The sequence below is a fragment of the Chenopodium quinoa genome, unplaced genomic scaffold (assembly GCF_001683475.1).
Source record: "Chenopodium quinoa cultivar QQ74 unplaced genomic scaffold, ASM168347v1, whole genome shotgun sequence".
NCBI lineage: Eukaryota > Viridiplantae > Streptophyta > Magnoliopsida > Caryophyllales > Amaranthaceae > Chenopodium > Chenopodium quinoa.
In genome coordinates, this window is record NW_018743292.1 from 1,040,505 (window position 1) to 1,175,995 (window position 135,491).

Genomic DNA, 135,491 nt, shown 5'->3' on the forward strand with positions numbered 1-135,491 from the left:
CGGCCGGAACCCCTAACCACCAATCAGCCACCCACACCACCATCTCCAAACCTACTAGCCACCGCCACCCCCTTAAACTGCAGGCGACCCTAACCCAGGACCCATGAACCCTCCCTAACCACCGCCTCTCCTCCCTCTCTATCCTCTGACAACACCAAAACCCACCATCGCACACCATTTTGAACACTGACCCGATTTCGATTGTAGGTGGTGGTTTCGATTTCGGGTAAGGAGGGATTCGGTTTCGGGTCTGGGTTTGGGGAAAGGTGGTTCGAATCTGGGTGGCTCGTCAAAGGAGAGAGAGGGTGGTGCGACGAGTGACCCTAGTGTGGGTCGTGGGTCGAAGGAGATAGAGGGAGGGTCGTGGGACTGGTAGAGGTGTCGGGTTGGGGTGAAGGGTGGGTGGTCGACCATTTTCAGAGGTTAAGGAGCGCAGCCGGCCGGTTTTTTGGTGGTGGCTGGGGGTAGGGGCTAGGGTTTCACGGTGGTTGGGGTGGCTGGTTTTTTTAACTTTTTTTTTTTAAATTTTTTTATCCAATAAATAATTAACACGTGTACAATGTGGGGCCCACTAACGGTTTTTTTTATGGAAAACGTTAATTGGTAATGTTACCCAAACTTTTTCAAACTTGCGGGTAGTTGTATACAAATAAAAAAAAATGGGTAGTTGTTCACAAATGACCCTATGTTGCGGGTAGTTCTAGACAAAATTCCCGAAGTTGTGACTAGGTCTAATAAGTTCAGAAAAATTCAGATAAATTATAATACGTGAAAGTCAGATAAATTGAAACCTAATACTCCATAACAAAAAGTTATACAAAAAACTTCCATCACTTTTTTCTACTACTCCCTTTGTTTCATAATAATTGCAACACTAAAGGTCTGTTCTGTTCACCCCATTTTCACTTATTTCAGGTGTAATAAGTTCAATTAAGGAAAAATAAGTTTTAATAAGGGTTACCCAAGTACAAATTACAACTAAAATAAGTTTTAATAAGGTCTAATAAGTTCAAATAAGTGAAAATCAGGTGAATAGATTACACCCTTAGTGTTGCACAAAGTTTTAGGAAAATTACAGGGAAGGGACCAAAAGGGGAAATTTATAATATAAAGGATAGTTAGTGGAGATATATTTAATTGTTAATAGAAGAGAGAAATATTTTTTTCTTTTTAAAAAAAAAGTAGTGTAAGTGAAGTTGGAACGATAGAGAAATAATAAAATAGTGTGGGTTCTTATAAAATATGAAAGTGTTGCAATTATTATGAAACAAATATAAAAGTAAAATGTTGCAATTATTACGAAACGGATGAAGTAAGTGCTTAATTGCTTCACAAATTCTCCAAAAAGACAGGTGTACGTTAATTTATTGTAAGATGGGTTAAAGTTATGTTAAAAGTATTTAAAGTTACCATTTATACTGCAAAAGTTATTATCTTTCAAATAATAAATTTTATCTTACAAGAAACTTATAATGTATTAGATTAATCATATTAGCCTTTATAGTGTGTAATCATGAATCTATAAAAAATTACACATTAAAATAAAATTCAAATCAATGATAAATTAAAAATTACCCTTTGGGATTAAAGTCACCATAAAAATAATTAAAGTTACTCTCAAACTAACCGTTTTACAATAAATTAACTTACACCGTCCTTACACAAGAATTATTGTAATTGCTTATGATTAAAAAAAAAAAAAAAAAAAAAAAAAGTTTGAACAAAAACTAAAGTCTTACCTTGTCTACAAGAAAATTCCTTTCTCATCTGTTCACAACTTCATTTAAATATGTTGGACTTGGACCACCTAACCAACCCATCTCTTTCCTTTCTTCTACATAATCTCTCCTGATTCTCCCTCGAACATTGGGTTGCCTTTTTCTGATTCACTTATTCACCATTTCACCCCTTATATACTTCCCTTTTTCATTTCTCTCTTGTTGTCGAAAAGGGGTTCTGGGTTTAATCAAAACATCCAATTTCTCATCAAAATTGAAACCCCACTTCTTAATTTCTCTTAAATCTGTGTGATTTTCAAGGGTTTTTGAAATTTATTCAGGAAATCAAGAATTTAGTATCTGGGTGTTTTTGGATTGTGGATTTTGACCGTTGGATTTAAGGATTGCTGCCATTGCTGTTGCTGTTGCTTCTGATTGAGCTATGGAATCTCAAGTCTTGGTTGCTCTTGCGCTCTCACTTGTTGGGGGGTTGAGCACATCCTTAGGTATGAATTTTCAATTTTGACTCAATTTTATAATGTTTTATTATATCTCAATTTCTTATTATTTGTAACTGATTATTCTTAAATCCATGCTATTATAATGTTGATTTGTTACAGTATATGAATAATGTAGTTGATTTTTGGTAATTATAGTGTAATGTTAAAGGTTTTTGGTTATGCAAGAACGTGGGTGTTAATAAAATAGAGCTATTCTTGTTATCCTAGTTGTAAGATTGATTTTGGTAAGAGTAAATGGTTAGTGTAATGAAGGATTGGGGCAGGGCGGGGGAGGAGACGAAAAGTATATGATTAATTAATTTTTTAATAATTTTGTTATGGCAATGGTATTGGTGTCACAACAGGGATTCTATATGCTGTTAAGGGAGACATTTATATATTGTATTAGTCCTTGTGGTTTTGTTACAGAGATGATTTCGACAATGTGATCATAATAGGGTAGCATTACAATTGACAAGCTTAACATAAATTACTGCAATGTTAAAATGGTGATGAATTTGAAAATTGTGACTAGATGGGTTGTGGACTTGTGGAGCTCGAACGAGAGGTGTTTCATCATGAACCATATCTAATCAGTGTACCCTATGTATGTTAGAAAGTTAACTTTCTGCATATGGTTTTATACTAATTTCGGGTAGGTGTTCTGACCCTTGAGATGTATTTACGCCAATCTTTCAGCTGTTTTGGAGTTTGTTGAAATTCATATTGTTCCAACTTCCGAGTACTGCTAATTTTGTGGTTCTATAGAGCTGCAATGGGTGGGTTAGCGTTAAATTGCTAAAAATACTCATGTATAGATTACAGCATGATTCTAATTTTATTTGTTTCTGGTTCTAAAACCTTCTTGACCCCTTTTCATCTACTAAATCTACTTTTTTACATCACACCTCCGCTTGTTTGAACTGAGGATCATGATCTTTTATATTTTCTACCTTGTCGTGCAATATCTTAATGATGGATGATGATCCTGATTCTAGAATTGTTTTATGAGAGAAAGCTTACTTTGCTATATGGGGTGTCAAACAGGTGCACTTTTTGTAGTCCTAAGTGACGCACCAAACTTGAAGATGCTTGGGCTCTTACAGGTGCATAACTTTGTTTCTGTTATGCAACATACTTTAAAGATCTAGGTTACTGGATTCTGGCTACTTTTAGTCTTTGCAGCTCTTGGCCCTAACTTTTGGGTACAATAATATGTGAAGAACATGCTTCTCAGATTTGTGTGTAATGGAATTATGCATGTCAAGGAGAATATTGTTCGATTTGCTTCATTGTTAAACAGTATAAGAATTCCTAAAGTTTTTGTTAAATCATGTAGGGCTTCGCTGCAGGCCTTATGCTTAGCATATCATTTCTAGATCTGGCTCACAATGCCATAAACTCTATTGGCTTCTTGAAAGGGAATTTATGGGTAAGTTACCTTCATTCATTTTCTTTTGTTGAGGAAGATTGGGGAGATGATCTGCCCATTCACTGTTTGAGAGTAGTCACTTTGTGCAGTTGTCTGTAGTTCTTTGCAGGTGTCATTTTCTTTGCAATTATTGCCAACTTCATCCCAGAACCAACACTCACTCCTACTCCAAGTGTTAAAAGCAAAAAGGTTAGTTTGGTTTTAAACTGTAACTTATGGCATTCACTTGGTTTCTTCTATTTTTGTAATAAGCTTTGAGACTTTCAAGCTGGACCAACCTCCTAAAAGTTTGTTGATATTCTTCTGGAGGTTAGCGGGCAAACGGAGAAGAAAAAGGGAAGGACTTAATGAAGAAGCATCGGCGACAAGTCATGTACAGTGGCATAATAACAGCCATAGGTATGTTCACTTGTAGGCCGTTAGCTTTTCTGTTCTAGTGCTCATGGAGCATGTCAAATTCAGCTGTTCTTAGTGATCAGTTGCTAGCTAACTCTAGATTGTTGATTTATAGTATACTCTAAACAGACTTGTTGCATTTCTTTTTTCATTGTGTTTGTATTTTCTAGAGTAGATAATGTGAAAGGTTAGATATAATTACAGAAGTTAATCATAATGCTAGCTATGATGTTATTTCCTTTTGGTAAGGACTAGGAAGGGCTCCCCTAGCTATGATGCTATTTCCTTCACCATTGCATCATTTATGTATGAACTTCAATCTAGATTCTAATTGATAGATGGTACCTTGATTTTCTTTTTTTTCCTGTAATATTTGTGGCCTTGAAATATGCCTACATTGTTCTTAATTTTGAACTTATAAGGAGTCAATCTTCATTTCTCAGGTATCAGCTTGCACAATTTCCCTGAGGGAATGGCAGTTTTTCTTGGATCCATGAAGGTACAATTAGATTCGTGCATATATATTTATTTCTTTTTTCCAATGCTAGGACTAACTTTTACGGCTTATAAGCTTTGCCTATAAGCGAGCACCTGGTTTCATCAATTTTTTTTGGTTTTTCTATAAAAGGAAATGTAGATTTAAATTTTTCTATGAAAACAATTTTTAATAACCAATTTATGATTAATAAATTGTCTTTATACAAGGTGGAAATCTTACTAACCATTGCTATAATTGTTAATAAGAGAAAATATTCATAATCAGCTAGATCATACGAATATCGATTAATATCTTCCAAATCCTCACCCTGGAAACAAAAACATCTAAAATCGTTGGTGAGTCAAGAATCTCAAGATGGGGGGATCAATTTTCACAGATGAAGAGACTGATTTTGTTGCAAACATAAATGGCCTTAATATGTACTGATACTATACCGAGACCCTGATGATATTTTGCCATTGATAATTAATTTTGGAGAGAAGGGAAAGGAAGGGAAGGTAAAGGGAAAGAAGAGGAGGGGAAGTGAAGATCTTGCTTTCATTTCCATGTATGGAAGAATTGTACCATTTGTATAAGGAAAATGGATTCATCTCATTCCTTCCCTCCCTTTCCCTAGCTTAATATCCAAACAACTGCTTCCCTTGAGGTAAAAATGTAAAATTGGTAGAAAAATATCAACTGGGGTATCCTGGCAAAACAAGGTTCTGCTGTGCAAGTGAGACTTGACCCAGTCTTCTAGCATGGAAAGATATTTTAATTTATCTCATAATTTTATCTTTGGACTCCATTTTTGTGTTTCTCGACTTTGTTTTTCTAAGGAGGGGACTGCTAGTCGAGGCTTCCATCTTTTTGAGGCTTGTTAGGATTTTACTTCCGCTTTCATTACCGACTTTGTTAGGATTTTAGACATGTAGTTCAACCTCATTTTGGTTGACAAGATTATGTTGCTTTTCTTTTCCAACTGTAAAAGACCTGTGAATTATGACCTTCATAACATAACATAACAAACTAACAATTATATTCATCTTATGCTGTATGTAATCTATTTGCGTCTCAGTCTTCAGGATTGGAAAATGTGACTTTCATTGCTGCTTCTACCCTCTCCTTTAACTTTTATTTGTTTGCTTCTCTCTCTCTCTCTCTCTCTCTCTCTCTCTCTCTCTCTCTCTCTCTCTCCCTCTCTCTCTCTCTCTCTCTCTCTCTGGTAAGATTCATTTTACAGCATGGTTCTCTAAATCATTGCCACTTACAGAAATTAATTATAATGACCTTTGTTATTCTGTTTTCTGCTTGCTCCTTTTGCTCTAAAATTTGTGAATGCTGCAGAGCTGCAGGCATGAAGAGACACCTACCTTCATGCTTCAATTATTCCCCTAAATCTTGTCTTCTTTTTTTTTTCCCTTTCCAGGGCCTTCGGGTGGGTCTTAATTTAGCTTTGGCTATTGCTCTGCACAACATTCCTGAGGTATAGTTGCCCATCCTCTCAAATGATGAGAGTACCTTTCTAATACATATTTTGATTGTGCATATGCAAATGCAACAGTAAGGTTATCTGATACATGCATAAACTAAAGAATTATGTCCTATTTTCTTGAACAGGGTGTCGCTGTTGCTCTTCCAGTTTACTTTGCAACGCAAAGGTAGGAAATTTTTAAAATAGCTTCCCACTTACCAGATAGTTGTTTAGGTGATATCGCTGTTGTGAATGTGGCATGTAGAAGTCTTTTAGGCTTTATTAGTGTGCATCACTTGATTGGAACAAGAGCACATTTTTGTTAAAGATGGCACCTCTCTCAACTCTCTTTCTCTCGCTACACACACAGAGACAAACAAGGTAAACCTCATGTATAAGATGCATCTCCCTATAGCCTAAAAGTTAAAGGGGTCAAACGACCTGGACTTGATTGTTAGGTATTTAGGTGTGCAAGGTAATTTGGTCAACCAAGTGAACCAACTTGCCATCCTGCACAAATCAAGAAAGTACCCATTTTCAATTTATAACTAGCTCATTCTTAACATTCAACTTATTAGAGATTTTGAGTTGTTGCTTGGTGGAGATTATGCCGTTCTCAGTGATTGCTTGTTCTTGTGCCACAAACTATGTTTCTGCTGTCATAAGATACTATTTTTGTTTTAGAATTACCTCATTTAGTTTGTTAATGCATTGCAGCAAGTGGCAAGCATTTAAGATAGCATCACTCTCTGGTTTGGCGGAGCCCTTGGGTGTTATACTTGTAGGTATGGTCATATGGAACGAAACTAAATTCTTGGCATATCCCGATCTGTGTAATACTTTCTGTTGTGTTATTTCATTTATCTTACATGAATAATATAGTTCAGATTTTGTTTGATGCAGCATACCTATTCCCAACCAGTTTAAATCCTGAGATTCTTGATGGCCTTCTGGGATCAGGTACATACTTGCATCAAATTTGTTGAAAATGGTTGGGCATATATCTTTTCTCTAATGAATTTGGGTTTTGGCAGTTGGTGGAGTGATGGCTTTCCTCACCTTACATGAGATGTTGCCTCTGGCGTTTGATTATGCTGGCCAGAAACAAGCTGTGAAGGCTGTTTTCTTTGGCATGGCTTTTATGTCAGCAAGGTAAGTAATATGAAGTGACTTATGTGAGTGAGATTATATGAAAGATTTCAATTGATGACTAGAAGGAAAAATGGTCTAGGCTTCGTGTCCTATATGCTCCTTTTACTTGTGTGATTCCATCTTTCTGTCCTAGAACCAAAAGGGAGGACGACTAGGGGGAGGACAGGCTGATATGGATTTCTTAAGATCTGTGGGTTTAGCTTGCTTTCTTTTTCAGAATCCTGCACATAGCAACCTAAGGTGATATATTTTGGAAATAGAATAACAAACTGCTAATAAAAAATATCTATTGCTTCATATTACATGACTAGTGAATGCCCATGTAATACATCTCCTTACCTAGCATGTGTATCGGTGTATGTATTATACGAAATATGTTCATTTCCACTTATTAAAATTTGGAGATTTAGGGTGTGACTGAATAATATTGGACATCTACATGTGACCTCATATTTGATATGGCACAAACTTCTCTGTAACATTCATTTAGTTTTATTATGCCGTACAAAATGGATTGTTGGATTCGTAGGTCGAGTCACTGGGCGGGATTTTAAGTGTCTAAAATCCCGGGTAATCTGGCATTTGGGTAGCTAACAGGTTGAGTACTTGATGTTAAATACCCCTGTGGTGCTTCCTCAAGCTTCAACCCCTGGTCAGGTGGTCATACAGTCCTTTCTACACCCTCCTGACAATCGAAGATTACTCATACCTTATGTCACTTGCATTATTTATGTGTAATTTTTGAGGCCTGTGTCCGTAGCTTTGCAAATGAACGCTTTGCCTGCTGTTCTTGTTGCTCTTCATCCGTGCTATTTCTGAATTTTGTTGGTTTGCTGTTCGCAGTCTGTATTTTCTAGAAATTAGCCTCCCAGCAGAGATGAGTTTATAACTGAAGCATCCGTTTGGGTTGGTGATAACATAGCAATGGATGTACATCGCTTTGCATCGTTCTCTCTATTGGCAGTCTGACTTCCATCACCCCATCATTGCTAACATAGATAAATTACATGAAGCGAAGCCTGCAACCTTTGGGATGGACTGGAAGTGTATAATGTAAACCTGAAGGAAAAAGTGATATGCATAATTATGTTAGGTTGTAACCATAAATCATTGGAGAACTTCTTAGCAGCTTCAAAGTTGAAACCATTTGATATCTCTGGCTGATGCCAATTATAAACGTCGGCTACACCATATATTCAGAGGGGTAACTCTCATACATCCTCATATTCATTAAGACGTCATTGCTTTTGACACTCAAATTATTTTCTTCATAAAGTCTAATAATACGTATAAATATCTCGTGCATTAATAAAGATACATATTGATAATGTACATAATGATATTCTTAAACAATTAAAGTTTGACAATCGAAAATTATTAACCTCTTAATGAAATGGAGGGAATAGGGGAGAGAGTTGATGATGATGCATCAAATGCGTATTATAATACGGAGTAATAGTTAATTAGCAAAAGTCTACTTAAAGGCAAGGTTTAGATAAATCCAGTTAAAAGATGATTCAGTGAAATTTACTCAAGTGAAATGATTTGAGAAAAGCGAATCTTACAAAGAGATTCACAACTAAAGTTGTCTGGCTCTTTATCTTCTAATGTACTATTGTATACTTCGACGAATGATAAGTTGGAAATTATGCTAGCCAAAAAGAGGTAGACAAGAAAGTTTTTCAGCTATTTTACTGAAAGTAGAATGCACAGGAAATAAAAATGCAAAAGTTTCCCCAAAGGTGAAAATTCATATGATAATTTTTTTTTTATTAACCCTTCTTAAAACAAAATATTATTTTATTTACCCTTCGCCTAATTTTTTTACATAAGTTTACTCTCATAATCTTTTATGGTGCACCAACCACCTAATTATAAATAGCAAAAGTATTTAATTGATTTTACTAAATAACTTTTAAAAAATTTCATTTTCTAAGACGAGAATTGAAAAAATCAATATTTTTCTTTCAATTAAGAAATCACAAACTTTTAAATAAAACGGATGTTCAGTAAATTACTGAACATCCGTTATAAAGTGACAATAAAATATGCAAAAGTTACACTAAAACGCATAAAAGTTACCTTGATATGTATGAGTTATTTATGCTTCATTGATAAATTTGACAAAAGTGACACTAAATTTGATAAAAGTGACACTAAATCTGACAAAAGTGTACCCGATGTACAGTAAATTACTGAAAATCGGGTGTATACAAAAGTTTTCCTTAAGAAATTAGGCGTAAGGACCACTAATGTAGGCGCTATCGTGCTAAGCTTAAAAAAGAGAAGATTTTTTGACGGAGATTAAAGGATATGAAATTGAGACCTATAATATGTACACAATACTTCAATTTTTCCTTAGACCATAAACACAAGTTTCAAAGGAAATAATTGTACTTTTCTCCAAAACCAAGTTCAAAATTTGTAGATAACTTACCACAATTAGGTTGTATCACTACTACATGGACAATCATAAAGTGCCCATGTTATATGTGCTTCACTATGCCTAACCAGATAAGTAATACGTAGTATTTCATCTTTATTTGGATATAATAGTAAATACTTATCGTTCATGCACATCTTATTTTATTAGGTTTATGCACATGTTCCTTATTCCAATAATAATGTACTTCATACTTACCCATGGTTGGCCTTAATCTTCTTGCCCCATTAAACCTTCACATCGATTTGAATTGACACATACTCATGATTGACACGTCTCTATTTCGACTTTCTTTGGTTGTCTTCCTCATAGGCCAAGCTTGACCATAGAGGCTAGACGAGCCGAGAAACCCTGCTACTTGATATAGATCATAAAATTAGTTTCGCAAATCAATTTCTATACATGTCAAATTGTAATTATTACTCGCATTAATTTGATTAAACATGTTTATCACCCCCATAATACATTGACCGTTAATCTTGTAATTATCAATTATCATTTTATTTTCATCATACATATAATAACATTTGTTTTGCAAAATTCACACACGAGTACTCAATCAACGTAAAAAGTCAAAATTTTACGAGTAATCTACAAAGTGACTTCACGAGCTCATATCCAAGAGTCAATAACCAGCCAAGCTAGTTGCATACATACATTGAAACAGCATGATTAGGGTAAACAGTAAACAGTGTGAAATAAATAAATTCAGATGAGCTAACAGTGGAAAGGGTACCCCTTGTAATCTGAGTATATTGCTTCAATTCTTTGGACATGACATTTCAAAGCGGATAATCCAAAGTTAAGTCACAATTCACAACTACTTTCACAAAAGCTGCCACCAAAATCTTTTCCATCTCTTCTTGCCTTATTTAATCATCAATTTTTTTAATTATCACCCCTAAAAGAAACAAACAAATATAAATAAATTGGAAAAAAAAAAAAAGTTTTAATTTCTCCTTTTCTCTCTCTAATCATTTGATTGGAGCCTAAACATAGTACTCCTATAACATTTACATCCAATCAGTCAAACAGATTCATCAACTAAATTAACCATAGGTAAATTTTGCAGTTACGCTCTCTTTAATGTTCATCCCATTTACTTTATATAATTAATGGCGAAACTTGGGCAAAAAAGATAAGGTCAAAGTTAATCCATTTATAAGCAACACAAAAATTTAGGCCCGGGTCTTGCTAGCCAAAACAAAGATTCACCTCGATATATAATGTCCGTTTAAATTTGTCTATAGTACTACTTTTAGTTATTTATAGGCAACTAGAATTTTACCATCATACTCCGTACCTACTACAAAGTATATTTATTCCTAATACAATACTTTTTTTTTTCACATCTTGTTACTTACGATAATTTAGGCTTTGTTTTTTAGAGTTATTCTGTTTTACTGACTCAATCTGCTTTGTTTTGTCCAGAAGCTCAAAAGGATATGACCTTAGTAAACATAAAAAAATCGAGAGAGTATTTTTTTTAACATTGAAAAAAAAACACTATTATATGGTAAAAGAAATATTTAATGATGCCATTTTTTTTTTGGTCAGTTGAAAAGCCCTTTCATTCTGAAATTTTTATATTTATGTACAACAGCCTGCAGTAAAATTTAGTGAAAATAAAGTTAATACAAGTAGTATTCTTGAGCTACATATAATGTTATTGACTTTTTGTAAGAACTGCTACTGGAGTAGTGTAGTGAAGTGTAGTGGAGTGTACTATTTTATGAGTTATCACAATCCAATGCCACTGAATTTTTATTACTATTTCAGCTGTAAATACTTCATCTGTTTGCAGTAATATTCATGATTATACCTAATTTATAGCTGCTGTCAATTTAATTTAGCTTTTTATATATTTAAAAGTTAAGGTTGTTTGAGTTTGAAATAATGTATTCAATTGATGTGTTTTTTTTTTGTCCTTAATTATCATAATCATGATTGTTTGTGGAAAATTGAATTAGGCTTTATTTGATATGAAATTATCTTATTTATACTTAATTTATCTGAACTTATTTTATTCGTGATAAAACATATGAACAACGAAGTAAGACAAAATAAGTTGAAACAAACAGACCACTAGCGAGTAGTGATTGACCCTAATACAATTAAAAACTTAAAGAAAAGTAGTAAGTCAATTTTTTGAATGGAAGTAGTAAGTCAATAAGTTGGTTTGCCTTAGAAGGAATTTATAAGCTGAGTATAGCCCTAATTGTGCTAATTAGTTTTCCAAAACAACATAATTTAAGGTGAAAAACTCACGACAAAATGAATTCGTTCATTACAATATTCCATGATGTAATCAAATGTTTGGTATTTTTATTTTGCTTTGTAAAATCTTTTTAAAAATTTTGTATAAGAAACTCATTATTAATCAAATTCGATCAGAAAAATTGAAGTAAATTAATGGTCGGTGCTAATCAAGACACAAGTTGAATATAGCCTAGGGAAAAATAGACGGATGAAGTGTATATTGACAGCTTGTGCAACTTTGCAAGGACTAACCAATGAGGCAAAATTTCGTCTGCTAGTTGATCAGAATTTTTCATGGGTACCCATATTTACTATCATAGGTCCAAAATCGTACTTAGACAATATGGAAGTTAGAGGTCATTTATTATTATGACTCAAAATCTGTAAACATTTACCATGAGCTATCATTTATGCTTTCTTTCAAGCACTTTCATTTTGGACAACCTTGTACCTCATACCTCCATGCGTTTCATTTAACCTAGCTCGTGTATAGGCGGATTTTGTGACATTGGTACATAGTCTACATACTCCACAGATATAAGATATATGGCGAAAAAAGGGTACAGAATAATGCATATAGAACTTTATTTGAGTCAGCATAGCGTGGCACCATATTTAATTGATGACCTAACTAAAAACGAAGAAGTAATAATTAAATGAATCAAATTAAATCAGGTCTATCTTTATTAAAGTTAAATTGAGCGTACTTCTAAGTTTTTACCAGTTATGAGAGACTTTGAATTATATTACTCCGTATTTAACTTTCCTCGTGAGTGGATGGTTTTTTTTTTTCTTAAAGTTTTTGTAAGCACAACATTTGCTACAACTTGAGTTTGTCTAGTCTAATCTGTATTATCAATCAAATGAAAGTTATAAAACACAATCAATCTTATAATTGACCATATCATAGGGAGATTATTGGGACCCATTTACCCATCTAAACATGCTTAAATCTGAAACTTAACTTTAATCACATTGCACAAATGATGGCTTTGAAACATAATTACAGTTTATGAATAATTCTAGTTCATAAAATTACCTTGACCCCAATCCCCACTCAAAAAAAGACTTGATAATTAAAAGAAACAATAATAACATGAACATATATTTATTTTTCTTTCAAATAAAGCATAAATCTTTTTGATTACTACTCAGTATATTATTTTAAAGGAGACTAAACAAGGATATATAATTGATTTACATGTTGCAAAAAATATACTTGAATTTGCATGTTGTATAAGTCAAATATGTTATGATTTTTATTTGAAGCATCAAATATGTTATGAATGAGTGAAGCACCTTGAGACAGAAAAAAATGGCTGGAACAATTAATATTTATAAGAAAAATCTATCTAAATCCTAATTATCCTTACACCCAAGATCCTACACGTATTAATCATATTACAAAAATGATATTAATTGATCCATTAGATATTTTGTACATGTCAATATAACTCTTTTATTAATGAAATAATTTTACTTTATAAAAATACAGGAAAAAAAAATTAAAAAAAAATACTTTGTTACATTTTTAAATGACTAAACAATAATAGACATGCATAAAAACTTAAAATTTGGGAAATATATATAATTAAAAGCAACAAACAAAAGTTCTTCCTCTTGGAATTATGACTTTAATTTGCATTTGAACTCTTGATGAGTTGTTTACATAGCTGAAAAAAAAAGAGCTGAGAAATGAAAACTAATTTAAGCTAAAAAATTTAAACCTAATTAACCAAAAAGAGAGGAAAATTAAACGTAAACCTTACATACACAAATAAAACCTTAAAAGAAACCTAATTCAACAACAACTACAATCTTCTTCTACCTAGCTAGCTACATACGTACGTACGTACCATCATCGATCAAACATGTACGTTCTCATTGATTCGACTCGTTATCTTGTTCGATCTCAGAAGCCGGTTCATCCTCTTCTTCAAAGCAATCAATCCCATACGCGGCATGTCCATGTCCAAAGGACTTAATATGATCCTTAAGAGATCTTTTGTGCTTAAAATCCGAACCACAAATACAATACCATAACTTACCACAATTTTTCTCATGAGTCCTCCAATCTCCTCTTACAGCAAATGGTTTACCACATTTCCTACATGCAAAAGGCTTTATTCCATGCTTTCTCTTGTAATGTGTTTGGAGGGTCCGAAAATCCTTCAAGGGTTTAGCCCTTGGATGATCGATGTTGTTTCGACAACCCGGTGCACAACAATAACATGGTAGCCTTAGCATTGCTGTTGGTTGTGTTCCTCTTAAGGATTCTGGTCCTTTTCTGTATTGTGATCCATGCCCCCACATATGCATCTATATAACATAAATCATCACTTAGGTCACATAGTTTAATTTTCCATGTTGTTGTAATAATATAAGCAATAATAATAATAATGCATACTCAGTAATACTAATGTACTCAATCAATGCAACTAGTTAAACAAATATTACTGCGTGTGCATATTAACTTCCAAGGCTGTGACTTTACCAATTAAACTAGCTGAAGTCGGCCAGCATAAAACTTTGCTAATTCTAAACAGTCGATGTTTTATCATATTATATGTATTGTATACTATACAAAAATAGTACTAGTAGTAGAGTAGGAGTAACATAGCTAGTAGTCCTATAATAGAGCCAATGGAAGATGATGACTTTTGGAAAACAAAGCTTGAAGATCGATGATAAGATTGTGGGTCAACAAGTCAATACTTTTCTTTTATTTTTTCTAAATATTTTGGTGGTTTATACTTTATAGGGAGCCGCTTTAATTAAATAGCTCCAAAATAAGAGGACTTCTATGAAAATTTTTCATACATTGCATTAAATGCAGTGTATATGTTTTCATTCTCCAAGAAGCTTATTTAGATACCTGGTTACATAACAAGGAATTAATTGAAGCTTAAAAATGTTCCTATATCTTAAAACATAGTAATTCAAAGCTCGTGTATGTATGTTTTAGCCCATGCATGATTATCGAGATAAGCTAACGTAAGCTAGATTAAAATGCATATGCTCTTAAACAATAGGCCACATTTGATATGGTTTTTTTTTTTATATATGTAATTAATTGTTTGTGAATATAATCTTTATATCGATCACCATACCAATGAATCACTACATGTAATATGGGGTAAAATGCTGAAGTGTTTATCTTATATTACTGATTTTAGAAAGTGACATATAGAGTATTATTTTGAGATGGTCTAAATTAAATGTATGGTCGATTATTTAGGAATGGAGAGAGATTAAGCTTTACTTGTTGTATGAAAATGAGGTGAATAAAAGAAGAATGTACAAGGAATATTTGTTGAGAAAAAAACACTCCTAGCTAGTTAGTACTATTGCCCAATTGAAAAGGGAGAAGTACTAGAATATAGTTAACGATCATAATTAATTCTGTAACCCTAATTATTGATGGACCATCCTACATGGGTTAATAAATAACAATGTATGATGTTTTAATTTCTTTAAAATTATGTCAAGGGACCACAATTAATTGTTTGTTTCTTACATAATGTCTAACAATTGTACTTTCACAAGTTGAATACATTGTGCTTAATACAAGATATAGCTATATACTGTATAATTCATAAAGAATTGATCCAAATAGCTACCACCTCTTGTAAAATCAATATATATAATTGTTATACCGTACATATTACGGAGTAATCTATATACCTCGCACTAATTTGTACAATTTTTTTTAAAGATTATTATAAAAAAAAAAAAAAAAAAAAATCTACTACTTTGGTTTAGAGGTGAAAAATGATGATAAAGCCTCTAGTTACTAGTATATTTTTGCACTGTCCTACAAGACAAAAAGTACTTAAAAGGAGATTACTAAAGTAAAACCACTAAACAAATAACCATAGAACCAACATACAAAGTGTAATTTTGTCATTAATTTTCAACTTTATGTTACTTGTATATCATGAAATATGATGAGGACTCTTACATAACATATAATCATAGTTCGAGAGAATGTATAAGAAAATTAAATCGGAAAAAATGCTATTTGGCAAATTATTAAGCAATGAGGGTTTTAAAAAAAAAAAGTTTTTTTTTTCTTTTTTGTGTGTGTTTTAGTTGCACACAAATCTATAACTATGAGACTCAACACAAACTTCAAGGATTCATCAGAAGAAAATTAAAGAATTTTTATTTTGTTTATTGAAAGTGCATATTGCCCACCTTGTGTCGTTCAATCAACATAAAAAGAGAGAGTAAAAAATTAAATTAAAAGTTAAAACTATTATTAAAAAAAAAAAAAAAAAAAAAAAAAAAAAAAGTACAAATGTTGGTCTGAGTTGGACCAGGGTCTCTTTCTACTGAAGCTACATTAACAGTTAGATCAATTGTTTACTAATCCCAATAAATTAATCTTACAATCTTTTAATTCAAAAAAAAAAAAAGGGAAATGGCAATAAATTTAAAAACTTGAAAATTTACAATTTCAAAGAACAAGAAAAACCCTAATTGAAGGCTAATATTAGAACAAGTCAAAAAGCAATTGAATGTTCTTATAAACTAGAAGGATTGTTATTTAATTTAATAGAAAACCGAATGGAAATTAAATTAATTTTTAATTAAATTAAAGAAAAGTGAGTTTGAAATCAAGGTACACAAGCAGAAAAGGAATAAGAATAGTAGAGCACCAAAACATGAAAAGAGCAAACCAAAAGACTAAGTAGGGTATGAAATGGAATTCATTTTTTCCACTCTCTTTTCCTTTAACCACCTCAACCATAAATCACCACCAACACCTATACCAACCTAGGTGTCGGAACATCAAATCACCGACACCTGGGTATATAGGTACCAGTAGAAGGTTCAGATGTACGCTACCTTATCCTTAACCAACATAATCATAAACACGGAGATATAGAGAGATCGAGATTAGGTTGTTACCTGCATGTTGTTGTAACGATTGAAGGTTCTGAAGCAAAGAGGGCAAGAAAACTGAGTAGGACCAATCAAAATCTGAGCAGGAGTTGGGATCCAATACTGTCCTTTGTTAACTGTTCCTATTGAGTTGCAATAACCACCAATTAATGATGAATTATTATTATTATCACTACTACTAATATTAATATTATCATTATTATTAATATTAATATTAATATAGTTTGATGCAACTGTAACTTCTTCTGATCTACAACTCTCATCATTGTTCATCATCATCATCATCATCATACTATTGTTGTTGTGATTCAGCTTGTTATTGTGATGATCTGAAGTAGTTGAACACGAGGAAATCGAGGTCGTGGTCGTGGTCGTGGCCGTGGCAGCCGTGGCGGCGGATATTAGATTGGATGCTTGACAACTTGGTAGCCCTAAGTGAAGGGTTACCGTAACATCATCGTCATCGTTGTCGTTGTCGCCATAGTCGTCCTCATCATGAAGAAGGAACTTATGATCCACATCCATAGGAGCACTAGTAGAGGAAAACTCCTCTAAATAATGATCATGTTTGTTAATATCATCTTTGTAATTATTGTTATTAATATTATTATTATCATCATATTCATTAAGATTAATATTATGATGATGATTGTTTTTTACTGGGCTTGAACTTAGGAGAGGAAGGGCTTCTCTAAGAGGAGGAGAAGGGGGTGATTTTGTGTAAATTTGAGGGTTATTATTATTAGAGAAGAAGAAATTAAAATCATAGGGATTACTATTGTTATTATTGTTAATGATATTGTTGTTATGATTAGGGAAGAAGTGATTAATATTGGGGAAATAGTGATGATTAAAGTAAGGATTATGTGACATGATGAAAGAAATTAATAATAGAAAGAAAGATTAAGGGTATGATTATATATAGATGTTATTGTAGTAGTAGTATAATCTAGAAAGGATGAAGAGAGAGAAAATGGAAAGTTAGAGAGAGAAAGAAGAAAAAAAAGAAAGGTTATTTAGAAAAGGTAGGGAAAAAAGTAGAAGGAAGAAGGGAGCATAATCACCAAAATATATGAAAGAGAGAGAAGAAGAAGATGATGGAGAAGGTAGGTTAAATAAAAATGTGTGGGACTCAAACTATATTTACATATATGTATATATATAAAGAACAAAAGAGGTGGAAATTAAAGCTATTCTTGTTGAGTAAAAAAGGAGAGACAAGATATCACTTGTGACTAGTGACTAAATTATTTTGCTATAAAATTTGTGTGAATTATTACTGTCACTATTCCTTCAGTATCCAAATAAGTAATTTTTTAATTACGTTGTATTAATACATATACATTATTAAAAAATTAATATTTGAAAATTATATATCAATGTGATTCTAACAAATACTCACATTATTATGTTTAATCAATGTAAAACACTAATATTGATCAAAGTGGTATACTTCCTCCATTCTTTTTTTATCGCATCACTTACTACTTTAGGAAGTTTACTTATTATTGCATCATTTTCTTTTTAGGATAAAAAATATCTATGTTCACATTGCAAATACCCTACATACCCTTACTTTTTCACACTTACTTTTTATTTTATCTTACATTACATGGACTATTTTGTATTTTTATGTTTCTCTCTCTTACTTTTTTCCACTATCAAATTTTGCCTCCAAAACCCTATGATGCAATAAAAAAAAAATAGAGGAAGTATATAAATAATGTAAAGGTCAAAATAGAGCACTTTGTCTAAAACAGATTAGAGGGAGTTTAAAAGTTTTCCTGATTTCAATAGTGATTGTCTTGTTAAATACGTCAAAACAGAAAGAAGTATAGATTCAAAGGGCATGTTATTTTTCCTGACTATAAGATGGAGAGGTTGTGTTAGTTTAATTTTTTTTTTTTTTTTTTAATGGATATTTAACTATTTGAGATTAATAATAACAGAAGAAGTTAAGCAAATAAGGCCAATAAAGACAAGTTCGGAAAAATATGGTTGAAGGTTGTCTCCCTTTAATCTTCACCCATTTCCCACAAGCTTAATGTTCACAATCATACAAACATGTTATTATAAGACAAAAATATGGGAAAAGTCTAATATGGATACACGAGTGACAACCTTTTTTTGTTTGGGGGAAAATGTAAATAAAATTACACTTTAGTCAAAAAAAAAAAAATGGTTATGTTGATATTAATTACTACTCCGATTGATTCACATAATTAATTAATATAACTATGCATGCCTCTAAATTTTTTGTATTAGTGTATTATTTATTAATGATATAATTGGTCAAAGAGAATAGCTACACGTATTGTATAGACATTATACATGGAGTAGTTCAATAATGTAATACTCCATAATTAAGAGTATACAGAATACATTTTTCCATTAAGTGATAATCGAGCTATACTCGCGTAGTAATAGGCCAGACTTATGTATTCTTACAAATAATATGGGTGAGAAAATCGTATAGCGAAAAAAACCGAATATGAAATTGATTAGTAAGACGGTGCGCCACAAGGGCATGTAAAAAATCTTATCATTATTTTTGAAACTATATTACCACCATAAAATATCACTATTAAGCATTTTACAATAAAGTTAATAATGATTACTTTCACATTTTAATTCAATCTATATCTTAAACAATTAGTGAATGACGATCCTTTCTATTTAAGTTGATGCACGGCATATCTTCATCATCATAAATTTTACAATAATATAATAAATAAATAAATTTTGTTTTAAGAGGGAACGGTCAATGAAATTAAAGATATGTTCTATACTCTTATTCACCTTATTTTTATTTACTAAACTTTGTATATTGTATATTAAACTTGGATACGTAACTTTTAACATATTTGACGCAGTAAAATGTATCTTAAAAATTCTAAAATGAGAGCAGTCGTTATTAATTAATATACCAAGGAATATACACTAAAGTTTTTCTATACTCCAATTAATTTATTTACCAAAAGAAGAGAGAGAAAGTAAAATAAATTAAAGTAAAAAAGGGTGAAAATATCCTAGGGGAAACAAAATAGGGTGCAAAAAATGCAATGTTGCCCAGCAATTGCTTTGGTGGGTGAGACACTGGTCGGGTGGGCTCAGAGTTTGTGAACAAGATTAACCAATTTTTAGAGAGAGAAAATTAACTAATTAAACTTTCACTCAATTTCTTTCTTTTGTTTTGTTTTGTTTTTTTAATTTAAATAAAGAGAGAAATTAAATTTAGATATTGTGTTAATTGTGTGAGTTTGTGGGTCCTTACAAACAAACTAGTCTCTTCTGTTACATTCACATCAACTCACTGTTCACACTTCCATAAATAAACTGGTGACAGATCTTACCTCTTTTACTATCAATAACCACTGGATGATTATCACAAACAAAATAGATATTGCTAGTGAAAAGCCTTTATTCGATTTTGATTAACACTTTTACGTTTGTTAATGTATACGATAATACGAGTAACTAATTATTTAATATTTTCAATTATTATTTAGTACTTCATATAAAGCTTAATTGCGAGTGCATTAAAACTATTTAAGTCACTTTTAATAGCATCTTCTTATATTTGGCTAGTTACACGGTTCACATATACCAGTGTGCCACCACAGGATTATTATGACTTAATAGTAGTTATAAATGATTCCAAACAGTATTATATGATCCTTTTATGCATTCCCTATAATCCTGAAATTGTTTGCAACCAGGAAAAGAAAGTGGTTGAGGTTCTTCCCATGGATCCCACAACATCCCGCCACCCTAGAGTTGCTTTATTATTTTATTATTTAAATAAAAAAGAAGAGGGGTTACTCAATCAGATGATCAAATAGAGTTCCTTCTTTAAAATTAATTGATGTTACTTGTATAATGATGAATATAGGTTATTTTTATAGACAAAATAAGATTATCTTTATAAATTAACGAGGTTAGTCATACAAATGAATAAAGAATTCAAGATTACTATTATAAATACACATAGATACATCATGTAGCTAGCCATACACTAAACTTAATGTCATTTACGCAAATACAAATACAAAACTAATACGCTAAATATCTTTATACCGATTACAAAGTACTCTGTATTTAGCCATTTTTCCTAATTATTGAACCGTCTAGTTACAAGAGAGGATCCCGACACCAAAATAGATAGATGCATGAATAGCATGGTACGGTGTAAATTAACATACCTTGTAATATCAATCAACAGTTATATTATAAGTAACTTTTATCATTATTATTACTGCAACCATTTTGTTCTGACAATTTGGTTATAATTACATTTAAGGTTGATGCGTCAAATTTGATTGACAAGGTTTTTTATCAATTTTTTTGACGTGTTACAATAATTCAACTGCTTATTAGTATTATTATTGTTTCTTCTTTAACATAAGGTCTTTTAAAAGGTTGGAATTTGATAGGTTAATAGTTATGTTTAACTAAATTTGTGCTTATTCTTTTCAATGCCAACGAAAATTGAACCAAACTCTATTTATAATAAAGTTTCAGATAACATCATCCTGGCGGAACAATAACAGTTAGGGGAGAATTCTTCCAATTATACTACAGAAGAAAAAGAATATTATTGGCCCATATATCACATGTCAAAATGGATGTAAATATGCTATTAGGACCCACTTACTATTTTTTTAATTTCATGGCATTACTCGTATTTTTTATCTACTACGGAATACATTTTTTCTAATCGTTACAATTTTTTTTAATTTCATGGTGTTACTCGCATACAAGTCAGTTACAACAAACCCGTAAGTGTAGGTAATATTATGCATTACCTTCACCTAGACTTAATTTTATTACATTGATGAATTGTATGTTAATTCAAATCATATAACCTATGTAACATGACTAGCAACTGATTTGGGGTGGAGGAAAAACAAAAACTAAAATGGTAAGTTAGTTCTATTTTGATCTCTTGACTGTGAGATTTTGACCTAGTATATCACTTTCACCATTGTACTAGTGTAGAAAATATAAGGGGAAAAAGGGGAGAATTGAGAAGGACAAAGAGAAAGAGTGGATAGCTAGAAAAGTGATGAAGGGTACAAGTCACACAGCTGTTTTGGTTATTAGGAGTAGTTACTTGATGTTCAGAATGAGAAAAGATAGGAGAGAAAGCCACAATACAATAGAGGCGAAATCCAGACTTGATTGTTAAGGGGGATAAACTAATAGAAAGCCCACTAATTTAAACATGTTCGTTTTTTTTTTAATAGACTCTTGACCTTTTGGGGTGTTTGCATGGCTGGTTGATTCTACCATTAACCATGCATAATACGAAGTAATATGCTTGTAACATACATCTGATTTATTACCCTACTATGTTATTCTTTATTTTGGTGTTTATTTGCTCTAACTCTATCTATCTCCATAGACATACAAGGATAAAGAGTAGGGTAAGTAAAGAATAATTATTGATGTTAATTATTGAATGGTGAAATCCCTTATGAAAAGTCATCTTTGCATCCTCTATTTTCTTTTAAATGGAACATATCTTTTTGACACGCTTTTTTAGGAGTTGATTAGAGTAGGCAAACGAGCGAATTTAACAAAATAATTTTAACACTATAATTAGAAAAGGGTTAGTTATTACGCGTATAAATTATATTGATTAATTTTTCCGTTTACATTGCTTAATCTCTTTCTCAAAGTGCGTGCCAAAAAAGTGTGTTGCATTTAAAAGAAAACAGAAGAAGTATATTATTATTATTATTATTATTATTATTATTATTATTATGTCATTCTTTAAATGTAACATTTACACCTCGTGATAATTGATGTTAAAAACAACACTTGATCGAATGCAATACTATTATTCATGTGTCCCCAATAGAATTATCGATTTGCATCATATATATAGTGCCTCAAGTATCAAGTATATATTGTCTCTATACTTATATATGTATATAAATCCCACATTCAACATCTAGTTGATCTCCAAGTAATTTAACCTAAAAAATTTCATTCTTAATTTTCTTTTTTCAAAAACACAACATTTTCTTTCATTTTCAAATATCATTGGTACCCTATGGTTATACCAAATAATTTCAAAGTTATTAACATAAGGTGGGACCCATAAGACCCTGCTGATGGGACCCACTTGAAGGTAACTAGGCTTTATGTGAATGTGAATGTGATGGGTCTATGACAAGAGAGAGAATAAGATAACTTAGCTTAGGTAGGGGCATGGAGACAATATGGATGATTGACATTCCTTATGATTTAGAGCCAGAGGAACAATTGTATTTTGTACCACCTGCAATTTTCATTTGTTTACAACAACATCATTTATTGAACTCTCTTTGTTTTCTCTTTCAATTCTTTGCTGTCCTACTATAACTCATAAACTATCCTCTATTCAATTTACGTATTGTTGTCGTGGTCGTTTGCATTTCATACTCTCTTGAGCTACTAAAAATGTGCACATGAGATGAAAGAAAGATAGAGACGATCAAATAAGTGGAGTAGTACGTTATGGGACAAAGTTAAAAGGTTGGTTTTCCCGACTGAAAAGTCATATGGAAATACTCCCTCCATTACAGAATAATTAAAGCATATGATGAATGTTATTATTATTTATATATTAATATTGACAGTGTCAATTATTCTGAAACAAGAGGTAATTCTTAAGGGATAAAAAAATATTCGATGTTTTTGTTTATCTTTAAACCGCCTCTTTCATAAAAATCCACTCTTTCTATGTTCATTATTCATTATGTTGGTCACTCTCATGCATGTGTATAGTTTAGTAGTCCCACATGTATTATCATGCATCCACTAGCTTAGCTACCAGCAAGTTAAGCAGTATATATGTGTGGTCACACACAACAAATGATTACTTATTCCAAAATTTTTGGGCCATGTCTTACATAAATTCTATGAACTTTTATATTTTAGAGTTCTAATTATTATTTGTAAAATTGTATATGTATGTATAATTTTATATTCTGTATAAAATGTATTGAAGATTTTAACTAATTCTTCTATTATTGTGTCGTGAAACAAATGTATACATAAAAGTTAAACTAGCATTACTTTCTTTTCTTTTTTTTTTTTTTTTTTTGTGAGAAGAAAAGATACACACTTATGCTAGCATTGTTACTTAAGCTAACATTGTTACTAGTTATATACGTAGTATGTATAATATATTGATAGATACAAAACTCATTATTATAAAGCCCTAAGCTAGCATATTTATTCGATCTAGCTTTTAAAATGATGAAATTACTGTATATAGTTAAAAGAAAAAATTATGACATACATATCATGGATTTTAGACTTTTTAGTATTCCGTATGAAGCTATATCATAGCAACATGCACGTCATAAAACCAAGTTGAAAGAAATGAAACACATGCATGTAATCATGATGTATGTAATAAAGAGTAAAAAAAAGGTTGGAAAATGAGGAAGAAATAAAGTAAGCAATGTATGTAACGTCTTATTTTAATTGTAATAATAATAGATCGTGTTTCTAGTGTATAATTTTTTTAGTGCATATATACGTAATTTGTAGTAATCATATTAATTTATGAACAACATTTAAACAACATTTAAACACAATAAAAAATAATTAGGTCTTATTTTTTTGAAATTCTGAGCAAAGCAAAGTAGATATCAGCAGAGCAGAGCAGTATACAACAGCTCAAAAAAACAGGGTCTTATAATCGATCTAATAAAATTTGTAAAGGCATGTATGGCTGAACACTAGAGATCGAGAGAAAATAAGAGTGACAATTTGAACAGGAGTAAAATAATAATATCCCATGTTTCTAGGGAAGTTAAGTAGTGAGTGTACGTGCCAAAAGGCAAAGTCAAATAGAAAGGTTTTTCATGTCCCCTTTCTTGTCCCATCACACATTTCCTCATTAAACCCAACATTTTCATTTCTTAAGTCAATGCTTAACATTTGCTAAACCGGCCAATGAGAAACAAACAAACCCTAATTATTTTAATTTAATTTAGACAAAGAACAAAAGAGGGTTGGTAGTAACTAGTCTTGTTTTGGGATCCAAAAACGTTTATATATTGTACTCCGTATTATATAAGCCTAGCTATATATCAAATTAAGTATTACCAGATTAATTAGTTTTTTTAGTGATAGATATCTCAATCAAGTTCTACTTAAAAGTAATTAAAATCTAACAATTTGATTAATTTATTAGTTTTGCTTTTAAATGATATTTGATTGTTTAATTAGTTCATGTAAATTTGTATTGTAACAAAACAAAAACAACCAAATGCAAGTAATAACAATGACAACAAGCCGAGTTTGGAGTTTGGACCAAGTTAAGAGGTCGAATTAAAGTCCAATAATTTTCCAAAAACAAGTCGAGGAGAAATATATAAGCTGGATATGTAATGTGTGGACTGGCGTTTTATTAGATTTTAAAGCTACACTCAACTCAGCTCGCTTACATCTCCATTAAAATTATAAAACAATACAATGAATAACATTGTTGATTATACAAAATGCAAGATTGTTTGAACACAAAAAAACATTGTAAAATGGAGTTGCTTCGAGAAAGAAAAGCAAAAAAGGAGGTTGCCTTTGGGGGCAAGCTTTTGGGGAAGGAAACCCTGCTTGTTTTGGATAAGACATAGTAAGTTTTTAAATAAGAAAAAATAAAGAGCAGCCAAAGTTTTTTTTTTTAAACCAAAGAGCAGCCAAAGTAGAGGTGAAGAAATGTAACAGTTAATAAAAAAAAAATACTACGTACTCCTAATAGAAAATTAAAAAGTAAAAAATACAGTAAAAAATTAGAAAATAATTTTTGGGGATTTGCAAATTCCCAAATCAAATTAAAGTGGGCATTTTCAATAAACAGAAAAAAAGGAGAGGCGGGGGACATTAAATACCTCTATTTTTGCAGGGTGGTCTAACCAATACAATTAGACACATAGAATCATGCTAACACACACATACTATCACACTATATATTGTTTCATTTTGTTTATTATATTTTGTTTGATCACCTTACTAAGAAATTTCTGTCTTTATTTGAGACAAACACTCCTTGAGGGTTTCAAGCTGAGTACGTACTACTCTAACTCGTTATTACAAAACACGTCTTCTTTCTCCATTCACATATAATATTACCATTTTAACTGTTATGTTTTACCACATTACTTTACCTGTTAATATTTTATGTCTATAAAAGTATGTCTATATATATTGGATGAAAATTTATAACTTACAATTATTAGCTATATGGTAATAAGATTCTATATCAATAAAATTAGTGCGTTAATAACATTTTAAAACTACTCGAGTTAATTGATATTCCGACAACCATATTACGAAGTATATGGCAAGCTTAATTAACAATACGATTTTACAATGAAAAAAAATAGGTGGAAAATGGGATTATGTTTAGTTCCCATTGTACAAAGTTGTATTATCTCTGTGAAATGAAGGCCGCCAGATTAGACCAAAGTGATCCGATCTTCTGCTGATTTAATTGGGTAATCCAATGACAAAATCTTGCATGTGTTTGCTTCACAATTTTCAAGGCAACACGAGTGTACATTTCTTTAAGCTGTGCCCGTCCTATGTCCTTATTCATGTCTTATTTTCTAGTTTATCATCAAATCCTGATTTGCATGTCGACCACTAATTTTGTTTAGGGATATATTAATTTTAAACCAATTATTCATATAATAAGACGACACAATGAAATGACATGGACTTGACTCGAAGTTAGCTATTTAAGAGAAATATGAATTGACTTGAAGGTATTAAGAGATATATTAAATCGAATAGGAGTTTACTATTAAGAGCTGATGTCAGTACAACGTGAAAATGTGTCAACTCAAACTCGGCCGCCTGAATTGATTAGTATTTGCTCAATTATCCTACTTTGATATACATTTTTGTCGAAGTCAAAAATGTACATATACGGTTTATCACAGATAAGTGATGTTATTTGACTAACTTGCAACTTATGTTCCATCATTGGCCTTACAAGCTTGAGAAACACATGCTCTCTCTTTTCTAAAATTTTTTGAGTTTAGCGGTGATTATCCCACAAATAAATTCCAAACAAGAAGATTTTTGGAAACAAAGAAAGTATCTCAAGGATAAAAAATTCTTTATAAACAATCCATCAAACATCATCTCATATTCTCATTACTCAAAAGATAGTAGTGAGCAGTTCATCTTTTGAGATAAGACTTAAACCGAGACCCATACTTACACGAATAACAGAGAAAAAATAAAAAGGGAAAACAAATTGATTATAGACATTCACTATAGTTCAATGTTATTTGAAGTTATACGATGTGTGAAAATTTGGCAAACTTTGCCCATCTGTGTTATACTAAATGAGTAAATGACCATCCGTCTTTACAAAGATTGTGAACAAGGCTTTAGATATGGGATACATACAGAGGCTAAAATAAACAAAAGATGCCTAGTAGGTTCAAATATCGGAGTTATTACATAACATCCGGAATCAAATTATATTTGCATCATTGCTCATGTAGGGACTTCGGCTCCCTCTCACCAAAAAATGGAAAAAAATAAATAATAAATAAAAATTCTAATCGCGCACAAATTCCACAAAACTTAATTAAAAAAGATAACAAAAATAAAATAAAATAATGCAAGAAAAAACAAGAAATAAAAAAAAAAGACTGGACAATATACAATTGAAGCAGGAAGAAACAGTAACAGGGATGTGCTCATGTGTAAACCCTCTTACAAGTAAGCTGAATCAACATCAATTGTGAACCTCTAACAGTGAATTTTAAAAAAAATGTGGGGGGTCCTAATCTATATTTCAGGGGACAAAACTTTGATTAGGAACGTGACAACCTACGAAAGATCCCATAGAAGAGTTGCTAGTTACGATGTCCAACACCGAAATGAAACCTCCCAGTTTTCTTGTCATTGAAGGCGTATTCAAGCCGTAGAGGACCTAAAGGAGACTCCACGCGGATACCAGCTCCATACCCGTATCCACTCCCAGGTTTACCTCTTGCACCAGCAGGATCACCTTCAAATACAACAGATATATAATACTATGAACATCACAAATTTAGTTTAATCCACCAAAATCTAGATCTATGTAGACAAACAAAAAATCATGCCTTTCTATGGGGCTCATAAGATTAGAAAAGATGCACATACCTGGAACAGATGAGCCTGATCCAAGGTCAGTTCCATAATCAGCAAAAAGGGCGCCATCTACTGGACCAAACTGAAATAAAAAAAATATTATGTTCAAGGGATAAGTCAATGGTATTAACAAGATCTTGTTGACAATCTAGTTGAATTTAAGAGGAAGTGTAAACCATCAAGATCATTAAAACAAGCAAAGAAAGTATCACAATTTTAACTACCTTTATAAATCCCAAAAAAAGGCAAGATAATCTACACTGCACTCCCAAGATACAGAAGGATAAAATTCAAAGCATAAACGTCACATACACTTTCTGGTGGCATCCTCTCTTAGAAGCTCTTACACTTCTAGTGAATTGAACGAATGCAAAATGTAAAAGCAACTGCATGACGTCAACCATTAAGCAAACAGTGGACTTTGGCTAGTTTGCTAAGATGCTGGGATGTTAACAAACAAATTTCAAAGCTTCCATTTGTACCACATTGGTCCATTCTAGATTCCTAGTTATGCTAATGCTTTATAGAATAATTAGTGTAAGTAGTGATGCTTGCTAGGTTATACATACATAATATTAGACATTCCCAAGTCACATTCCCGACTTCCCACATAAAAGAAAATGGTGACAAAGTCTTCATTTCCAAAAACTAGGCATACTTAAATAACAAGATGTTTAAGAGATGCAGAAATTGAAGCAGATCACTTCCATAAGGATTTCAGACTCTAAGTCTACATATACAGAGACAACAAGTTGTAGGAAAAACATGCAATCAGCTGAGCATTTGACGTACCAGAGGGAAGGAAATTTCACCGCAGCCAACCACATAGGAACGGCCAGAGCCAACAGCACCCTCTTCATATCCTCTCACACTGTTTGTGCCACCAATGGCAAATGCTTCATGAGGAGAGAATTTACCCAGCACATTACCACCAGACAAACTGAAAAACCAAAGGTACTATTGATTTAGTGTCAAAATTTTCAAAAATTAAAAGAAGAAATGAAGATTGTACCAATCATTTACACACAAGCAACCAAAAACCAAGGAGCATATCAAACCTTAAAAGAAGATTGGCTGGCCCAACCTCTGCCCCTGTCCGGGCACGGGCATTTACTCTATTAAAACTCAACCACTCTGGCAAGATAGGAAGACCTTGTTCCATGCTGAAGACCAACTGCATAAAGGTACAATATGAGCAAAAGAAGGAATAATGAACAAATTACGTGTTTCTAAATTGACTGATAACTAACCATTGAGGATCCTAAATCACCAGTGTAGCCACACTCGCATTTCGCAAGCAACATATTATCATGAGTATTCCCACTGAACACAACATAATAGCACATCAAATACAATTCAAAAGTTTATACAAGAATAATAGACAGCAAAAAAGTGGCAGACTTTGCAAATTTTGATGTCAGCAATGGCCTATACCTTGCAGTAAGAGGGCTGCTGTAAAAATCTTTTATAACAGGATCCCCCTTGTCATCATGAGCACCAGCTCGCTGCAATAGCATAAATGGGAAATAATACAAAAATTAATAAGTAACATGAGTTCACCTGGATAACTATCAGACAATGATATGCCCAAAGTTTCCATAAATACCACCAGAAAAAGCTATACGTTCCGGTAATAGATAAATGAAGCATGAAACCAGCTAATTTTTTGATACCTGAAACGTAAGTCCAGCTGTTCCACTCCACTTTGGTCTTAGAGGTCGACTGAATTCCATGCCAGCTGTTACACGGCCAATGGTTATGTTACTATTGTCGGGCTGGTTACCATGGACCAAAGTACCGGGAGTTCTTGAATTCTGGATGACCAATTAAGACAAGTGACAGCACCAAATTAAAAACGCAAAAAACGCAATACCCTTTTCATTGTAGAAGATAGATAAGCAAGATTGTGGCTTATCACCTGAATCATAATTGACTGTTGCGTACGCTTATCATCACCTTCAATCCAAGGGACTGTGTAATTTATCCGAAATATAGAGTCGATTTGCCCCCTCTCAAGGGAAACATTGACTTTTTGATTTTTACCAAAAAGATTCCTATGAGAATATGCAAAGCTGCAACCAAAATTAAGGTAAAAAGAATTCTTGTAAAAAATTATAAGATCACAAAGAACTCAAGCAGATAAAGTTTCATCAAAATGTACTACTCAGAGAAAACAGGCTTCTATACAAGAACAACATAAGCACCCCAAACATTTGAAACAAGACATAAATAAAAGATTCATCTAGTTCTCCATATAATGCTCCCAGGAGCCCTCTACTTGAAACTCTCATACATACACAAGTTGACAAAAAAAAAAAAAAAAAAATTCCACATGCATAAATAGAGTCAAACGCAACAAATACCAATGTGCCCAGAAGATAGCTGCAGGTTATGTAAAAATTTCGAGCAGTATCTACCATGTATCGGCCTTAGAAAGAGATGACATTTAATACAGGACATTTGGTATTTGCCTTTTGTCCTTCCAACCTTCAAATACCTTTTTGCCAATTTAACACTGATTTGCCACTAACCTATCACCATCCAAAATCCTTCATTCACATAAGTTGTACATTCAACCATTAACCATAAATCATCGACCAATCTAATACCAACAATCGAAATACTAGATGCCCAATTTCAACAAGGAAAATGCAATAGCTAAAGCTCTTAAAAAGTGATAAGAGAGCAGCACATAATAGTTTCAGCTAGTGTGACATAACATGTAAGATTGTACACAATTGGAATGGCCATGAACCTGCCAACGGCATGAAAAACAAAAGATTGGTAAAGAAGAATTATAGCTTCTTCAGATACTAAGAGTCTAAGACAACTCACAATTACCAAGGAAATCATACATGATTTGTTTTCATAGATATGCAAATCAGTTTGTAAAGAACTTTAAAAGGGACAATTTTCTAAAGGGTATCCATCACTATGGCATGCAAGTCATGAATGATGGGGATTTTTTATTTTACGTAGTGAACTTCAAAGCAACAGAATAGTACCTTCCGATCAAACCTGATAATGGACCACTGGTTATCCTGCAAATTTATATAACCATAATGAATCAGAAGAAAAATATACATAGCCAAGACTCGCCATTTTGAAGACTAAATAGATCATTATCACAGTATCTTGTCTTACCCACTCGAAATTCCACCACCAGCTGAGAAACCTCCACTCACACGCTCAACCACATTCATTACCAAATCAACCTTACCAGTGTCTGGAGTGTAGGAAGCAAAAGAAAGACATTAGAATAGTGGAAATAAGACAGATGCCAAATTCAAAGAGATTCCATCAACATTATTCATATTTTTTCCAACATGACTATCACCATAGTCTCTAAAGAGTAATGAAGTGGCACCAACAGCAAGACTTAAATGAAGAGATAACTGAAGCCAAACAATTTGGTTTGTAGGCAGAATATATATTAAATAGCCGAGCTAATGGGTAACAGGAAAATTCAATTCAAAGCCTAGGTTCAAGCAGAAGAGGGTATCCTCTCCACCAACCATCAGACACATTGAAGCCAGGGATCAATTGACCTATCAACAAAAATTCAGGCCTAAGGCCACAAATAAGCAGGAGAGTATTGCACAATATAATAATCTCAACGGCTGTACATTCAAGCATCATCTTGGAGAGCAAAATCAACATGTCTTTAACCAAAATCAAAATGCAATTTAAGCAGCTTGAATTTGCCATGCAGCCATGCCAACTACAAATTTAGCAACAGAACCCCCATTCATTGTAAATTCATCAGTGAACCAGTGGTCAGCAGAAGACTAAAAAAGATGTTTTTTTCTAAAACATTAGAAAAATGACGCTTGCAAACTGATACTCATTGACCAGGGGGGAGGAGAGAAGTTTAACCAAGATAAGGTCCAACCTTACGATCAAAAACTTAACATGGCATCACATGAACTTGAAATCAATTGATGACAAATTTGCTTTTTATAGTTACCTCCGGCGGGCTGGGGAAAAATGCTAACATCTTCCATAATTCCCATAGTTAGAACTGTCTCAACATCCCTTTTTCCTTGATTTAAACTGTAAACCTGCAAAAGAAACATGGGGAATACATAATAACATATCAGACTACAAAGTTCAAAAGTTGGTATAATTTCTTAATACCATGATCATAAACAAGGATATTTCAAGCTGGAGGATAAAAATAATGAAAATAAAAATCACAGTGGCTAATTAACCAATGATAGAAACCCTACAAATTTCCATAAAACAATTCTGCTTGAAAGTTGAAATTGATTTTCTGAAGGTGACGGAGAACTCTATATCTAGAAAATTATCTATTAAAGCTCAAACAGCCAGTCTTATCAAGCAGAGTATTTTTATTTAAATAATAAATTAAAAAATAAATAAATAATAATAATAATAAAAAATTGTTAGAGTAAATTGCAAATTTTCAACAGATAAGAAGATCAAAAGACCAACAGAATGTTGATTATGGCTATAGACAGAGAGGAATATACAATATTCTTCAGCAGCATCCCTAATTTAAAATTACAATTGAACACATTAAAGAAAATGCAATATCACTTGATATCTACAAGACTACAACAGTGAATGCAATAATTTTACCTGTCCTTTTTTAGTTGTAAGCTGGCGGAGTATTGTTTCAGGCTTTGTCTTCCCCACAGTTGGCTCACGGCTAAAAGAAAACATTTAAATTTACACAATTAGTTATGAACCCGTTATATCAGCAATTATTCGCAGTATCAGTGGAACACCATCCACTAAATTTTGTAGCATAACATACCTTCAACATGAAACATTATGTGAAACTATTTACTAAGGTTGACAGAACATAGGCACCATTCTTTGTTGCTTGCCCATACCTTTCTCTTAATATTGCCTTAATAAAGAAGCAAAAATGATAAATTTAAAACTTACGTCTTTCGATCAAGAAAACGGATTGAGACATCATTGACCTCAGCTTCAGCAATTTGTAGCCTTAGTATACCCCCTGAAAGAATCTCAACACCTGAAACCTGTAAGAATAGAATAATGAATCTTCTGCTCCAACTTATTACAGCTTTGGCCTCGGGCATAAGGTAACAAAAGAGAATAATTTAATAACCTTAAAATGAATAAAATAAACAAATACTAACCATGCCAAAAAGGCCACGCTCCATATACCATCCATTGATGGATTCAATCACTTCATCCAAATGCCTGATATTGACCACTTTTCCTGCACAGCTTGATGACAAAATTTAATTTAAAGGAGAGAAGACATTAAGTAGCTCAGAAACTCTAGCAACAGAGAGACAAAATAAAAACCTACCATATCCATCACGAAATTTATCCTCTACAAATTTGGACGGAAGAACATTAGCTCCTTCGCACACCAATCCCCGAAACTCCTGGTTTGGTTCTACCTTGTGCGACAAAAGAGAAAGCAAATCAAACAAACTAGCTATCTCAAAAAAGAAGAATATCTAGATTCAGGGCAGCTATATTCACCAAGATAATAACAGCATGATCATATAATATACCTATGGACATAAAGTAGAGGTCCAAGGGATATTTAGATACTGACTATAGCAGAAAACATATAACAAGGTAATATGGCACGTGCCACAAGGATATATGACCGTGGCAGAGAAAATCAAATAAGCTCCTGGACAAAATGATAATGATGCAAATATGCAATCCTTCTACCCTTTACTTTAGAACAAAATATAGATGAAACTTCAAACCCACTACCCTCTCCCTCCGTTTAAATTTCCGAGTCCCCTTTTACTCGCTTTGCAACAAAGACAAGATACCACAAACAGCACCTACGGCTCAACAATTTGCATTTCTTATTCCAATCTATCTTATTTAACGCTGGGAATCCAAAAGAACTTGCTAGCGCAATTTCAAGGGACTCGTTTGCTACTCAAATTCTTAATAGTGATACAAACCATGTTCACCAAAGGTTCATTCTCTTTCACATGACTAGCAAGTAGCAACAAAGTGCATTCCTATAACACAGCCTAAATTATTACTTCATCTAATCTCAATTACCAAGCTCATATAAGAAACAGCATTCAATCAAATTAATATGCATTAAAAACATAATATATCAAAATTATATACCTGAAAGACCAATCTGATACCATCCCGAGTATCTACAGCAACAGGCATACATGAAGAAAAATAGCCACTATCAATAATCCGATGAACATCTTCCTGAACCTCTCTAACCGTCAATGCCGAGTTCGCCCGGCAATCTTTCAACGCCGTTAACGCCTCCGATTCCAAGTCCTTCATCTCCAATTCTTCACCATCTTTGTTCCTCACTAACACCTCACTAATCAACACTCTCTCCTCATCCTCCCTCCGTGTCCGACTCACCGGCGCCTTTGGCTGAGCCACCTCAATCGCACCACCGCCGCCACCAGCACCACCGGGTTGAGGCTGAGTCGACTCGTTCAGTGCCAATGTCGAAGAGCACAGCAATGGTGAATAGAAAGAGCGCAATTTGATGGGTTTTTTGTGGGATTTGAGGGAATCTAGGAACTGGGTAATTGAGAATTTGGCTTGTGAGAGGGTGGAAGTTAGGGATTGGGAGCAAAATGGGAGGTGACAGATGGGATTTTGAGGTGAAGAAATAGGGATTTTAATGGCGGATGATTTGAATTCAATATCGCCATTGTTAAGCAGAGTTGAAGAAATGGAAGTGAAATTAAAGTTTTCAGAGTAAAAATAAAATTGGGTTGTTTCGAAATTCGGGGTTTTCTTTGTTATCTGATCATTGAATTAGGGTTTTGGGGAAGAAAGGGTTTTTGGTTTTTGATTAAAAGCAGACGTTAAATTCAAGCAGAAGATGTTAAACGCTCAAACCGATCGGTCTGATAACATTAATTTCGGACTTCGAAGTATTTGCTTGTTGGGTGGCTCAAGTCGTATATTTTCAATTCGGGTTGTATTTTGACTTTTGTAATTTTTTTTTTTTAAACAAAGATTGATTTATAAATAAAAAGTCATACGATATTTATGTTGTCGCAAATCGTACATTTTTTATATCTTCTTTCACAACGCTGTGATTTATAGTCTTCTTCGATGAGGGGGTCTATCGACTTGTTGTAGCGGTGAGAAAATTTTCGCCTGATTCGTCAGATTATAATCGAAAAATTAACCTCTTTTTGATCTCGCACAGATCTTTATCCATGAAACAACCCAACGACAATCCATCAAACAAAAAAACAAATCCTCCCTCAAAAGAGAGAAGAAAAACCTTATCTTTCGAAGGAGAAAAATCCTCCCAAAGAATAAGAAAACCCCTTTCTTTCAAGGGAGAAACGTTCCTCCTAGAAGAGGAAAAATTATTATAAATCTAAAACAAACAAAAATAAATAGAAAAGACAGAAAAAAAAAAAAAAAAAAAACAAAGATTGGGGCTTTTCACTGGTAAAAACCGATGAAAGCCCCTCCAAAATTAATTATTCTTATGCATGTTAAAGCGTTAATATCTCTAATAAGTGTTAGTAACAATAATAATAATTTAATATTTTTAAAGACAAATCAAACAAGAATTTTGTGTTATTTTTTTTTTAGTTAATTGGGAAAATTATATCAAAAATCCTCCATGAAGGAGATTAAGTTCGATAGGGGGGGGGTTGGGTTTGTTTCAAAAAAAAAAAAAAAAGTTTGATAGGGGTAACTAATCGAGGTTTAAAGTGCTAAACAAGAATTCACTTGTCTATGTCTTTCTTTTTAATCGTATCAACATTAAGAAGAATTTAGGAAATTCTATAAAAGTTGTGAATAGTGTTCAATTTTTTTTTTGGGTGTTTCACCCGATTTATCATTTGGGCTAATCTGGATTCGAGGTCCAATTTTTGGTGGTTAAGTTCCAGTCCCCTCCCAAGTATTGTTGAGGGATATCGAACACGCGGTTCTCTTTACCAAGTGTAGCCCCGATCACCGCTATACACAGCCAATTGGTATAGTGATCAGGTTATTAACAAGAAGAACATTTAGGGCTAGAGGAAATAAAAAAAAAACCATGTGTTATAAGTGGAAGTATAGTTGTATTATCAATTTTTTATAAGTGTTGATTAATATTCTTTTAAATTGAGCCACAATTACGTTACAAATTACAAATGATGGAGGGGATCTGAACATATAAATTATCATATGTTGGGCATCAACTTTTGTTGTAAAGTCGTCGGTCAAGTTGTACAAAGTAACATGTTTCATTTATGTTCTTTTGTAATGTTAACACATTTGTTTTATTATTATTCATTTTTTGACAAACATTTCTTATACTCCGTATCAATCAATACCATTTAAAAAGTAGTTTTAACTCTTATAAATAGTATTTGGACAAATTTATCCTCTTAAATGTTTATTTACTTATTTGTCTTTACTAATGTTAATTATTTTTTTAACTCTTAATAATAGCGCGAGGACATCTATATGCCTAAAATTGTTTGTTTACACATTTTCACTCATTAATGTTGTTAACAATAAATTTACTACATATGACATAAGGTTAAACTGAAAGAGTTTCCCGCGCGGACATGACCTAATCATATTAAATTTACGTAGTAAATTGGAAATTTTGCCAACAACAATCATTTAAATGACCACTTTTGAGAACAACTACCATTTAATTTAATTTAATTTTTTTTTGAAAAAACTACCACAAAAACCCAAAAAACTTTGAGTAGCATTATCACTCTTGGTTTTCCGGCAAGAATCTTTGGTTAAAGAGGTCCACTTTATAAAATCTTCTTCCAAAAAAACCTATACAATATAAAATAACAAAATTACTCCTACATTAACTCTAAATTGAGTAATACGATTCAATTGCCCCAAATTCCCCAATTTCGTAAAATCCTAAATTCAATCTTTTAATCATGAATCCTAATTTAAGATTAAATTGATGAATTAGATCAACTATTAATGCAAAATGTAGAGACAATTTACTTATAACTGTGTCTGACAAATGAATTCCCTTGCTGTCTTTCACTCAATTGATTGAAATTTTGTAAAATCCCCCCACCAGTCGGAGATTCTTGTCGGAAAATTAAATATGGTGATATTACTCAAAGTTTTTGTGATTGTTTTTTTATAAAAAAAATTGTAAATGGTAGATATTCTTAAAAGTAATGGTAGTTGTAGGCAATATTTTCTTGTAAATAAAATAATTTTAGACAAAGTAATGGTGGAAAGCCCTAATTCTTATTTCGCTTCTTAGACAAAGTTTTGAATACAATTGGATGAATTAGAAGGAAAACATTCTCACGGCTACAAAAGATTGTTAGATTGTCTCTCCAACAAGGTTGTATTTTCCAGCGATATAAGCGGGAGATGCTCCACAGTGCAATATTTACTCGACGATAGTAGCTTTTACGATGAAATTTTTTATTTGATTAAATATCTTATGTATTTGTTAAAACAATTCTCATTTGTAGATGTCGTATGACTAATCGTATAAATTAATTTTACTATAAAAAAAAAATGAACCGAGCTTCGAGCCCGAGCCTTAGTCTTAACAACTATTTTAAGGAGCGGTATATCCGTATATGTAATTATGTAAGGGCAACTTATGGAATTTCACCTAAAAGTCTTGGTGGGAAAGAAACGACCAAAACACAAAAATACAAATACAAATCAAATTCGAAATATTTTTTAAAAAAGTAGGTCCCCGCTGATTACCTTGTTGTGAAAGCGGTGTGCTACACAACTTTGCCGAATTTCTCATCCCCAATTTCTTCGCCGAATTTTGGAACCCTAATTTTGGATTTCAGAACGTTAATATCGTACAATTCATTTGACAATTTGAGGTAAGGTGATTTCTGATAATGTATGCGCAGTCAATTTCGTTTCAATTTTTTTTTTTAAATGTTTCATGTTCTTGTGATTTTTCTGGAAATCGAATGATTTACTAAATTTGTGGATTATATAGTCGTGGTTTGTAGTAAGTTCGGCAATTTAAATGAAAGATATTTGCTCGTTGAATTTGAGGTTTTGTGAATTGGTAATGGTTTATGGTATGCAATTTGAGGTGTTAGTTTTGATTGTGAAGCTCTGATTTTGCAGTTTTGGAAGTAATTAGGGTTTTGAGTGATAAATTAGGTGCATTGTTTTGAATTTTGTAGATGTATTTACGCATTTATGATCAAATTTAATGATAATTTGATTCATTTGTGTATGTTTTTAACTTAGTTTGCTTTTGCCAAGAAATTTATGCAATTTTTATAATCAAAATTTCTTCTTATGGCAGTTGTGGGTATGCATAGTGATTATTGACTTGGTTATTTTTTTATTTATTAATATTAAAAAAAGCAGGTTTGAAACTGAATTAGTTGCTTTTTCAAAAACATTTTTGAATCATTTAAAATGTTGACTTGATCATTTGTTATGGCATCTCTGATTTGGGTTCAGGAAGAAAACTTATCAACTTTTACCTGATTCTTAACAGGGTTGAGAATTGAAATCTTGCTGCAACCAAAATGGAAGGCAATGGAAAGTTTGATCTAAATGTTCCTTTATTGGAACCTCAGGACAGTGACGGTTAACATCTCTCCACCAAGTCCATGTGGCGGCGAGAAGATTAAAATGGTGAAATTCAAGATTAAGGGTATTGAGTGTGCATCGTGCTCGACCTCAGTAGAATCTGTGTTAGGAAAACTCAATGGAATTAAGTGTTGTTGTATCACCAATGGATGGACATGCTGTTGTCAAATACATGCCGGAAATTGTTGAAGTTAGTAGCAAATTCTAACCCATGTCATGTGATTTTTCGGTTCTTACCTTTTCAGTTGAATTGTTACTTGAGTTACATTGGTTATTGCTTCTTGTCATTTCTTTCCTGCTCTCTTATGAAGGGAATGAACCCATAGGGATCAGGATCCTGCATTCCTGCCCCCTCTTCTCAATCTCAGAAGATAAAAGTTGCTGATCATTTCATATGTGGATTCTATCTAACAAAAATGAAGGTGCTAAATCTGAAAATTGGATTTATGCTTTAGGAGTGAATATACATGTCAGCCTAATTACAAATTTCTAGCTGATAGTTAGGCATTTTGATATGTCTTGCTAATTACATGATCTCTTATTTTGTCATGTTATTTGCTGTTTTATATATTTTTGTTGTAATTAGTGTCACCGCCATTCATGTGCAGAGTTAAGATTGATATTTTTTGTCTGTTTTTGTAGTCAAAAAGAATAAAAGAAACCGTAGAAAATGCAGGATTTCAAGTTGAGGGGTATCCTGATCAAGAAATAGAAGTATGTCGACTGAAAATAAAAGGAATGGCATGCACTAGCTGCTCAGAGGCTGTTGAACGCGCCCTCTCAGATGCTGATGGGGTGAAAAAGGCCGTGGTAGGTCTTGCTCTTGAGGAAGCCAAGGTTCACTTTGACCCAAATGTCACAAACCTTAACCAAATCATAAAAGCGGTTGAAGATGCTGGTTTTGAAGCTGATCTTATTAACCCTGGGAATGATGTGAACAAAGTGCACCTAAAGCTTGATGGAGTTCATACCCTTGAAGACGCCAACACTATTAGAACTGCTCTTGAGCTAGCTGTTGGTGTCAATCACGTTGACATGGATATGGAAGAGAAAAAGATCACTGTAAGCTATGATCCTGATGTAATTGGTCCTAGATCTCTGATAAAATTGATTAGAGAGGCTTCTACTGGCCTAAATCTTTATGATGCAAGCTTGTATGTCCCTCCAAGACAGAGAGATTTGGATCATAGGAATGAGATTCATAAGTACAAAAATCAGTTCTTATGGAGTTGCCTTTTTTCTGTCCCGGTGCTTGTTTTCTCCATGGTACTCCCAATGCTTCCTCCTTACGGGGACTGGTTAAACTACAGGATTCACAACTTGCTTACTATTGGAATGTTGCTGAGATGTATCCTTTGCGCACCAGTGCAGTTCATCATTGGCCGAAGAGATTATGTCACTTAAAAAAAAATTTGGTTTGTACAAGAGATTATGCTACTTACGATGTCTTTCTAATCTGGTTTATGTATCATACTGGATGATGTTGTTTTGTCAAACACTCTTTCTCAGGTTTTACCTTGGGGCATATCATGCGTTAAGGCGAAAATCTGCTAATATGGATGTTCTGGTGGCAGTAGGAACCAATGCTGCTTACATCTACTCTCTCTACATATTGCTTAAATCCCTGACTTCCCATGACTTTGAAGGGCAAGATTTTTTTGAGACAAGTGCTATGTTAATATCTTTTATTCTTTTGGGCAAATATTTGGAGATTGTGGTGAAGGGGAAGACTTCAGATGCTTTAGCAAAGCTGTCAGAGCTTGCTCCAGATACGGCGTGCTTGGTGACAATGGATGGCAGTGGAAATATCATCTCGGAAACAGAAATAAGCACTCAACTCATACAGAGAAATGACTTGTTTAAGATTGTTCCTGGAGCAAAGGTTCCTGTTGATGGGAATGTTATTGATGGTCAAAGTTATGCAAATGAAAGTATGATCACAGGAGAAGCAAAACCAGTTACTAAAAGACCTGGTGATAAGGTATAATTGAGTATTGTAGATTGGTTTTCGTTTGTGCCTTTGTGTCTTGGAAAAACTCAATGATGGACACACCTGCTTGATGTTGTAAACAGGTCATTGGTGGGACTTCAAATGAGAATGGCTGCATCATAGTAAAGGCTACACATGTTGGATCAGAGACTGCCCTTTCGCAGATTGTTCAACTTGTGGAGGCTGCTCAGTTGGCCAGAGCCCCTGTTCAGAAGTTGGCTGACCAAATTTCAAGGTTTTTTGTTCCAACTGTAAGTTCATTGCTTCCATATTGGCCTGTTATTATGTTATGCATTCGAATCTTAAAGTTCTTGAGGAAAATATGCGGGGTCATCTGATCAGAATGTTAAACTTGAAGTCATAAACTAAATCTCATAAGTAAAGTATGTGGGTCCATCTGATCCTTTGTTAGGTGGGTATGAGTGCCCTCTTGGCCTAGCTAGCCTGCCATACTGTCAGGAGACCAGGCTTTTATCTAGGGAGGACTGTACATTATGTTACACTTGTTATATACTATTCAGACTTGGAATTTCAATTTTTTTTTTAAGAAAATTGTTTTCTTATTAATTTTGCATATCAAGTATTTATGGTTATCTTTTCTTTATTCAAAGTGATAATGTTGACCTTGACTATTGATCAAATATAGGTAGTTGCTGCAGCATTTATTACATGGGTTGCATGGTTTGTCACTGGAGTTGCTGGTCTTTATCCAAAACATTGGATCCCAAAAGCCATGGACAAATTTGAACTTGCTCTGCAGTTTGGAATATCTGTTGTTGTGGTTGCATGTCCATGTGCTCTGGGACTGGCGACTCCTACTGCAGTCATGGTTGCTACTGGGAAGGGTGCTTCACTGGGTGTGCTCATCAAGGGGGGAACAGCACTACAGAAGGCACACAAGGTATGCTTGGCTTTCATTGGCTTGATTTTATCATTTGCTCAGGTTATTGCATACAAGACCAGAAGACCTGAGATAAATGTGGTAGGAGGCCTAGATATTCATACTGTGGATCATGACTCTTCCATTCTCTCATGTATCATTTTATTTAGTTATATATTAGTTATACTACGTACGTCAATGTCTTTGCAAATGGTCCTTTCTTGTCTGTTCATCTGTTGGAGCCATTAAGGCTTCCTTGTGGCTGCTGTGCAGAAATTATTCAAAAAGTTCTGGTATAGATGATGGCTAACGTTGATTTATTTTCCATGTATTATTAATTGAGTTATTTTTTTAAGATGATAGAATCAATTCATATTATTGACAATAATGCAATTGAAACTATAGCATTTCTTTTTTTAAACTAAAACTGAAACTATAACATGGAAATGTGAAGTTAAATACTTTATTGAAATTAGATAAATACCAAATGTCCTGCTTTTATCATCCCTTCCTCAAACTGCCCTCTTAAATATGTGCCTCCCTTCAATTGTGTCAATATATTTACTTTGTATGTTTTTGAATTGCAAGCTGAGCTACCCAAATGAGGAGCTGAAGTTTGTCATAACTTTTTGGGCAGCAATAAGAATACATAGACCACCTCATGGAAATTTGGCCTATTTTAATGGGAAACTAGATCTCACTCTCACAGTGGCATGTTTTTTCAGCATTGAAGTACCATGTTGAGGGATTATGCTACCCTGTCTTGATGCTCTTTGCTGTTGCTTCTGTTTTGATTAATTTACTGTAGGTTAAAGCTGTGGTCTTTGACAAGACAGGAACGTTGACTGTAGGAAAGCCAGTTGTTGTCAGTACTATTCTCTTTTCTGGGGTTACAATGAAGGAATTATGCGATATGGCAATTGCTATAGAGGTATGTGCATTTATTTGGTTTGTTTGGCTGAAAGTGAACATAATCTTTCATTTTAATGGCTCATGTATTTAGTGTAATGTTTTAGTTGCCAGTGATTTATTACCTTTTTGATTTGAGAAATGACCATCATTATGATGGAACTTAAATCACTCAGCTGCTCAGCTGCTCTTTCCTCCAACATATTTGCAGGCAAACAGCGAGCACCCCTTAGCTAAAGCTGTGGCTGAACACGCTAAGGTTCAGCGTAAGAAACATGAATCATTGGCTGACCATGTTGAAGATGTAAAGGATTTTGAGGTGCATCCTGGAGCTGGAGTTGGTGGAAAGGTCGGTGAGAGGATAGTTTTGGTAGGAAACAAGAGGCTCCTGCAGGTTCATAATGTTCCAATCAACCATGAAGTTGAGGAGTATATCTCAGGGGCAGAAAAATTGGCTCAAACTTGTGTGTTAGTTGCCATTGATGGCAAGGTTGCAGGGGCTTTCGCTGTGACTGATCCAGTGAAGCCGGAGGCAGGTCACGTCATTAGATATCTCCAGTCTATGGGCATCACAAGCATCATGGTAACTGGTGATAACTGGGGTACTGCAACAGCAATAGGAAGAGAAGTTGGTATTAATCAAGTTTTTGCTGAAACAGATCCAATTGGAAAAGCTGGGAAGATAAAAGAAATTCAGGTTGGATTGCTGATAATAATATGCATGGGATTTTTGTTTTTTCTTTCATTTCTCTTGTTGCCTTGGTGGTGCATTTATACGTCTGTGTGGTACTTTAAATTTTTATTGCTAAGAATAGGGATTGGATGAAAGCATGACCATAAGTATAATATCATTCCTTTGAAAACACAGTTGCTATACCCTGGGTTTTTTTTCTCTACATTCTTTAACCAAATTCTCTTGACTAAGTGACAATAAGATAGGTAATAATATAGTAATAGGCCAAAGCTTGGATGAATTGTAGTAGGAATGAAGTGGCAAATTTTGTTCTTGATTATGACAAGCCAGCATATGGAGATCAGAACCTGATTTTTGTAAGGGACTGTTTCTTTGTGTGTTTGTTTGTGTGTGTCTCTGTGCATGAATGTAATGCTATCAGATATGCCTTGCTGGGGACTGTATCTCGCTTCTTATTTAACCATGTGAAAAAGTGAATCGTGGAAGTTATCCTCCCCCCCCCCCTCCCCGCGGTTGCTTTGTGGAAGTAGTGGTTTATATTTATTTGCTATTTCTGACTATCCAGATGAAAGATCTGACGGTGGCAATGGTGGGAGATAGCATTAATGACTCCCCTGCCCTAGTGGCAGCTGATGTTGGAATGGCAATAGGCGCTGGCACTAATGTTGCTATTGAGGCAGCTGATATAGTTCTCATTAAGAGCAACCTAGAAGATGTTGTGACAGCCATTGACCTTTCTCGGAAGACAATGTCCAAGATTCGGCTTAATTACGTTTGGGCCCTTGGCTATAATGTCCTAGCCATGCCCATTGCTGCAGGAATTTTGTTCCCATTCACTGGTATTCGGCTTCTGCCTTGGGTTGCTGGGGCTTGCATGGCTGCTTCATCCCTTAGTGTGGTCTGTTCTTCTCTGTTGTTGCAGTCTTACAAGAAGCCTTTGAATGTTGAAAGAATTTGATGACTGAAGCTTTATCTTCAATATCTTGGCATAACTGTAGAGGTTCTTATTGCAGAAGTGTAAAGTATGTTCAATTATTATTTCTAACTGTTCTAATTGATTCCTATAATCTCAGATGCTTTACCTGATCTCCTTTCCACTAAGGCATCGTTTCATATAGGTATCAACCATAGATATGGAATGATACTCAGTCCACATATAATAATCCACAGGAACTGGTAGGATGATTTCTGAAGTGGTCTTCTGTCTTAGACATCAATGTTCAGCAGATATGTAACAATCCGTTTGTAAACCCTTTCTTTCACTACATTGCGGCAGTAAATAACCCCAGTTTCTTGGTTTTGTGTTGGATTTGACGTTCACGTGGATTGGGTTTGAGACGTGAACACCACTTCTACTTATCTGTTAACTAAAGCACAGGACAGCAAACAAGAGCACCAGCCACCGGCATCATCATTGGTAGAAAGATGTTAGGTCCATATTCTTGTTTGTACTGATTTTTGCAAACCAATGTACTAAAAAAGCAGACTTTGTGTTATGCATGTAGACTAATTTGATATCCTTATAGTATAAAGAGATCAATGATCCAAAAAAGTTTTTGGGATATTTCTTGATTATGATAACTATATTTAAAAGTTGCCATTTGCTATTGTCAGCGAGAACAAGCAAGTTATTTTTACATCACATTAGCAAGGATGCCGCACAACTACTAAATTGGTAACATTACTAACGTATGGGTCAGGTCATCTCAAAGAATTTACTTGCGAAGAACAATATTCAGGTATTCAACTCTAGTAGATTTGAATGAACATGCAACCTTAATTTAAAAAAACTTAATTTTTAATCACTATTCTCTATTTACTTGTTACCCATTTGACATAAAATATAATTAACTAATTAATAATCCGTTCTTTCTATTAAAAAAAGATGTGGTCATCGCATTCATACAATAATCCCATGGCATTGAATATAAAACTTATCAATAAAGTGCATCTTTCTTTTAGTGGGATCGTATATTAAGAAATACTAATATTTAAGATTGATTCCTTACGAGATGCCCATAAGCGAGAGCAAAATGTGTCAAATTTGTGTTTATTTGAAGCTTAATGTTAGTCAAAATGATGCACACTACTCTCCCACAAAAAAATAAAATAAAATAATGTACACTACTCTGTAAATAAATTAGAAGAAATAACATGATCAAGACCTTATCGGTTACATGTTTTCATTTTTTTGTCATTAATCCAAATAGGGAATACGATTATTTATGTACTAAATTCGTTTTATATTTTTTATAATTTTAGGGTATTATTTGTGATGTATAAAATATTTCAAAGTTGTAAAAAATATGTAGTAGTAACGATAATGAACCATATCATTTCCAAAACGTTAAGGAACCTATCGGTGGGTTACCCCATTTTCTGCCCCGTATTTCAGGTGTTTTTCACTTTGCGTCCCAAAATTGTGGAACATCACTTCTTTCTTTTTGATCGTTTTCTCTCTCCTCTACCCTGAAAATCAGGAAGCTCTTCTGTAAAATGATTAAGGTAACTTAAACCCTAATTAATTTTCCTAAAAGAAGATCAAATTGTGCTCTCAAACTTTGGTAATCTTGTTCTGCACTAGTTTAAAGTTTCCATCTTGGATATAGCCTCTGTTGATTGCTTATAACTTTGATTGACTTCAATTTTCAAATCTTAGAAAATTTTGTACTTTGTTTGTGCTATATTGTTCCTTAATCTTTGAGTTTTTAAACCCTAGGCTGAAATACTGTGTAATCAAGGTGTTATTTTTAGTGGGTTTCTATTAGCTAGTAGCAACTAAATTCATAGGTTGTTGTATGCTTTTTCTGGGGTTCTTCTATTCTTCGATCTTTGCTGAGTGTTGAAGATGGGGTTTGAAATTAGGGAGGAATGGAATTTGTACTGTTTAGCCGAGGCCTTATTTGATTGAGGGAGATTAGTTCTGTAGTTGAGTTGTTGAAGATTAAGGTTTTGGGGTTCATATATTGATGGATAGACCGCGTTTAGGAGGTGGGTTTTTACCCGGAATGGGATCGAATGGTCGATTATTGGATATGGAAATGCCGGGGGATGAGCTCCAACAAGGTCAGATGGGTCATCCATTGATGACCCATCAACCTCTTGAGTTACATCCCATGAACATGATGAGTGGCATTGAGAATGAGCAACCATTAGGGTTTGTAGAGGCGAAAGGGTTGTCGTTGAAGGGTATGTCAATGGATTTTGGTAAGGGGAAGGGGATATCTCTTGGGCGTTCGCTTAGTAATAATACTTCCAGTGAAGATGAGGAGCCAAGTTATACAGGTGATGGGCATGGTGATAACTGTAATGTGGGAAAAGATAAAAAGGAATCTCCTTGGCAACGAATGAAGTGGACTGATAACATTGTTAGGCTTCTAATAGCAGTTGTAGCTTCTGTTGGGGATGAGGGCATGTTTGATGCTAAGGATGGGTTGAAGAGGAAATCTGGAATGTTGCAGAAGAAGGGGAAGTGGAAGATGGTTTCGAAAATTATGATTAGTAGTGGTTGCTGTGTTTCTCCTCAACAATGTGAGGACAAGTTCAATGACTTGAATAAAAGATACAAGAAGTTAAATGACATTCTTGGTAGGGGAACTAGTTGCCAAGTGGTGGAAAATCCGTCTCTAATGGATGCCATGCCGCACTTGACAGAAAAGGCGAAGGATGAGGTCAAAAAGATATTGAGTTCAAAACATCTGTTTTATCGGGAAATGTGTGCTTTCCATAATGGTCAGAGAATACCTGGCTGTCATGATATTGATTTACAAGCTCATATAATGCCTCTGGCTACCCATCCAAATGAAAACAATGTTTCTGAGGTGCATGAAGCCGATGAAAATTATGAATCAGACAGTGATGAGTCGTATGAAGATGATGAAAAGAATGTTGATATCAAATCTGGAAGGATGGAGGGTTATTATGCTAGAAGCAACGTGAATGGAGGAAGCTCTAATTCCTCATTGTTGCCTGGCAGGCAGGACTGTTATAGAGTTGAATTGGAGTCAATGTTTCAAGATGTGGCCAAATCTCCTGCAGAACAAAGATCATTGATTCAGCAACGAATGTGGCAACTTGAGGTGGAGAAGGTCAAGTTGGAGGCTGAGGCACTTGATCTTGAGAAACAGCGGCTTAAATGGTTGAGATTTCGCAGCAAGAAAGACAGAGAGCTTGAGAGATTGAAGTTGGAGAATGAAAGGGTGAAACTAGAGAATGATCGGATGGTCTTGCTGCTTAAGCAGAAGGAAATGGTGTTAGGTATGCCAAAATCAGAATTATCGTTGGATCCCATATCCCTGAGCATTGATAGATTTCAAGGAAGAGATGGAATTAAAGCTGATAGGCATCTGTAGCTGCTAAAGGAAGTAGGTCAGCTTTCTTACTGACATATTATTTGTATACCACTTGACTTTATACAAGCATAGCTTGATCTGAGGTGAAGAATTGTGTGTAATGCTGTTGATTTCGATCTTCCTGAAATTTTACATTTTGTTTTCCAGCCCCCAAAAGTGGAGGAACTACCTTATGCATGTCTGTATCTTGTTTTTTTGCTGAAGTTAATATACTCTGTAGAAATTAGATTCTCATTTACTCTCCTCCCAATGTTATTTGACTAATTACGCTGACACTATGAAAGATCTTGACTTTTCTGCCTTTTCCAAGTAATGCTATTATTTATAAGCAATGAATCTTTGATTGCCAAAACGAACTAATTGAAGAATCATGATTGCAAAGATTACTTGTATGATTTTGCTATTTCTGCTAATCTGATATTTTGTTGCTGAATTGGTCATTGATTTGATTTTTTGATTACTTGCCGCTTAAGCTAAAATTTCTATATCAGGAATTAAACATACAAAATGCAAGCAAAGTAGTCATCCCCGTTATATTAATGCAGACTAACTGTCCGAATTCAGAGTTTGAGTTGCTTCCTCGGCTTCTTGTTAACTTCAAACTTCTTCTGTATTTGCTTCATCTTTCTTGTCCACTTAGCAATGTCTAATTAATTGCATTGTTTATTCACTTTGGAAGTTGCTGTTGGTACAATTAAGTTGAGTGTGCATCATCAAGCGTATTTTCCAAAGAAAATTTTTCACTACCGTGAGTTATTTTTTGTTTTCCCTGTAAAAGAAGATACACTCACCATTATAAGAGGGATTGTGCATTGATGGTCTGGTGGTACTGGTACGCATTGAGGATTTGTGCAGAAATCTTAAAATTTCACATTTATCTTTCCTTAAACGCGCATATATTGAGCTTCTTATGTTAAGGTGGAATAATTTCTGTGGATTTCGTGACATAAGTAATCATGGTTTAGTTGCACGAAATAATTTTGATGATGTGGTACAGCATTGCTTGGTTTCTCTATCCTGTCTCATAACTCTTTCATTGAGTATATATCGTTAATGAACCATTTAATGATTTCATTCTGTCTTCAGTGCGTATTATCTTTGTTTTAATTGGTAAGGGCAGCTTGCATTTTTTACATCTGATATCTTTATGTCCCACGCCTGGAAACACATAGGGAAATAGACTATTACTTGTTCTCTACTGCTATAATTTGCTTTGGGTGATAAGCTGGTGATGTATATACTTTTTGCAAAGCTGACTCATTACTGCCCCCCTTATAATACCATTTTGCTTTAGATGGAATTGAGGTCAGATACCACAAATAGAATGCAAAAGGGCATTTGTTTGACTCCTTCATTGCTGCTACTGTTTCTCAGCATATTCGCTTGGAATTCTGGCTTTCTATTAACATGCAGGGCTTACATTGTTAAAAGTTGTTCTGGTCATGGAGGCTGATTCTGCAAAATGCAAATATTTGCTTTGGTTGATGACGACACTTGATAATCAGCGTCTGCAGGTTGACCGTGTTGCCAAATCAACCTGTCAAAGTCAAACAGGTTGGTCGCACTGTTTGGGATCTTGTAAGTTCTGGTTTGGGTCGAGCATTTTTCTGGTTTTCTAGTACTAGTAGTCATTTTTGGCATGTTTCTGGTTGTTGCAATGAGAAACTCTTGTTTGAAAAGCAACATAAACTTGGGTTTTGTTCGTGTCTGACTTTTGTGAAATATACTTGACCTATACTTCGTAATTTCTATAGTTGAACTGACATTGTAGTCATACAGAGTATTTTTTTAAGACAATTATAGGTGACTTATGTTAAAGGTGTATTGTGATTGTTGTAAAGCTTTAGTTTTTATCTACATCAAACTTATTGCTAGTAAAGCTATTTACTTCGTGGAATTTAACTGAATACCTGAATTTGATTTTTTTCCCGTGCTTTTAATAAATCTTTGATATAGAAACTGTTATTAAATTTGTTTATTTAAGTTAAAAATAGTTACAGAGTTGTATTAACAAAATAAAATAAGTTTGTGGTCAAATTATTTATTTATTTATTTTTGTAAAAGAAAATTGTAGCTAAAAGGAAGCTTCTCTTGTCCAGAAACAAATCTGAAGAAAATTATTTTGCGTAACTTTATTGAAGAGCTATGAAATTATAAACGTGCAGAAAAGTCTGAGCTGTCTTAAGGTGAAATCAATTATGAAAAATTGGAAATCTAGAAACTTAAGCCAGTGAAAGTAGCCAAAATGTTGGACCTCAATTATGCATTGATGAAAATCTGTCTTTGGCAATGTGAACTTATTTTTGGGTTTGTAGAGTGTGAAATAACGATCCTCAACGCGATGGACCTACAGTGAATACTAGTCATAGTTTGAGATTGTTTAAAATGCATGTTCTATAGTATACCATGGTGCTCGGTCTACTCGACAATTTTATATGACTCTCGGGTATCTATAGGTGTAATGTATGGTATGTCGCGAGTAAATAAATACTTCTATATAAACGGTGCATCATAATGTGTCTTGGTTTTGAATCTCGTAGACCTTAATTCTTAACAAAACTAATAAAGTCCAAAATGAAATAATATTGATAATTCCCATGTCATGGGTTGCGTTGGATGGAATAATAAGAAGATGATGATAGCGTAGGTATGATGGAAATTGGAAAGATGAATGCACAATGCACATGTTGCATTCTGCTGGGCAACTTGGCATGCATGGCCCATGCACATGTCACGTTATTCGGAATATTCTACTATTGCGAATATACATTTTGTGGGATATTTTGGTTGTTATCTTTTATATTGTTTCCTAATTCCTAGTTACCTAAGTTAAGGTAATTCTAGGATTAGCATTGTATATATTGGTGTTGATAGATTAATGAAAGCTAAGCCGTAAGTTTATACTAATTCTACATGGTATCAGAGCCTTGTTAATTTTTTTATTTTTTTATTTTTTTTCAGTGATAAACAATGACCGGCGGCGGTGAGACACCACCTCCACCACCACCAAAAATCGAATCTAACTCTCTTTTCTACCTTGGACCGCAAGATCGGCCAAGGGATTACATTACCTCTCAACGTCTCAAATTAGACAATTTCCATGATTGGTCTCATGCCGTGCGAATTGCGATGTGCTCTTGCCGGAAGTTTGGTTTTCTTGACGGTAGTATCACCACCTTCGAGCCACCATGTACGAAGGATGATTGGTTACAATTCATTGTATGTTAGTTTCTTAGCTAATGAACACTATCGATCCCAAGGTAAAATCTATGTTTTCCCATTATGATGATGCTAAGAAACTGTGGGATGATTTACATGAGCGCTTTTGTCTTGTTAATGGCCCTAGAATTCAACAGATTAAGTCTGACATTAATAGATGTGAACAATCGAAAAATATGACAGTTGCAGTGTATTACAATAAATTTTGTCGGGTTTGTGGGATGAACTTGATCGACTAGAACCTTTAATTGCTTGCAAGTCTGGGAAGTGTTCATGTAATGTAAGGAGACAACACGCGGATAGGCGTGATGGGGATCGTCTTCAACAATTTTTGCTCAGCTTATACTCCAAGTATTATGCTCCTCTATGCTCCACCTTGCTCTCTCAAGATCCCTTGCCCTCTCTAAACAGGGCATACCAGCAGGTTTCACAAGACGAGAAGGTTAGGGGTATTTCACGCCTCAAAGAAGATCCTTCTCCCGCCCTCGGTTTCACTGTACAGACTGGTGCAGGGAGGGGACGTGGTGGTGGTTCTGATCGGCACGTGCCGGTGTGTGGGAAGTGTAAGAAGGTGGGTCATGAAACCGTGAAGTGTTGGTCTAACAAAATATGCAATTATTGTAAAAAGCGAGGACATGAAGAAAGTCGTTGCTATGACAAGTATGGTTGGCCGGAAGGTACTGCTGGCAGCCGGGGGGGCAACCTTCGGCTGGTCGTGGTCGTGGTGCTCTGGTGAAGGCCAATGCAGTCACGGGTGGTGGCTCAAGTTCGGATGACTCGGGTACTTTTGCTTCGGGTCGGTTATTTTCAAGTGAATGGTGGAAAGCGATTACGGGATTGATGGGTAATGCTACAATTTGCGATAATCGATTGAATGGTAAGTTTGATGATACCTCTTGGATTATTGACATAGGAGCTACTCATCACGTTACCGAAGAAAAGTCTTGGCTTTTTGCCACAAAAAGCTTTGAGTGTCCGGTTGGATTGCCTAATGGTGAAATAGTGTCGGCTTCTCTTGTTGGCTCTATTCGTTTGTCGGATAAAATCACCCTCACCGGGGTCGTGCTTCATGTTCCTAATATGAGTTGTAACTTACTTTCAGTTTCACAACTTAGTGATGACCTTAATTGTATTGTCCAATTTAACGCTTATATGTGTGCTATACATGACCAAACGAAGGAGCTGATTGGAACGGGAGCTAGGAGGGACGAATTGTATTATTTTAGCAAATCGGATTCGGTGCATCATGTGAGTGTTATTGCTGCAAAGTCTGACTTGGAGTTGTGGCATCGTCGTATGGGTCATCCTTCCGAGAAAGTAGTTAAGTTGCTTCCCACCGCTAGTAGCAAAGCTTGTTTAGATAAAGTATGTGAAGTATGTATGCGTGCTGAGCATCCTAGAGATAGTTTTCCTTTGAGTGACAATAAAGCATCTAGAATTTTTTAAAAATTCATTGTGATTTGTGGGGCCCGTATAGACATGTTTCGTCGTGCGGACCTCGTTATTTTTTGACAATAGTTGATGACTATTCTAGAGATATTTGGATTTATTTGTTGAATGATAAAAACGGAGGTTTTTTATATGTTTTTGATGATTGTTGCTATGGTAGAAAGACAATTCTCTCAAACCATAAAAATTGTGCAAAGTGATAATGGTACGGAGTTTAATTGTTTACGTGATTTTTTTAATACTACTGGTATTATTTTCTAAACCTCTTGTGTGGGTACTCCGCAACAAAACGGGAGGGTTGAGAGGAAACATAAACATATTTTTTTCAATTGGGAGAGCTTTGAGATTCCAAGCCAAATTACCAATTTATTTTTGGGGTGAGTGTGTTCTTGTCGCGGCTCACCTAATTAATCAAACTCCTACTCCGTTGCTAAAAAATAAAACTCCATTTGAAATCCTCTTTAATAAACCCCCTATGTTTATGCCATTCGTACTTTTGGGTGTTTATGTTTTGCACATAATTAGAAAACTAATGGAGATAAGTTTGTGAGTCGGAGTCGAAAGTGTGTTTTTGTGGGCTATCCGTTTGGAAAGAAAGGGTGGAGATTATATGATCTTGAATCCAAAGTTTTTTTTGTGTCTCGGGATGTCAAATTTATTGAGGATGTGTTCCCATTTGCTACACCGGAAGATGTTAATATTAAGTCTTATGGTTTTGAGTTGAATTATGATGTACATGATGATTTTGTGGAGTATGAGGAGTATATTGACAATGAGGTGCATGATGCGCACAATAGTGACAATGAGGATACGGGTAGTGTTGGTGTTCGAGACCTTGCGGGCACAGGCATAGCTGACCAGCTAGGCCATGCTACTGCCTCCCCGCAGGATGATGCTGCGGGCATAGGGACAACAACGCAACAGGCTGGCCACGCTACTACTTCTCCTGCTGGTCAGTTTGTGTGCAAGGGTGAGGCAGCCTCTGCCCAGCAGCATCAGCCCGAAGCTGCTACTGTGCAGCAGCACCAGCCTACTGACAACAACAGCAGTACAGGGGCAGCAGGTCAGCCCTTGGGGCGTGGGTTTCCGGAAAAAATCCCCTTGGTTCTTCTTCGTGATTATGTGACTCACTCAATGTTTGCTAAAAATGCGTCTCCCTCCACTCCATCTTCCAATACTCCTTCAGGAACGCCTTATCCTTTAGCACATTATATAAATTGTGACAAGTTTTCTGTGAATTATTATAAGTTTCTGGCAGCCATTGTTAGTGGTCATGATCCGAAATCCTTTAAAGAAGCCATGAAACATGAAGGTTGGCGACAATCTATGCAGGAAGAAATTAGAGCCTTGGAGGATAATGGGGCCTGGACCTTAGAGCACTTTCCTCCCGGCAAACGTGCTCTAGGGGGTCAATGGGAGTACAAGACAAAATATTTGTCTAATGGTGATATTGAATGTTTGAAGTCTCGTTTGGTCGTTTTTGGTAATCATCAGCATGAAGGCATAGATTATGGTGAAAAGTTTGCTCCAGTCGCGAAGATGACCACTGTTAGGGCATTTCTTGCAATTGCAGCTTCTAAAAACTGTGAGCTTCATCAAATGGATGTTCACAACGCCTTATTGCATGGTGATCTTGATGAGGAGGTGTACATGAAATTACCTCCCGGGTTTGAGAGTTCGGATCCATCATTAGTGTGCCGTCTGAGAAAGTCCTTGTATGGGTTGAAACAAGCCTCGAGATGTTGGTTTGCAAAGCTCGTAGCGGCCTTGAAAGGGTACGACTTGTTGCAATCTTACTCTGATTATTATCTCTTTACTTGTATTAAAGGCAATATTCAAATTAATGTCTTAGTATACGTTGATGATCTTATTATTTATGGGAATCATTTTGCTGCACTTGTTGGTTTCAAGGCTTATCTCAGTGATTGTTTCAAAATGAAGGATCTTGGTCCTTTAAAGTATTTCTTGGGTATAGAAGTTGCTCGTAGTGTTTCAGGTCTATTTTTGTGCCAACGGAGGTATACTTTGGATATCATTTCTGAAGCAGGTTTATTAGGGGCAAAGCTGAGTGGTTTTCCAATGGAGCAAAACCACAAGCTCGGCCGTGCCACAGGCGAGCACCTTGCGGATCTGGAGGTGTATCGTAGGCTTGTTGGTCATTTGATCTACCTTGCGGTCACTAGACCCGATTTAGCATACTCCGTTCATATCTTGTCCCAGTTTATGCAAGAGCCTCGCAGTGAACATTGGGAAGCAGCTCTGCGTGTAGTTCGTTATTTAAAAGGTACCCTGGGTCAGGGTATCTTGTTGAGTGCTGATAGTGATCTCACCTTTCAAGAGGTTGGTGTGATTTGGATTGGGCGGCTTGACTCTTACTTGTCGCTCTATAACAGGTTGGTTGGTGTTTCTAGGGCATTCACCTATCTCTTGGAAGACTAAAATGCAACTCACTGTGTCGACGTCTTCTGTAGAGGCCGAATACAGGTCCATGGCGGCAGTGACTTGTGAGCTTAAGTGGCTTAAGGGCTTGTTGTTGAGTTTGGGTATGAAATACCTAAAGACAATCAAGTTGTTTTGTGATAGTCAATCTGCTTTGCATATCGCAAAGAATCCGGTTTTTCATGAACGCATTGAAGTTGATTGCCATTTTGTTCGAGATGCAATCGTTGAAGGCTTGATTTCTCCATCCTATACTACTTCCCAATTGGCCGACATCTTCACAAAGGCTATTGGGGAGTCACAGTTTGACTATCTTCTCTCCAAGTTGGGCATTTATGACACTCATGCTCCAACTTGAGGGAGGTATTGAGGATATATATTTTGTGGGATATTTTGGCAGTTATCTTTTATATTGTTTCCTAATTCCTAGTTACCTAAGTTAAGGTAATTCTAGGATTAGCATTGTATATATACTGGTGCTGATTGGTTAATGAAAGCTAAGCTGTAAGTTTATACTAATTCTACATCTACTCGTACCTCTTGCCGTTCATAATTTTTTTTTTTAAATACGGAGTACGGATTATATTTTTTATGTTCTTGTATTGACGTATTGTAATAAAAACTGAGATTATTTTTGCCGAATTGAAATAATTTTTATTGGATAATACGTAATTTTAGTGATTTTTATGGAATTAAAATTATTTTATTGAACTGGACTTATTTTAACTAAACTGAAATTATTTTTACTGAATATTATAATTTTTTATTTTTTATTTTTATTTTTTATCTTAGTTACATTTATTAAAATTGGTAAGTGAGATATGAATTTAAGTGAACTCAGGAGAAGGCCTTACTCCTCAAAGATCAAGGTCAATTTTGCCCGAATTAGCAAGCTATAGAGTAATCTCTTTGGAAATGGGGGAGGATTAGAAGCGCCCATCCCAAAGTGTTCGTAATCCTAGCATTTTCGATTAAGGCCCTGTTTGGCATAACAAGTGACAGCCACCAACTTTTAGTGTCCGAGTAACGATTAGTTATCGGAGTAGCGAGTGGTGTCAATTAGTAATGGCTAGAGGTTAGCTGTTAAGGAAATAGTGGATAGTAGGAAGGTAATGGTGGATACTATGAATATTTGATAAAATTAACGGTTGAAATACTATAGTACTCTTACATACATATTATTTAAAAATGTAACCAATGATAAATGCTACCTTGTACGAAGTACTTTTAAACTGCTATTATTTTTAACGTTTGAGAAAATTTACTCAAATACTACCTCTATTATTCAAATCAGTACCTTGTCAAACACTCTTACAAAATATTGTATTCTTCTAGTGATCACTACTTCAAACGCTACATGCTTACAACCAAACAGGGCATAAGCAAATTTGCTTGAAAATAGGAAGGAAAAATTACTAAAGCAGGTTAATATGATTAATGGATGAAAACAATTGAAATCCGTAAATAACTAATTAAGTTATGAATGGGCCCAGTCCGTAAAAATCAAGCACAGTAGTAGTATCTGATTCTCTAATTTGGTAGGTCAATTTTGAATTTCCTTTAATTTATTACTTTATTATAATATAATATAATATAATTTGAATTTTCAGTAATTGAAAACCACTTGCCTTTCTTTACAATTTAGGGCCCAAACTAAAGCCATTCTTTCCTGTAAATTGGCCGCCGCTCATTTTCCACCAACCAAACAACCCTCTTCTTAAAGGTCGTCAACTCTCCACTAATTTAACAAATTACATTTCTTCATTTTCATTCATAATAAAATTAAAAAAAAACATCAACATCAAATTAAAACACTAATAATAATATTACCACATAAATCAACGTATTAATCACATGGACTAATTCTCATTTCCCACAATCCAGGCACAATCCACCGTTGATCTTTAATCATACGGTGTAAAAGCTAGGACACACAATTAGGTTTGACAGGACCCACTACACCGTAACATTTCCCGGGGCCCCCCAATTATAAATATCTTGAGTAGCAGCAACCCTTGCTTTCTCTCTCTTACCTTGCTCTCTCGCTGCAAAACCCTCGCCCATCAGCCAGCCGTTTGCAGGTTTCTCTCTCCTCTTTCTCCTCTCTCTTTAAAATCATCTGATTTTACATTTGATGAATGATTTTTGTTTGATTGAAAAATAGTTTGATTCTCATTTTGCATTTTTGTTTTTCAATTTCTGTGTAAGATTTCATGTTCATTTGATTGTCATTTTTGATGAGGTTTTGTGGTGCTGTTTTCGATCTGTTTATGAAATTTTGTGTTGAATTATGGATCTACATTTTTGCATTTTTTTTAGCTAGATCTGTAGATCTGGTTTGTTTTGTGTTGATTATATTGTTGTGTTTGTGGATCTATTGAATTTTGTTGATTTTTCTGAGTTTTGAATGGATCGTGAATTTATCGCATTTCAATCGTAGATCTGATTCATTTTGCCGGTTTATTGCTTTTGGAGTTTGAATCTGAGTGGAAAAAGTCAAGTTCTATGTGATTTGCACGTTAGCATTATTAGTTTATATGATGATTTTAGGTCTGTTTGTTGTCTCTTAATTAGATTTAAGAAATAAATAAGTCTATTGATTTGAATTAGTCTTCCTTGGTTAATGTACAATTTGCTAGAAATTGCTTGGTTTACGCTGGTTGCTTTAGTAATATTAACATGTATATGTGTAATTATTGTTAATTATGTGTTACGTAACTTAGATTCAACTAGGGCTTGATTTTGGTATCAAATGAGGAGCCAAAAGTGTCTTGTCAATGTCAATGTAGTGTATTTGAGTTCCCAAAAAACGGGAGATGAACGAAGAGTCGGGGTAACATAGTTTGCTTGAATCCAGGATTTGGATATTGTTTTTATTATGTCATTTTATTGTCGCATGAATTAAGTGATGCCTTTTGTGCTTCTGGATATTCCTTGCACTGTGTATGAAACTATGAAACATCTGCTTACTGTTCTATGTCTGAAACGTGTTTTTTCAATTGCAATTGTTTCAATTGAAATTAAAGCTTTTGTATGAGCAAATCTGAGCATTTTTAAGAGATGAATTATTTTCCAGTCAATTTATGCTGTTAAGATCCAGTCAATCATTGGTCTTAGTTCCTTTCCATGATCTCGATATAAAATTTCAATATTATTGGTTCGCTGTGTAAGTATTAATGATTATTTTATTCTAGCTTTGTATATGAATTTTGTTTTGGATGCGATGTGCTTATAATTCTGTTTGTTTTTATGGTACTGTATACTGTGCTAAAATGTTGTTCCACGTTCTTTAGGATATAAATCAGACGTAATGGCTGAGATGAACCAACAACCCTCAGTTATGCAGAAGGCTGCTGCTGGCCAACTCAGTGGTCTATCACATATCAGCCAGCCCCGTTTTGGAGGGTCCCAAAACTCTGCCTTGGTCCAAAGGCGTTTTGCCTACGGAAACTACTCTAATGCTGCGTTCCAGTACCCAGCAACCCAGGATCTATCTTTCGTTTCCAACATGGCTTCACCTGTAGTTGCATACGCCCCTGCTGAGAAAGGACCTGCTGCTTTCGCTATTGATTTTCTCATGGGAGGAGTTTCAGCTGCTGTCTCAAAGACCGCTGCTGCCCCCATTGAGCGTGTTAAGCTGTTGATCCAGAACCAAGATGAGATGCTTAAATCTGGTCGTCTTGCTGAACCCTACAAGGGTATTGGTGACTGTTTCACCAGGACAATGAAGGATGAGGGTATGATTTCCTTGTGGAGAGGAAACACTGCTAATGTCATCCGTTATTTCCCCACTCAGGTGCTTATAAGTTAATCCTTTGCTGTCTTTGCTAATTTCTTGATTTTATTTCTCTTTTTTTATTAGTGAACTTAACAATGTTTTATTTTTCTTGTCAGGCCTTGAACTTTGCCTTCAAGGATTATTTCAAGAGAATGTTCAACTTCAAGAAGGACAAGGATGGTTACTGGAAGTGGTTTGCCGGTAACTTGGCATCTGGTGGTGCTGCTGGTGCCTCTTCATTGTTCTTTGTGTACTCTTTGGATTATGCCCGTACCCGTCTTGCTAATGACTCAAAGGCTGCCAAGAAGGGAGGAGCAGACAGGCAATTCAATGGTCTTGTTGATGTTTACCGCAAGACATGGGCATCAGATGGTCTTGCTGGTCTATACCGTGGATTCAACATCTCATGTGTTGGTATCATTGTCTACCGTGGTTTGTACTTTGGTTTGTATGATTCCGTGAAGCCCGTGCTTTTGACCGGAAAGTTGCAGGTTAGCTACAGATCTATATCATATTTTAATGCAATGTTTTGCTTATTGGACCCTGGATTTTGTGCTTCTAATCTTCAATTGATATTTGGTGGAATAATTCTCTTGGGTTGTTTGTTTTTAGCCCTTCGTGTTTCCATTTCTTTCAATTTAGAGCATGCTTGTTTTGGGGTGATTCATTAAGATGGTTATAGGAGAGCAAATACTAAAATGTTGATAGAGGAGATTATTTATTTATGTGGCAATGATGTGATCATGAATGGGGATGCCACCAGTCTTTCTTACACGGCTACACCAGCACTAACTCATCCACTCCATCCTCGTTCGTTATGTGGGACAATGGACCTAATATTTTCTTCTCCTTTACCCTATTGTTAGTTAATGTTCTACGAAGAAAACAATTGTGGTTCATTGTTTAGCTGTTGGATATACTATCTAATTGTTTTTGGAACATACATAAGTTAGTGTTGAATCTTTATATCTAATATATCTGTATAAAAATAATGTAATAATGTTGTAAAATTTTGATGATTGCAGGATAGTTTCTTTGCTAGTTTTGCTCTTGGGTGGGTCATTACCAATGGAGCTGGTCTTGCTTCATACCCAATTGATACTGTCCGTAGAAGAATGATGATGACCTCCGGTGAAGCTGTCAAGTACAAGGGCTCATTCGACTGCTTCAAGCAGATTGTCAAGAACGAGGGCCCCAAGTCCCTATTCAAGGGTGCTGGTGCTAACATCCTTCGTGCTGTTGCTGGTGCTGGTGTGTTGGCTGGTTACGACAAGCTCCAGGTCCTTGTCTTCGGAAAGAAGTACGGTTCCGGTGGTGCTTAAGTTTAGAATGCCCTACAACTTTGGGGGAAGATGGTGATGAAAATTTTTTTGGGGGGATGAAACAGTCTGGAATCTAAGGTGGGAAGCTTTCATATACTTAAAAGTTTGATTGAAATAATAATGTAGGGTTTTAAAGATTTTTAGAGGGACTAACCCCACAGTTTTCCCTGAGAATTCTTGCTTGGATTAAAGATTTGTTCTTCGGAGCATGGTTGCAATTTGGTGCTCCTTAGAGTTCTTTAAATTAGTTACATGAGATCAATTTTTGTTATATCAGAATTCAGTACTATTGTTGCCTTCCAGTGAATGGAAATGAAAGGGCACATTTTTTTTGTTAATTGTGTGGTTTTATTCATTCTGCAGTCTTTTTGGTTCACTAATTCATGCCGTATTCCGAGTTTTCGTACTCAAGCTGTGTTAGTAAGTTTTATACAAGGTGGCTTCGTTCTTTTGTGAGACTGTATTTGCGGGGGATTTTTAGTTTATTGAGCACATTTAACAATTCATTTTGTCCAGAATTTTGGTTCATTCATAGTTTTTCATACGTAAACACTTTACTTTGTCCAGAATTGCTGAAATGAATTTAAGTTATAATGGGGCGTCGTACAGAAAGATAAATGTTAAAATTAATTAAAATAGTACTTGTACTTCGTATTACCATTGATAAGATAAACTAGCCATCTTATCAATGGTATCAATAGTTTGCTGAAACAACCATCTATTACTGCCTTCATTTTGGAAGAATAAAGACAAACTAAAAACCATCAATAAATACAGAGTATTCCATAATCTATGGAATTTCTGTATATGTAATTGTATTCTTTCGAGTTGCGCTAGGTATTCCCCTCGTGAGGAGGAGTGCCTAACACTTTCCCTCTATTCCTTACCTTTGAAAAAAAAATAAAAGTTGTAGTCTTTCGAGTTTCCGTACGAATGTACGATACTCATACTTTGTTGTTCAAAATATTCTGGGTATATCATTTTAATTTTGCCCACTTCGCCCACAATTTGTATTCAGTGCTCTTATTTGTATTGTTAGGTCAAACTCAGTACATATTTTCCAAAAGCAAACTTAATAATATTTTCGAGTATATACAATTATATACTCCGTAATCTCGTTAATGTTCAAAGTCATGTACTTGTATTTTCAAACATGAAATTTGATCCAATGAAGAGTAGTATTGATACTCTGTACTTCGTCTTCACCAAAAAAAGAATTTTAAAAAAAAAAACCAATTTATTTTGTAGGTGTTAAGGAGTTACTTCACTATCAGTTCCCTCTAATATAACACAATCGCCCTGGCTGGGTTGAGTCGTGAGGGGTTTTGACCCGATAGAGCCCATTATGTTACAAAAAATTCTGGCCTTGTTACAGTCGTGAGGGGTTCAGGCCTTTATTCAAATTCCCGCCTTTCAGACCTTCAAACCACCAAAATTGAGGCACCAAAAATTCATACTTCCCTCAAAAAAACCCAAATTTCTGATGATCAACCACATAATATTGAACTCGAGATTTCTCTCTCATCTTCCAAATTCTCTCTCTTTGATCTTCCCTTCGTTTCTCCACAATCGTTCTCTCTCACCTTACAAACCAAAACCCAGCAATTGGAACACCAATCATTCCTTTGTAAAATCAAACCCAATTCTCAATCTCCTCGAAAAATGCAATTCCATGGAACATTTGTTTCAGATTCAAGCTCAAATGATCATTTCTGGGCTCATCTTAGATGGGCTTGCTTCAAGTCGATTGATTGCGTTTTGTGCAATTTCTGAAGCTGGTGATCTTGATTATTGTGAGAAAATTTTGAAGTTTGTTGATAACCCTAAAGTTTTTTCTTGGAATATTGCAATTAAGGGTTATTCAGAGAGTTTAATTCCAATTAAAGCTGTTAAATTGTATAAAGAAATGTTGAACAATAGTGGGTGTCGTCCTGATAATTTTACTTATCCTCTGATTTTTAAGGTTTGTGCTCGTTTGTCATTAAATTATACTGGTTATGGTATTCTTGGGCATGTTTTGATACTTGGTTTAGATTCAGATGTGTTTGTACATAATGGAATTATTCATATGTTGGTGTCCTGTGGTCGTTTGGATGATGCACGCAATGTGTTCGATGAAAGTTGTGTGAGAGATTTGGTTACATGGAATTCTTTGATCAATGGGTATGTACATTGTGGCCAGGCTTGCAAAGCGTTGAAGCTGTATGAGGAAATGAGGGTGGAGGGAATAAGGCCGGATGAGGTGACAATGATTGGGATGGTTGCATCATGTGCACAACTCGAGGATTTTAGTCGAGGGTTGGAGTTTCATCGTCTTATTGGTGATTATGGACTGGATTTTACCGTCCCACTTTGCAATGCGTTGATGGATATGTATGTTAAATGTGGGGATCTTAAGGCGGCACAGGATATATTTGATAATTTGAGGAAGAAAACCATGGTTTCGTGGACCACCATAGTTGTGGGATATGCTAAATTTGGGTTGCTAGATGAGGCGAGGGAGCTGTTTGACAAGATGCCTGAGAAAGATGTGGTGCCGTGGAATGCCATGATTGGAGCATATGTTCAAGCTAAGTATAGTAAGGAGGCTTTGGTTCTATTTCATGAAATGCAGGGTGCAAATGTTACGCCTGATGAGATCACTATGGTTAACAGCTTATCTGCTTGTTCTCAACTAGGAGCACTTGATGTTGGGATATGGATTCACTGGTACGTCAACAAGAAGAAGCTTTCTTTGAATGTTTCATTGGGCACAGCTCTTGTTGATATGTATGCCAAATGTGGTAACGTTGGAAAGGCGCTTGAAGTTTTCCATGAGATGGCTTCGAAGAATTCATTAACTTATACTGCTATCATTGGAGGCCTAGCCCTTCATGGGAATGCAAATGATGCTTTATCATACTTTTCAAAAATGGTTGATGTTGGATTGGTGCCAGATGAGATCACATTCCTTGGAGTCTTAGCTGCTTGTTGTCATGGGGGATTGGTTGACAAGGGCCGTCAGTACTTTGCTGAAATGACCATATATAATCTTACTCCAAACCTTAAACACTACTCTTCCATGGTGGACCTACTTGGTAGGGCAGGAAAATTAGAAGACGCAGAAGCACTTATAAAGAGTATGCCTATGGAGCCAGATGCCGTTGTATGGGGTGCTTTGTTTTTTGCTTGTCGTATGCATGGAAATGTGATAATGGGTGAAAAAGCTGCATTGAAACTGCTTGAGTTGGATCCTGGTGATGGTGGAATATATGTTTTGCTGGCAAATATGTATGGGGATGCAGAAATGTGGGACAAATCCAGAAAAGTAAGGAAAATGATGAAGGCTAGAGGAGTTGACAAGACTCCTGGTCGTAGCTCAATTGAGATCAATGGAGTAGTCCATGAATTCACTATAAGAGACAAGACACACCCTCAATCCAAAGAAATATTTGATTGTCTGGTTCAACTAACCAAACAACTTGAGTTGGTTGAAACTATCAGCACATCATGGACTGCGGTATCTGTGTAGAATTACGCTAGTCAGAATAATCAGGAGGTTGTGAAAAAAGTTCCTTTATTCTCTTATATTCACCAAACTTACATGTTGCATCTTATATGCAAAGTCTGTTGTGCTTACTAAGAACTAAATGGTTGGGCCATCCCTCCAGTTATTCATTCATCCCCTTGACTGCAGTTGCTTGAAGGACTGACTTAGCAACCTGAAAGATTTGAAGGAAGATGGCTGAAGACATTCCACTGAACAGAGAGGTAGATGACAATAATTTTGTTACAGGAAGGTCACATAGCCTTCCTTTAGTTTGAAGGAAAAACAGTAAACTATCGTCATCCTTTAATTCTGATACTCAATTTTAAGTACTCCCTACATATGCAGGGTTTCTGGCTTTCAAGAACATCAACTTGTGACTGATCGTTAAACAAAATGTCCTCAAATTTGCTCAATGATCAGACTAATGTCAAATTTTCATCATCTATATGCAGTTTGTTCAAGTTTCTGCAAAGTGGCTACCTCATGCAGCAAACTAGTGACTTGACTGACTTCTATTGTCGGCGTCAAAGGTCAGATTGTCTAGAAGTAAAGTCATGCAATATGGTGAAAGAGATAATAGTCTGATCTCACAGGTGATTCCTGAGGACATAGTTTGGCAGCTGACTAAATTGGTGTAGTAATCCAGCACATATAAAGGTAAATAAAATACTTCTAAACATCTAGTACAGGGTTGGTACTTAAAAACTTCTATTTTTTTACTGCTTTAAAAAATATGTGATCTTGAATACTGCTTGTTGATTCATGTGTATTTCTGACTACTTATGCAGTGGATGTTCTGACAATGGGTTACAACTTCTAGACAAAGATTGATTTTCCTTATCTGCAAGTTCAGGTGAATGTCTTTATATAAAGCAGCTTCAAATTTTATTTTTGCTAGTATTTTCTTGCTCTCCATTTTTTTTTTCTTAAAACAAATTCAAGTTCAAGCCAACTAAAGCTGTCTTAGATCATCATGCATCTTTTTGTTACATGATCTAATACGGAGTACATGGGAAACTAGTAACTTTTAGCCTCTCTGCTCCGCTTCCCCCCCTTGTGATTGATGCTTCTATTTCATCCCATTACAGTCATAAGGGCATCTGATTCTAGTTTTTACTACTTTATTCCTTTTTCTTTGTTGCTCATTTTCACTGTTTTATGTTATGAGATGAATGACTTTATTCATCAGATTTGAGTCTTTAGTATGTGCATCAAACTATGATATGATCAATTTGCTACAAATTAAAATAATTATGCATATCTATAACTTTTACTTAGAAATCTTTACCCTTATCCTTGATCATCCTTAAACAGAGAAATGCCCTTTCTTATAGTTAAATGTTCCCTTCTCTGTTCATCCCTGCTATTTTTACTCGTGTGCGTGTTTGTGTGAGAGTGTGGGTGTTTTTTTTTTTTTTTTTTTTTTTGGGAAGGAGGAGGTTGAATGCATGTAAATAAAGCACAGAAACATGTTGAATCACTGAAACCATCACCAACAGCAGCAACCAAAAATTGATGATTTGTAAACTTGTTTTTCACTTCTAGGACGACGAGTGCATGACATGTGACTTCAATTGAAGCATGCATGTACCCACATATGATTGAACTTAGAAGGAACAGCTTGTAGCATCAGGCACCCTTAGAGTGCCTTTTTCACCTTGGAAACCTTAATAATAATAGGCTAAAAAAGCTAAAGGAAGAAGAATAAAAAATGGTTTGTCCTTACTTGCACGCTAGGTTATGGTTCATTCCAAGCTAAATCATGTGGTTTTAGCTTATCACTCTTCCAACCCCACATGTTTTAGAACCTTTCCACATTAGTTAGTTCAACAAGTACTTTGCATGATTCTCTATGGGGGCCCATAGCTAGGTCATCCTTTAATACATTACAACTGTGTGGCCCATTATTACCATTTCAGGTTTCCTCTTTTTCACACTATTTGTGGCCCACTATCATCTTTGTCTCCAATGGATTAGGTTACTTTTTTTTAATAAAAATAAAAATATTTGTTAAGTTTATAATTATGCTATTTAGAGTCTAGCTAGCTTCTTAAATGAGCAAAGGATGTTGACCTTATTTGAAGTTTGAGTCTTGACACAAAATTTAGCTTTATACAAAATACTTGTATTCTTGATCAAATTTTTGTTATTAATTATTTTAGGCGTGTGCATAATATTAAATAGAGTGTATAAAAACATGTCATTTTATTTATTTAATCATCTGTAAGAGAAAATAAGGACAAAGTATACAATCTTTGAGTATTTCATTTCTGCTAATGTACTGTGAAATATGTACAATATAAAGAGCATGATTTATTCTTTCATTATTTTTTGGATAGGAAAAACACAAAGAGATTAGGACATTTTCCAAACTCTACTCCGTACCATAAAAAAGCATGATTGGGGTATCGTAAATAGCCTATACGGTAAAGAGAAAAAAACATACATATTTATTAATTTGCCAATTCAATAATTCATTGTCCATACCTTCATAATTACCGCATGGAAAGACAAATGAATATGGGTAGAAAGCATGCAAAAACCAATGTGACTAATTTGGTATGATTTTGTTACACCTTGAATTTATGTTTGCTGTATTTTTCCTCTTTTTGGAGGATTAAATCATAGTACTTCAATTATATGAGATGTCTTTCATGATTGATCTTGCTCAGCTCAGCTATTGGTTGGAAGAAATCAAAGTTGTTATTCAATTATTAGTATTTGCCATTGTATTACTAGCCAAAAACCTCAATTAATTATAAATAATTTAGGGGATATGATATTTTGTTGTGTACGAGTACAAATAATTAAGACAGTAATTAAAGGGAAAAGTAGTAGTATCAATCATCTTATAAAATTACAATATTTTGATTCCTTTTCACTTTAATTGATGTCTTAATTGTGTAAGTTTCTATGGCCAAAGTCCAAAGTAGCTCAACTGCAATTAGTGCCCAAATGAAGAAATTGCTCGGGCAACTCAGAAAGAGAAAGCAACTAACCAACAAGTATGAACATACCTTATAACTCGTTTGGTAGGTGTTAATAAAATATAATAACGATAATGAATTAATATGAGGTTTTTTTTTATGAAAAGTTTAATTGTAAATGTCCATGGGGAAAACACTCCATTCTTATAAGAAGTATGTGTTTATTTTCATGTATGTGATTATATGGTAATTAAGTTGATAAAATAAAAAAGATAAACGAGGATGAATAACATTACCATAAACATTGACATGCCACTTTTCCGTAAAACTACTTTAATCGATTTAATCACTGCTATCTTGTGTAGTTTTTATCGTCTACCAAACATATTCCAACATGGATTTTGCATATATATTCTAATGTGGACGTTGTTATCCAAACCAGAAGTTCTGACTTCCCACATGATGAACATGAAAACAGCTAACCAAACAAAGTACTACTAACTACTCTTTACTACCACTAGTACTTAAAAACTTTTTGGTTTTGTTAAATTGTACGTTTGGCGGGAATTTATTACTTTTCTAACGTCAACCGACACCAACTATTTATATACTTGAGAGAAAGAAAAAAAAAAAGTTGGAAGGTGTTTGGGGGTTGAATTTCAGGTAGATTTGGTGATCATATGTATGAATGTGACTTCTTTCCATCTATATGTTCATGTTCTTAAGTCTAGATTCGAGGGCTACAATTGAACATCAGTACATCTGACGGTCTTTAAGGTGTTTCCTGTGGAACCCATAATCGATTTAGTTGGCTCACCACTTTTTTTAGATTATAAAATATTCCACCAATTAAATTTTTATTGTATAGATCAGTAAACATGGTTTAATCATTATCCATGACTTACTTAGCTAAAGATATTATTAATACTTGGTATTTGGGCTATTGAAATGTGATATTCTCATTTTATACATGGTTTAATCCCAATTGCATAGATTCACTAAATAACATTGTCACAATACTTTTTTTTTTTTTCAACAGAATTACTAAAATTTACCACCAAAGCTTCATAGGATTCCTTATTTTGATATCTTTTATTAGATACTTATTGTTGTATATGATAATATGACATACATATGAAACAAATAATTATTGCTCAAAAAACCATAATTCTCATATAAGTAACCCACTCTCAACAAATATCGACCAGAGATAGATTTATCATTGCTGGCTTGCGTAGTCGGACAACGGGTAAGGCATACATATACACTGATACACAACATCACTTTCACTATAAGCAAGCCATAAAAAAATGTAAAGTGAACAACAGATGGAGAACATAGCGTGGGGTATAATATTAATTTAGTTGGAAATAAAGCAGAGTAACGGACTTTGGCGTGTGTTTCTGAATTTTATCTGATTCTCTTCTTCAATTCTCTTCTCTCTCAGTCACAATATTTACTCATTTTTCTTAAATTCTTTCTCTTTCTCTCTCCTCTTTTTGATGCGTGAACTTCAGAGCATCTACATTTCTCAAGAAACTCAGATTAAATAACAACTATTTCTTTCACGAGTATTCTAAGTTTACCACAACTTAAAGAAACTTATCAATGTTGGTTCTTTTTCTTTTTTGATTCTTACATATTTAATGTTGATTGATTGAATTCTTCTTGTTACTTCTTTATTTGATCCATTTTTCGTCCTTTTCGATTGATTGATCACGCCGTTTTCGAATTTTCATGTACTCCATTTTAATTTTAGTACCATACAGTTTTTTTTTTCTTCATGGAATTGGTTGAACAAGAAAGCAAAATGTTGATCTCATATTATACAATGCAGGTGATTTTGAGTGGTAGGTGATATGCATTGTTGAGCAATCTGCTAATCACGGAATAGATCTACGCTCGTAAATTTGTCGAAATAACTTGATCATATATACATACAGGTGAATTTTAATCTTAAATTTCACATATTTAAATGTGCTTTTTTTATGCAATGTTTGAGCTTTTTTTGTGTTCTTTATTTTTTATAGGATTTTGTTGAAATGAGTTGGAATCAACATATGGATTCACATTATGTTGGGAGCAATGCTCCTTACAATAGTGCTGGAAGTTTTATGGACTTTTTCGCCGGTCTTACATATAATCATGTCAATTATATCTTTTCTGGTACACAAATCCAGGTGCTTATAGTAAAACCTTGTTTTTGTGTATTTCTTTTATCTGAATTTGGTGAATTCGCGGTATAAGTGTTTGTTGAGTTGCTTGAATTGATACATTAGCTCATTGGGGTGGGTTTCTGAATGGTGCAGGATACTACATTTTCACCGGTCAGTGCTGGTTATTATAAATTCGGGTATTCAGATCCTGGGGCGTCTCAGTATTATAATAACACTCCGTCGTTTGAGGTTTTCGATCACATAGTGGATGGCACTGATGAATACACCCGAAGACCTGCTGATTTCCCTTCTCGTGAGCAGACTGCTGCTGCAAATCATCAGTCACAAAGAATGCCAAACATGAATGTAAATTCGAGCAGTCGAGATTGTAAGTTTTTAAATTCTTTCTGGATGTCTGTATCAAGATTATCTATGCATTGGAAAATATATGGTTGCTGTCCTGCTGACTGGTGTTCATGATATAGTTTCCTGATTTATTTCAAGTTGGAACCTGGTGTTACGGAAGTGGGTTGTAATTTGAGGCAATTGTGACACATTGTCACTCCTCTTCTTGAAAACAGGCTAATATCAATTGATGTAGCATAGTTTTTCTGACTACATATTGTCTTGGACTAGATGCATTTCATTTTCGAAACAGGGGCTTTACGATTGAAGAATCTTCGTCAATTAGCTACTTGTGTCACGATAACTTTGATTGTTTTAATGCATGTGTTTTCATAGTATGCGTCTTTGTATGCCACATATTCCGAGCAGATTGTTGAGCAAGTATTGCAAATATATGAAAGCTTTTCTAGCAATCATTGAATTATAATACCTATGTGGATTGTGTGCTTTATTGTATTGATCTAAAACATACATGATTTCGTCTGTTCACTAGGCTGCTTTCTTGTAGGATCCTAATTTCTGTGTCTTGTTTGTGTGGAAAATTAGTAAAGCTTTATTTATCAATTTATATCAGTCTAAGCAATAAATTTTGTGGTTTTGTTTATAATGGCCTAATGTCGAATATGTTATTGGATATTTGGAGTAGCTTTCATTCTAGGATTTGTCAAGCTTTTGTTCTCTTAAGTTTCATGGTGGCTTGAAGCATTATGTTAACTCATTACTCTTGAACTTTCAGGTCCTAGGAGTCATCACAATTCTCAAGATTACCAGGTGAAAATTGCTGTCCATATATGGACCCTATGTGCATAAATTCTGTAATAGTCACTTAGTCAGTGTCTAGTTCTGGTTCTGTATGAGGTACCTTTGACTTCATGTTTAAGGTTGATACATGATGTCAAGCTAACTTAGTTTCTGCGATTTATTTAAGTTTTGTAAAGATATTCAGACATTCAACACATCACAATTTATTAGTATAAAGCTCCTCACTATGTATTTTAACATAGGAAAACTCTGCTCCCTTTTCTTTCTTAAAGTTTGTGTCATTCTACCTTCAGATGTTGGCAGAATTTCTTTTCAAGCTCCTGCTATGAAAACCATACGCTAACATATCTACATCTAATTGATATTGCCCCTTGAAATTATGAAGTCGATGCACATTTTCATTTAATGCTTTTTGTATGCAGGCTGTTTGGCAAGACCATATAGATCCAGACAGCATGACTTATGAGGTTTGGCATCTCTCTCTTCTTTTAGTTCCCCCTTTTTCTTTTTTTGTGTTTCTTTGTACATTTCGTGCATACTTTCTTGTGTCCTTATTGATTTGAATGATAAGTAAACTGAGTCAAGTTTTGTGATTTTACTGCTGTGATATACAGATTTGACAATTGTATATCTTTGTCATGAAATGTGGAAGTGTTACTTTTAAGCTTGTGTAAATGAGTATTTGAGCCCTATTGTCACTTGCCTAGATGGGAGAACCTTAAATTTTGAGCCCCAGGTTTTTGGATTTAAATGAGTGAAATATGGAAGTGGAGTTCAAAAGAAAACATTCATCAAACCAAGTCCATGACTCTGTAACAATTGCACCATTTATTTATTTATTTATTTTACCTTCATAGGACAACAACAGTACAACTGGATTGGGGTTATTGCGTGATTTCTGAATGAATTTTATTAATCTTGTACTATGAATTTTAGATGGCTAGATTACTTCTGTTCAGAAGGTTAACATTGGCTATAATAGAATGGTAGTCAGAACTCATGGTTAACTATTCTTTATTTTCTGGATGGTAGTAGTGTCCCTTATCCCCCTTCTTTCATCAATATTCTGATGAATTTGTCTCTCTTCTTTTAATTATGCAGGAATTACTTGAGTTGGGTGAAGCAGTTGGAACTCATAGTCGAGGTCTTTCACAAGAACAGATTTCTCTGCTCCCAATTTCAAAGTTCAAATGCTGTTTCTTAAGAAAAAGGTGCCGATCAGAAAGGTAATGATGTAAATTATGTACATCAGTTGCACTTTTTATTTATTTGTAAGCGCAGATATGCTACGTATTAAATTAAATTGATGATCTGCTGTGATCGTCTCCCTTTTACCTCTCCTGTAAAGAAAAATTTTAGGGCTTCTTGTCAGAAAAATATTCAGCATATTCTATGCACTATTAATCTTTATCCAGTATAGTCTGCAATTCCTTCATTAGCAATGGTGGATTTAGCAGGGGAAGTGTAGATATGCCCATATAAAAACTGTAGCTTTATTAAAGCTAAAATGAAGAAAAAGGATGAACAGAAACATTGACAGAGTTCCGGCCGCAACAAGTGATTTAAGCTCACAGAATTCTCCTTGTTGAAATTGTTGTTGGAGTTCTGGCAAGCGGGCAACTGTCAGAACATTCCCTGCTTCACTCTTCTAGATAAACATGCCCAATATTTATGAAGTTACTAACGCGCAACCTCCTGTGAACTTGCTAATATCACAAATTTTGACTCAGCTAGTTTATTGATTTCACGAATTGTTTTCTGCAATATGCTAGATGTACTTTTAAGCTTTGACTACAATATTCTCTTTTTTATGAATGCCACTGTGGTTCAGAAAATAATCTGCTTCTGATTTGTTTCTGGTTTTTCATTTGTTCAAGTGTCATTCTTTAATTTAAGTGCCACTATTGCTCATCAGTTGCTAATTTAACAGCTTATGTGTTTCTGTTTGAAGCAGATGTGTAATTTGTCAGATGGAATACAAACGTAGAGATCGTCTAATAACTCTTCCCTGCAAACACAAGTATCATGTGGGCTGTGGAACCAAATGGCTAAGCATCAATAAGGTATAACAGCATCATCACTTCATAATTTGACAACATATATATGATCCCTAATTACTGCTGACAATCTCGTCTTTTTCCAGGCTTGCCCGATCTGTTACACAGAAGTGTTCATTGGTGCAACCAAAAAGTTTAAGTAGCTGCTGGGGTTTAGCATAAAAGAAGAGAATGTTCATTCGTTATTCTTTTTCGACTTGGTGGTTATTTCTCTCTTATAGATCCTTCTTTCATTTCCTTCAGTAGGTTTCAGTTGTTAGTTCATGCTAGTGAACTTACATTAGAGCTATAGACTTTGGATCCATAGGCATATGGGTTTCCAAAATGACCGAGGTTTGTCTTTGTGGGCGCTTTATGATTTCCATTAAAGCTGTAGTAGAATACTTGTACAGGTTTTTTATGGCACATTGGTACTCATGAGTTCCTCAGTAGAAGATTAGAAAACTTGAAATTAAGCCAAGGATCAGCTAGATTGTGTGAAATCTTACACCTGTTCAGCTTTTTACATGTATTGATTAATTTTTATTTATAAAATTTTTATTATTGTGGTACATATGGGCCTTAAGTGGACTCCCATTGACCATCATCCCGTCTTAGGCCCTAAGTCCACCTAGGTGGAAGATTCACTTCCATATTTTCCAAATGACAAACTTTCATGAATTAATAAAATGGGAGGACCTTCGTTGAGACTCGTAGGGCCTTGAGTCCATGTAAATATTTGTAAGCCATTAGATATATGTTACTATAATACTGACATAACAGATAGAGGTGTCAAAACCACACCTGATCCGATTTGAAAAATATCCAATTTAGATTTCGACTCGTGTGGATATAATAAGTTAGCATGACTCAAGTTTAAAAATAGACCCGACCTAACCTCATTAAACCCGATCCGGACATCCGAAGTTGACACCTCTAGTCCTAGATCCGTCAGTGGCTTATATGCCTTTAAATTTAAATGGTTAATATGTATTGAAAGACAGATGAAAAATTATTTAGAAATAGAGGGAAACTTCTTTATTGGTGATGATGACTTGATGAGTACTATGGAGTATTGGAGTATCGCGTAAATATTCAATTCCTAACTGTAAGACCCATCAATCTTTTTCTTCTCAGATGTGAATTTCTCTGTTTTATTTTTCGCTCTCTGTTCTTCACTGTATCTGATGTATAAAAAGAGTGTTGCAGGTTGATTTTTTGTACAAGTAATTTGCATTTCGTCTTAGTATTCTGTGAAAATGCATATCTAATGTTCCCAATGGCAGGCTGTTTTAGCATTCATCATATACTAATTGCACCATTGGTATATCCAGAATAATTACCTGCTGAAATTCAGGGACAAAGCTAGCTTGTTCCACTTTTCTTGAGTTCATGTCCTTGTAAACCTTCTTTAATTCAACGATCTTATTCTATAGTTTTTTAATACCCAAACTTTTTATCATGCACATATTAAAATCAATTAAGGTGACGTTTGGTTCGAATAATGGAAACGGAGTGGAAAGGAAACAAATAAGAGGGGGAGGAATCATTTAGTTATTACCTTTACATTTGTTTGGCTTAACTATGGAAAGGAATCAATTAAACTTTACTCCCTTTGTTCTTGTTTGGTGTATCTAATGGAAATGAATCATTTGAAAATGCAACTACTTATAATAGAAAGTTTTTGCTATTTAATATATGAGCAATTTTACTTGATCAAGTTACATACCATTATTAAAATACCATAAAAATAAGTTAGCTATAATATAAACTGATTATATCATAGCATAACAAGTACTTTTTGTAGGAAACCAAACAAATGTATACTACAAAATTCTGAAATTCAAGAACAAAATATGGTGTTCTAGCACCCATAAGCCTTAATTAAAGTTTCAGAGGCCATACATTGTAGATGATTAGCAATACTCCCACCTACTTTTTCTTAAGGAGATCTAAAACATATTGTTTCTTCAAGTTAGTTGGAGCTTGAAAAAAGATTCGAAACTTATGTTTTTCAGCCATGAGAATTGTTGCTACCTCTAAAGATTCCGAAGAGAAACACCATCCAATTTCATAACTTCTTCTAACACCTTATTCACTTCATCATCCATTTTTTGCTCCCTTTCTTCGGCTTTGGACCATGAATTTGCCATAGTTCCAAGATTTGCATTTATGTCCTCAAAAATTTTCCCAAAAGTTTTAGATGTATTATGAAGAGAAGCTACTAACTCATTAGCATCATCTACCTTTTGATGTGTCTTTCCTTTTCCCTTCATTTCTTTCATCTTTGCTTTCTTGGAAGGAGTATTATCATCCTCTTTCTTCATTGGCCGCTTATGGGATTGAGTTGTTGATTGAGTGGAATGGGTAGAATGAGTGGGAGAATCCATATAACCGTCTTCGTCACTCTCTATTGTTATAGACTGATTTGCAATTTCAACATTCATGTTATCAATAGCTCCAACAAATGATTCACTAACTTCTTCGGTTGCTTTATCTTTTGCATAGATTTCAGCAAGTGTCTCATAATGAGGAAAGGGTACTCCATACAACCCCTTTGTTTTCTTGTGAGCCTACAATGTACATAAATCCTTAATCAACTTCATTTTCTTATTATGCTGATAAATATAGTCCTGTAAAATAGTCTACAAACTGATAAATATAGTTTGAATTCAGTTTGATAGGCATGCAAAATACAATACCAAATCAAGAAAGTGATGTTCTCATACAATACCAAATACAATACTCAAATCATAAAAAATGAATTTAATAACTACTCAAATCATAAAAAATGAAGAACATAAAAAGCTTACTTACCTTAACCCATTCATCAAATACAATCTTCTCTACTTGCAACATTTTTTTGTCCGAATCCCATCCAAATCCAGAAGTAGATAACATCTCTGCCATTGCACTATATTTCTCTGTCCAATGCTTAATCCTTGACTCAATGTGTGGATCAGCTTTCAAGCCACAATTAGGTAGCACAGATTTTATCATTTCTTCCAACTTATTCATGTAACCACTCTTGAAGCCACTTTCACTTTTCCATTTAGGATCGAGAGATAACTCATGTAAATATTTTATGAGCACCGTATCTTCCTCAAAGGTCCAAAAACGCTTATTCGTACCTCTTCCTCGATTGCTTCCCTCTTCTCCCATCATATACAACTTCAAAGAGAAAATTTACATATATCAAGACAATGAGTGCAAGAGTATAGGTATCATATGGTGTACTAGAAAAAAGTAAGTAAATTAAACATATCACTAAAGAAGCAATGCCGTAATTGCACTAGAAAAAAGTAAGTAAATTAAACATATCACTAAAAAAGTAAGTAAATTAAACATATCACTAAAAAAGTAAGTAAATCAAGTTACAGATTGGTCTTAGCAATAAAGAGTATTCTAACATGAGGTGATGCAGCATCAACATCTTGTAATTTGAACCCACTACACTGAGGATCTTGACTGCTAAACTCTTCTACCTCTTGCCCTCCACCCATTAAACATATCTTGTGCTAGTGTGTTTCTAAAATTGGTCCACTGATCTGAAGTTGCAACACTTGTAATATATTCAAGTTCATCATCAGAATCATCATCGGAATCTTCACTCAACTCTTCTTCCTCTATATCATCAGTAGGCATGACTCTTCTAATTAAGTTATGTAGTAAACAACAAGCCATCACGATACGACCTTGGGTGCGTATAGGAAAAACCGAGGGACTCCTAAGTATGCCCCATCTCCTTTTAAGTAAACCAAAACACCTCTCTACCACATTTCTTGCCCTAGCATGTTTCATATTAAAATATTCCTCGGCACTTTCAAGTTATTTATCTGTCCACTCTTTAAGGTGATATCGTTGCCCCCTATATGGAGCGAGAAATCCGTCGCAATTAGTGTAGCCCGCATCAACCAAATAATAATTACCTTCACAAAAATCAAAATAAGATAATCACTAGATACCTTACTAACAACTATAATTATACTCACAAAAAACAAAAGACCTATTCCATTTACCTCGAGGTACCCTAAGACCATTTGGCCGAGAGCGAGCATTACGAAGGACACGTACATCATGGGCTGATCCTTCCCACCCCGGAAGCACATAAATAAATTCCATATTAGGTGCACAAGCACCTAAAACATTCATAGCAATTGTGCCTTTCCTGGTTCGATATTTTCCCCTTTCTTGTGAAGTCACTCTTACGTTAATATAGGTACCATCTAGCGCTTCTAGACAACTCTACATTATAAAAGACAAAGATATGACTCATTTACATACATTACATGAAAATCTAACAGAAAAAAGAACATGAATGGAATTATATCTTGAAAGGTTGCCACCTTTCATCTTCACATTCATCAGATATCGCTATAGGCTTGTGCAATAAGTGTTCATGCAACTTCAAAATAGCCCTTAGACATAGGTTAAATTGTCGACTCACTGTTTCCCCACTTCTTAAAAAGAGATTTCCAATTGACCTATTCTTTTGATGATGAGCCAATGTGTACAAAAACATTGCAACTATCTCTTGAAGAGTCATATTTCTTGTTCCACTTAAACCTCCTATATCTCTAAGCATCTCACAAATAATATTAAAAGTACGTCTATTGACACGAAGCTCACTTTTACAGCTTACATCACTCTGTCTTATTAAGTGACTCAAAAATAACGAGCGTAACAATTTCCTATTCCTTTTCCTTTTATTGATTTGAGCCCCTCTAATTGACAACGCTCATCAAATACCAAATCCAAAACAGCAAAAAAACTACAACAATCATTGTAATAACCAATCGAACTTGTTTTGCTCTTCTTTTTTTCCCAATACGAGCCATTTCAAGAACCTTAAAAATACATTCAATAGAAATAGATAAGATTCTAGTGCTACAACAAAATCATGCAGCTTAAAAATTTTCAGATTATGCAGCCTTATATCTAAACATTCAACAGAAATAGATAAGATGCTTCTCAACATGAATTATTATTGCTCTAAAATACAATATCAAAGAACATTCCCTTAGATTAAACAAACGAAATTTGTGTGATCCACCTAATCTGTATTAAACAAAGGTACAGAGAAAACTAGATTATCAGGTACTTTGTGGTACAAAAAATTAGTCAAATAAATCAGAAATCAGAAAAATTAGGGAAAAATACTCTAGAAATTAACACCATAAATCGAAAATAGCAATCAATAAATAGATCAAACATTCAAACGAAAATATAGATAAAAACTCAAATAATATTGCAATCAATCATGTATTTCGAGATAGAAAAATCAAAATATACAATCAATCAAATAGAAAGATTTATAAATTCAACAACAATTCAAAATCTAGGGTTTTGAGATAACATACCTAACTAGAGCGAAATCTAGAGCTTCGATAATTTGGGAACGAAATCTGGAGCTTCGACCAAGGAGCGAAATCTAGGGTTTCGACATTTCTTTGGGAGAATGTCGCATGAGAAGTCGGAGAAGATGAGAGAGAAGAGGCTGAGCTGTGTGTGTTTTTTGGGTTAGAGGAGAGAAACGTGATTTGTTTCTCCAGTTTTTTTTACCGGAAACAAAGTAGTGGAATGGTTTACCACTAAGAAACGTGATTTGTTACTTTACTCCTCAACCAAACAGATTCTAACGGAAACGATATCTGATTTCGTTTCCAAGCCTACAAAATTTCCGTACCAAACACCCCCTAAATCACCTACAATTATGTGATGATTAAATCAATTAAGCCACTAGGGGGTATGTAGTGGTAGCCCGAAATCATAACTAGCAAAGTAGCAATGTAGCATGATTAAAGCTAAGTGGTCTTGGTTTAAGGTTTTTTAAAAGCACTTAGGTTGACAACAGGTCAACGCGGTTGGCAAATTATAAGACATGTGCAAGATACAATATACAGAGTACTACGGGAGAAATAACAATTTATGACTTAGATTATGTTAAAGATTAACTTTATCAGTTGCTTTTGTCATTAAAGTTTTGCTCAAAAAATTTAAAGTTGCTTAGTGTTTCAAAATCCATCATCTTCCCGCTTGATCGCCCGTTTTCTCACCTACTCCGTATTTTATTTTTCTTCGTATTTTAGACTTGAACATGCATATTCTTTCTAAATCAACTTAAATGAATTCTGATTTCACACTTTATTCAATCCACTACATATGTATATAGAAGTGTGTATATTTCCTATATTTTTTTAGTCGACACAATTTAGCTCATGACATTATTCACAAGCTTTACTTTAATCATCTTTTGTGCTTTATGATTATGTGTATGATAAAATATTGTCATACAAAATCTTGTTCACATGAACCATATGTATATATTCATAATATTTATTACTTATTGATAATTTATAATATTAATTGTTGAACTTGTGTTGGCAAATGATAAAAAAGAAATGCACTTACTGCACATTTTAAGACATTATGGTGAGTTTATCTGGAAAGTGTTCGCCATAACTCATAAGTTCACTACTTCATGGCTCATCATGCCAAGAGCCCAAGACATTCTAGGCAGTTTCGCAGTAGTTAAGAGCTTTTTACAAAAGTTTTTTTAGGTGTTTGGTTATGAGCTTTTAGCTTTTTGGTTATATTAAATTCTAAAGTAGCTATTTGCCAAACACGTTTGCACAAAATAACCAATTAAAATCAGCTAATCAAAACAGCTAATGCAAACGAGTAACAATTAATAGCTAGTCACAACAGCCGCACGGGGTAACAACTAATAACTAAAAGTTAGTTGCCAAACAGGGCCGAAATCTTCTTGGAACTAAAGATGGAACAACTGGAGGCTGATGATTAGGACTGCACTTGGTAGGAAGGACTCGTGTTCGATCCCCCACAACAACAACAATTGGGAGGCGACTGGAAGCTAACCACCCAAAACTGATCCATGAATCCGGATTAGCCCAAAGGGTGAGTTGGGTGGAACACCAAAAAAAATCAATTAGGTACTAGCCCAAAATAAAAACATTCGAAACACAGGTTTACATTTAAACTGTGTTACAAAGACAAAAATAAAGTGTCCAATTGACATACTCCTTACAACGCAGGTACATGTTTAAGCGTCCGACTCGGCTATTTGTGAAATTTTTTATAATTTTAAACTTAAAAATAAAGTGTCCAAGTGACATATCTATATCCAAATATCAAGCGTCCGACACGAATATTTAATGTGAAAGCAACCGTTCGACTTGGAAAACCGGACGTTTTCCCAAACTAAGCCATTTTTGGTAAATATTAACCAAAATGGTTGCGTGGCAAAAGTATTTACGAAACTAAACTTTTAGGGTAAAACGCCGTCTTGGACAGCGTTTTATACCCTAATTTTTTTTTTTAAAAAAATCAATGTGTAAAACGCTGTCTCGGACAGCGTTTTATACCCTATTTTTTTAAAAAAAAAATCAATGTGTAAAATGCTGTCTCGGACAGCGTTTTACGTGTTGACTTTTTTCTTTTTAATTTCGTAATTTTTGATTTAAAATTTTCTAAAAAAAAATTGAATATGTAAAACGCTGTCCTAGACACGATTTACATATTGACTTTTTTTTTTTAAAAAAAATTACCAAGTTTCTGATTTAAGAAAAAAAAAGAAAATAGTTAGTGAAACGCTGTCTCAGACAGCGTTTCACTAACTAATTTTTTTTTTTTTTTTTACAAAAAATCAGAAAATTAGTTATTTTACAAAAATAAAACAAGTTTTTGATTTTTTGTTAAAAAAAAAATATGAAAAATCAAAAACTTGTTTTTTAAAAAATAAAATAAAATTAGTGAATCGCTGTCTGAGACAGCGCTTCACTTACAATATTATTTTTTTTAACAAAAAATCAGAAAATTGGTTATTGTTTTATTTAAAAAATTAAAATGTAAAACGCTGTCTCAGACAGCGTTTTACATATTGAGTTTTTTTTTTTTTAAAAAAATTTTAAATAAGAAATTACGAATTAAAAAAAAAAAGTCAACACGTAAAGACAGCGTTTTACACTTTGATTTTTTTTATTTTAAAAAACTAGGGTATAAAACGCTGTATGAGACAGCGTTTTACCCTAGAAGCTTAATTTCGTAAATACTTTTGCCACATAACCATTTTGGTTAATATTTAATACAAATGCCTTAGTTTGGGAAAACGTCCTTGGAAAAAACCCCTTTTTTGGTACGGAGCACGTATTCTTTTTTCCCTCCATTTCCTCTTATTTTACATTCTCTCGTTTTTTTTTGACTGGGCGTTGTTCTTCCCAAAATGAACACCACAATCAATTGAAATTCTTCACCAAACTTCAATTTTGTTGCTCAAAACTTCAATTGGCACAAAAAATCGAAGCAGGTAACTGTAATTATTCCCTCACTTTTATTCAAGTTTTCTGGTTCGTGATTGTTCTTGTTAAATTAGGGCTTGTAATTGCAATTTTATTTCTCCAATTATTCACTAATTATGGCTACAATTATTCATTTAGCATTGAATTAGCTCTAATTTTAAAGAACAAGAAGTATCATTCTTTGTTGCTCATTTAGAATCGTTAATCTTGCTCTGATTTTGAAGAATCTGGGTATTTGTATAATACAGTAATTGGACCCTGCCTTGCTTTGCTGTTGCTGAGTAGCATAATTAATAAACTATATGTCAAATACTATCATAAACTGTGATTATATAAAATATTATCACAGATTCAGTAGTAATGTAGCACATTAAATCAATTGCTATTCTAGTCTTAGTTTAAGGGTAATTACTGTATAAAAGCACTTATTTAATTCTATATGGTTGAGTTAAACGCGGTTGGTTAAACACAATGTCATGTGCAATAAAGCCAATTAGCCAATAATGCAATCTAGTCGCACCTCGCACCTTCCATAGTTATCACTCTTATTAGTTACCCGTAGTAATTAAAGTTTATGAAAATAAATAAATTTTAGTTTGATCTTAAAGTTAAGTTTAAAAGTTGTTATAGTGTTACAAACTTCATCCTCTTTCAAATCATCTTTCTTCTCAGACCTCAATCGCTCATTTTACCCATTTTTTTTCCTTCCGCGGTATGAGACTTGGACCCTGTTTGACAATTAGATGTTGCCTTTTAACGGTTTGTTGATGTTATTGGTTAATTTTAATCAATGAGGTCTTGGTCTAGTGGTTAAGAGTTAGGGTCTATTTATTAGAGTTAGGGTCTATGTATGATAAATCCTAGGTTCAAATTCCCTTCCCCTTGTGGCTTATTCGTACAAATATATAAATAAAATTATTGGTAAAAGTAATTAAGAAATATTCATTTCACCACCTTATATCCTCCTTTCTTAAAAGCTTATATAACCAACTTTTTCAAAATTAATCTTTATCTGGTCTCCAAACTCTATTTGAATCCAATTAGGACGCCTACTAGAGGTTTGAGTTCTTTTTGTACTCCAAACCTCTCTCAACCAAAACACCCCCTGAATCATGCATAGTCATTTTAATTACTTTAGAATAATTAACTCAAACCTGACCAATTTTACACTCTATTCAATCAATCCGCTTCATGTTATTTGTGAGCTTACAAACTCTATATTTCCTTACTACTCGTATTAGATTTAGATAAGTTGAGAAATTGGTAGCTATTTATGGAAACATTCACTATGGTCTCATTCTCTTGCCCAATTCTATACAATATAATTATTGCACTTATTTAAATAACCTAAGTGATTCATGCCATTTATGCTTGGGCGTAATTAAGAGGCTCTTTGCCAATAGTCATGTGCAATTTCAGTAATTTTAGGTAGCTTTGCAGTACAGAGTACTATTTTAGTTAAGTCAAAATCTGTATGTTTTCTTTTGGTAGTCCTGATCTTACTCTTTTTAGTCTTTAGTTGTGTCCTCCAATCCCAAATCTCATTCCATATCAGGTATACTGATCTGATGAGTAGCCTACATCCTCTTGCAACAATGCAAGATGATTCAGCTAACTTACCTGCTTCCAAAACTAATTCCCCTGAGATTCAACCTGCTGTGACAAGCCCAATTTCGAATCCGGATATTAGTGTAAAAGTTTCAGAAGATGATTCAGCTCTTGTACTATCGTCGTCTCTTTTTGATAGGATAATAAGAGTATTGCAAGCTTATGTCCCACTACGACATTTGCTCATTTCAGTCTTCGTTGGGAGCATAGGTATTGCATCAATAATACCGCTGCTAGTGGTGTCTTTTCTGGTAATACGATTACTTCAATTCGTTAGGCATGGTCATGACTATTACAAGGTCACTAAACTTAAATATCTTGTCCGTTTTTTGATGTATGGTCTTTTGATAGGGTTGGCCTTCTATTTTGGAATTGGGTTCGCTATAGCTGAACTTCTTAACTCCAAACATGCTGTTGATTTAGGGCACACCAAAGTAAGAAGTTCGTCTTTTATTTGTATTTTAGGCATATTTTTCTTAAACGTGTTTATTTCTGGCTTTATCATTCTAGTTATTCCTCCATTTCCATTAAATCATATAGAAAGTGGCATTAATGTTCGAGAAGGAATACTTGAGATAACTGACTGTATCATTTTATGGTGGATGGGGAAGTATGTGGTCATGAAATATTTTCCTACCTTGAAGAACCATGAATCCCTCGGATTGCACACATGGAAATGGATTGAGGTATCAATACTTATTCTCGTAGGCTACAATATCAGTACAATTTCTACTCATACAATCATGCTGTGGCTACAAGATTTTGTTCGTGAAAATCTTGATCCAGGTAATGACACAAAATCACTACCTATACAATAGTAGAGAAATCTATGCACAGGCCATACCTGGTGTATAGTGCTGTTGGTATGAAACACAGCATCAACTTTATATTGAGTTCAATGCTGCTTCTACTTACGTGGGCGTTGTATTTTGGTTCCCACCAGAACACACCAGGCCGAGAAAGTTTTGTCAATTGGAACCTGGACTTGTGTTAGTGTTTTGATTTGCTCTGTTATATGGTTGATCAAATCTTGTGTGTTATTGTCATGGGAGGCTGTTGCAGTCTATAAAAGATTAGATTCTAGAATCTTAGAAGGGGGAAGCAGCTCTACTTTCTTGGCATCATTGGTCGACAAAGCCATGATTTCTTTGACCTTCTCTACAGCGAAAAAGTTATGAGAAGAAACGCAGAGAGTCTAAAAAGAAGCCCATTACAGCCCAATGACGGAAAAAATGAAGAGAATAATCCGAAATCACATCTCCCTTCATTTATAAATGTCTTACCTACTGGGGCTCTCAATTCAAATTTTAAAGGGTTTTACAAGAGTGCCTTCTACAGTAAATCTGTAGCGGAGATATTCTCGAATGTGGATTTGTTTAATAATTTAATGAGAGTTTGTGACCGGAGAAAAAGTGTGGGGGATGAAGTGGATGAGTGGGAAAAACAAGGAATGAATGGACTGCATGACAAGGATGTTAAGCGCGGAGATGAAGCAGCAGCATACGTTTATGTGAAGAAATTGTCAAAAGAAGTGAAGAAAACAGCAAAAGCTGACTTGTTAATGCAGGATGACCGCACTCCCACCTTACATGGTATACAACTAGTGGCTCAGTACCTTTTGACTGCTAAAAACGCTCTATCTAACGATAATTATACTTCTGATATCCTCCTCGATCTGCAGAAAAGAAGCCAAGATGGGTAAGATATTCCTTAATTTCCTTTCATTGCTGTAAATATGATATTATATCTACATCTTAGTTTTCCTGTAAGATATTGGAGCTTAATTATTCAGCATCTTTCTTTCTTTCTATGGTTGATTGCAGGATTATCAATAAAGACATCATGAAGCAAATTATTGAAAGTAATACCCAGCAATCATCTAGAGCCCTTGAAAATGAAAGTGTGAAGGATGAGTTTGACTATTTTAAAGGTCAATTACATGATGACACAATTGATTTATCTGAAGAATTATCGCTTAATATAATAAAAGCATGGATGGTATGTGATCAATCATCTCTCTCTCTTTTTTCCACTGTTTTTCTTATAATGACTTAATTATTATCACTAAAACACTTTGGATTCTATACTGAGCAGGACAGGGCATGTTCCAATTGTTTGGTTCTTGCAAACACATTGAGCAGTGTGAAAGAGGTTGTTGATGGTTTGGATAAAATTATCAGCTTTCTTCTAATTGTTGCAACTTTTATAATGTGGCTGCTTCTCACTGGGTTGGCCTCCACGAAAATACTAGTCACAGCATCACCGTTTTTGGCTGCAACATTTATATTTGGAGAATCTTGCAAGACCCTATTTCATGGCATCATGTACATTTTTGTGGTGCATCCTTTTGATGTTGGCGATTTGTGCATCATTGACCAAAAAATGGTTAGTAATTTTTATCTTTACTCTTTTGTACTAATACTTGTTTTCCAATCAATTAGCAGGTATGATTATGATCTTGATAATATGTATGATATTATCTCCTAGATATTAGCTATGCATATCATGCTTTTGTAACCACATCGTAGCTCATATTAGCCTTCAATGCATGCCATAGGGTTGTAATTGCTAAAAATATGTAGCTTGTTCATAAGATCAATGCAATTAAGCTTTTCCAAACTCTATTATGATCTTTACTCTATTATTGTAATAGATGGAGGTTAGAACTATTGGCTTTTGGAAAGCAACTTTTACAATAGTCGGTACACAAGAAGAAGTAATGTTTACAAATTCACAGTTATCCAACAAAGATATTGTCAACCACAGGTCAAATTTCGATTGGAACGACTGTATAGAGCTTGATACAACTTCTCTAACTAAGCAAAAAATCACAAAATTGAAACAAAAAATTGCAGAGTAAGCTTTTATATTATTTTCCAATGTGTTTGTGTTTTATTTTCAGGAGTTTGTTATATGCAATATCATGAAAATTTATTCATCTTTGTTTGACCAGACACCTTGAAGATGATACAGAGAAGAAATTCACAGCAGGTTATAATTTTATCGCAGTGTTGACAACTGAAGATAAAATCAAGCTAGCCATTAACTTTAAACACAGTGTGGATTGTAAAAGTAGCATATACTCAGAGTGTTTGAAGACAAAGCAGGAGTTACGATCCGAGTTGATTCTTCATATACATGACCTGCTGGAGCAAATAAAAAATGAAAAACCAGAAACTTCAGGTTTGTATTCATTTATTAATAAAGTATTACAGTAAAATTTAGTCATTAATTGAAGAGGATTTGGAATTAATCATTAAATTTAGTTCTCAATTGTGTTGCAGAGAATTCTACAGAGCAAGCTCAGGAAAACAAGGAACTTGGAAATTCAAGCTAAAATCATCCCAATCCAGAGCAGATACAAACCTGAAATTAAAATATGTAAAATGTTACATGTTGATTGTTAAGCTAAGTTTTCAAATTCTTGTTGTTATTAAGAGGTGTAAGACATCGATGATAAATCGTTTTGATCCAGATCAGGCTCTAAAAACTATTTATTGAAGAATGCGTAGTTTTCTTGAGTAAACATATTGTTTGGATAATTGTCTACCTTGGTAATTTATTCACCAAATCTACTTGGAACTGAAGCTGGGGCAATAGGAGGCTGATGATTTTTCTCAATTAGTATTATTAGGTACTCCTGGTCTAAAACAAACACCGCTTGATAACATTAGGTTTACATTTTTACCGTGTTGCAGACTTGCAGAGAGATCTCCAGAGCAAGCTCAAAAGGCAAAATTTTCACTGGCAACTTAACAAGTCTTTCCAATGTAAGTGATGAAATACAGAGTATGGAGTACTTCAGACTTCTAAGTGGGATTGGAAAGTTACTTCTAAAATTTTCAAATTTTACCATTCTAGCCCACTAATTTTTTTTTAAGGTTGTGATAAGTTTTAGGTGACAAGTACTTGAGGGGAAAAAAAAAAAATAAAAAAATCAGTGAATGTTGGTTTAATTAATGTCAAAAATTTCAACCTTCTGAATCTTCAAAGCTGATTGCGATCTTTGAAAGTTTTTACATTTCAAAGGATTGGTATTTTAATTACCTTAATTATTAAAAAAAGAGAAGTTAAAATTGAAACTACCTTAAGTGAAGGTGTTATGCTGAAAAACTACTCGCACTCCGTACAATTATAAGTGGATGAAGTATACTCGTATATACTAGCTGAGACTCCCATTTTTTGTCGCAATAATGAAGGGTAATGCACTGTAACTTAGCTTTTATGAATTATGATTATCGCATAAAATTCTGTAGACCATCATGTTCAAGAAAAGACAGCGACGGCCCCTTCCTCAAGTCACATAAGTCACATTATAGACAAAACAAACGAAATACTAAGAATAGCGACGGCCCCTTCGTAAAGTGTACTGATGGGCTGAGTTTAAGTTTATGGGTCCTAAGTGAGCTATTATATTTCCTTGAGGTTTCTGCGTCATTATATTATGTCTTTTTTCTTTTTATTTCCGTCATATACTTTATGTGACTATGGATGAGATCTGACCCGTGGGAGATATTTATACATACTTCCAAAGTAAAAGGATAGTGGTTTTTCGAACAGCATGAACCATTAAATTTCTAAGTCAATCAAGTCAATGTTATGGTATTAATTTGTGAGTTAATTACCCTAGATATAATTCTCAAATCCTAACACATAAAAAAGATGAGTGTGTTAATTAGCTCTTTATTTGTCTTAATTTTGTGTTTCCAATCCATCGATAATCTCACTTACAAATAACTATTAAAAGAGATGGATGATGATTCAAATTTACCTACAATTACAACAAACTCCTCTAGATCATATTGTGGTAATACTGCCAACAAATGGAGATAATCCACCAATAAATGGATATCGAATTTGTAAATGGCGCCTATTCTCGCGGTCTTTAATTACCGTTTGCTTAATTGTTTCGTTGGTGTTTGAAGAACTTGATTATACATATTTTGATGACTTTTTCGTATCTGTTGTGAGGGCGGCCATTTTCATTCCTTTCATCGAATAATTTAACACTAATAATGTAAAACTACTTGGTCTCGGCTTTCGTCTACGTTATGTTGTAAGTGTTGTTATTGTGAGAGCAATCCTATGTCCTTTAGCAACTTTGTTGTTGCCTTTTCTACCGGTGTCCTACTTTGCAGCTGGATTACTTCAATTCGTTAACCATGTGTTATTGCTTATGTCAACGTCATAGGCGGTTCTGGGCCGGAGCGAGGTGGTCGACGGAACAGGGCCCCCAAATATGAGGGGCCCCAAAATATAGATATATTTAATTAAGTTTGATATAATATCATGAAATTGCAGTTGGTGTAGTGGTTAGAGCAATTGTATTGTGTATACAAGGTCCTTGGGTTCGAGACATTCATAATACAACTTTCTATTTTTTTTGGGAGCTGACAGTTGGCTTCGAATTCATCCAAATACTAGTACATTGAATGTAGTCTCCCTCTAGAAACCTCCGCCCAATTAAACAAGCAAACCCAATTTTTTTCCCAAAAATTCAGATTTTTTTTTCCCAAAAAATTTTCAATCTACTATTCTAATTCCAAAAAAACTCTATATCTTCTAAAACTCTATATTTTCTTATTTACTTTCTATTATTATCTTCATTTTCTTCAATTATTCAATTAATTTTCAAATTTTTTCATCTCCCAAAATTATTTTTCCCCATATTGGTTCATAATTTCAACGGTTTTGTCATTGGTGAAGACTTTCGATTCGACGCTTGCTGTGTATGAAGGCTTTTGCAATTTAAAACAGGTTAACAGGTTTAATTTTATTGTTTTTATTTATTTTTTTCTGGGGAATTTTTAGTGCAATATTGTTGAATTTGAGGTTAATACCGAACTGGGTAGAATTGAAAATGAGGAAATGCAATGTACGTTGTGTTTAAATGGGAATTTTTGTTTGTTGTTATATGAGAGAGAATTTCCCAATTAATTAAATTGCCAAGTTTTTTGTGATTCTTTTGTTTTCACTCTTTCTCTCTTAAAATAGAAAACCGAGTTGATAAATTGTTGATTGAACTTCATTTTACCCAGAAAATTAGTGACTTAAAGACTAGATATAAAAAGGTCTCTACTAACCAAAATAACATTCTAGTATTCTACAGTACATAATAACAACATAGCAAATAAAAAAAGTGAAGGGCTAGAACTAATACGACAGAACTTAATACTTCGTATCACATTTTGAATCAAGAAGCATAACATCAGCAAAATATTGTTAATGGAATGCACTACAGATAAAAAGCAGAGACAACACATTTGCACAATGCTAAGCAGGAAAATTTAATTTTGACGAATTTTCTGATGTAACGAATTTTTTTATCAAATAAAAATTGGGTATTAAATTTATCGAGTAGAAGACCCCATTTTAAAAAGTTGAATAGGGCCCCAAAAATAATTTGCAATTTTAGCCCCGGCACTGGTCAACGTCGTTGTATTTCGGTGTTACATTCGCACTTGCATATCATTTCTCTATGTTTTTTCCTTGGTGCCTACTTTTATTATATTTTCATATGTTTTACGTCGTGATTGTGACTATTACTATTATGCATTGCTGCCCTTTGATGGCCTCGGCATCTTATGGGACATTATGTGCGGTTTTGTACTCATTTTCCTGCATAAACTAATTTTTGGGCCTGGTCGATGCCTTGGATTATTACATAAAACTGATCATTAATATATGTTGTAATTTATGATTTAATTTTCTTGTAATTAAATTTGTTGTTCCTATTGTCATTTGCTAGATATTAATATTTTGTATTCAAAAGATTGTATAAAAAATCACATAGCTTGGTAGTAAGACACTTAGTTGTAGAATTAAAGGTTGTGGGTTCAAATCTCATGGAGAACTTTTTTAAATTATAAGTGCATGACATTAATGAGAACAAATGGACTAGATTAGTACTCCCATATTTTTTTTATATCTTTTGTTGTTGATAACTTTTTAATTTTTTTTGTATAAAGATGTTTTTTATAAATATAAAAAAAAAACATGTACATAATCCTTTTTTTAATGGTTATTTTTTTATGCTACATCATAATATTTACTATGTTATTGAAAATATATTAAATTGATGGTTAGACAAAATATATTTAATGTTGCATTATCTATTGAGCTTATACGTTTAGAGTGGAAATTAAAGACACGATATCTATATCTATTAAATATTGTTATACTGTATTAGGAATATCCAAAATTAGTACGGAGTAAACAACAATATTGATACAGAATTCAAGTTTCAGATTTTTAGTTTCATACTTACTTTGTCTAAATTTCTAGCAGGTAAAATGAAAGGGCAAAAAAAAAGAAAAAAAAAAAAATGATGACATCATATTGAAGTTTGGAGGAAATTTTTTTAATGAGAGCTTGACACATAAGACACTTTAAGGAATTGATGACATCAACACTTTTTGTTTTACTAATAGTTAATAGATTAGTACCTCCCATCTGCAAGTACTATATACCACTAGTCCAACTGGATCATTCGAAAACTGGCATTAATATTCAGGAATCACTAAAGGAGATCTTCGAGTGTCTCATCGCTTTACTGCTGATATGGGCAACACTTCCAATGTTTGTTCCTAAGGATGACTCCACTCTATTGCTCTGCGATATTTATGGTTTGAAAACTTGGAAATGGATTGGGGCTTTTATCATCATTCACATCATTTACAATGTCGTTACAATTTCTACTCGTTTGTTTGTTAAGTCGCTGCAGAAACCAGTATGTTATTGCAACAACAACAGAAGATATCTAGTGTATTGGTGCAATGGAATGAAATGCAACATCGACTTTGTGCTGAGTTCATTGTTATCTCTACTTGTTTGGGCATTGTTACATGTGACGAGGCCGAACTTGGATAAAAAAATATCGGAATATGGAACCAGGACCTGCTTCAGTATTTTAATCTGCGCGTTTCTTTGCCTGATCAAAACTTGTTATATACTGTCCAGGAAGTCTGGTTCAATCTATGTCAGATTAGAATCAAGTATCTTATAAGGAAGGAAGCAGTTGTACTTCCTTGGTGTCATGGGCCGCCACAACTACGATATCTTCAACCTTCTGTATCAAAGCGAGGGTTGTACTATTGCAAGACTTTGTTGCTTCACAGTTGGTAATAAACCTGAATTCAGAATATCACAGCAATACCGATGATGTAGATGAATGGGAAAATGAGAAGAAATTGTCCAAACAAATGAAGAAAAGAGCCAAGGACTGCTTGCTGATGCAGGGTGAACCAACTCCAACTATTTATGATTTACAACAAGTGGCTCTATACTTTTTCAAGGCTAAAAAAAGTATTCTGTTAGAGAACTATACTTCAACCATACTTGAAAAGCTGGAGAGTCATAATCGCGATGGTAATAACTGGTATGAGATGTACTTTCTCTATTATTTCACTTACACTCTGTTCTCACCTCATCTTAATTTATTTCACGTCTAATAAAATAAATCCTGATAGAACAAGGGCTAATAAGTTCAGATAAGAGAAGAGTTGATAAGTTTATGTAAATAAGAGATAATAAGTTTCGATTAGATCTAATAATTAAGGTACATTAATAAAATAAGGTCTAATTAGTTCGGATAATAAGATGCATAAGATGTGAAAATTCATCAAGTGACCACTAGCTTAATCATTAAATTACATGAGTAACATACTAACATGACTTAACATATACTTAAGATACTAGCTAACTTAAAACAAAAGGTATTATCCAATGATTTATTATCTTCTTGATATGCATGTTGTTCATATGGTACCAGGGGTATTGAAGAAAAATTGAAGCTACTTATTGGAGAGGAAGACTGGAACGATTTTCAGGAACAACTTGATGAATATGAGGGTTCTTCAGAATCGACATTTTTTGAAACAAGATTTAAAGCATGGGTGGTAATAAACCTACATATATACTAAATCAATTTCTGGTTTTTAGCATCTACATTTCATAAATAGAGTCTCATTGGATTATAATTTACACTTCTTTTGTTTTCTTTTAGTTAGTTAATATTATGAAAATATTTATTGAAAGGATTTTCACAAAATTCCACAAGGTTATTTTTTTTTTATCATAATTATGAAGTATAAATTCACAGTTGAATTTGTGAATTGAAAAAATGTTAATCATCAAAACGTGTCAGTTAAAAACGAACGGAATATATATAACCCTGATTGACTCCTTGTGTCAGTTAAAAACGAACGGAATATATATAACCTGATTGACTCCTTGTGTCAGTTAAAAACGAACCGAATATATATAACCCTGATTGACTCTTGCTTTGGATTGTTGACCAGGTAAAGGCACAAACCAACTGTTTGTCACTCACTCGTTATTACATTAAGTAATGCCAAAGATTTTGTGAATATATTGGACAAAATCATCACTACAGTTATAATCTTTGTAACCTTCAAGATGTGGCTGGTTCTAACCGGGTTGGTTTCCAAGTTGGTCAACAAACAAGCAATTATCTTCATCAGTACACCTTTTCCAGTGTTATCTTTTATGTTTCGCGAAGTTTGGAAGAACCTATATCAAGGGTTCGTGTTTGCTTATATAATGCATCCTTTCGATGTTGGAGATTTATGTATCATCGACGAAAAGATGATTAGTTTAGTTAGCTAATAACCTTTATTTCTATCTAGGAAAAATTGATTCTAATAATTTTATCTTTAGCCGGTTCGCTGTTAATAATCCTACCTTTATAGGGGATATTATTCTATTGGTCCCTAATCTGTTGGTAACCGATTTTGATAAGTTAATATGCCACGTGTCATTTTGTAATTGGTTGAAAAATTAAAAAAAAATTAAAAACTAAAAAAAAAAGCACCAGCCACCCCCACCCACCGTGAAATCCTAACCCTCACCCTAGCCCCACTTAAAACCGGCCGGTCAAAACTCCCCCCCCCAATACCAAAATCCATCCCGTCAACCAAAAGTCACCCCCGAAAATCACCTCTAACCCAAATCCCAACCCCGAAACCATCATAACCACCACCTTGAAAAACGCTGAAAACCTCCTCTCACCGCCAAAAACCGCCGAAAAGCCCGTCTAACCGCCAAAAACCTCCGAAACTCCTACCCAAATTCAAGCTCAAGCCATCCCTTCTGCTCTAGAAGGTTTTTTTTTTTTTTTTTCCTTAATTCATTGAAATTAAGGGGCGGTTTTTGTTGCGTGGGGGTGGGAATAGGGGTTTCGGAGGTAGGGATGGGGAGGAAGGGCTGCCGGAGGTTGGGGGTTAGGGTGGTCGTAGGGGGTTGGCTGGGTTTTTTTTTTTACAAAAAATCTTTTTTTTTTTTAAATTTTTTTTACCATAATTTTTTTTAAGGTTTTTCTTTTTGACCAATTATTTAGTGACACATGTCACTCAAATTAAAAAAGAAAAAGTTTACCTAATGTACAGATTACCGGTCATAAGGGACCAATAGAAGAAGATCCCCTATAAAGGTGGAATTATTAAATAATAATCTAAAGATGGAATTATTAATTGCGAATCGGCCAAAGGTAGGATTATTAAAATCAATTTTTCCTTCTATCTATTGGTGCTCTTCACTTTCTCTGTAAAATTCTTCATTTATCTTCTATTAATAAGGGTATGATTACTGTCCGTTGTTATAGTTGGAGGTCAAAACAATTGGCATTTGGAAAACAACTTTTTCAAAAGTTGCTACACAAGAAGAATTGGTATATTCAACTTCGGAGTTGTCCAACAAAAGTATTACCAACCATAAGACTAATTTGATTGGGACGATTATGTGGAGCTCGATGCAAGCTCCTTGGCTAAAGGAAAAATCAACAATTTAAGATATGAAATTGAAAGGTATAGATTTTAATTTACTTCCATTTTTTTATACTACTTTGCAAACATGATTTTGTACTTAGCTTGTTGGACTATACTCTATATAGACGTTTAATTAGCATATTTTATAGGTCTATTCCGTTTCTTGGTTCTAGAGTAGTGTATAAGTCTAAATATATTTAACCTAGCTTAATTTTGTAAGCCGTTTTTCTCTAGATCAATAAAACTCACCTCCTGGTGCATATAGTACGTACAGTTAACACATGATTACTGACTCATTCAATTTGTGGGTTCTTCTTGTTGGCTTCGCTAGCTTAATCTTTCTTATATCTATTATACCGTTATTTAAAATATAATCAATATTCTTCAGCTGATGTATCTTTTATCATTTGTTTCTTTAGATATCTTGATGGTGATGAAAGCGAGAAATTCACACCAGGTTACAATTCTTATGACAGCAGAAAATAACATCAAGTTAATTGTTTATTTTAGACACAAAGTGAACCTTAAAAACAACAATTACTTTGAATGTCTCAAGGAAAAGCGTAAGCTGCGATCCGAGTTCATCCTCCATGTCGATAACCTTATAGATCAATATAAAGATGCATGAACAAAAATTTCAGGTTTGTAAGTATGTTATTATAAAAATCAGTGTTTTTTTTACATGCTATTGTTAGAAGGTACACTCGATTGTATGCAAACTTATTATCATCATGCTTGTAATTTTATTTAATGTGGCAATGTTATATGCTTTCTGATGATGTTTGTTCGGCCTTTTATGCTATTATTCATTTCCGATTGATCTTTGTGCCCATCTCTAGTAATCTTCAATCTAATCAATTAATAAAGAGCGAGTTTTGACGACTGCAAGTCCTTTAAGGTTCGAAATGCATTCGATGCCCATGTCTAATGGAATTTTTTTTCCTCTACACAAAAGTTTAAGACTGAACAACGGAACCTAGGAAAAATGGTTGGTTGTTATTTATTTTTCCGTTTGTTATAATTTTCTAACAACAAAAAAATGTGATGTATCTTTTTTTTTTTTGGTACTTTATCGATTTATATATATACATTCATTTTTCATAGATGGAAGTGAAAAATATTCGCATTTGGAAAACAACCTTCTCAACAATTGATAAACAAGAGGAAGTTATTGTTAGGATTAGTGTGGAGATAGATAAATACATGGAGACATAAGGAGATTGCATAGAAGCTGCCTTATTGTTAAGGTTCGACCAAACTTGTGAAAAGTTCGGTCGAACCCGGTTTTAAGTCAGTAGGTGCACCAGTTTACATTTCTAGAGGAGGAGTGACCAAACCCAAGGAGGTTCGACCGAACCACCCCAGGTTCGACCGAACTCTGGGTAGGTTCGGCCGAACCTCCCTGCTCCCTATTTCGTCGCTTCGTTTTCGGCTTGTGCGATTTGCTTTAATCTTAGTCGTTGGATTGTATTTTCTACCTAGACTATATATACCTTTTCTAAGCCTCCTTGTTGATTATTCACAAACATTTAAACACATAGAGAGGTTTTGAGAGGGTTTGTGAGGAGCATTTGAATTCTATACAATTCATGCTTGTAATTCTTGAGTTCATTCATCATCAATATTACTCCATAGTGCAAGGGTGGGTTTTTTCTCCCGGTTCTCGGGTTTTCCCACGGTAACATTGTCTTCCTTTTACTTGCTTCAATTCCTTCAAAGTTGTTCTTGATTGTTATGCTTGTTTGTTCATTGCTATTGTGGGTTGATTGCAAGTTAGTTGAACACTTTAATCCTTACAATTGGTACCAGAGCCAAGGTTGAATCTTTGGTGTTTTGATGATTTAGGGTTTGTGTTAAACTTGAAATTGTGATTGAGTTTCAAAGTTTGGAACTTTAGGTGTTCAAAGTTTGAGTCTTGGGTGTCAAGTTGCATTCTTTGTTGTTGAAAACCTATTGTGAACTTTGTGTGTTTGATTTGCAATGGAAGAAGGCAAGTTGAGAATTGAGAAGTTTGATGGGAAGGATTTTGGGTTTTGGAAGATGCAAATAGAGGACTATTTGTATCAAAAGAACCTATATTTGCCCCTTACTAGTAAACCATCGGGTATGAAGGAAGAGGAGTGGAAAGTATTGGATAGACAAGCCCTTGGAGTGATTAGATTGACATTGGCTAAGAGCGTTGCTTACAATGTCAAAGATGTGACAACGACGGTTGGTGTGATCAAAGCATTGTCCAATATGTATGAGAAGCCATCGGCTATGAACAAGGTGTTCTTGATGCGTCGTTTGTTTGAAATTGAGATGAATGATAGTGGTTCCGCCCCCGAACATATAAATGAATTCAATTCAATAATCTCTCAACTAGCTTCGGTTGAGATTAAGTTTGATGATGAAGTGAGGGCCTTGATCTTGTTGTCATCGTTGCCTAGAAGTTGGGATACCGTTGTAGCCGCCATTAGCAACTCTTCCGGAAAGTCGAAGTTGAAGTGTGATGATGTGAGGGACTTAATCTTGAGTGAGAGCTTGAGAAGGAAGAACTCGGGTGAGTCATCGGGTGGTGCTTATTCTAGTGAAGGTAGGGGACGTGGAAGACAACAAAGAGGTGCTCAAAGAGGAAGATCGAAGTCTAGAGGGAGGAGTAAGTCGAAAGGGAAGGTGAACATTGTGTGTTGGGGTTGTGGTGTGAAAGGGCATACTAAGAGGGAATGTCCTAATCCCAAGAAGAAGGGTGGTTCAAACCACAAGAACCACGATGATGCTAGTTCATCGGTTAGCTTGGCATCAAGCGATGAAATCGGTGATGCATTGATCTTGAGTGTTGATAGTCCCATTGAGTCTTGGATCCTTGATTCGGGAGCTTCATTTCATTCTTCTCCATGTAAGGAGATTTTCCAAAACTTCAAGAGTGGCAAGTTTGGAAAGGTGTACCTTGCGGATGATGAACCGTTGGAAATTTTGGGGAAGGGAGATGTCATGATCAAGACCTCAAGTGGGAGCTCATGGAAACTTGAAGATGTTAGGTACATACCTAAGCTAAGGAAAAATTTTATTTCGGTGGGTCAACTAGACTCAAGCGGTTATAGAACCATGTTTGGTGAGGGTACTTGGAAGGTGTCAAAAGGAGCTATGGTGGTGGCTAGGGGCACGAAGACCGGTACTTTGTACACTACCTTAGGGTGTACAAGCATGATTTCTACAACCGCAAATGATGAGACTAAGCTATGGCATACTCGGCTTGGTCACATGAGTGAGAAAGGGATGAAATTGCTAGCTTCAAAGGGTAAGTTGTCGGGGTTGAAATCAATCGACAGGAAATTTTGTGAGACATGTGTTTTTGGGAAACAAAAGAAGGTGTCTTTCACAAAAACCAAACGGTCCTTGAAGAAGGAGAAGCTAGAACTTGTGCACACGGATGTTTGGAGCCCATACCCCATCAAGTCCCTTGGTGGTTCTCACTATTTTGTCACTTTCATTGATGATTCAACCCGGAAAGTATGGGTATATTTCATGAAGCACAAGTCGGAAGTGAATGAGAAGTTCAAGACTTGGAAGGCAGAGGTTGAAAATGTTTCGGGCAAGAAGATTAAGGCAATCAAGTCCGACAATGGAGGAGAGTATGAGTTGGAAGCTTACAAAAACATTTGTAAGGAGCATGGCATTGTTTTGGAGAGGACCATTCCCGGTAAACCTCGCCAAAACGGGGTAGCGGAACGGATGAATAGGACCTTACTTGAAAGGGCGAGGTGTATGAGGTTGTTTGCGGGCCTTCCAAAATGTTTTTGGGTAGATGCCGTTAGTACCGCGGCTTACTTGATAAACCGTGGACCTTCGGTACCTTTGGAATTCAAGATACCGGAGGAGGAGTGGAGTGGTAAGGAGGTGTCCTACACTCACTTGAAGACCTTTGGTTGGGTGACCTATTTGCAATCCGAAAAGAGAGACAAGCTAGACCCAAAAGCCATCAAATGTTACTTCATCGGGTATGGATGTGAGAAATATGGTTATAGATTGTGGGATCCTAAGAATCGAAAGATTGTTAGGCATTGTGACATCACTTTTGATGAGAGCTCTTTGTACAAAGACAACTTTGGTGGGAAATCCGTTGAGAAAGAATCAATTGAAGATGAGCGGGAATTTGTTGAGCTAGATGGTAAGGTTAGAAGTGATAAGGAAGTTAAACAGGTAGAAGTTGAGGTGCAAATTCAACAAGCATCTCCTCAACATGGTGCTCATGTTCGGTGGATTCGGATTCAAGTGATTCGGATGATGATGATCACTTGGAAACGGATGAGCGAGCAGTTATGGGTGAGCCCGTTGTGGTTCGTGGAGAGCCATCTACACCACCAACGGTGAGGAGATCATCAAGAACAATCAAGCCACCACACCGATATTCTCCATCCTTGCATTATTTGTTGTTGACGGATTCCGGTGAGCCGGAATGTTATAAAGAGGCAATGGGCATGGGTGACTCGTTGAAGTGGGAGCAAGCAATGGAAGATGAGATGTCTTCATTGGAGAAAAACAACACTTGGGTGCTGGTTGAGTTGCCTAAGGGCAAGAGAGCACTTTTGTGCAAGTGGATCTTTCGAAAGAAAGAAGAACCGGATGGTTCAATTCGGTACAAGGCAAGACTTGTGGTGAAAGGTTTTTCACAAAAGGAGGGCATTGATTATCATGAGATCTTTGCTCCGGTTGTGAAGCTAACCACTATAAGGATCTTGTTGGCTATAGTGGTTTCGGAGGACTTATTTCTTGAGCAAATGGATGTAAAAACCGCGTTTTTACACGGTGATTTGGAGGAGGAAATCTACATGAAGCAACCGGAAGGGTTTCAAGTTCCGGGTCAAGCGAACTTGGTGTGCAAGCTTAAACGGAGTCTATATGGGTTGAAACAAGCTCCTAGACAATGGTACAAGAAGTTTGACAATTTCATGCTAGGCAATGGTTTCGTGAGAGCGGAAGGTGACCATTGTTGCTACTTTCAAAGGTATGACAATGGCTATATCTACTTGCTTTTGTATGTTGATGATATGTTGATTGCGGGAACTAGTATGGAAATTGTCAATGACTTGAAAAAGAAGTTGTCAAGAAGATTTGAGATGAAAGACTTGGGTGAGGCCAAGCAAATACTTGGCATGAGAATTTCTAGGGATAGCTCAACGGGTGTGTTGAAGTTATCTCAAGAGGAGTATGTCAAGAAGGTGCTTAAAAGATTTAACATGATTGATGCAAAGCCTCGAAGCTCACCTCTTTCAAGTGAGATCAAGTTGACTAAGGAGGATTGCCCAAAGACAAGGGAAGAGAAGGACAAAATGGCCATTGTTCCTTATGCTTCGGCCGTTGGTAGCATGATGTATGCTATGATTTGCACGAGGCCCGACATTGCTCACGCAGTGGGAGTTGTGAGTAGGTTCATGTCAAATCCGGGTGAGAGACATTGGGAAGCCGTGAAGTGGCTATTGAGGTATTTGTTGGGTACTTCAAGTATGGCTCTTTGCTTTAGGAGAAATGGAGTTGTTTTGGAAGGTTTTGTTGATGCCGATTTTGGAGGATGTTATGATTCAAGCAAAAGCACTTCGGGGTATGTGTATACTATTGGTGGTACGACCATTAGTTGGATGAGCAAGCTCCAAAAGTGTGTCTCTATGTCTACGACGGAAGCCGAGTATGTGGCTATGTCGGAAGCGGGAAAGGAGATGGAATGGTTGAAGGGTTTCCTTGAAGAAATGGGCATGAAACAAGATGTTTGTGCGTTGTATAGTGATAGCCAAAGTGCGGTTCAATTGGCTAAGAATCCTATGTTTCATTATCGCACTAAACACATCAAGAGGCGTTATCACTATACTAGGAGTTTGGTGAAGGATGACACGATGTGTTTGAGGAAGATTGCCGGTTCAAAGAATTCGGCGGATATGCTCACTAAAGCTGTTTCTAGTGACAAATTGAGGTTGTGTAGGACCTCAATTGGACTCCATCATTAATTTGAAGGAGTGTTGTGCTATGGTGAAATTGTTTTGATGAATGTATTAAGTGTTCTTGAGGAAGGAGTGTGTATGTGGTAGTCTATGGTGCATGTTTGATCCTATCTCCAAGTGGGAGATTGTTAGGATTAGTGTGGAGATAGATAAATACATGGAGACATAAGGAGATTGCGTAGAAGCTGCCTTATTGTTAAGGTTCGACCAAACTTGTGAAAAGTTCGGTCGAACCCGGTTTTAAGTCAGTAGGTGCACCAGTTTACATTTCTAGAGGAGGAGTGACCAAACCCAAGGAGGTTCGACCGAACCACCCCAGGTTCGACCGAACTCTGGGTAGGTTCGGCCGAACCTCCCTGCTCCCTATTTCGTCGCTTCGTTTTCGGCTTGTGCGATTTGCTTTAATCTTAGCCGTTGGATTGTATTTTCTACCTAGACTATATATACCTTTTCTAAGCCTCCTTGTTGATTATTCACAAACATTTAAACACATAGAGAGGTTTTGAGAGGGTTTGTGAGGAGCATTTGAATTCTATACAATTCATGCTTGTAATTCTTGAGTTCATTCATCATCAATATTACTCCATAGTGCAAGGGTGGGTTTTTTCTCCCGATTCTCGGGTTTTCCCACGGTAACATTGTCTTCCTTTTACTTGCTTTAATTCCTTCAAAGTTGTTCTTGATTGTTATGCTTGTTTGTTCATTGCTATTGTGGGTTGATTGCAAGTTAGTTGAACACTTTAATCCTTACAGTTATCTACTCAAATTCATATTTATTCAACAGAATACCATCCCTTACAACACTGATTTTGATTGGAGTGCTTCTGTAGAGATCGAAGCAGGTTCTCTAGACACAGAACAAGTTCGAGATCTGAAACGAAAAATTGAAGAGTAATTCTTATTTTCTTAGTGCTTTATAAATTATATAGGAAAATTTCCACTAAGGTACCTTGATTTATATGCAACTCAATTTAAGTAATAATCTAGGGTGATCATGATTTATATGCAATATATAATATAATAATAATAATTTACGTAAACACATACCACCTATAAATTATACATGGCAAAATAAATCTTGCATGGCTTAGAAAGATTTACAATAATTTATTGTCCGTCCAGAGTAACTTTTAGTGTCTCATAATAACTTTTTATAATAATTAATTCTTCATTATAACTTAATTATATGCAATTATATCAGCTTATACATGATTTTTGGGTTTTCGCTTTTGCTCAGACATCTAAACGATGCGTGTATATTCACACAAGATTATAACAATCGCGTAGAGGAGGTGATAGTTGGAGATAACATCAAGATGGTTGTTAAATTTAGGCTCAATATGAAGAACATGAGAAACAGCAACTACTCTGAATGTTTCATGGAAAAATGCAAGTTACGTACGATCCGAGGTCTTTTTATATGTACAAAGCCTTGTGGGTCATGTAAAAAACAAGTGATCAACAATTTCAGGTTTGTAAATGTTACTTAGCTTTTGTTTCTATTTGATCTCAACATTTACTATTTACGTATAATAATTAAGTTAATAGGGGGGAGTGTGTTGAAGTGGTAAAAAGGGAGTATGTTATTTAATTACTCAATCATGTATTTTTTATTAATTTAGAGATGTAGTAACGAAATTAGAATAGCATGCAGTTTGTAATACTCGTAATATATAGCCATTAGTTGAGTTCTAGACTTCTAGCAATATAATACTCGGTATTTGCTAGGCTTTTTTTTTTTTTTTTTTTTTTATCTAAGATAGAGCTAGTGGGTAATTAACATAGTACTCCGTACTTGCTTTTTTTTTTTTTTTTTTTTTTTTTCCCTCATTCAAAATCAATACATATTGACATATTGTTGACTAACAATATTATCTTTAATTAATTACAAATACAACAATATTATCTTTAATTAATTACAAATACAACAATACCTCATAAGACTAGCTAGATTTTCTACATATCTGCAAGCATGCATATAGCATATTCATGGACAAAATTTTAATTAGTTGATCATCACATGAATAAATTATGAGCCGTATACAGAGGTAATATATGGATGAAGGAAATCTGTCCTCGCAATTATTAAGTATAATTTGGATCGTATTATGGAGATAATAATTCGTTTATTTGAGTCGTCTTTACGTCTTGCCAGAGAATGCTATAGACCTTTGGTTTAGAATGAAATTAACCCGAAACCCATCTAAACGGATCCTACAAGGTCACACATTAGGCTTGGATCAATAAAGAAACCTGAAGCCCAAAGTGGGACTTAGGGTGGCCGGCCAAAAGAGGAAAAGGGCGAGGAAAACTTAACCTAATTAATCTAATGGGATTATATTAAATAGGTGTTTTAAAAAGTAAAAATATACAGTATTCAGTTTTTTTAAAACAACGTAATATTTTCCTCTCAAAATTCTCTCTCTCAAAGTCGGTTCTTTACTTCAAGAAAGGCGAAAGTTTTTCCCGTCCAACTAGCATTGGTGGAGCATTGATTCAAGCCGGTGGACCAAATAGAGGAGTCACGCTTGAGGCTGTTTATCTCCCGTAGAGAAGAAGATTGCTAAGAGGATTCACGATTCAAAGGTTAATTCTAAACTATTATGTGATCCTTTATTTGTATATGTATGAGATCCTGTTTAGGTGCGTGTGAATGAGATTCAAGAATTTTTGCTTAGAGTACCTAAAACCCTACAATGGAATATTGTAGATAATACTTTTTTTTTTTTTTTGTTGAGAAAAATATTGTAGATAATACTTGTATATAATTTAAGTGTATTTGTAAACAATTTAACTTGCAAAAATTGTTCATATATATTTTTTGTTTATAGATAATATTAGGACTTGTATGTATTATACTCCGTAGTAGAAGTCTTACTTTCCAAAGAAGTGACTATTTGTTAATTGTTACATTTAAGCTACGTATTTTAAATGGTAAAAACTCTTAGATTTTTTTTTTTTTTTTTTTTTTTTTTTTTTTTTTTTTTTGAGGAAGTAAAAGCTTTTAGATAGATGACTGAGATCTCACTTACATACAAGTATATTGGTTTACTTACATGCAAAAGGAGTTAATAATTATCAATTTCTATATTTAAACGCTTTCTATCCACAAGTATACTATGTTTAGCTAGACCTGGCAATTTTAATCCGGATCCGATGACCCGATCCGAATGATCCGATCCATGACCCGAAAATGACCCAAACACAACGACTCGTAAATGACCTGAAACTCGAAATTAACCCGACCTGACCCATACCCGACTCAAAAATAGAGTTGACCCGATCCTGACCCGATACCTGAAGTTGACCCGACCCGAAGTTGACCCGACCCGAATTGTTTGAGCCGAACAAACCCGATACTCAAAATTGACCCGAGCAGACTCAATACTCGAAATGTCCCAAACTAAAATTACCTTATAATTGAACTAAAATTGTCTGGTGCCAAAAATAATTTAAATTGTTCATCTTCAACTATGCTACACTCATAAACCAAATTGATAGTTCTTAACATAATAATAATAAAATATAAAATTACTAATTTGAGCTAGATCCACAAATTAAATGGAACAACCCAAACATGACCCGACCCAAATATTACCCGAACATACTTAACCCGAAATTGACCCGACCCGAAATTGACACGACCCTAACTTGACCCGACACCTGATCCGAGCCATACTCGAAACCCGAAATGATCCGACCTAACCCATATTCAACCCGAATATTAACTGACCCATTTGCCAGGTCTATGTTTAGCTAGTCTAGTGAAAACAATGCGTTTTGAATAAAGATGGAAAAGTAAAATTGCAGCTGTTTAAGATGGTGACGATTTAGAAAACAAAAAATAAATAATTAATCTTATCTACTTCTGCTGGAAGTTCGAACGTAACATCAAACGTCAATATATATAATCTGAAGATGATCACTTGCATGCAATAATTATACGCATTATATAATTTTTTTTTTTTTTTTTTTTTTTTTTTTTTTCATAAGATCGGAGAGAGGTTTTTTTATTATTTTTTTTAATTAACCTCATGTTTCAAGTATGGTATGTCTTCCTTGCATGAAAGGGTTACGTGAAGGTTTTTTAGGTAGGACTTGGGGAGAAGCGTGTGCTACGTGTCGCGGTTGAACTAGGACTAGGGGTTTTAAGGTACTCTTTTATCATAATTTAGGTTTTTTCAGAGTTTATAATTTATCTTATTATTAGATCGTGAACACTCAAAATAAATATCAACGTTGATAAACTCATATTAATTTTGAGGGCTTGAAAATTAAAATGCATTCTGTTTCGGGGTTTTCTGATGTCCTGCGGGAGAGTTACAATTCCGGGACTGGTATCCTTGCGCCTGTACCTGCAAAACAACGGAGACTTCTTGTGGGGGGAGCTCCGCCTCCAACGGTCAAGTTAGTACTTGTTTGAGGAGTAATAAATGCGGAAAGTAAAGGTGGGAGATCTGATTCCTCTAGGGGAGGAGTGATCAATGTGTTTAGACTTCTCTAGGTGAGAGTCATTCTGCTGAATCCCCTTTAATGAGGATTAATTAAGTATTTATAGTCTTGAGAAGCGTGCCAATTTTAGGTTTAGGTTAACCAGGGCAAATTGGGCTTCTCTCGGACTTTGGGCCTTGGTGGCCATTTTGCCTATTTGGCATATGGGAGGCCACGTGGCGTGGCCTGATTAGTCCATGTTGGACCTCTTAGGGTGACAAATGGCGGACGCTGATTGGCCCACGTGGTGGACACGTGGCAGGTCCGGATTGGTCCATTTGTCATGGGTAATTTTTATCCTAAACACATTCGATATAATTTTCATGTTTAGTGGAATAATTTATAGAGTGTCTTAATTACCTAGATATTCGCCTTATAGATATACGATGTATTGTTATGAAATTACAAGTATTATATAATTTTGACTATTCTTATCAAGGAAGAAAATATTTAAGTAGTGGATTCTAAGAGGCGCACAATGTAAGACCAAATAATTGAATCTATAGGAAAAAAACAAGTATAAAAAACAAAATACTAAAGAAATTGAGAAACAAGTGGATTAGTCTATTCATCAATCTCAACATGATTTATGAAAATTGAAAATGTATAGTACAATAATTGAATTAATTAGTTTCACTCATTACCAAAATTATACCCATAAACGTTTACTTCCCAGCTTAATTTTAATTATATCTTACCACAAGAAAGAAAAGCTAGTTATCACAAATTTTGAATTTCATAATTATTATTTTCGCATTTTCAATTTACTATTAAGTTAGTCAAATTGTTATAATTTTAACAGTAACTAGTAATTTAGATACGAGTATAAGAAAAAAAAAACATTAATGAATAGAAAGTGAAGATAGATTATATGAATAGAAAGTGAAGATAGATCAATATGAATAGAAAGTGTACTCTGTATTATATGACTATAATTTAAGAAAAATTTGAAAATACCACTATCTATTGTTATTGTACAATGCCACCTCAAGTGTTTTTTTTAATTGTATTTTACCACCTAATTTTATCAAAAACACTAAAAACTACCACCACTTTACCCCAACCTCCCTAGAAGACGTCATGGTGGGTCCCAATAACCACCTCCCTTTCAATTTCCCTCTCTCTTCTCCCGATTCTTTTCATGTTCTTCCCTCTTTCTTCTCTTCTTTCAAATTTTAATTATTTGTCGCAATTTAGGGTTAGAATTATGCAATTACAACTTCCACTGAATTGACAATTCAAAATCGAGGGGAAAATCATGTCTAATTAGGGTTAGTGAAATCAAATTGGGGTTTTCTCAATTGAAATTAGGGTTTTATGAATTGATTAATTGGATGAATAATTGGTTTGTTTTTTTTTTTCGATTAATTGCTAATTAATTTGATTTGTTTATTTGCAAGGATTTGGTATAAGGCTGCAAACCAGTAGCTTTTGGACAATAAGATAAGAAATTTTTCACACAATTAATACATGAAATTGGGGCCAAAACACTAACATGGTAGTGGTGATTTTCCAGTAAGGGTCAGCCCTCCACTCCACAAGAATTAAAATTTGAAAGAAGAGAAGAAAGAGGGAAGAACAGGGAAAATTCGGGAGAAGAGAGAGGGAAATTGAAAGGGATGTGGTTATTGGGACCCACCATGACATCATCTAGGAAGGTTGGGTTAAAGTGGTGGTAATTTTTAGTGTTTTTGGTAAAACTAGGTGGTAAAATACAATTAAAAAAAAAAAACTTGAAGTGGTATTGTACAAAATGACAATAATAGATAGTGGTATTTTTCAAATTTTCCATAATTTAATCCAAAACTTAAAAATTCTATAAACAAATTATTTTCTTATCGTAATACAACGACTAAAACGTTGCACTGAGGACACCCCTTCATTAAATTTGGCTCTTTTGCATGAATAGCCTAGCTATTGGATTTTGACTTTCATGGCAAGAATGATCCCAAAATAACAATCATCTTAATGTGCTTAATGCTAAATTTAGAATGTGGTTGTTTGTTGCATGTGATTAATTAGTAATTTATTGCCATTAAAACGTTAGCGATAAAATTAAAAGTAATTTTTTTTTTTTTTTTTGCATTTCTAGGTATGTACTCGTATATTTTTAGAATAAATGACCTTGACGAGAAAGTCGGTGCTTGTATATATATAAAGAATATAGTACCGTATATAAGTTCAATTTACAATAATGCCCTGATCCTCTTTAGTATTTTTTTTCTCCTTTAGAAAATGTGTATCCAAGTTAAGTCTTATTCAATCTTATTAGTGCTATTGGTTCAAATGTCTACATTGATCATGTGAAGAATTGAAGCACAAGATTATTGGAGGTTGTCTTATCATATACCAATGTATGCTGCATTAGTAAAATATTTAATGTATTACACTAATTTTTCTTCCTGATGATTATATCTTACATACCTTATTTTACAAAAAAAATTATTAAGGTATTACAAATTTGCAATATAATGTGTATTAATACGAAGTAATATGGAGTAGAATATAAATACAGTATAAAGTAAAGTAACAAGAACCCAAATACACTGACAAGTCAAGGTCCAATTTCATGGAAGATTACTCGCGCATCTCTAAATGGGATATTTCAACTTTTTTTTAATAAAAAGGGTAAAACAAATATGGGTATTTATTTACTTAATAAAAGATAGACCTAATGAAGTGGGACATATCATGTCTTATTATTTTAAGAAAACTTATCATACTAAATTAAATCACAAGATTGTATTCAATACCTGAGCCTGATTATTGCTTATTTTAATGTGCAGTAAATTTTCCAATCCATTTAATACAATGAAGAAAGTAAAATAGTGATACATCATATAATAACCATTTATAATATGAGAAATTTCAAAGAGATATTGTAAAGCGAAAAATGGGACAATTTTAAGAAAATAGACGAAAATACATACGAATCAGAATATGTTTGTTTTTTTTAGGTATTGAGACAAGCATCAAAGGCCACGCACCTTACCTACTCCCAAGTCCTAACTTGATACATTGATTAGCAATCTCTAGGGCCCAGCCACGGCTGCAAACATTGAACCAACCAATCAAATTTGTGTTTGAACAATTCTAAAGGTTGATTTATTAATTGATTACTCCGTATTATTTACGTTCTTCTTCCAGGCTGTTTTCCAAGTATGCATTATGTGAGCTACTACTAAAGCCTAACATTCTTGTACTACGCTCCTATATATTGCCACTTACTCTGCTAAGCTAAGCAACTCATTCCCAAAAACAAGCACCAAAACATGGGAAACCAAGGAATGCCAAGGCCATTGCCTTGGCTTGGATACACTACCTTGATGTTATGCATGCTTTTTACTAGTGTTCAAGCCATGGAACCATACATGTATGTTTCCCCTCCTCCGCCTCACCACGGCCATCAAGGTCACTTATACAAACACCATGGACACATTAAGTCTCCTCCCCCGCAATCTCCTTACACCTATAAAACGCCACCACCACCCACACACTTACCTCCTTATATTTATAAATCACCACCACCACCCGTACATTCACCACCTCCTCCATACATTTACAAATCACCACCACCACCGGTAAAATCACCACCTCCTCCTTACATCTATAAATCGCCACCACCACCCGTACACTCACCACCTCCTCCATACATTTACAAATCACCACCACCACCCGCACACTCACCACCTCCTCCTTACATCTATAAATCACCAATACCACCTGTACATTCACCACCTCCTCCATACATTTACAAATCACCACCACCACCCGTACACTCACCATATCCTCCTTACATCTATAAATCACCACCACCACCCGTACATTCACCACCTCCTCCGTACATCTATGAATCGCCACCACCACCCGTGCATTCACCACCTCCTCCATACATTTACAAATCACCACCTCCACCGGTACATTCACCACCTCATCCTTACATCTATAAATCGCCACCACCACCCGTGCATTCACCACCTCCTCCATACATTTACAAATCACCACCACCACCGGTATATTCACCACCTCCTCCTTACATCTATAAATCGCCACCACCACCCGTACATTCACCATCTCCTCCATATATTTACAAATCACCACCTCCTCCATATATTTACAAATCACCACCACCTCCTTACATCTATAAATCGCCACCACCACCCGTACATTCACCACCTCCTCCTTACATTTACAAATCACCTCCTCCTCCTTACATCTATAAATCGCCACCACCACCCGTGCATTCACCACCTCCTCCATACATTTACAAATCACCACCACCACCGGTATATTCACCACCTCCTCCTTACATCTATAAATCGCCACCACCACCCGTACACTCACCACCTCCTCCATACATTTACAAATCACCACCACCACCCGTACACTCATCACCACCTCCTCCTTACATCTATAAATCACCACCACCACCCGTACATTCACCACCTCCTCCTTACATCTATGAGTCGCCACCACCACCCGTGCATTCACCACCTCCTCCATACATTTACAAATCACCACCACCACCCGTACACTCACCACCTCCTCCTTACGTCTATCAATCACCACCTCCTCCATACATCTATAAATCACCACCTCCTCCAATGAAGTCACCTCCACCTCCATACCACTATACATCTCCCCCTCCTCCAAAGAAGTCCCATTCACCACCTCCTTACATTTACAAGTCCCCTCCACCACCCGTGCATTCACCGCCTCCTCCATACGTTTACAAGTCTCCACCACCTCCGCCATACGTGTACGTGTCACCACCTCCACCAGTGCACAAACCACCGAGTCCATACTATTACACCTCTCCTCCACCACCATACTACTAGCTAGTTATTACATGCTATCAAAAAAGTGCATGTTCAAGTGTACGTAGTATACATTAGAAGACGTACGTACTATCGTATTGAATGAAGCTAGCTAGCTGCCACAAGAACAAGTGTTTGATTCGACATCTTAGGGGCAACCATCATATGTTAGAGATCAATTGAATGTTTGGTTTTAGTTCATGTATAAGGGATTTTTGATTCAATATTAATATATTGTATGTGTTTGATTCAACGTGTATAAGCTATTGTTATTAATGTATACGATAATATTGTCATTATTTATAGAAAAAATCTGGTTTCGCAATCTTGTAGTTCAAATGTTTATTGAAATTATTCATGCATGCCTTGATCACCCTCACTATGAAATCTTCTCAAGGTGTTATCCTCAAAACTTGATTTATTTAAACTTGTTTTACAAAACATTATTACGGTGCTTTTAATCAACCTAATTTTCTCTCAATTTAACAAAGCTTATTAAAGTTTGTTTTAATTGTGAACTAAACATGAGTTGCTCTCAGTAACCCTTATTATTATTTATAATAATTGATAGAGTATATAAACTGATCCTTGACTTCAACCATTAGCTTAAGCTTTTGGTTGAGTTAGTTGGTCCTCTAATATGCTATCAGAGCTAGCGTAACACAAAGGTCACGGATTGAATCCCATCCATGCACCCTTCCTTTCAGAGTGGAATATTAAAACATTGGGTATGGTGGGGCTTATGCTACCATCCACATTTCAAGCCCAACGAGCTTTTATGTGAGGAGGCGTGATAATGTATATAAACCGATTATGGGTTTCAACCATTAGCTTATTAAGCTTTTGATTGGTTGGTCCTCTAATAATAATAACAACAACAACAACAATAATAATAATAATAATCCCTTGTTTCTCATTAAATGTAGCAACTTGACTTTTATTTTCCTGCATATATTAAAAATAGTAATTACACGAATTATTGGGGCGACGATCGAGTGAGGACACAAACCACTAATTCAACATTGATAGAGATAGTAAAATAAAACTTAGTCAATGGAAATATGTATCCATACTATTTTAATTTTATGTGAATTTTCTATATCATCAAATTTGCTCTTTAGTCATTGTTTGTATGTACTTTAATTCCACTATATATGGTGCATCATTAGGACAATAACGTATGCTCAATAATGGACGTGCCTTTTTCTAAAAACTTTTTGTGCTAAATAGCAAAACTCCATCTTAGAGAGCAACTTGTAAGTGTAAGACAAGTTTATTTTCTATGAATTATTAGGCTTAAAGCTTCCTCTCTTTTCGCATTTTATTATTTTATCATTTCAATTATTATGGCATATGTTACTTTAGGCTATGAATCCGACGAACTAAAACGTTAATCTCTAATTAATATACGAGTTTTGAGGCTTGTCATACATCATTGCATAAGCCATCACATAACAAACCTTGCACTAACAAAGAAATTAAGTATAGTAATTAAATGTCGTGACAATCAATGATCCATGATATAATTAGCTTAGTTAGAAATTATTGGGAGGTTTAATTTGAGATAATCATAAACAAATTATTACATGGCCAGGCTCCTACTTCCTAGGGTGGTGTCAAAATTCTGCTGTATTATTTACCAAGATTTCTGCTCAGTACTTCAACGGGAAATCTAATCGAACAATATAGGACCAACAATATATGTTGCAAATCTAGTGTATATATTGATGTTTGATAACGTTATTAGATCTTAACGTTAATAAACAGTATTTAATCTCAATTTATTCTGAAAATCTTAATAAGTACTCCTCTGTATATTATATAAAATAAATACCTTTTTTCATCTTTAATTCTATTTAAATAAAAAAAAACCACTTACTCACTCCGTATTTTAATAAGTGTTATACTTTGACCGACACATAGTTATAGACAATTTAATTGACTTAAATAAACTAAGAGGTAAGTGGGATAGTTGGAGTATTAAAAAATTAGAAAAGAAAAATAGTGGAGTTAATAGTTTATTGAAAAGTAATAAATGTGAGAGGAGAGAAATAATAATAAAAAAAAAAGTTATAGTGGGTTTAGGAGGGGACCATAAGAGGAGAGAGATATAATATTAAAATGTAGTTTTTTTTGCCAAAAAAGGAAGTGTAACACTTATTTAAATACGGTCGTATTTGGTAAATGTAACATTTATTAAAACACGAAGGGAGTACAATAAATCAATAATTAAAATCGTGTGGTCTTTATTAGTTTACTAGTTTAAGGCTTGTGCAAATGCATAGACTCATAATGGTAAGATCGCATCAAATAAAATAGGGATTTGTTAAACATCGCCCGCAAATCTCCACATAAAGCCCACAAATTAGACATGGTTTGACAATTTTGCCCATTTCTAAAATCGTACCCAAAGTGAACAAATCTCGATCTAACAAATGTGGAGTCGTACTGGGTTGCCCAGGGAGGCCGGAGAGGCGAGGGTCACCGGAGATACGTCGTCTTCGACGGAAAACGAGGTGGCGCCTAGTTTGGACGCCGGAACCATGGCAAGGACGTCCAGGCAAGGCGCCACAACCAGTGCACTGGCGTCTGGTTTGGACGCCGCCCTTACTTTTTAAATTTTTTTTTTTTGCCTTTTTTTTTATTTTTTAAAATTATGTTTATTAAATTTATGTTTTGATTTAGGATGTGGAAATTTATGTTTTTTATTTGATTTTATTAAAAATATATATACTAGACTTATAAAAAATAACACATAAAATTAATAAATATTAAAAAAAAAATTAGAAAATTTTTCTGATTTTCCAAAAAAAAAAAAATTAAAAAAAAAAAAATTTAAGGCAGCTGGGGCGCCTGGCCAGGACGGCCCGTGGCTGGTGGTGGCGCCAGGTCCGGCAGCCACGTCCACCGGCCTGGCGTCTGGGCAGGACGCCCAACCACAGTGACTGGCGCCTGTCCCAAACGCCACTCACCGTGGCTGGGCGTCCTGCCCAGACGCCACGCCGGTGGACGTGGCTGCCGGACCTGGCGCCACCACCACCTTGCCGCCACGAGCCACCACTATCTTGCCGCCACTAGCCAACCACCTTGCCGCCACGAGCCTCGACATCCCCGTACTTTGATTTTTATTGAGGTTGTGTTTTTTTTAAGGTCAAGGGTAATATTGTAACTTCAATATAAGTTTGTGGGCTTTATGTGGAGATTTGCGGGCGATGTTTAGCAATCCACATAAAATAATGGTAAGATTGATTAACAATGACTTACAAGTATGTAACTTATTATTTTTTTTTTAAATTTAAATTTATTGAATGTATATCCTTAAATTTCTTGTATGTTACATAAATATTTTTTATTTTAAAGTAATTTTAATTAATTTGTTTATTTATTTATTTATTTTTTGATACAAATTCATTTAAATAAAAAAATTAGCATTTTGGAGGGAAAATTTTTCATACAATTGTGCTAAGTGTCCTATTTGGTGATTACTTTAGTATATAGTATAGATTGTAATCTTAAGTAACATCTTTTCCCACATAATTCCAGTTATAACTCCAATTTTATTTGTTCATTTGTAGATTAGTCTTAACATATAGGTTTAGCCAAGGAATAATCAATTTAAGACTTTATTGAACTAGCTAGTAATCAGTAACTTTTTGTCCAAGTTTCTTAGGCATGAAATAAATATGAATAATTGTTTCATGAAAAGTCACTTCATATGTCTTACTGTCATGCATAGCAGTACGTACGTACGTACAACTAATCTATAATTCAAGAATACGTATAAATTCTAGGCATTGCATGATCGATGTTGGATTGTGGAAGGTCAAGGTCTACTCAGTTACCTAATATAATGTCATCCTTCGTACCGTCCAAAATTAAATGTCATATTCATACGATATTACGGGTAGTTTAATTTGATGTTTTGCTACTAATTAATGTAACAAATAATTTCGGATAATAAGTATACACAATAAAGGATGATTTTATGGTTGTCGTTTAAAAAATGAAAATCATAGTTTTTAAAAATAAACCGTTAAGATTTAATGAATTTTGAATTATATTTAAATATTAATGTTAATTAAATATCATCTACATTATTTCCTGATAAAATTTTTTATTTATTTTTCTGATTTTTAATTTTATTAATAATAAAAACTAAATAATATTTTTAAATTAAATTGAAAAAAAAATTAGAATAATTAATTTTAAAAACTTTAAAAGTCAAAATATAACAATGCAAGTTTGAGCGTTAAACTTCATCAAAGACCTGTACTATATGTGTAAAGCTACAATTTTTTTTTGGTTAATACCAATAAAAATAATATAACCAATCCAAAAATCGAAGAATCGGTGTAAGATTAGCTCAAAATAATTTTAAACACGTCTAAGTCCAAACATAGTTGATCTTTGTAATTCATTATACATGATCTAGATATCTAGTAGTATTATTTATGGATCTAACAAATCTAATTACTAATTTAATTTATATAAACAGTACTTTAATTTGATAGTTAATTTCATTGTAAAAATTGTGACTTTTCTTGAAGTAACAATAAAATGCATGCATGATGAGTTGGGGAGAAAAAAAAAAATAAAATTCAATTATCATAATAACTTTCAGTCAAATCCAAACATGACCGAACTTGGGGCTCGCGGATAGATGGGTGGAGACAATTATGATTGTGTGACTACAGTTAAATACTCTTTTATTGTCAATGGTGGTGTATGTGGCTCGGTTTCCCCCTCAAGGGGTCTCCTGCAGGGAGATCCTCTTTCTCCATACTTGTTTATTCTTGTTGCAAATGCTTTTTTAGGTTTGATCCGGAATGCTTTAGTTGATGGTACTATCCATGGTGCCAGACTGCCAGGGCTAGCCGTTGAGGACCGGAAAAAAACTCAACACATACGAACAAGTTTCCGAACAGAAAATTAATTATGAAAAATCAGAGGTCTCTTTCAGTAAAGTAAAGAGGTGAGTGACTCTTTGCAAGAGGAGTTATTGAGCGTCTTGGCTATGCGACGAGTCGATAAGCACGAGAAATATTTGGGAATTCCGACAATAATTGGAAGATCAAAGAAGATGGTATTCTCGGCCTTCAAAGACAGAATATGGAAAAAATTGTGGGATGGAAGGAATTTTTTTTATCGAGAGCAGGGAAGGAGATTCTTCTCAAATCGGTGATTCAAGCTGTTCCGACGTACATTATGGGGGTCTATAAAATTCCAGTTGGGGTAATTGATGAGATTCATGTAATGATGGCTCGATTTTGGTGGGGCAATGATGCAACTCGAAAAAAGGTTCATTGGAAGAGTTGGAAGGACCTTTGTACTCCAAAATGTGTGGTGGTATGGGATATAGAGACCTAAGGGTCTTTAACGATGCTCTCCTTGGTAGACAAGCTTCGAGGATTATTAACTGCCCGAATTCTCTCCTAAGCAAAGTGCTCAGAGAGCAGTATTTTCTGAATGTTAGGGTTAGTGAGTGCACAACAGAAGCGAAGATGTGATTGATTGAGAAGTATAAATTGGATTGATAATTTGACAAGATAATTAATATAAATGAACACACGATTTTATGTAACAACAAGCACTTTTATTCCACTATTTGAAAGTAGGAGAGTACAGGAACTCTTGAGAGGGTGAGTATTACAAGAGAACTCTCAGTATAAGAATATTACAAGGAGGGAGAATATTTTGTAGAAAGGCTTGTGTTTGGTATGGCTTCTTGTGTTGTACGTGTTTTTGTGTTGTGTTGTTTTTTTTATTGAATGCCCTTGACCTATATCTATAGGTGCGGATGGAGGTTTCTAGATTCTTATGGGAATTTCCCCATAATTATGGCTCTTATTCTAGTAGCTTCCACTTTTAATTATTCTCTGAAATATTCTAGGAAATATTAAGGTTGTAGATAACTCTAGAAAAATCAAATACAATCTTTTCTTAATTTTTCAGGAAGCTTCTAGAATATACTTCATCTATATATAATGGGCTTATAAAATTTGGGCCATACCCAACACCGAATAAATCCTTTCTGAGGCAAGTCTTAGAGTTGGTGGTAGCTTTTCATGGCGGAGTATTTGGTCCTCGAAGGCCCTTGTGAAGGCAGGTTTGTTATGGAGAATAGGGAATGGAACCTCGGTAAAAATTTAGGAAGATCCTCGGGTTGTCAACAGTGGCGGACCCAGAAATTTCTGACCGGTGAGTCACAAACTCACAATCGATAACCAAATATGTAAAAAAAAAAAAAAATTTACCAAAATTCCCAAAAAAAATTACTTACAAAGATCATCCAAATAGAAAATTGACAAGATTACAATACTAACTAACATTTAACAAGCTTAAAATTGACAAGACTAAAATTAACAAACTAATAATTTTTTTTTTTTTTTTTTTAAAAAAAAAAAAAGACTTAGAAATTTTTTTGGGCCCTGGTGAGTCATTTGACCCACCAGGCACAAGGCCAAGTCCGCCCCTGGTTGTCAATGGGGACAGCAGGTATAATAAATCCCAGAGCTCTGATCAAGTTAATTCGGTGAGCGATTTAATTGATTTTGGCGCATGTGATTGGGATGTTCATCTCATAGAACAGATTTTTAATCCTGATGATGTTCGGGCTATCCTCTCCATTCCTTTATCTTCGAAATTGGGACCGGATGCTATGACGTGGGCTTTCTCTATGGATGGGGTTTACTCGGTCAAGTCGGCATACATGCTTGGAATGTCTTGCAATCTCGATAGTTTTCACAAGGCTTGGGTTGATATTTGGAAGCTTGATGTCACCCCGAAAGTGAGGCGTTTCCTATGGCGCATTTGCACTGGTACGCTACCTGTCCGCTCTTACCTCCATTATCGTCATATGTCTGAAGTTGTGGACTGCCCACGGTGTGATGGTAAGCCTGAAACCGTACAACATGTTTTCTTTGATTGCCCTACTGTTCGAGACCTATGGCTTGAATGTAATTGCATAGAAACGTCTTTGTGGCCTTCTGGTATGACCCTTCTGGAATTGATTGAATCTAGGGGCAAATTGGAAGCAAAGAAAGTGAGTAGGGGCGTGATTCTTATGTGGTATATTTGGGGTAGGAGGAATGAAATGATTTTCAATGGCAAGGAAACCTATCACCCTACGATAGTTGACCGAGTCACTCGCCTCGCAGCTGACTGTCATAAGTATGCTCAAAAGATTTATGGGGGCATAAATAAGTCAGGTGGTAGCAGCTCGAAGGTGTGGAAACCTCCACCTAAGGGGATCATTAAGCTGAATTGCGATGCCTCTTTGCGTGAGGATGGTTGCGTGGGTTTAGGGGTTGTTGCAAGAGATTGGAAGGGGGAAGTCATCTTTGCTGCCTCAAGACGTGTTAGGGCCTATTGGACGCCACTCATTGCAGAGGGTAAAGCTGCTGCTCTTGCCATTAAGCTAGCTAAGAGCCACGGACTGACTGACATCGTCATCGAATGAAGCTGATAATCAAGTGCTTATTAAGCGCTTATGCAAGGGGTCTATTTATTTAACTGATTTAGATAGTATGTTAGATGATATTCTTTCTTCTTGCCTTTGCTTTAATTCTGTTGCTTGGTGCCATGTTAGACGGGATGGGAATGTTGTTGCCCATAATTTAGCCTGTCTAATTCTGTTTGGTGTAGAACAAATATGAGAGAACCATTGCCCTTGTGAGGTCCCCTAAAGTGTTGATGGACAAGTTATCAATACAAGGCACCCTTCGCGTGGTTTCAAAAAAAAAAAAAAAAAAAAAAAAAAAGACCGAACTATGTTTCTATGAATTATTTTTGTAGGTATATATACTTGTCTAGCAAATTTAATTAAATTCCTCAAAAATTCGATTTTAGGTAATAATGATAATATATTAATATGTGTGTGGTTCCACCGATAAATTTTATCCATAACGAACTGCATATTTCATATTTGTTTTGACGTTTGTGAGTTCTAATTTGTTGTGACTAGGAATCCACTACATACTTATATATATACATACTATTTCGATCATGCCATCCACATCTCTATTCTTAAAAGTTCGACTCAATTACTATAATTTTATACTTTTATACATGTGTAAAGTTTATCTATCTTCAACTTGTCGGTTGATAAGCAATGTATGCTTTTTATTTAGATCATGCAATGTTCCATCAACCTTCTTTTTCCATTTATTTCAGATATAATGAGTTTAGATAGGTTTTTAAAAGGATTAATAAGTTTGAATGGAATTAGTTCATAACGTAGGATTAAAACAAAATACTACTACAAAGTATTAGAAAATCTCTCCAATTAATTTAGTAACACCATTACACCAGTACAATTGCATACTCAAAAAATCATTCTAACAAAAAAAAATGTCAGAAGTGGGGTTCGAACCCACGCCCTCGTAAGAGGACCAGAACTTGAGTCTGGCGCCTTAGACCACTCGGCCATCCTGACTAATTAATGTTATTACCATTAATTAAATTATGCATTTACAACAATCATTAAAGATAAACCTGTAAAAGTCGGTTATAGATACAGATATACAATTAGTAAAATTTATAGTTTTCAAAAAAAAAAAAAAAAAAAAAAAAATCCAAAATTTACAAATAAATACTTTGTATATAGATGTATGAAAAAAAAAAACTTTGTATACTGTATAATACTTCGTATGGGTTTTTAAATATTTTGGGTATTATTTTATGGACTTAGTACAACCCTGAACCCTATGGTCCACCATGTCTTTCATAGGCTTGATGTGCATTTGATCCAACTTCATGTTTATGAACCGGTTATTATAATAGTAAGTCCAAATACATGGCCTACAGGCGGTAGTTAGTTTCTAACAAAACACTACGATCCCTAATATAACCAAATTAATGATCACTTTAATCAATCTTATTTATATATTTAGAACTCCATTGTTTATCTTGATCGAAGGACACTTCCTCTAATTAACACTACTCTTCCATTTTGTATTTATGATCGCCTAGACAAAGTTAATGCTATTTGTGGTTAATCTCCTTATTTCTTGATCAATTGAGAAACGACTATATCAATACTATTACCATGTAATCGTAACTTGTAAACTTTGTACATATTTTTTCTTCATGAAATTATTAGTTTGGATCTGAAGCATGCAACAGCAAAAGACGTATGAAGACATTTAAAAATAAACTAGTAGCACGTACGAGATCATAAATCCAGAAATGTAATACATACATGAACTCAATTAATTTCATTATTTCTTATACAACCAAGTACACGGTACAAATTGAGCATATTTATTACATACTACTTATAATCTTAACATCCAAGCATTAGTAAATGAGTAAACATATTGAGGAACTAAACAACATGACTTATTTTTTTCATAATTTATATAAAATTCACGGCATGTACTTGTAGGAGTGTACATACGAAAGTGAGTATATATATGTAGCTTCGCGATCATTATAGTAGGGCGGTATATGATGGGCAATTTTAATTAATAAGGAGGAGACTTGTAGTCATAGGAGGATGGAGGCTTGTACGAAGGGGACTTGTAGTCGTAGTACTTGGGTGAATATTGATAATAGTGTGGTTGAGGAGACTTATAATAGGACGGAGAATAGTAGTATGGAGGGGACTTGTAGGGTTCGTAGGACTTGTAAGGTTTAGGAGACTTGTAGGAGTACGAAGGGGGCTTGTAGGGTTCGTGGGACTTGTAAGGTTTTGGAGACTTGTAGGAGTACGAAGGGGACTTGTAGGGTTCGTGGGACTTGTAAGGTTTAGGAGACTTGTAGGAGTACGAAGGGGACTTGTACGCCTTGTAGGGTGGTGACTCATAATAGTATGGTTCAGGGGACTTGTAATAATCGTAGTGTGGTGGAGACTTGTACTCGTATGGAGGGATTTTTTATGGAATACGAGGGTGAGTAGTATGGAGATCGATCTTTGTAGTTGTCGTATGACCCTGCGGCTACATTAGTGAGCAATGGAAGTAGTGTAAAGGCGCAGGCAAAAATAATAAGCCCGGAAGTAGCCATTGTTCGTGTTGTGTGCAGGCTATTTGTGAATGTTGCTTCTAACTTGGAAGATATATGCCTCATTTATATAGCTAACATATCATATGATTTGGTGAAGGGTTTGTCACATTTGTTGGATTTTCGTTGAAGATTTCAACCTTCAAAAACATATATTATATCATAGCTGATCACGTACAACCCCTTAATTCATATTTAAGATTGTTTTGTTAATTAAGTCATCTTTTATTTATTTGTCCATTCACGTTACATATGAAAACATATCTAACGAAGATGACACATGAATTACTTATTTTCTATATTTACCTTTATCTTTGCTCTTTTACTATGTCAAAACTCAAAACTACGTACATAAACTAATCAGATGAAGTACAACATCTAGAATCGGTCCACGTAAACGTACATCATGATCATGACCTTAAAACAATTTTTTTTTTCTATGTTTTATTTTTTAACGAAGAGAAATGGTCTGTTAGACCCTTAGGGAAATCATACCTTAATTCATTACAAATAAATACTGTTTGACTTTAAACCAATTCTGAAATCAGTAGATTTAGCTTATTACGTATTTATGTATGTAAAAGTTATTTCTTATTTGAGTATGTTTTAATTTCTGAAAATTGGGTTGATTAGCTTGAAGTTTATTATTTGAGCAAATTAAAAGTGATCCATAAAATCAATATGCTATATTTTTTTTTGAAGACCAATATGCTATATTATGATCATGTATAAGCTTGCAATTTTAGTAAGTTTAGTTAATTTGGCGAAGTATGTAACTAACTTTTTGACATCGGCTAATTTTTTTTTTCTTATGTCCACATGTTATAAATTCCTTTTAACCTTCTCTTTTTGTGAATCCTCTTAAAACTATGTAAAACAAGAATTATAGTCCATAACTAAATGCTTTCAAGCAATTCAATATGCACTATAAAATATATATATATATATATATATATATATATATATATATATATATATATATATATATATATATATATATATATATATATATATATATATATATATTGACGAATTCTTACAGATAGAATTGGTCAATTGTAAATGACATCATGAACTCCTGAAAATCGAATTAAAATTAGAAGGTTTTGGAGTTGTTAAAATTGGATCACCATTTCTTTTTGAAATTATGTGATTAGTTTTATGTTTGACCGTTGATTTTATGAATCTAACTCAAGCAACTTGAGCTTTTACAATAATTCATGATTTTCAACATTTTAATTCAGCTCTAGCATTTTTTGAGCTGAATTCATATTTGAGCATCAATATTCAAGCTCATAAATTATTCATGAATTCGAGTCATATTGATTGGATCCTGATCACTAGCTACAAGTTTAAAAGTTGGTCGAATAAATGTACTGAACACTAATATATATACTCCGTAGTTGGACGTCAATATCTTTAATTTTACCAAGTAATTGTAAACTAGAAATCAAAGAGAAAACAGAGAAATTTCATAGTGAAAATTAAGGGTTTTTTATTTTATTTTATTTTTATTATTATTGATTGAATTTTGAGAGAATAAATCAGTAAGTTTACAATTTCTGTTGATGCGTAGTTAACAAACACTCCTTAAAACCAGGAAATTAGTTACAAGAGGGAATTCTGTTATAACTAACAAAAGTTGTTGATCAAGCAAGAGTCATGGATTGCTGATGTGTAAAGTGAGCCACGGATTGCTGACATGGATAATCAGATGGCAGCGTACCTGACTTGTCATCATAAGCCTCTGCAAGATGAGCTTGATCTCCATCTTCAATACGCAATAAGCATGCAACAGCAGCATATATACTACAACGTAAACAATAAGAGTCGTATATCGAGTTGATGCAAGTATATATGCAACATTAACGAAATCTGCTTGAACTAAGTAAGTCGAAACATATCTCCACCTTTTGGAAAGAAGGCTAGTTCTCCCTGCTGATTTTGTTATTAAATACTCAGAGTATGTTATAAATCAACTGATTTTGTTATTCCTCCTTAACACCTCTCTTTCTTCAACTTCTCTCTCTAAAATCAGCAACTCAAATACACTCAACATCTCTCTCTAAATCAGCTGATCAACAATGGAGGGGAATAGACCAGCTAAATTCGCTAAAACGGAGGAGAAGACTCAAAAAACAGAAATGGCGGATCATCGGAAAACAGAGGATCATCATCATTCTTCTCAAGACACAGAGGAGAAGACCAAAATCTCACCAGAAGATGCAAAGGAGAAGAAGAATGTCTCACCAGCTAATATGGCGGAGGACCAGACAACTGAGATTGATTTTGTTGAAATCGATCATGTATTCAATGAATTCCTCGCTGAAAAAAGTTTGACCGAAGAAACTGACGCTGATCGTAAGTTTAATTTTCTGACACTTTCAGAATTTGTTGAAACAAAGTGGTTTTAAGTGTGAATTTGTGAAAATGGTAAAGTCCCACATTGGTGGAAAATGAAACTCTTGCTTGGTTTATATAAGTGTATGTCACTTAAAGGGGTGTGGCCCTTCGGCTACCTACATTTTGTGGAGAGGAAGGACTTACCTACCAAACAAATCTAACTCATACGCGCACCAAACTAGGCCGGGCCGGATTAGATTTCTTAAACAGATTTATATTTTTTGAACAAGGGTTAATTCCTTGATTTTGTAAGCCTTCAAAATCTGTCCGTTTTTTTTACTGTTTGGCAACGGTTATTTAACGTTATTTCAGCCCGTTAATTACTTGGATAAAACCGTCCAGGTTCATCTTCCATCCAATATAAATAGCTGCTCTCCCTCACTGAATTTCTACACACAAAAAAATCAGAAACTATTTTTCAGAATTCACAAAACGTTTTACAGTTTACATTTTTCAAAAATAATTTCCACAAACTCTTTCTAAAATTATTCGAGCATTGTTCCTAGTTTTGGTGTTTCGTTGTCCGGTGGCTCTGTGCAAATCCATCGGTATATCTTTTTGTTACGAGAGACTGTTTTATCCTGGGGAGCATGCGGTTATTGTACGAGCTGCTTGCACACATTAAAGGCAGTACCGTGTATGTTCTAAAGAGAGCAACATAGTCCGCGACTCAGTCTTATTCCGGTAACATTGTTCTGTTTTATTGTTTACAGCAGTTCGATTTACAACAGAATTTCATTTCCAGTTTATCCGATTAATTAATAATATCAAGATTGAACTTAAATAACCTAGTGTTAGTTCTTAAGGAGATCACAAAATTCATAAATGATGTTATTATTCAATTGATTTCAGGTTACTAGTTTATAATCTACTTGTTTCTAGGGTTCTTAATCAAGGAAAATAAAAGATTTATGATCAATTTTGTTATCAAGAATTACTCAGTATGAAGTATGTTAATCGTACAAGCACATTATTATTTTATATAAGCATATTTTGATGTATCCTATTAATAATATAAGAAAATCTCACCAGCAAAAGCAGCTAAAATGGCGGACAATTAGAAAACTGAGATTGATTATGATGAACTCGATGCTATATACCATGAATTCTTCGCGGAAGAAAGTTCGATCGAAGAAATTGACGAAGAATCTGGTTTTATGATTTGGGATAATATCTCTGTTGATCAATTTCTTCAGGACATTGGAGCTTCGATTGTTGGTGCGGTTATATAAAAGCTCTCGAATCCGGAAACATTGATGAACTCGGTCGTGAGTTTGACGAATTCCGTGATCAAGGTTTCACAGGAAGCTTATTCATGCTCTGTGTTTATGCCAACCACGACAGGTATACAAGGAAAAACTACTTTTGCTGCTGAAAATGATCAAGGAACACATGATAAAATCAGGCCCGTCCCCGAGGTAGGGCAGGAGGGGCGATAGCCCTGGGCCTAGGGAAAAGAGCTTTGATTTCATAGCTGAATCCTAACATCAAAGTGTTGTATAATACATTAGCAACCAAATTTGATTCAATGGGGGTATGCAAGAACTAGATTCAACAGAAAACGGCAATTGCGCTTCAATGGAGAACGTTGAATGCGCTTCAATAGAGCAATTCAATGGGTTGGACGCCTTGGATCCCTATTAAAAGCCATGACCCATGACCCGCCACAGTTATTAATGGATTAGATCCGTTTAATAAATAAATAGGCTGAGTCTTTATACGATTGTCTAATTATAGGGCAGGGCAGACCTTATAAGGGTTTAGAGTAAACCTGTTTTAAAAAGTACGGATTATTAGTTTTACACTTCCATTTCTCAAATACTATCTTCACACACCCAAAGCTTGTATAATTTGTTTGTAAGTTTTTTTTGTTTTATTTATTTATTTATTTATTTTGAAAACGGCTGAAATTACATTAATTAAACTGAGTTTATAACAAATGAAAGGAAAGTATAGTAACATAAGTCAATTAAAAGTTATCATGTCTTAATACAGTTAGGATGAGTTTTCCTTAAAAAAAATGTGGTTAAGATGACTCTTTTGTCGTGGCCATTATGACAAATTAATTGTTTCATGTGAAGTGTGAACTATACAATTGTATAGGTAGTGTTTCCTTTGCGGTTTTAACATCAGCTGATGGTCACCGACATTTTATTATAAATGCAGTTGCAGACTAGCAAGTGTAGAATTATATGAGTTAATTAATTGTATGAGTTGGTTAGTGATCTGTGTAGCTTACCATTGGAGTTGCTCTAATACTCCATCTGTTCCTTTTATTAGCATTTTGACTTTACACCCTAGTGTCCTAACTAGGGCTGAGCAAAATTATCCGAAAAAACCGAAAACCAGAAATCCAAACCGTAACCGAACTGAAAATTAGGGTACCCGTTCCGATAACCATGATGGTTCGGGTACCCGATCCGATAATTCGTTATCGGGTACGGTTATCGGGTATCATTTTAAAATTAACGGTTACCCGATCCGTTCCGATAAGCAATTTTTTTATTTTTTTTTCCTACTTAAATCTATTTATCCAAAATCTAAACTATTACTTTACTTTGTAATCACTTCATAATTTAAATGATTAGTAATTATTAGTAATTTGGTCATGATCATGTGGTGTTATTGCTAATTAGTGTTGAATGATATCATAATAACTATATATAAAGTCTAAATTTTTATTATTGGATATCATATTGGGTACCCGATAACCGAACCAAAAATCCGGGTACCCGAACTTATTGGTTCGGGTAATGGATATCATTTTTAGTGTTATTGGTTATCGGGTACCCGAACCGATAGTGATAAAGGTACGGGTACCCGTCCCATGATCACCCCTAATCCTAACCAGTCCAGTGAACACCCACCCAAACCCTAACTCTAACTCTCGAACCCCACTTATTTGGCGAACTCCCACCTAGCCCCAACCTAGCTGATCAATCGAATTCACACAATTCCCACCCACTCTAGTCGGCACGAACCTATGACCACCCAGCCCTACACACCAAACCCGACACCACAATCTTATTAAAAAATTATTTATTATAATTAAAATTAAAAATAACTTTTTGTATTTAAAATTAATATTAAGCTATATTTTGTTTTTAATTAAGTCAATTCTTATTGTGAAAGTCAATTGATGACTTGTTTGACCGGTCACAAATCAAATCTAGCTAGTAATTAAATTATTTATGGAATATAGACATTAATGTTACTCAACGAGGGCAACAATTTCTTGTTTGCCGTAAGGTTCTCCATCTACCAGGGGTCGGGATAAGATGCCGGTCGTACACGAAACAGTGTCGTGAGCAAAGTAAGAGGACATGAAAACATCCGTTCCAGATTTGTTTTTTGAGATTGAAAGATCAACAAAATGTTTCCTACATTTGTTATATTTGACCACAAGCAAAGCCATTTATTTTTCAGCCACATTACTATTACTAATCAAATATGCAGGTTTATAATCCTCCTCATCAGCAAAAGAAAGTTCAAACCAAACTCTCTGATTTTTCATTAAAAAATCTTTTACATTGTGATCGCAGGTTAATACCATTACAAGATTATTACACCCCAAATCACATTTCCACTCCCAAATACTACAGTTGGTTTTCCTTCAATTCTACACATTATATGAACACATGTTATGCGGCGAACTCCCACCTAGCCACAACCTAGCTGACCGATCGAACCCACACAACTTCACCCACCCTAGTCGGCACAAACCTATGACCACCCAACCCTCCACACCAAACCCAACATCCCAATATTTTTATAAAAATATTTATTATAATTAAAATTAAAAATAATTTTTTGTATTTAAAATTAATATTAAACTATATTTTGTTTTTAATTAAGTCAATTCTTATTATTTAATTGAGAGTTAATTATAGTAAAAGTCAATTGATATTGTTTGACCAGTCACAAGTAAGATCGCCTAAAGTTCGACTTATTGTGGTTATTTGTTTCATTATTTTATTATATTATACTTTTATTTTACTAATTATCTGTATATGCATTTCTATTTTACACAAATATTTTCCATACGAAAATGACAAAAAAGGCAAAAAAAGAATGGTGCAGTATCACACCAAGAATCAACACGAATTTTTTTAGTTTGTCGTTAAGTATATAGTTATTGAAATATATACTAATGGATTATTTATTGGTTATTATTTATTGATGATTACTAGTTATTTATAAGTAAATATAAAAATATGATATTTAATTATTAGTTTTTTTTCTAACGGATAATCTCAAAGAAGGTCAAAAGATAAGTGTGAATGAAAATGTCTAAATAGTGCAATTAAAGAAAGGGAGAAAGTATTTAACAAATTATATAAAATTATTTACGAATTAACAAATTACATAAACATTTAACAATTATAAAAATAAATGATTTTTTTAAATATCATTTTGCCTTGGGCCTCCAAAATGTCAAAAACGACTCTGGATAAAATCCAAGTTTAGTGATCTCGCTGATCTCACTATCAAGCGTAGTCTAGAAGATTTAAATCTGGTGAAAGCACTACAAATCGCAAAGTGGTATGTGTTGTGCTTTTTTAGTCTGGAAAATGACGTTGAACCAGTAAAAATCATTACAAGGGTTAACGTTGCGCTTGACGAATTCAGTGATCAAGGTTTCGCAGGAAGTTTAGCTATGCTGTGTGTTTATGCCAACTACGATTTCAGTAAGGTAAGACTTCATTTTACGCTGAAATTTCTCAAGTCACATATGATGGAATACAAGTGTGATTTCAAAGGTTTCACTTAAAAGTATAGAACACAAAGGATTGATCTGCCGGCAGCACTGTCTCATGCAATGTTGTATGTACTTTGCATTTTTAGTCTGGCAAATGAGGTAGATGCACCAGCATTAATTCTTACAACCGCTGCTATTGACGCGTGGCTATCAGGGGGTTGGGACAATGGATTGTTCAATAATTTAGCAGACTTTTTGTTGTCTCAAAACTCGACTTCACGTAGGTTGCATTCATCGTAGTTAAAGTCATGGCAAACTTATGCAAGCAGAAAAGTAATGAAGAATTGTTGTTGATCATCCATACAGCCGGAATTGTTACAGCCATGCGCGAGATGGACTTAACTTAGCTAAACTCTCTGAAGAAAACCGAAAGCGTGCAACAGTCTGTTTTGAAGCGCTTGGAGAACTTTCAGAGCCATCATAAAACAGCTGGTGGAATTTCTGAAGTGTCTGCTCTGGTATAACCTTAGACAATGCTAGTTGATAAATGTATATTATAGTATATAGTAGAATAAATCTGCATAGTATTCTTTCTGTTATTGCTGGATTTTTGATGTTCAAACACTATCTTGAATTCATGTTATAAAAATAAATTTCAGATACTAACTCAATTGAATGATAATACAACCAAATAAGCAATATTTTTTTCTATTTTTCTCACAAACCAAAAACATAAACAACAATACTTTAGTAACAACACTTGTTACATAACTCACGTGTTCAAGCCAATGGTCATGGCCACATGTTTTATATAAACAAAATCAATGGACATGCTTACAAGATAAGTTAAAGCCCAGGTGTAAGCCATTACTGTCAATCGATAATCTGTCATCACATAAATGACACTTGACACTTCCACCAAAGATAGTGATAAGTGAGCCCCAAGTTTTCTGTGATGGCCATGGCTGGTGCAGAAAGAGGGTCACTCCAATTGCAACAAAGATGGGGACTACTGAGCAGAAGACGATGAATGTGTCTACATTGGCATGGATATACTTGCTGACAAAAGACACTGTACCATGTCACTTGAACTTCAGGCACAGAAGATCCATTCAAATCTGCATTCTTATTCACTGTGCTAGATGTCAGGTTTTCAACGTCACCAGATGACAAAATATATTATTGGCTGAATAATTTGTTCTGTCTTATATTTCATCCAAGGAAGAAGACTTCCTTATATACAAAAACAATGTCGGTGTGATATCAGTTACTAGAGAAAAGCATAGCTGTCAACCTTCCTAATATATACATTAGTCCATAATTTTCGCCTAAATACATGTAGTGGTGTACTAGAATATTCTAATCCTATGTGTACTAGAATATTCTAATCGTAAAGATATGCTACATGCTTGATTATATTCTGATACTCCCCTTAAGTTGGAGCATGAAGATCTCGAATGCCCAACTTGCGAAGAAGAGAACAAAACTGGACTTTGCCTAGTGGTTTGGTGAAGATGTCTGCCAGTTGTTGTCCCGTGTGAATATAAGAAGTTCTAATGGTGCCTTTGAGAATTTCATCTCATACAAAGTGACAATCCATTTCAATATGTTTAGTCCGTTCGTGAAACACCGGATTAGCAGCTATGTGAAGAGCAGCTTGACAGTCACAGTATAGTTTGATGGGCTGAAGATGGGAAATCCCCAAGCAAGACAGCAAAGATTTTATCCATTTTATCTCACAAGTAATAGTAGCCATGGAACGGTATTCGGCTTCTGCAGAGGAGCGTGAGCAGTCGGTTGTTTCTTGGTTTTCCAGGATATGGGAGAAGAACCAAGAAGGACGAAGTAACCAGTTAGAGAACGACGAGTTGATGGGCAACCTGCCCAGTCACTGTCACAGAAACCATAAAGCTGAAGAGAACAATGGCGCTGTAGAAGAAGGCCTTGGCCAGGACAACCTTTAAGATATCGAACAACTCTTAATACAGCATCCCAATGATCAGTACGTGGGGCACCCATGAATTGGGCCAAAACATGGACCGAATAGCACAAGTCTGGGCGTGTTATTGTGAGATAAATCAAACGCCCAATGAGTCTCCGGTATTTCTCTGGTTCGGAAAACAACTCCCCCTTACTACGAGCAAGTGTCTGGTTCTTCTCTATTGGTGTACCTGCTAGTCTGACTCCTAAAAGACCTGATTCGCTGATAATATCAAGAGCATACTTCCTTTGAGAAACGAACAAACCGGTCGGACCATGAGCGACCTCGAGACCAAGAAAATACTTCAGATAGCCAAGGTCTTTCATAAAGAAACAGTTACTGAGATATTTCTTGAATTTTATTATGGCTTCATGATCAGAACCGGTTATAACAAGGTCATCAACATAAACTAAAACATGAAGAGAGATATGACCTTTAATATAAGAAAATAATGAATAGTCTGCAGCAGATTGTTTAAAACCAAACCTTTTGAGAGCCGTGGAGAGTTTTGAAAACCATTGACGAGGTGCTTTTCGAAGACCATAGAGAGATTTCCGAAGACGACACACTTGATTCGGGGGGACAGATAATCCTGGTGGGGGTTTCATATAAACCTCCTCTTCAAGATCACCATGAAGGAAAGCGTTGTGAACGTCCATCTGATGAAGTTCCCAATTTTGTGCTGCGGCAACAGCTAATAAGAGACGGACTATAACCATTTTAGCAACAGGAGCAAATGTTTCATTAAAATCAACCCCGACAACTTGTCTGTTCCCAAAGACTACCAATCTTGCTTTATACCGTTCAATAGAACCATCATCCTTGTATTTGATTTTGTAGACCCACTTACACCCCAAAGCTGTCTTACCCAATGGTAGCGGTTCTAGTGTCCATGTCTTGTTACGTTCTAGAGCATCAAGTTTTAATTTCATGGCTTGGCGCCATTAAGAGTGTTGATTTGCTTCAGAAAAGGATGAAGGTTCACTTCCTGATGTGATAGCTGCCAAAAATTGTTTATGATGGACAGAAAATTTGTTACAATTCACATAATAAGCTATAGGAAAAGGAGTACCTGAGGACTGTGTGATTGAAGGGAGTGAAGCAGTATATGCGATGGAAGTAGGGTGCGCTTGGACCGTGTTGGTTATGTACCCTTTGAGTCGGCTGGATGGTTGTTTAATTCGCTTTCCTTTTCCCAAGGGTGGAGAGATGATAGTATCAGGATGTGTTTCGGTTGTGGTATGTTGTGTCTCGATTTGTGGTGTTTCTGATATCGATTCATTGGAGAGGGTGGGATCAGAACTTTGTGGTATGTTAGCTCGAATGGTATTTTGGGGAGTAGGATGGTCTTCAAAAAATGTAGGAGGGATGGAGGTAAGGGTAGGAGAGATAGGTTGAGGGGAATTTTGACAGAAGGGGAAAATATGTTCAAAGAAAATAACATCCCTAGAAACAAAATAGGTCTTCGTTTCCAAGGCGTACAAACGCCACCCCTTTTTTCCAAAAGGATAACCTACAAATAGACACTTACGAGAGCGAGGACCAAATTTGTCTTTAACACGAGGTCTGTAATTAGCATAACAAAGACAACCAAAGGTACGAAGAATGGAAAAATTTGGAGATTTTTTAAACAAAATTTCATAAGGAGATTTATTTTGAAGGATTTTTGTTGGGGTACGATTTATTAAGTAGGCTGCAGTAGTAACACATTCACCCCAAAACTCAAGTGGTAAGTTAGCTTGGAACCGTAAGGCCCTCGCTACATTAAGAATGTGTTGATGTTTACGCTCTACTCGACCATTTTGTTGTGGAGTATCAACACATGATGTTTCATGAAGAATGCCGTTAGAAGTATAAAAATGATGTAAAGAGGTAAATTCAAGACCATTGTCAGAAAATAAGGTTTTTATGGTTTTATTAAATTGAGTTTGAACCATAGTAAAAAATTGTGGAAGGATGTGTTTGACTTCACTTTTAGCCGTCATTAGATATACCCAAACAACACGAGAATAATCATCAACAATAGTAAGAAAATAATATGCACCACAACTAGAAGGAGTAGAATAAGCACCCCAAATATCACAATGGATTAAATCAAACAAATCTTTGGCTCTATTATCACTTATTGAAAAGGTACTAAGAGTCTGATGAGCGCGCAAACAAACATCGCACGGGCAAGAAAGTTTATTTAAACTAGAGAAATTTGAGTTATTAGAAAAAACAGGAAGGAAAGAGAGAACTTTGTAAGAAGGATGTCCAAGTCGTCGGTGCCAAAGCTGCGGAGTACTCGAAATATCCGTCCGGTAAGCTCGAATATTCCGAGCAGTCCTGAACCAATACACTCCATCGCATTGTTCACCCACTCCAATCAGGGTCCTCGAATTGCGGTCCTGTATAAGACATAGCTTATCAGTGAATGTAATATTGTAAAATGAAGTATGAAGCAATTGTGATACGGAAATTAGATTACAAGTCAACTCTGGAACATATAACACATTATGTAATTGCAAAATATCAGACAAGACAACCGTCCCCGCTTGAGTGGCCGTAGCATGTGCCCCATTGGGTAAGCCAACAGAAGAAGGTGAAATGGGAGTAAGAGTAGTAAACAGTCGGTTGTTCCCAGTCATATGGTGCGAACAACCTGAATCAATTATCCAGCAAGAGGAATTATGCATACCTTCTGTTTTGGCTACGGAGGAGCTATTAGCCATGTCTGTGAATATTTTCAAGAGCTGCTGCCATTGTTCAGTAGAAAGATTAGTCCCGGCCCAATCACCATTATTAAGAGTGGAGGAAGACGTACCCGGAACTGAGCCACCTACTGCATTTGCAACTGTCGTGTTGCGATTACCTCGGCTGCCAGCAGGCTTTCCACCACGACCACGACCTCGTGTAGCTGCTCTATTTTCAGCAAACCACCAATCTGGATATCCAATGAGTTCAAAGCAATGCCCTTTATCATGACCTTTTTTATGACAATGGGTACAAGTGAGAGAATTGTTTGAAGGAGTTGAGCCACGACCCTTAGACGGAGGACGTGAAGGACCCTGAGCAGCAAACCCAATGGCTTCAGGTTTGCGATCATTTGAGTGAACAATGGCAAGATTTCTCTCCTCAGTGATGGCTTTAGAAAACACCGTGTTTAACGAGGGAAGAGGGTCCTGCATTAGCATGTTTGATTGAACATGAAAGTATTGTGTAGAAATTGATGAGTTCGTTCATCTTCACGCTCCTTGGCCAATAATGCCTTCGAACCACAATTGCAAGGACAAGGACAAGAACAAGGAGGTGCCAAGTAACCTTGAAGTTCCTCCCATAATTTGCGTAGGCGACCGTAGTAGGTGACCACCGAGTCGCCATTCTGTGAACATGTGTAAATGAGACGACGAAGTTCGTTAATACGGGGTCCGTTTCCATCGAGAAACGTTGATGAAGATCATCCCACATATCCTTAACATTATCAGTTAAGGGAACAGTGGAACGAATAGAAGCGTCAAGTGTATTTTGCAACCAAGCTGTGAGCATGGAGTTAACTGTGACCCATAAAGAAAAATCAGGAGAGTCTTCGGACGGACGTAATATAGTTCCGTCAATAAAACCGAGTTTGTTGTTAGCCTTGAAAGCGTTACGGATTGAACGAGCCCATTCTCCATAATTGTCACCACGAAGGACGATAGGAGAAAGGACCAAGTTCGTATTGCAGGCCGGATGAAGATAATATGGAGATGTGTGATCAATGGTTGTGGATTGTGAAGAATTGCTGGAGGAGACAGACATAGTAAAAAAATTTCAAGAAATGTGAACAGAAGAAGATTACCGTGAGAAGAGAGAAGAGAAGACTTCAAGCTGCTCGGATACCATGTTATTGGCTGAATAATTTGTCTGTCTTATATTTCATCCAAGGAAGAAGACTTCCTTATATACAAAAACAATGTCGGTGTGATATCAGTTACTAGAGAAAAGCATAGCTGTCAACCTTCCTAATATATACATTAGTCCATAATTTTCGCCTAAATACATGTAGTGGTGTACTAGAATATTCTAATCCTATGTGTACTAGAATATTCTAATCGTAAAGATATGCTATATGCTTGATTATATTCTGATACCAGACACCTGAAAAGAAAATTCAAACAAGCTCCCTTTCAGAAGCATTCAACATGACATCGTTGAAACTCATTCCATGTTCAGGATATGACAGCAAACAATTCACCTTAAAGAGATTGGGAGAAGGCTCATAAAGTCACAAGCCATTTTAATGGAGAATTCACAGTACGCTTCAATGGAGGAGAGATTGAGAGATAGGGCATGCACAAAGCATAATCATTCACCTTAACCTCTTATAAATCATAATTGCATTATATTAAACAAATTTTATAAACTACCATGGTGCTCAATTATCCGAAAGAAAATCCTTAGAAAAATACTTATCTAAGGAATTTCAATTATCCGAAAGCGTGCAAGAGTCTGTACCGTTGCGCTTGGAGAAATGCCAGAGGTAGCATCCAAGGATAAAACGGCTGCTGGTAAAGAACCTGTATTGGAGAAGCAGGTACAATGACTGCCTTATTATTCTACTTGAAATCGAATCATGGTTGTTGAAGCGTGCTGTAGCTGGGGATCATACATGGAAGTGTTGCATATATACCTGTACAGATCGAAACGTTACCTTTGTTATACAAGAATTGGAGCTGTGACCATCTATGTTAGTTGATAACTGTCGATATATATAGTATGTAGTAGAATAATGATGTTCAGAAGTGTCTGCTATAGTATAATCTTAGACTATCCTAGTTGATAAATTTCTCTAGTAATATTTGTAGTAGAATAAACCTGCTTAGCATTTTTTACTGTTGTTGCTGGATTATTGATGTTCAATCAATATCTTGAATTCATGTTATAAAAGTATGTAGTATTATTAGTATATAGTTTCTGTTATTAACTGATTTTTTGCTGAAGTATAATCTTGCATTGCATTGCTTTGCTGTACCTAATATAATGAATGGTATACCACTTTGAGAGATTCATGATATGTCAGATAATTCAGATTATTGGTCATTACTTTTGTTTGCTTTACTGCTAATCAGGATTGCTATTTAGGTAAGCTAGTACAATATTATCTTATATGTAACAACTTGAGGAAAATGAGAATTGACCTGGAAAGTGAATGAAATCAAATCCATGTACTATCTAGAAAAATTTGAATTGAACTCCCTATTCAAGAGCGTCGTTTACAAGATTTGATGTCGGGTCTTAGGACGTGTTAGTAAGGTATATTTGATGTAAAGATAAAACTAAAAGTGTACATTTTGAAATATGGGGTAACATTATAATGCTTGATTAAATTAAAACTCGCTATAGGCTTGAGTCCGATTAAAAATGTTTATAAGCTTTTTAAATTTAAATATAACTTTTTTAGCAATAATTAATAAATGTGTATTTCTCACAAGACAAATAAAAAGAGAAGGCATTATATATGCACTTTTTAAGGACTCTAATCCTACACTCCTAGTTAGACGTGACAAATTATAAGTTACTCGACTACTCAAGATTGACTCAGTCAATCACGGTCAAATTTGACTCGATCAAACCATGACTCGAAACGTTAACGAGTCAAGTCAAGCTACGACCTACATACCCATACACAAACTCGATTAGTATCATAAGCACACCCCAAACTCACTCAGAATATAATAATTATCCAAAAGCCCAAAATAATGTGGACAAAAGAAATCTCCGTAAATTTAAAAGACGCGCGCTCATTCTCTCTCTGTCTAAGTTGTTCAAGATTTCAAAGTAATGTGGAGTAAATAAAAACAGAGTTCGTTACAATTTGTTATGCCTCCTTATCTCTCTATAAATATTCTACTTCATTCTCTCTCCCTTCAACTTCTCTCTCTAAAATCAACCTAAATCCACTAACTTCTCTCTCTAAAATCAGTTAATCAAATTCGCTCAACTTCTCTCTCTAAAATCAGCAACTCAAATACACTCAACTTCTCTCTCTAAAACCAGTTTATCAACAATGGAGGAAAACAGACCAAAAAAAGTCGCGAAGACGGAGAAGTCGACAATTAGTCAAGAAACAGAGAAGAAGCAGAAAATCTCTGAAGAAAACGCTGTAATGGAGGATAAGAAGATAATCTCCGACGTAAAAGCTGAGATGGAGGCTGATCAGATAACAGAGGATGATGATTCTTCTCAAGAAAAGAGGAAGATAATCTCTGAAGGAAAAGCTCCAATGGCGGAAGAGCAGATAAGATACCGTGACTATGATGATGCATTTGATGAATTTCTCGCGGAAAAACGTCCGATTAATGAGATTAATCTTGATCGTAAGTTTTCAAATGATTTTCTGAATTTCTTTTTCTGTCATTAACATTTATCAACCTAGTTATCAAATTTAAATCTAAATTGAAGAAATAAACTAGTGTTAGTTCTTGAGGAAAACAGAAAATTCGTGATCGAATTCAATTGATGAAATTATGCTGTGTGAATTTTATGGTTTCATGAATACTCGATTTACGACTACATTTTGTGTTGTGGTGTATTTGTACTAGCTACATTTCTAATTCGGTAATGAATTATTTTCCAGCATTATCGATTAATTGTATCAAGATTGAATTATATTTGAGATGAGTTTTCTTGAGTAAATGGTTCATGTAATGATGTTAATGGTTGATGTATGTTATTATTCATCAATTGATTGACCATGAAGAAATCATATCACAATTAATTTAACACAGAAAATTTTGTACGTGTAAGCTTTGATTAATTGTTGTTATCTTGAGAGCTTAGATTGAATTGAATAAATAACCTAGTGTTAGTTCTTGAGGAAAACAGAAAATTCGTGTCCGAATTCAATTGATGAAACTATGTTGTGTGAATTTTATGGTTTGACGACTATTATTTTGTGTTGTGTTATATTCGTACTAGTTACATTTCTAATTTTCCGGCATTAGCGATTAATTGTTTCAAGATTGATCATATTTAAGATTTTTCTTGAGAAAATGGAGAGATTAATTAACGGTTGATGTTATTATTCATCAATTAATTAATTGACTATAATCGTAATTAATTTAATACAAAAAAAAATTATACGTCTAAGCTTCTATGAATTGTTGTTATTTTGAGAGCTGAGATGATATTGCCTATATATACTTCGTGTAAGGTTAAAAGCATATTGCAAACTATAATAGTTACAAACCATATACTGTATGTTTTAATGTTTTATATGCATTTACTTGTTCTACTAAGGCGTATGTTTTATGGACTCGGGAAAGAGGGCCGGATTAGGGTTCGGGTGTCTCGGGAAAGAGGCCCGGATTAGGGTTCGAGTGTCCGTCTAAGCAATTCAAGAAAAAAATGACACGTGACTCTTTTCGAGATTTGGACATAGGACACCAATCATATATGAATCATTTTATATACTACGTATATGATTATAGTATATATCTCTAAAGAAATATGAAATTAAAGTCTTCAATTTTGATTTTTTTTACAGAAAGTTGGACCGGTGCTGAAGAATTTTTTGAGACTATTGGAGCTGGCGCTGTTTATCCTTCTTATACAGAAGCTTTCCAATCAAAAAGCATTGAAAAACTCGGTTGTGAGCTCGTGCCACATGGAGAATTCTCAAGGATTTTAGTGATGTTATGCATGCAGTGCCACAAGAAGTTTAAGAACACAGATTTATATTTTTTGCTGGATATTCTCAACAAACACGTGATAGGATCGAAGTGTGATGTCTTTGGTTTCAGTATGAGCTACGACTTAGCAGAGAAATATCAGGCAACCCTGCAACGCGGAATGTGGCATGTGATGTTCATTTTTGATCAGGCAGCTGAGGTTGATAAACCAGCAAAAATGGTTGCAGAGGCAATTGTAGGTGCTTATAAATCAAGGGTTTGGGGTGAAGAAGTTTTCTCTACTCTATTCAGCTTTTTGAGGTCTCGAAACGTGAGTGTACTGAGGGTTGCATTCGTCATACTTACTGCCTTGGCAAAGATTTGTAAAGAGGAAAACAATCAGGAACTGTCCACGGTGATCTACAAAACCAAGATCGTTGAAGCCATGTCCAAGATAAACTTACCTAAACTCCCTACAGGAGTCCAAAAGAGTGCTGAAGTGCTTGCAGACATGCTAGAGAGTGTGTCTTTGATTGCTGCTGATTCTGCTTCTGGTAAAGCAACTGAATTGGAGAAGCAGGTACAATGACTGCATTATTTTACTCGAAATCGAATCATGGTTGTACGTGGAGACTGTAGCTGGGGATCATATTTGGAAGAGTTACATATAAACCTGTAGAGAAACCTTACCTTTGGTACAAGTTTTGGAGTTATGATCGTCTTTGTTAGTTGATAACTGTCTATAGTATGTAGTAGAATAATGAGGCTAGCTAAAAGCTGTTGATAAGTGTCTTAGTAACAGTTAGAGATGGTATAGTATAAACTTAGACTATGTTAGCTGATTACTGTCTATAGTATGTAGTAGAATAAGCCTGTTAACATTCTTTCCGTTATTGCTGAGTTGAGGTGCAATATCTTGAATTCATGGTATAAATAAAACTGATAAAAGTATATACTTCGTTGTAACAAAGTTTGTCTTGTTAACTGTACTTTTGTTCAACTGTAATGTTTCATTGCTGTATGGCCTGTATCTAATGAATGGTATACCACTTTGAGATCAGAGATTCATGATTATGTCAGATTCTGATTATCGATCATGACTGTTGCATTCTCTACTGCTGATCAGTATCAGATAGCTATTTAGGTAAGCTAGTGCAGTGTTACATGCATCAGCTGGGAAGATGTACAATGGCCGCCAACCTCCACCTAAAGATCCTAGAGAATGCGAGCTCACATGAGCAAGCAACAGCTAAATGTCAATGTGCTTTTTTAATTAAATAAATGAACAAATAAATAATCAGTGTTAATTGAGGGTCTGTCAGATATGGTATCTAAATAAAAAAGAGCTTACAAGATTACATAGATTATATGTATTAATCTACATATTTATATATTCTTCCAACAGATCTGTGTACATGCCAAAAGCAACTAATTAAGTACAGTACATGATAAGAGTTATGCATTTATTTGCAAAATTCAATGCTGATCTTT

The 135,491-nt window shown here is 34.7% G+C and overlaps 9 protein-coding genes, 1 non-coding gene and 2 pseudogenes across 14 annotated transcripts; 7 read left to right on the forward strand and 5 right to left on the reverse strand.

Moving 5' to 3' along the window:
- The first annotated feature begins 1,439 nt into the window (after positions 1–1,439).
- On the forward strand, positions 1,440–8,409 carry LOC110736194 (zinc transporter ZTP29-like). Its single transcript, XM_021916351.1, has 12 exons — positions 1,440–2,224; positions 3,266–3,324; positions 3,558–3,650; positions 3,750–3,839; positions 3,965–4,049; positions 4,490–4,545; positions 5,954–6,010; positions 6,145–6,185; positions 6,716–6,783; positions 6,902–6,958; positions 7,033–7,150; positions 7,994–8,409. The coding sequence occupies exons 1-12, from the start codon at positions 2,161–2,163 to the stop codon at positions 8,037–8,039; spliced, it is 834 nt and encodes a 277-aa protein (XP_021772043.1). The 5' UTR covers positions 1,440–2,160; the 3' UTR covers positions 8,040–8,409.
- Positions 8,410–13,368: 4,959 nt separating this feature from the next.
- LOC110736195 (zinc finger protein WIP2-like) lies at positions 13,369–18,098 on the reverse strand. Its single transcript, XM_021916352.1, has 2 exons — positions 16,767–18,098; positions 13,369–14,171 (listed from the first exon to the last, which is right to left on the reverse strand). Exons 1-2 carry the CDS (start codon positions 17,631–17,633, stop codon positions 13,734–13,736), a joined length of 1,305 nt encoding a protein of 434 aa, XP_021772044.1. The 5' UTR covers positions 17,634–18,098; the 3' UTR covers positions 13,369–13,733.
- An 8,973-nt stretch (positions 18,099–27,071) lies between these two features.
- Positions 27,072–34,673, reverse strand: LOC110737184 (outer envelope protein 80, chloroplastic-like; the record flags this gene model as incomplete). The annotated part of the gene is made up of 16 exons (XM_021917559.1): positions 27,072–27,786; positions 27,921–27,990; positions 28,701–28,848; positions 28,967–29,082; positions 29,159–29,231; positions 29,343–29,413; positions 29,582–29,722; positions 29,827–29,980; positions 30,914–30,949; positions 31,053–31,134; positions 31,876–31,969; positions 32,511–32,580; positions 32,823–32,920; positions 33,041–33,123; positions 33,217–33,310; positions 34,014–34,673. Coding segments are annotated over 16 exons (2,145 nt in total), but the record flags the coding sequence as incomplete, so codon positions are not given.
- Positions 34,674–38,380: 3,707 nt separating this feature from the next.
- Positions 38,381–44,481, forward strand: LOC110736196 (annotated as a pseudogene).
- Positions 44,482–45,296: 815 nt separating this feature from the next.
- LOC110736197 lies at positions 45,297–47,503 on the forward strand. The gene has a single exon (XM_021916354.1). It carries the CDS (start codon positions 45,887–45,889, stop codon positions 47,267–47,269), a length of 1,383 nt encoding a protein of 460 aa, XP_021772046.1. The 5' UTR covers positions 45,297–45,886; the 3' UTR covers positions 47,270–47,503.
- An 8,815-nt stretch (positions 47,504–56,318) lies between these two features.
- On the forward strand, positions 56,319–59,814 carry LOC110736199 (ADP,ATP carrier protein 1, mitochondrial-like). Its single transcript, XM_021916358.1, has 4 exons — positions 56,319–56,457; positions 57,670–58,172; positions 58,271–58,645; positions 59,180–59,814. The coding sequence occupies exons 2-4, from the start codon at positions 57,687–57,689 to the stop codon at positions 59,474–59,476; spliced, it is 1,158 nt and encodes a 385-aa protein (XP_021772050.1). The 5' UTR covers positions 56,319–56,457; positions 57,670–57,686; the 3' UTR covers positions 59,477–59,814.
- Positions 59,815–59,938: 124 nt separating this feature from the next.
- Positions 59,939–71,863, forward strand: LOC110736198 (pentatricopeptide repeat-containing protein At2g22410, mitochondrial). Of its 3 annotated transcripts, none has more exons than XM_021916356.1 (9): positions 67,227–67,542; positions 67,770–67,875; positions 67,963–68,112; positions 68,242–68,476; positions 69,230–69,264; positions 69,678–69,722; positions 70,357–70,481; positions 71,210–71,318; positions 71,399–71,863. In XM_021916356.1, the coding sequence occupies exons 3-9, from the start codon at positions 67,975–67,977 to the stop codon at positions 71,453–71,455; spliced, it is 744 nt and encodes a 247-aa protein (XP_021772048.1). In that variant the 5' UTR covers positions 67,227–67,542; positions 67,770–67,875; positions 67,963–67,974; the 3' UTR covers positions 71,456–71,863. The 3 variants fall into 3 exon arrangements, with proteins under 3 accessions (XP_021772047.1, XP_021772048.1, XP_021772049.1); XM_021916357.1 differs by having other exon boundaries at positions 67,541–67,671; XM_021916355.1 differs by lacking the exons at positions 67,227–67,542; positions 68,242–68,476; positions 69,230–69,264; ... (2 more) ...; positions 71,210–71,318; positions 71,399–71,863 and adding exons at positions 59,939–63,226; positions 63,351–63,662; positions 63,794–63,858 and having other exon boundaries at positions 67,963–67,974.
- A 1,467-nt stretch (positions 71,864–73,330) lies between these two features.
- LOC110737185 lies at positions 73,331–74,794 on the reverse strand. Its single transcript, XM_021917560.1, has 3 exons — positions 74,702–74,794; positions 74,109–74,462; positions 73,331–73,864 (listed from the first exon to the last, which is right to left on the reverse strand). Exons 1-3 carry the CDS (start codon positions 74,792–74,794, stop codon positions 73,331–73,333), a joined length of 981 nt encoding a protein of 326 aa, XP_021773252.1.
- A 6,977-nt stretch (positions 74,795–81,771) lies between these two features.
- LOC110736200 (mechanosensitive ion channel protein 9-like) lies at positions 81,772–84,743 on the forward strand. 2 transcript variants are annotated; one of them, XM_021916360.1, is made up of 6 exons: positions 81,772–82,915; positions 83,041–83,215; positions 83,312–83,602; positions 83,871–84,073; positions 84,171–84,400; positions 84,502–84,743. In XM_021916360.1, the coding sequence occupies exons 1-6, from the start codon at positions 82,392–82,394 to the stop codon at positions 84,552–84,554; spliced, it is 1,476 nt and encodes a 491-aa protein (XP_021772052.1). In that variant the 5' UTR covers positions 81,772–82,391; the 3' UTR covers positions 84,555–84,743. The 2 variants fall into 2 exon arrangements, with proteins under 2 accessions (XP_021772052.1, XP_021772051.1); XM_021916359.1 differs by having other exon boundaries at positions 82,353–82,915; positions 84,484–84,743.
- Positions 84,744–105,621: 20,878 nt separating this feature from the next.
- LOC110736201 (extensin-2-like) lies at positions 105,622–107,611 on the forward strand. Of its 2 annotated transcripts, XM_021916362.1 has the most exons (2): positions 105,622–106,408; positions 106,682–107,611. In XM_021916362.1, exons 1-2 carry the CDS (start codon positions 105,740–105,742, stop codon positions 107,303–107,305), a joined length of 1,293 nt encoding a protein of 430 aa, XP_021772054.1. In that variant the 5' UTR covers positions 105,622–105,739; the 3' UTR covers positions 107,306–107,611. The 2 variants fall into 2 exon arrangements, with proteins under 2 accessions (XP_021772054.1, XP_021772053.1); XM_021916361.1 differs by having other exon boundaries at positions 105,623–107,611.
- Positions 107,612–115,634: 8,023 nt separating this feature from the next.
- Positions 115,635–115,718, reverse strand: TRNAL-CAA. The gene has a single exon. It is a non-coding gene; the product is annotated as a tRNA-Leu (tRNA).
- A 10,102-nt stretch (positions 115,719–125,820) lies between these two features.
- LOC110737186 lies at positions 125,821–130,149 on the reverse strand (annotated as a pseudogene).
- Positions 130,150–135,491: the final 5,342 nt, after the last annotated feature.

What these genes read in the sequence shown, in the direction of transcription:
- LOC110736201 (XM_021916361.1), top strand. Translation starts at nt 105,740, where the DNA reads ATGGGAAACCAAGGAATGCCAAGGCCATTGCCTTGGCTTGGATACACT.
- LOC110736194 (XM_021916351.1), top strand. Translation starts at nt 2,161, where the DNA reads ATGGAATCTCAAGTCTTGGTTGCTCTTGCGCTCTCACTTGTTGGGGGG. An exon ending in GGGGTTGAGCACATCCTTAG is followed by an intron (nt 2,225 to 3,265) that starts GTATGAATTTTC and finishes GGTGTCAAACAG; the next exon opens with GTGCACTTTTTGTAGTCCTA. An exon ending in TTTTTCTTGGATCCATGAAG is followed by an intron (nt 4,546 to 5,953) that starts GTACAATTAGAT and finishes TTCCCTTTCCAG; the next exon opens with GGCCTTCGGGTGGGTCTTAA.
- LOC110736200 (XM_021916359.1), top strand. Translation starts at nt 82,392, where the DNA reads ATGAGAAGAAACGCAGAGAGTCTAAAAAGAAGCCCATTACAGCCCAAT. An exon ending in ATATAATAAAAGCATGGATG is followed by an intron (nt 83,216 to 83,311) that starts GTATGTGATCAA and finishes TATACTGAGCAG; the next exon opens with GACAGGGCATGTTCCAATTG. An exon ending in GCATCATTGACCAAAAAATG is followed by an intron (nt 83,603 to 83,870) that starts GTTAGTAATTTT and finishes TTATTGTAATAG; the next exon opens with ATGGAGGTTAGAACTATTGG.
- LOC110736198 (XM_021916355.1), top strand. Translation starts at nt 60,960, where the DNA reads ATGATCAACCACATAATATTGAACTCGAGATTTCTCTCTCATCTTCCA.
- LOC110736195 (XM_021916352.1), bottom strand. Translation starts at nt 17,633, where the DNA reads ATGTCACATAATCCTTACTTTAATCATCACTATTTCCCCAATATTAAT. An exon ending in ATCGTTACAACAACATGCAG is followed by an intron (nt 14,172 to 16,766) that starts GTAACAACCTAA and finishes TATGTTATATAG; the next exon opens with ATGCATATGTGGGGGCATGG.
- LOC110737185 (XM_021917560.1), bottom strand. Translation starts at nt 74,794, where the DNA reads ATGGGTGGAGGGCAAGAGGTAGAAGAGTTTAGCAGTCAAGATCCTCAG. An exon ending in TTGATGCTGCATCACCTCAT is followed by an intron (nt 74,463 to 74,701) that starts GTTAGAATACTC and finishes TTCTCTTTGAAG; the next exon opens with TTGTATATGATGGGAGAAGA. An exon ending in TATTTGATGAATGGGTTAAG is followed by an intron (nt 73,865 to 74,108) that starts GTAAGTAAGCTT and finishes TGTACATTGTAG; the next exon opens with GCTCACAAGAAAACAAAGGG.
- LOC110736199 (XM_021916358.1), top strand. Translation starts at nt 57,687, where the DNA reads ATGGCTGAGATGAACCAACAACCCTCAGTTATGCAGAAGGCTGCTGCT. An exon ending in TCCGTTATTTCCCCACTCAG is followed by an intron (nt 58,173 to 58,270) that starts GTGCTTATAAGT and finishes TTTTCTTGTCAG; the next exon opens with GCCTTGAACTTTGCCTTCAA. An exon ending in TTTTGACCGGAAAGTTGCAG is followed by an intron (nt 58,646 to 59,179) that starts GTTAGCTACAGA and finishes TGATGATTGCAG; the next exon opens with GATAGTTTCTTTGCTAGTTT.
- LOC110736197 (XM_021916354.1), top strand. Translation starts at nt 45,887, where the DNA reads ATGGATAGACCGCGTTTAGGAGGTGGGTTTTTACCCGGAATGGGATCG.